The sequence below is a fragment of the Halictus rubicundus genome, chromosome 8, assembly GCF_050948215.1.
Source record: "Halictus rubicundus isolate RS-2024b chromosome 8, iyHalRubi1_principal, whole genome shotgun sequence".
Classification (NCBI taxonomy): domain Eukaryota; kingdom Metazoa; phylum Arthropoda; class Insecta; order Hymenoptera; family Halictidae; genus Halictus; species Halictus rubicundus.
In genome coordinates this window covers 4370104-4500664 of record NC_135156.1, presented here as the reverse complement: position 1 = coordinate 4500664, position 130561 = coordinate 4370104, and the positions used below count along the sequence as shown (strand labels likewise).

General features: G+C 34.1%; 5 protein-coding genes, 2 long non-coding RNA genes and 1 other non-coding gene across 15 annotated transcripts; 4 read left to right on the top strand and 4 right to left on the bottom strand.

Annotated features, from left to right (window-relative positions):
• Positions 1-10568: 10568 nt before the first annotated feature.
• Vha100-2 (V-type ATPase subunit a family protein Vha100-2) lies at positions 10569-89102 on the bottom strand. 3 transcript variants are annotated; one of them, XM_076791673.1, is made up of 15 exons: positions 88941-89102; positions 33268-33408; positions 29740-29919; positions 29263-29391; positions 29067-29149; positions 27433-27462; positions 23094-23220; positions 21707-21883; positions 20457-20669; positions 19375-19588; positions 17820-18246; positions 15670-15797; positions 14405-14637; positions 12830-13221; positions 10569-11052 (listed from the first exon to the last, which is right to left on the bottom strand). In XM_076791673.1, exons 2-15 carry the CDS (start codon positions 33382-33384, stop codon positions 10956-10958), a joined length of 2547 nt encoding a protein of 848 aa, XP_076647788.1. In that variant the 5' UTR covers positions 33385-33408; positions 88941-89102; the 3' UTR covers positions 10569-10955. The 3 variants fall into 3 exon arrangements, with proteins under 3 accessions (XP_076647788.1, XP_076647787.1, XP_076647789.1); XM_076791672.1 differs by lacking the exon at positions 88941-89102 and adding an exon at positions 54492-54671; XM_076791674.1 differs by lacking the exons at positions 27433-27462; positions 88941-89102 and adding an exon at positions 54492-54670.
• LOC143356199 (uncharacterized) lies at positions 24002-25402 on the bottom strand. The gene is made up of 3 exons (XR_013082628.1): positions 25184-25402; positions 24683-25067; positions 24002-24639 (listed from the first exon to the last, which is right to left on the bottom strand). It is a non-coding gene; the product is annotated as an uncharacterized LOC143356199 (long non-coding RNA).
• LOC143356197 (uncharacterized) lies at positions 46737-47665 on the top strand. The gene is made up of 2 exons (XR_013082626.1): positions 46737-47316; positions 47418-47665. It is a non-coding gene; the product is annotated as an uncharacterized LOC143356197 (long non-coding RNA).
• On the top strand, positions 68164-68286 carry LOC143356881 (U4atac minor spliceosomal RNA). Its single transcript, XR_013082745.1, has one exon. It is a non-coding gene; the product is annotated as a U4atac minor spliceosomal RNA (small nuclear RNA).
• A 5739-nt stretch (positions 89103-94841) lies between the features above and the next one.
• On the bottom strand, positions 94842-100338 carry LOC143356533 (thiamine pyrophosphokinase 1-like). Of its 2 annotated transcripts, XM_076792291.1 has the most exons (7): positions 100160-100338; positions 99601-100068; positions 99268-99441; positions 98753-99015; positions 98576-98680; positions 97888-98050; positions 94842-97467 (listed from the first exon to the last, which is right to left on the bottom strand). In XM_076792291.1, exons 2-7 carry the CDS (start codon positions 99665-99667, stop codon positions 97295-97297), a joined length of 945 nt encoding a protein of 314 aa, XP_076648406.1. In that variant the 5' UTR covers positions 99668-100068; positions 100160-100338; the 3' UTR covers positions 94842-97294. The 2 variants fall into 2 exon arrangements, with proteins under 2 accessions (XP_076648406.1, XP_076648407.1); XM_076792292.1 differs by having other exon boundaries at positions 99601-100338.
• A 1327-nt stretch (positions 100339-101665) lies between these two features.
• Positions 101666-105159, top strand: Cct7 (chaperonin containing TCP1 subunit 7). The gene is made up of 6 exons (XM_076792290.1): positions 101666-101812; positions 102392-102652; positions 103246-103575; positions 103663-104135; positions 104213-104482; positions 104544-105159. Exons 1-6 carry the CDS (start codon positions 101810-101812, stop codon positions 104827-104829), a joined length of 1623 nt encoding a protein of 540 aa, XP_076648405.1. The 5' UTR covers positions 101666-101809; the 3' UTR covers positions 104830-105159.
• A 645-nt stretch (positions 105160-105804) lies between these two features.
• LOC143356536 (uncharacterized) lies at positions 105805-107981 on the top strand. 3 transcript variants are annotated; one of them, XM_076792297.1, is made up of 4 exons: positions 105805-106656; positions 106741-106833; positions 106915-106999; positions 107878-107981. In XM_076792297.1, exons 1-3 carry the CDS (start codon positions 106188-106190, stop codon positions 106962-106964), a joined length of 612 nt encoding a protein of 203 aa, XP_076648412.1. In that variant the 5' UTR covers positions 105805-106187; the 3' UTR covers positions 106965-106999; positions 107878-107981. The 3 variants fall into 3 exon arrangements, with proteins under 3 accessions (XP_076648412.1, XP_076648411.1, XP_076648413.1); XM_076792298.1 differs by lacking the exon at positions 107878-107981 and having other exon boundaries at positions 106207-106346; positions 106429-106656; positions 106915-107768; XM_076792296.1 differs by lacking the exon at positions 107878-107981 and having other exon boundaries at positions 106915-107768.
• Positions 107771-109199, bottom strand: LOC143356534 (mitochondrial protein C2orf69 homolog). 3 transcript variants are annotated; one of them, XM_076792294.1, is made up of 6 exons: positions 109069-109199; positions 108832-108983; positions 108603-108730; positions 108385-108544; positions 108068-108311; positions 107771-107988 (listed from the first exon to the last, which is right to left on the bottom strand). In XM_076792294.1, exons 2-6 carry the CDS (start codon positions 108973-108975, stop codon positions 107789-107791), a joined length of 876 nt encoding a protein of 291 aa, XP_076648409.1. In that variant the 5' UTR covers positions 108976-108983; positions 109069-109199; the 3' UTR covers positions 107771-107788. The 3 variants fall into 3 exon arrangements, with proteins under 3 accessions (XP_076648409.1, XP_076648410.1, XP_076648408.1); XM_076792295.1 differs by having other exon boundaries at positions 109108-109199; XM_076792293.1 differs by having other exon boundaries at positions 108832-109199.
• Positions 109200-130561: the final 21362 nt, after the last annotated feature.

Genomic DNA, 130561 nt, shown 5'->3' with positions numbered 1-130561 from the left:
ATTTTTCAATATATCCTCATAAAATTGTAACGAACGAATGGAGGGGATTTTCCTGATGAAAATGAGGTCAAATTCGAGTATAATCGAACAAGTTTCACTGATACGTAATGTTACGACAAAAATTACAATCTCATTAAAGACAGTCCAAATGATGTCGTGTTTGGACTCATTTTGGTCGGGATAAGCTGTACAACTCATTCGTATTAACAAAATTGTTCTGATTAAAAACATAAAAGCATAAATTGCCAATAATGCTGGATTCTCCATCTGCTTACATTGTAGGCTGTTGGTCGGTCTTTAAAAAAAATCTTTATTCGTCGAATAAGTTCATTACGTGTAGAATAGAGATAACATAATTATTTTTATTTGACGCGTAACAAATAATTTTTTTATCTTTTATTCGCTGTTTGGAATGTCTATTTCAATAAAAATTTGCCCATCTTTGCTCCTACAATTATATTATTTTATATTATATTAATTCATCCGTACGTTAAATAAACGCTACTCTGGTTTTCAACATATTTCTGTTCCCACAGATCGATTCTTGGAACAATTATCTATAAAAAAAGTGTAAGGAAATACTGCTTGTTCATGAAATATTTGTAAATTACAAATTAAGGTATCTCATATGGAAGTAGAAATTGATTTCCCTAAAATTATGCTTTAATAATTTCTTACGTAAAATATTTTTACGAATTTTTCGTCCTTGATATTAGTTTTACTTTTAATATTTTAAATCTTAAAAAGCAACACTAAAAAAAATATCTGTTTAATTTGAATACGTTTGTCGGAGAATGTAACATTTGATAATCGATATGGTTCTGTGATGATTCAACTTCTCACCGACGAGAATTTCCTTCGTGGTCTTCTGCACCGACGAGATACCGTCGTTGGCCTTCTGTTTCTTACTCCAGCCAAAATCTATCCTAGAGGGCGGTAGAAAACACCGCATTTTTCGAGCGACACATTCTCCCGTAAGGCTGGCAGTCTTTATATATATCTCGTCGGTGACTCGGGGCATGCCCTGGTGAGGTTCGGTTCCCGGACTTCGAATATCCCTAATATATGCAGAATTGGAGAAGCTACTCTAAGAGGCTGCGTGACTTGCTCTAGATTCCCCAATTAGTCTCGCCGACTCGAATTTCATCAAGGATATCTATGGAACTCTCCCGGTCTTTCTTTACCTACTCTAAACTATCGCGCCCAAATAAAATACATATGTATGAAATACGCGATTACGCCTTATATTTAAATTTGCCTCTCCGCGCCATTGATCGATACTATATACAGGGTGGCCCACATAACTCTGAACAGCTCAATATCTCGAAAACTATGCCATCGATTTTAAAGTTCTTAGTCTTAAATTGCATGGAACTGAAGGGCCTTTCTGACTACATAAACGTGAGGTGGCCTCCCTTCCCTTTTAACGGGGGAGGGGAGGTACCTTTGTAATTTTAAATGGAACCCCCTATAAAATGTTACATATTTAGATTCTACCGGAAAAAACAAGTCAATTTTGTCTGAAACATTTTTTTGTCAGATACTTCCATGATGAGATATAACAGTTTGAAGTTTCGAGTTGTAGGTACTTGAAGCGCTCGGAAATAGCGTTATGGAATTATACGCGCTTGAGTCCTTTGCTTATTCGTGAAGAAATAAAATGTACTTTAAATTAAATGTTCAAAATGTCCACCACGGGCTTGTAAACATTTATTTACTGGAAACATCAAAGTTGTTCTAACATTTTTTAACATTTCGGGAGTCACTGAAGCGCAAGCGTCACGTATTCTTTGTTTCATATCCTCTTTTGTCGTCGGTGGTTCAAACATAACTTTGTCCTTTACATATCCCCATAAGAAAAAATCTAATGGTGTTAGATCGGGGGATCGAGGAGGCCATTGACGAGGTCCCCCAGGACCTATCCATTTGTTCCCAAATTTTTCGTTCAAAAATTGCCTGGTGATGATTGCAAAATGTGAAGGAGCGCCGTCTTGTTGGAACCACATTTCTCTTCTAACGTGCAGTGGCACATCTTCCAAAAGCGCAGGCAAATGATTTTTTAAGAAATCACAATAACTTGCAGATGTTACAGTTTCTTGAAAAAAATAAGGTCCAATCACAAAATCTCCTATTAGGCCACACCAAACATTTAAAGACCATCGACGTTGAAAGGGAACACATCGCATCCAATTTGGGTTTTCCACGGCCCAATAATGCAGATTATGTCTATTTACATGCCCTGAATTCATAACAGTGGCCTCATCGGAAAAAAGTATTTTGCACAAAAAGTCATTTTCCACAACACCCTGCAGCCACTCACAAAATCTTACGCGGTGATCGTAATCTGCTATCGAAAGCTCTTGTGATAAAACCATGTCATATGGATGATACTTTTGCCGTTTCAAAATTCGTTGAATTGATGAACGACTAATATGTGATGTTTGTGCAAGTGTACGTTGACTAATGTGAGGATTTAATGTAATTGCAGCAAGAATACTGGCACTATTATTTTCATTAGTGACAGCTTTAGGTTTATTGCGAGTTTTTTTACACAATTCACCGTGCTCGCGAAGCCGCTTTTCTAAATTATGAAATGTTGTATGACATTTTTTGACCCCATAACGTTCAAAAAACATCACTGCTGCACGCCGATAATTTTTTTGGCATTCACCTAACGTTAATAACATATTCACTTCTGTGTCAAAAGTAGCCATAATCACTGTAAATATTATTGTTTGTGTTTCTTCGTGAATAAGCAAAGGACTCAAGCGCGTATAATTCCATAACGCTATTTCCGAGCGCTTCAAGTACCTACAACTCGAAACTTCAAACTGTTATATCTCATCATGGAAGTATCTGACAAAAAATGTTTCAGACAAAATTGACTTGTTTTTTCCGGTAGAATCTAAATATGTAACATTTTATAGGGGGTTCCATTTAAAATTACAAAGGTACCTCCCCTCCCCCGTTAAAGGGGAAGGGAGGCCACTTCACATTTATGTAGTCAGAAAGGCCCTTCAGTTCCATGCAATGTAAGACTAAGAACTTTAAAATCGATGGCATAGTTTTCGAGATATTGAGCTGTTCAGAGTTATGTGGGCCACCCTGTATATCTAACTATGTTCACGTGGTCAACTGGCCACGCTACACAATTATTTGTACCGTTGTTGTTTTTGCTTATGCCCTTCTACTATATTTATTTCACTGTTGTTTTACAACTTTTCTTAATTTTTGTTCATTTTTTTAGGTTACAATTTGTCTGATTGCTACTCGAAGTGTTGCTGTAGGCTAAAGTGCCTAAAGTGCACAAGAGGCGAAAATGCTTGGAAGCCAAAAGGACACCTAGGCAGCTATACAGATGTGGCTGAAGAGGCCGACCGATTGTATTAATTACACTATCCAACAAAATTAAACTTTTTTCGAGTTTTGTAATACCTGTTGTGTGATTCTTATACATTTTGTCATCCTAAAACCGAATCTGCAAGTAGAATTGCTCTATCACGCAACGTTTTCGAAAAATTTTGGTTTTTGTAAAAATGCCCGATTTTGATACGAAACGACGTGTTACGCAAAAACTAAACACGCGAGAAAGTTCAAATTTGAGTCAAGAAATAGAGGGGACTCTCCTCTACATATTCATATAGTCAATTATATTTTTATGTACTTCCTAATAGTTGTAAATGGTTGTTAAAGTTTGAAAATGTGCCGACGCGGGTACTTTGTACGCTCTATTTTTGTATTTATGTGAAAAATCCTTTATCTAGCAGGAATTTACTATACAGGAATGCATTCTACAGACATTTCTGGTAAAGAAACCATTCACGAAAAGTATTTGGTTCCCTTAATGTACGAGAAAGATCAGAAAATGTTAATTGACAGCATGTGCGCGACGCGTTCGCGCCAGACGGCCATTGCAGCCTTTTCGCGACTCGCCAGGGCCGTCGCTGTGCGTAGTCGACGTTGGTACCACTCAAGTATGTCTTTGCTTACTATTTACATACATTTTTTTTGTCTTTTTTGGGTGCCAATCATTACAAAAGATTATAAAAATACGAGTTATATTCGCATTTCATTGTGGAAATGCTTAATAAAGAAAATTGACCGCAGCAATGCGGTGACTGGAAAATTTTATTTTCAGTAATTGTTGTCTTATCTTTATAATTGTAATACCAATGGATATTCAAGATTCTTCCGATTAAAAAAAGTCCAAACACTGTGTAAATGGGACTATTTTTATCGATTTTATTGATCGAAGTACATAATTAAGACATAGATCGCTCTATATTAAATCGATAAAATCTCGCGGAAGTGTATAATACAATTCCAGCATTAATCTTTCATCAAGATATTTCAACAAAGGAAAAACGTTACAAAGGAAAAGACTTATGTGCGGATGCTTGCTGATTACTGTTGGACACTTATTATTGAAAATTGGGATACCAGGAACAAACGTCAAGCAAGGCGGAAACATTTTTTATTTGTTTACATCAGAAATAGGTAAGTTTTTGTATTCAATTTTCTTTATTAAGCATTTCCACAATGAAATGTGAATATAACTCGTATTTTTATAATCTTTTGTAATGATTGGCACCCAAAAAGACAAAAAAAATGTATGTAAATAGTAAGCAAAGACATACTTGAGTGGTACCAACGTCGACTACGCACAGCGACGGCCCTGGCGAGTCGCGAAAAGGCTGCAATGGCCGTCTGGCGCGAACGCGTCGCGCACATGCTGTCAATTAACATTTTCTGATCTTTCTCGTACATTAAGGGAACCAAATACTTTTCGTGAATGGTTTCTTTACCAGAAATGTCTGTAGAATGCATTCCTGTATAGTAAATTCCTGCTAGATAAAGGATTTTTCACATAAATACAAAAATAGAGCGTACAAAGTACCCGCGTCGGCACATTTTCAAACTTTAACAACCATTTACAACTATTAGGAAGTACATAAAAATATAATTGACTATATGAATATGTAGAGGAGAGTCCCCTCTATTTCTTGACTCAAATTTGAACTTTCTCGCATGTTTAGTTTTTGCGTAACACGTCGTTTCGTATCAAAATCGGGCATTTTTACAAAAACCAAAATTTTTCGAAAACGTTGCGTGATAGAGCAATTCTACTTGCAGATTCGGTTTTAGGATGACAAAGTGTATAAGAATCACCCAACAGGTATTGCAAAATTTTTTTGGTGTTGGACAGTGTTATTAATTATTTATTATTAATTGTTAACAACATATCTTAGAATTATTAACAACATTGTATTAATATTTAGGTATCCATAGTTACGATAGAATAGCAAAATTATAACTAATACACATGGAAATATCGATGGTATTGTACTGCATTTGTTAAAAGAATCACGAATTTAATTACGAATTGAATTTGTTAATGTTTAATTTTAATGTTTAATTTTAATGTTTAATTTTAATTTTAATTTTAATGTATACTTTGAATGTATACTTTGAATGTTATAATAAATAGTAACAATAACAATAAAGTATTGCTTTATTCATTTTGAAGGGACTTGTGGTTTGCGTGTTCGTTCTAAATAATTCGGCACAAGTTATCGGTTTCAGCGTACTTTATTTTCTCAGGGAGACTTGAATCTAGACGCGTTTCGGGAGCTTCTCTGTTCTGTGTCGATAACAATCGCTGTCCAATCAGGTATCTTTCTTGGGCCTGATTCCCCCTACCATTCCTTGTGCTCAAGGCGCAATTTTTCGGGATTGTTAGGTGTGACCTTGGAGGTTTTATGATAATGGCAGGTCCGCGAAGCGCATACCGCGGCCAGCTGTGGGCTTTCGGACCATGGTCGGCGCAACCCTTCAGAAACTCGGGGATTTATGATGCCATTTCCTATTGAGGCCAGAAACGAAGGATTCTCAAGGACGAGACATGCGTTGTCTAAAACATTCGAATTGTCCGAACTGAAAACGGCTTTCTCAAAAATAGTTTCGCTGTCGCTCGCCTCATAAACCGACCCGACCATTTGCACGCCAATTGTTTTATTGTACGTGCCGATGGCCGCTACAAATTTATAATTTATTAATTTATTTATTAATTAACATTTATGAACGCGTCTAAGACGTTTAAAAGACGTCTTTTAGAGGTCTTAAAGACGTCTTTAGGACGTACCGTTTCTAACAACAGATGTTAAGGAGACGTTCGGAAGACGTTCGTAGGACATTCGAGACGTCCAACTACAGACGTCTTAAAGACATCTTTATCCGGTAGTTCCGAGTAAAGGTCGATGCACATCTCACCGGCCCGGCCGGCCGGCTCAAAATTATAACCCTGGTTTTGGCCCTAGCGTTTACTGGCGGCAACCGTGTCAGGCTTTGGAACCGAATTTCTTCTCTGGCCTCTCGACCCTTTCCAGATGGCCTTTCGAGAGCGCGTTGACAGTTCCCTGCTGTGCGTGGCACAAAAAAAAATGTTTTTAGGGGCTCCACAGCTCCTTAGGTAATCTATCCGTACCTCTCCTTTACAACACCATGGAAATAGGAAACGTTCCTGGCACTTACAATTAGTGAAACGGCATCGCACATCCTTATACAGAGTGGTCCACACAATTGTTTCAAGTCATAACTCCGTTATTATTGCATTTACGAAAAAATGATAAAGGAGAAAGATAAATGGTTCGAAGAGCACTACATCTGTAGGCCTTCAAATTTTTTTTAGATGCTGCAGTGCATGTGCAATTAACAATTGCATCATTTCTTTAAATAGAATAGATTCTTCCTTTCATTCTACGTAAAAAATGATTAGGGTACCATGGCAAAAAATTATTAGATCTCGAGATATTTTCAAAAAATGTCTTTATTGAAGAAGATACTCAAACACTTCATAACTATGTTGTAAAGGTAAACACCCTTTCGACATTGTTATCATAACAGAAACCGATTTGTACGAGTGAGCATTTCATAATTCAGTAGCAAGTCACGTATCGTAACTCGAGTACGAAAACTAAGATTTTGAAAAAGTGTAGCTGTATTTCACTAAATACAAGAAAATGTATGACATTTTTTGAAAATATCTCGAGATCTAATAATTTTTCACATTCAACATGTGTTTTTGATTCACAAGAAAAATTACCTGCCTATTTAAAATACGACAGATGTTCCCCTCAAACCCAACAAATGGTAGCTCGAACCTATAGCTCCGAAAGGGAGTACCGTATTATTAATTATTCTGGTAGCTTTTTCCTAATAACGCTCAAATTCCTTAACAAAGTATTCCCCATCTATTACCACGAGGGACTCTGAAATGTTCTAGTTAACAGCTTTTGAAATAAATAATGACGAATTGTTTCACCGCACAGATTGTCAGATGATATTCTTTCTTTTTCGTTAGCGTGGTAATAAATTGTTATTTCGTTTGTTACAACGTTCAAATTCCTTAACAAGATCTATTACCACGAGGAACTCAGAAAAGTTCTGGTTGATAGTTTTTTAAATAAATACAGCATGTTCATTCTGTCTTCGTACTGCCACGCTACGAGCCGGCCGGCTAGCCTGCGAACATTCTCGTCGAGAATGCTAGCCGGCTAGCCGGCCGGCTCTAGCATTGGGCAGCGAACCCCTGGGGTTCTGGTAGCAGAGGACACGCTGTGCCTTTGTTCCGAGCCTCTCGAACCCTCTCTAATAGCTGTCCCGGACCCCAAAATGCTTATAAACGGGGAAAAAACGGCCGGTCGGCCGGCCGGTGAGATGTGCATCGACCTTAATCCTACATAATAATACAAATAATTCTTTTTTGTTTCATATATCATGTAAAGAATATTGTATAGCTCAATAATTTCTACATAAAAATGAATATATTTAATGAAAAAAGGACTGCAATAATTAAGGTCCTTCCGTTGTTGAACTTAAATATATAGTCTATTTAGTTGTCAAATATATAGTTTCTTATATTGCATTTACTGGTTAGCAAAAGTAATTTATAAAAATTAATTTATGAGAATTTATTAGATATTAAATTTTATGATGGATTACTTTTTTTTTAATATGAATTATTATTAAATAGTTATTGAAACATGCTTTTATAAGGTGTAAATACTGACGTTCTAATAAATATATTTATGAAGTATAAATGGATTAGGGTGACAGATTCAATGTAATGCAACAAATTTGTTAAAATATAATTATATTTTCATCACTCTTCTTTGACATCATAATAATATAATTGATCTGTATTATATATATTTCTAACAACGTAGTTTTGTTATCAGTTAAAGGTAAGGAATGAAATACTTTCTGCTGATCACATGAAACAATTTGTACTTTAACAATAGTATATCTACATTCCATCCTTCTCCTTCTGAATTTTCTATCCTTTTTTTAACAAGGAGATACGTAATGTATTGTTACATTTTGTTCTGATATGATGCACCCATTAAAGGTATTTCACCATCCGTAAAATTTGCATTTACATCATATACCTATATATTACTATATGTATTATTATCCTCGTGACATTCATTTGACTTAACAGAACATGTTTCTGTACTCAGTTAACTTATGTAATATTGTTCTTTTAAAACTAAAAAAAATCTGTTTACAATTAGAAATCTTATAAAAATCTCGTTGGAACAATGTTTTATAAATTGAATTATTACTTTAGTCAAAATATTGCCAGTATAATTAAAATATAACACTTTTATTTCATCACGTAAAGTAGATGTAGTATAGTTACTTGAAAGTTTATACAAGGTTCTGTTACACCAGTGAACATCGAAACATAAAAATGGTGAAACAGAAACTTTTAGTTGAAGTTGAAGAAAAAAAGAGACGAGGTTCCGAAACAGTGTGAAAAATGTTCGTACTACATTTTGAAAAAGAAGAAAAAATATAAATACATATTTGTCAAAAAGGAAACAGGAAAAAACAATGTAATTTATTAAGCACAGAAGGAATACAGAATCAAATAAAATAAAAATCTTGGAGAAGAAAGAAATCTTAAGTTAAAAGCACAGAAACAGTAAAAGGTAATAAGAAGAAAAAATGGAGCTCTTAGAAATTAATCGAAACAAGTGAATAAGAACAAAACAGAAAAGCAAATAGAAGTAATAGTGAATAAGTTAAGAAAATCAGAGACAAAATCAATAATCTGCTAGTCATAGAAGAACAATAAACTCTAAGGAAAGGAACTAGAGAAAAATTGGTGAGGGAATTGTTCAAGCAAATATGGCAGATAGGAATAAACAGACATTCAACAAAAGTATACCTAAAAGGAAACAAAGAAATTGGGAATACATACAAGTAAAAATAGCTTACCAGTAGAGAACCGCACAAACACAAGAAACAAAATAAAAACTATTTTTTGAAGTAAACAGAAATCATTTTTGAAGGTAGAAGAGTAAAAAGGAAAATGTTTTTTAAAAATAGAATTCCAAAATATGATTTATTTATAAATTAAAGATAGACAATTTAGGAGTTCTTAAAGAATGAAATATAATAAAATGTATAAAAAAGTGTGTCGGACAAAAACCCTGAAAAAGCAAAGAAAGATATCTTCTAAAGTGTGACACTTTAAAGAAATTTGATTTTGTAGAACAGATGAAAATATTAGATATGTTTATATGACTTATTTACCATTATTTCTATATAAGGAACCACTACCTAAAAATTACATTGTTGTGTTAAATTATTTTGTTTTGTAACATCAAGGTGTACTTCATGATAGAATAATAATTCAAAACTTACATGAAAATAGAAGTGGCACATCAGAAAGATTTCTTGCGAGGGACAAAGAACATGCAAAATTTGCCTAGGAAAGCCAATATGGATTAGAGAAAATAAAAGAAAGAGATCGTATTAATAAGAAACTCATTATAAAGCATTAAAAGATATAAATAATAAAAATTTAAGAAAAGAAAAGCTGTAAAAAAGAGGATGAATAAATATGGCAAAAAAGAAGGTAAAAGAAATTTCAAATTCAAAAGTTTGTGTTGCAGCTTTCAGCAAGAACAGTTTGTACAAAAGAAAACCGTAAGAAAACTGAAAAATCTGTAATCACATGTTGCAAACGTGAAAAATCAAACAAAGACTAAAATAAATACAATAATGGGACAATAATATTCTCCATAAGTTGTGTACATATTATATTATTAAATTTAATATTAAAATATAGGGAAGAAATGAGATATACCAATTGAAAAATAGAATAAAAATATGTAAAATGAATAGAACAACCTGTCAGGAAAAAACGGAAACAAAGAATATAGAAATTGAAATAAACAAAATTATAAAACAGATTTATTATTTATTACATTATAACAGAAATGAAGAAACAAACAATGACAATTGAAGCGAAAAATTATACACACATGTAACAAGGAATTGAAAACGTTACAATACTTATGAGAAGAATATAAGTGTATTAACAAGCAGGATATCGTGACAATTACAACGTTACCAAAAAAGTTTGGGGAACAAGGGAAGCAAATGGAAGCACGAAATGGGAAAAGCTGGTAAAGTTAGTATCAACAGAATAATTGCATGCACACCTCCTTGCTAAGGCTGAAAGATACAAAAATAAACGTTTACCACTATTCCGAAGGTAAGTTTTCTCAAATAAAATAATTTTTATTTTAATCATTATGTTTGTTAAAAAAAAAGATATTCTTGCTCAAAACATAAGTTTGTAATTTGATTACATAATTTACATGACTGTCAAACCACTGTCGACGAATGTAGAATATATTCATATATTGAATGATGTTACCTCATGATTTTTACGAAGGAACAATATTTTATAGAAACTTAACACACAATCGGTTAACCATTCAATTTCGTAGAAAATACGTTGCCAATAACATTTTTCATTCCTTTTCACGTGTTATAATTTGTACTTTTCTGTTTTCTACAAAACAGAAAGAAGTGTTCGCACACGATGCGGTGTACGGGTCTATTCAGCATTATTATTATTGCTGTCGACCAGAAGTTGTCTATTCTTCGGCGTCCTCTGCGTCTAAAATACTTTTGAAAGAAAATGGTTGAAAGGGGTGACCTTGACCATCGTAGAACTTGCTCATAAATTCCACCCTGAAATAAATAACTTACAATAGTTAACATATCAAACACGCATTACTTGTTAGCATAATTAGTATGGTTTCAATTGTAGCATACAATGTAATAATTAGATTTTTTACATTTTGCTTTTTTATCGAAATATGAAAGTCACCTTCAGTTTCTTTATCATAAAGCTTCATTATGGTTGAAGGGAAAATTGAATCTTGTATATGGGGTGAAAAACTAATAGTTATCGAGATATTCTCTACAAATGATTTTTGTATGCCAGTATCAAAGACAATGATGTACCGATTTTATGTTTGCAGTTAATGAACTACTATCTCAATATTGAATTAATATTTAATTTCTCGAAGTGAAAGAAGTCCGTACGTTACACTAGTCAATTCTTCTATTGCTGAATTGAGCAATAGAAGAATGAATTCTTCTATTCCTGTAAATGAAATGTACCATACGCCCTTCTATTAGACCAGAGCTGCTCAACCTGCCTATCAGCGGGCATGGCCGCCCGCCCATACCCGTGGGCACAGTCAGTGTCGCCAGATGAGGGGAGGGAGCACGAATTGAGGGGAAAAGTTATCCTCTCTTCGCCAGTACCGGAGTATGCACAACGGAGACGAAACGCGTCACTGGACCGGGCCGTGGGGGAAGCATGGGGAAATAGTGTGGTAGAAGGGGAAATTAGGGTGGGGGAACAAGTCTTGATCTGACGACTTTGGGCACAGCTACGGGCAAAGCTACGGGCAAGTGACTTAGCGGAGTGGGGATAAGCCGTAGCACAGCCGCAACTGGCCACATGGCCGTGACATTGCACGTGACAAATGCACGCAGCCTTGCCCCCAGGGGCGTGGCTTCGGGCACAGGGCAAGAAAATCGCTGCCCGTACGACAGAGATGGGCAATTTTTTATCTAAAATTTTTGGATAAAAATAACCTATCTTTTATTATCGTATCTATGTTATCTTTTATTTGTATTTATTTTTTTAAATATATATTCAACATAGTTTATCTGTAAGATACTCTGCAGAAATTTCATTCGTCATCTGTAGTTTATTGAATCTCAAAGTATACTTCGTTATAACGGTGTATGCGTATTCAACGTCTTTAGCGGCGAGAAGTTATTCGAGAGGCATTATCTGTGAGAAATAGCTGAGAGTTTTAAACTTATCTTTAATCATTATCTTTTATCCTTAATCCGTCAGATTTTGGCTACGGAAATTTATATGTGAGATTTCAATGGAACGATTTCATCTTAACTTTGAGATTTATTCGAAGCTCAATGTAGCAGGACGATTTATTCGATTGTGTCATTCGTGACGAGCATTCCGAAGAGATAAAAATCACATGTATCTTTATTCGTCATTTTTATTTGACTTCAAATAACCGACATCTTGATTCGACGTTGCCAAGTCGTAATGCGTACGTCGTAATACGTAAGTACGTAGTACGTGCAGTGACTCTAATATTCGGACACTCTTAGAAGGACGATAATTTTTGTAATATTGGACCATACGACTTGAATTTTTATGAACAATTAGAACATTTAGAAAACCAGAAAATTTTCGGAGAGACAAACGAATAAACTTTCCAAACCAAGCGCTTGAGAGATAAAGTTACAGATAAATTCTCGTTTAAACAGCAAAAGATACAGTGTATTTTATCTAAAACATATTTGAATAATTTTTTATTTACATACTGCCCATCTCTGCCGTACGGGCAGACACTGAACAGCTCTGTACTTAGAAGACACTAATGAGACACTAATTCAATGATGCAATTGCGTTTCTACTTACCAATGCAGTCGAAGGGTGTGAAGGAAAGCAGACAACCCTTCCATCATTACCAAAATAGCGAGGGTAAAGAATGCCCAAGCAGCAAATGTTAAAAACAACAGCACGCTTGATACATAATTGCCCTCTGTAGCGCCGAGACCTTTCCTTAATACCATTGACCACAATACTTCTGACAGTTGTCCGTGGGCTAGCGACAAGGCCCACAGACGCAAATAAGAGGCAGTGTGCGATATCGTCGAAAGAACGTATTCTATAGTGTGAATGCTTTGGTGGATCATAATTTCACCGAACGATTCTTCCTCATGTTCAGAACCACCTGCGGCTGGTTCACTAGTTGAAGCTATCGTTTGCGTAGCGTCTGACTGTAACTCGATATCTTGTGTTCCATTGCTCTGAAACCATCGAATCAGTCGATTATACGGTAGTGCTCACTTAAACGCCAGATAAGATGGTAAAAAGTGCCTAATATCCTACCATACCTAATCCGATATACAGCGAAAGCCGGTCTCGAGCCTTCGCCGTATATCGGAACAAGACTGTAGTGAGCAACGACGAAATAGACGTAGTTTGTCGAGTATTGACGGTTGAGGTTCGAGGTTCGAGACTTCAAAAGGATGGCACGAGCGTAAAAATTAAATGTGCAATAAAGAAAATTTCAGATTCACTAATGTTTGTTTTACCTTGTCAAATGTGAAACTAGTAGGTTAGTGAGATTTTCCCGATTAAAATGAGTCCGAACATGGCGTAAGTCAGTCTACTTTCATAGACTTTATCATACGTATGTATGTACTTAATTTCGTTGTTTACATTAAGTCTACAGGGTGCCCCAAAAATATATTTCCTTGAAAGAGGCGATTTCTGAGGTCATTTGAAGTAATTTTTTCCTGCGTGAAAATGCTCTTCACTGCTTTGTTAAGGAGTTATTAACGAAAAATACAGACCAATCAGGGCGCAACTACAGGTTCCGCTGAGCGTGGAGTTGTGTTGGCATTGCCCAAGACAGAATCCCTCCGCCCTAACCGCGCTTGGATTGGTCCATGTTTTCGTTAATACTTCCTTAACAAAGCCACGGAGAATATTTTCGCGAAGGAAAAACTTACTTCAAATGACTTACTTCATTCAAACTTACTTCATTTTTGGGACACCCTGAATAAAGCTAGTCCGATTTACGTCCTGTTTAGACTTACTTCAATCAGAAAAATCTCAACAATCCACTGGTGCATCATTTGAAAAGTTAAGACAACAATTACTGAATTTAACCAAACGAACGAATGCTCATTCGCCCCCAACAAATTCGTGCTCGTTTAAACGTCGAACGCGAGCAAACGTATAAAAGATAAATAAAATTACAGTTCGCTTAATCCTGGACTATTCGAGTAAACAATATTTACTTCTGAAATAATGACCATCTTCGCAAATATTAGATGAACAATCGCATTTCAAATAGATGACGCTCACATACGATTAGAACGACTATAGTCATCCTTCGTGGAATTCGGTGCATCTACTTTGGACTGAGCGTGTGACGAAACTAGTTACAGCAATGACATAGATGCTCTTATTGTGTACACTTACATGAAGCTTTCCTTCGGATTTCTTGCTCCTTGATATTAAGAAATAGACAGGTTTTCCAAAGAGCATCGTAGGTATACACACTAAAGCAACACCAATGCAGACATATTGAACAATGGCTTGACCAGGGAACATGTATTCTGGACACCCCGCTGGCATAGTCGCGTGACCTTGCAGTATCATGTTGATGAACGTGATCAAAACAGATGGAGCACATGTTGGAGTGTAAGCAAGGTCTGAAAATTAAAATACAATACACTTAAGTATCAATAAATATAAGTCATTTTATGACTATGAATAAAATTTGTTACTAGAAAGAAAATACATTCTTTCGATATAAGACAATGGGTCGGGATAGCTTCCGACGTATTGCGGAAAAGGGTACCTATTCGGTTTGTCATTGTACCTGAGTGGATGCCTGAGTGGATGATAATTCGTTGGAAAATGATAAAATACGACATACCCTCTCGTTCTGGTGCTAGGCGGAGTCGAGCGGACAACTTCAAAAGAAAAAGAGGGGATAGAGATTTTCTTGTCGCGAAAAAACATTCTTGTCTTATATCGAAAGAGAACTGTACTGCATTAATATGCAAGGTGAATTACCTAACATTTTCACCTGACATGTCGTCGTTATTAGTAATGATACGAGAAAACATGTAAGGGAAAAATCTTGCTTCAATGAGACAATTATCGAAATAGAAAAGATTTTTTCTCAAACTCACATTGTAAACTCACATATTTCGATTAGTACAAAGTTATGGCTTATGAAAAGATTATATACATTTGAACTTGTTTTTGTTTGAATGTTGACCTGCAAATGACCTTCGGAGAAATTATTTTTCGAAAAGCATAAGTTAATGTACCAAGACGCTGTTCATGCTTCTGGTACTCTAATAGGGTTCTATTAATTTTTGTAGATTTTATAATTTGTTATATATTTTTGTTGTTACTAAAAATATATTGTATTAACTATTATAAATTTAGAGCATCGACTGCTTTTTGAACCAACTGCAGTATTGAACAAAACTTGAAACATCTTTCCTTACACATTCACCTTGCACATTAACTTTATTTCAATATAAATAACCCCATAAAACGGAGTACGGTTTTAACTCATAATTTACTTATGTTTTCTCTTTTCTGTGACTTTTCTTATCGAAGAAAAGAATAAGAAATAATTATATGCAGACGATGGGTTTTACACCTGCATTATTTTCTACTGGTTTACTTAAAAAGATAGCTAAATAAATTGAAAATAGAATCTTTACCTTTTGAAGCAGCATTATACAAAACCCATTTGACGAACATCAACACTACGAGATAGAAAAACAACACAATAAGAAAGAGGAGCTGTGGCAAGAATTGGAAAAAGAAGTTTGAATACTTCTTGAAATACCTGGAAAGAAAGAAACATCGTTATAAATGCATTGATAGAGCATATGCAGCATGCAACAAAAAAAAAAGTGACCATATGAAAAATATGATTTTTTATAAGAAATTACGTGACATAAATTAACCAAAAAGGCGTATCTTCTGATTATGTGAACTTATATCTGACGAATTGAATTCAGTTCAGGTTTGAATTAGGTTTCAATTGTATCTTATTAAATCTGACTGAAGTGTATAATAAATCAGGCTTGGGCATTATTGAAATAAATTATTTGAAAAATAATCGTTAAGATAATGTATTATCCTATTTGGCTACATGTTATTTGAAATAATCATATGTTATTTGAACAGTCATATTTGAACAGTTATATTTGAACAGTCAGATAATTTTTTAAAAATTATTTCATAATTTGAATCTCAAATGAAATTCAAATAATTTTTCATTTTATCTTTCATTTGATCAAATAATTCGTATTCTCAAAAATTCTATTTATTTCGTTTACTAAAGAACAATTTCAAAAATGAATGTTGGCTAACTTTAATCATTAAACTACAAAAATTAGAACATCTAAATTTAATAATTTATTTATTTACTTCAATAACCTCTTCTTGAGGTGAGACTATTTATTATTTAATTTCAACAATATAATTGAAATAAAACATTATTTGATTTAAATGCCAAATGAAAATAATTGTTTATATTATTTGTAAAATACAAATAATAAAGTATTGAAAATAATTCATTATTTCAAAACATTATTTGTTATCTTATTTCAAATGAAACGTGCCCAACCTTGTGATAAATTTGGTTGAGTAATAGTTGTATTTAACTTATAGTACATGAAAAATAACATTAATTCAATTAAGGTAAGAGATCGCATATAGTCAGTCACATAATTCATGGTGCACACTATATGAATGCTAAAAAATTAATTTTGGTTTATGAATTATAAACGATTAAAAATGGTGAAAATTGCCGAACATATGTAAATAAAAATGCAAAAATAAGCTGAAAATTGTGAAAAACATCAGTTTTCACAATTAGTTGAATTGCTTTGACGTGGTTTGATATTCATACCTATGTTTTCAAGAAATTAAGAACACGTAGTCAAAATATTAAAATTGGTATGAATTTATGAATAAATTAAAATAAACTCAAATTCGGATGAACGTTATACAGGGTATTCGACTACAGGTGGGAGAAAATTTAAGGGGTGGGCTCCATGATAATATAAGACGAAAATAAATAATTAAAAAATTGCGATTTCGGCTTTATTTTTTAGTTATTAACAATTCAAAAACAGCCTAAAATGCGGCAGCCCGATCAACAGATATGTGGATTTTTGTTTTTGTTTTTGTGGATATTTTTGTGGATACTTGCACTTGTGAGTATCCCGAATAAATTATGCCCTTATTCCCGTGAGGATCACGAATAAATTACTTCTGTGAGTCTGATTTTAAAATGAAAGAACATTGACCCCTTCTACTCGATAATTTCATTGTTTCAATTAATGAATTGTTAATATTTAAAAAGTGATGCCAAAATCGGAATTTTTTTTATTCTTCATTTTTGTCTTATATTGTCATGAAGAACTACTCCTTAAATTTTCTCCCATCTGTAATCGAACACCCTGTAGAAGTTCCATAAAACACAATTTTCGCATACTTTATCGGGAAAAAATGGTCACTAATTATTTATAATTAATTTTAGAATCATTTTCTATCGTTGTCCAAGTCACACTCTACGAAGAGTGACATGGTACTCCTTCAGAAGTAAATGTATTCATCGAGAGTTATAGACACACACCGTTTTTAAAATATAATTTTGAGATGAACGTTTCTAAAGTTTTAAATGATGATTCCTACAGCTTGTGACCTAGTTGATAATGTTATAAATAATTTCGGTAATTACGCGAATATTTACATAAGAAGTTTTTTGAAATGTTCGTAAAGAATGAGACTTTCAAAATTAACTATTAGGGAAATACTCAGCTATTGCGCGTGCTATAATTTTAATAATTAAACTTACATAATATTGTAGACACTCATGCAGACGCCAAACATCATGTGCACAACTCCAAAGATGATGGACAGCTTCATTTTGTACGAGTTTAAGAATATAATCTTGTTCTCAGCTAATACCCAAACTGGGTCCACACCAAACGGATACGGTGTTTGTTTATAATCACTATCAGCAGCCGGATCCAACTGAAGGGCATCAGCACTATTTATGGTTTTCATATCATACGATATGACCCAACTAGATCCGAACAGGTTAATGGACTTTGAGAACACGTCGTTGTAGATGAGGCCGGTATAAATAGAAAATATACCCATTAAAAGTATAATATAACGACCGGCAAAGAATATATTCCAAATTTCGGACTTCGATTTTTGCGCCATAAATTTCTTCTCCTTTAGTACCATAAACAGGCCAAACAGAGTCATAATTACACCTGCATTAAAAATAAACGTTCATTAGAATTTCAAGGTTGAAGTCAATACTTCATTAGAATTTACTTTTTCTGTGGAGGTATGCTAAAGCAGAAGTATGTATTAGACAGTTGCAAAAGTTCGTGCCAGACTTGAAAATAAAACTCAAATAGTTACATTTTGAAATAATAATTTTATTAATCAATTATGTCTACAAGAACCTTGATTATCTGAACCATCGTTGATTGAATTCTCTGCTATTCAAATAGGGTTCACATATATAAAAGGATTGATCTAAGACGATCCATAAACAACACGACTTATTGTACAAACCGGTGAGGAATTATTGTCTTTAAGTAACAGTTCTAACATCAGAACACCAATAACTTCTTGATCAGTTTGAATAATGGAAAGTCTACTGCATATAGTCGCCACCATTTTCTGAAATGTCTCCCTACGTTTTACAAGTTGGTGGATTACCTTTTTTGTAAAACTGCAGGGTTTTTCTTTGAAAGAAATCTTTTGAAGTTTCTGAATGATCGGGCACGAACGTTTGAAATCATCAAATCATGAAAGAGTATGTTTTGAAATACATGTATTGACTGTTGAAGTATATTTATCAGTATGAATGTGCCAATACTCCAAAAGAAAATAAATTAAGTCTTAATTATTTACAAAATGGCGACGTTCTTAACTCAAATTACTGATCTTTTAAAAAATAAAGGAAAAACGATTTTTCTTTTAATTTTAGTTCGTGCGATATCAGGGTATTTACTGAAAATCCTCTCGAAGTTTCAAGTCAATTAGTTAACTAGAACTTGAGATATTGTAGCACCTGTTTCGAAAAAAGAGGTATCAAGAAAACCACATTTAGAGATTCAACTATGAACTAATATACACAATGTATAAAGCAATGAATGTATATCGCAATGGGAGATGCATACTTCACACGCCCATAACTACATTAATCTTGCGGATTCAAACAAATCCTTTTGCACCCATATTCTTTACCACTAATACTTAGAGAAAAAAAGTAAAAAAATCAATTTTTAAAAGATAAAAAACCGGAACATTCGCTTAAATTAAAGAGTGAAACTTGACACATTATACTTTTTTCTTATAAGCTATCAAGCAATTTAATTTCTACTTACCATGGCCAGCATCACCGAACATGATACTAAATAAGAAGGGGAAAGTGATAATTGTATAAAGTGCTGGGTTAACTTCACGATATGATGCCACTCCGTACGCGTCAATTAGGTTTTGGAAACCTCTCGTGAATTTATTCGTTCTGTTAAACGTTGGCGGACTCTCGTCTGTGTATATAACATTGAGGAAAGATGGCATCGTACTACCATAGGTACGCTGAATAATATGAAACAATAACAAAACAATAACAATCATTCAAGCATGTCAGAAACCTCCCATATCCGAACTAATAGAAACACAAAAGTGTTCGGATAACAGAACAACCGTTTTTTTGATATTAAATTTCATTTATTTAAATCAAAATCTAGAGACTATGAAATTCGTATAATATTTAAGGATCCCAAAACATGTTGGCTGTTAATTAGCTAATAAACAATAATTTAATAAATAATTATGACCATTATTTTATTAATTATTATTAATTAACAATTTTTTATTTTGCATAAAGATCCGCAGTCTAGCTACGATTAAGATTCGTACGACTGAATACTAGAAACTATTCATACATATGTACAGGGTGATTCAAAATTATGTGTCGTGATCACTATACATAGCGTGTTTCTGCATCTCTGAGTGAGGATCTGTTAAAAAAATGGACTGCAAATCGCAATTGAATCTCAAGGTCAAAATTGTTTTTTATTGCATCGTATAGTTCCTACTCATCCCGACGAACAAAAGTCTCAAGAGAACTATGAGTCTCAAGTCAGCCGTTTTCTTAGAAAACGACTCTAAAGTTTCGTAAACTATTTTATCCATGGTTCCTTTGAGACTTTTGTTTGTCGTGATGGGTACTATAGGATGCGATAAAAAAGTTTGACCTTGAAAAAAGGATCAAGGTCAATTTTTCAGTCTATTTTTTAAACAGATCTCCACCTATTCAGAGGTGCAAAATTATGTTATAATGGTCGCGACATATACAAATATCGCTGCGAAACGCTGTTTGGATAATAGAACGTTCGAATATTAGGGCATTCGGATACGGGAGACTCTACTGTATTCTGGACAATTTCATTTGAATGCTAACCGATCCTTCAGCAAGACAGTTTCTCACGGTATTCAGGTCGGATATTGGTACCCAACATTCTCCTATAAGGCATTTTTTCGAAACGTCCATGTTGAATAGATTCATCGTATGGTAAATCGCTTTCATCTTTTTAACCATGATTGTCCAATTGGGCAGCTCTTTAGCTACATTATGCAACACACGTTGACGGTGATCTCGTGTTTCATTGAGAACCTAAGAAATAAGCGAAAAGATGAAAAAAATTCACATTGCATACAGTGGTTCCATAATGTATTAGCACGCTCCTACTGATAATTAGATTGTCGTAATTTCGTTAAGAAGATCGTACAACGATACGATCGACGAAGAACAAGTTCGGTCGTGTAAAAATCTCATAGTGATCCTTATGTTACTTTCATTGAAAGTTCAGTAAAACATCAGAAAAAACTCAATACATTAAATTTGAAGCGGTTGTTGTAAAGGGAGAGCTTTGATCGTCAAAACTATGGTACTTTCAATCGCAAAAAAATTTTTAGAATGTTTTAGAGAAAAATCTGAATAAATCGTTCATTCATAAGAAAAGTGACAAAAATCAAAAAAGAAAATTTTACAGGAAAGCCATTTTAAAATTACCTAAAATTGCCAACTTTTTTTATTGTACATAACCGACTTAGAAATGTAAAATAATTTGTTGTTATATAGACACTGGGTTAATTGTCATGTACATTAGTTATAAAGTACACCACAATTTATATAGTTATTATTATAATTTTTTTTTACGAATATATTTTGAGTTATGTCGTTTTCCCTGCGAATAATTGTTGACAGGTTGAAGTAGAGTTGTGACGTTTTTACTGTGAAAAGTTAGAGCGACTACAATGCTAGTGAATCAATGAAAATAATTAAAAAAATTTTTGAGTTGTGTCACTTTTCTTATGAATGAACGAAATCTATTTTTGTGATTATTAAAAAGCATTAGTATCTGTCCGTTATATTTAGTGCTCGGTAGTTCTAGTGTTAAGAAAAAATAATTGTCCATGTAACGCCTGCATCTTGCAATTAATGCATCATTACGGATAACTATGGAAAAAGGTTAATTATGGATTACTTTACACCATGAAAAGCGTGCTGTATTTTAATTAAATTAGTATCACCGCTCTGCTTTTAAACACGATTGTTAAACTTCTTAAATTCAAAGCCGATTCTAACAATCACCACATCGGGATGAAGAATATAATAACAAAAATGTTTAACGAATATTACAGCCTCACCATGTTCAAATCCTCTAATCTGGTGCGGACGCCTATCAGCATTTCACTGCGTTCCGTAGGACTATGCGGACATGGGTATAAAGAAGCATGGAAACCACTGCAGACTTTCTTAATGCGACTTTTCAGCTGCTCTCCTTGGAAGAAGGCAACAAACGCCGTTTTGTACATATTGTTCCCCTAAAACAATTCGTTAATCGTAAACGCCTAGGTCAGACTACCGATGATGAAATAATTGAATGATGTTTATTCTAACTTGCGATTTCTAAACAAATCTATGATCAAGGATACATCATCTTAGCTTGAAAACTATCGGACTATGGCGTCTTTATTAAGCAAAGCATAAATGACATAAGATGGATCCAAAAAGTATTTATACAACTATGTTTATACTCTTTTAATAGATTTGATTGAAACAGATTAAACAGAAATGAGGTGAACAAGTCTCTTGCTTATGCACAGACGTTTTTTGTGAATTTCAACTTACATTAAAAAGTCAAATGCAAAGCGAGACAAAATTAACTCTACGTTTAATATGTTAAAAGTTTTAATAACTTTTCAATTTTTCCATGCAAAAGGTGTTATTGTCAATGTGTTTATTAACGCTTTGCGTATAAATATCTCTTAAAATATTAAAACTATTTTCTTCAGGAAATTAAACTATGTATCAATAGCGTCTTAAATACTAAGAGAATAAACTATGTATCGACTTTTTGTTATTTAAGTAATTAAATTATTTACATACTCTAAGGCTCTATGGGTCGAAAGATACTGTTTATCCTGAATGGGTTAAACTGATTTAGTTAAATTAAACAAATGAATGCAATAACACTATAAAAAAATAGAATTGTTTACAGTGAATATTATCTAACGAAAACGTTCCTCAAGGGCCAAGACTCCGTAGATTCGCGATAAGGTAGAGTGACCACATTACTGACAAAATTAGGCGAAAAATGGTTTCGCGTGTCTCAACTTTTTGTCCTTATATGAGAATATTTCGCTGGGAAGGGGCTCGTTCGAAAGAGGAAGCTTCAATCTAGCGCGCGCTGGTCATGAGCTGACGAGATTGTGCAGATATTTTTTAAAATAAGTGTTAGAAGTAGGTCAAAAATTGATAATGTGCCACAGAATCTAAGCATTTTTATGCCATTGCGTCAGAATTCATGATATCGATAATACACAGCAAAAAATGTGACAAGTTTAGTCACAGACTTAAGAGTTTAAGACTCGTCGGATCAAGATCAAGACGGATCTTAAGTCTGTGTCTGAAGGCTGTGAACGGAAATTATAGAGCAGTTACCGTCCTGCTGACTCTGCAAAAGTGACTACCCTTGGCCCTTAAGAAAATGAAAACTATTTTTCAGAGGAGAACAGAAAAGTATGGACTAACAGTGGCTGGGTCTTCTAACGGCTGGTCCAGTTCTACTTGACGCAAAAATACGTTTCCACGAGATATCCGCCATAGCATTCTCTCGAAAGCTGGTACACGTTCTCGGATTATTACCCCAGCAACAAATCTGAAAGAAAAATCCCGTCGAATTAAAGACAGATTTTTAAAAGTTACTTTCTAATGATACAAAATGAAATATAATGGGTATGCAACAATCATTTGTTAATAATCGTTTATATATAATTTTTTAAAACAAGATCGCGTATGTATGTATTTCCAATTGGTTTCGCATCAGAAACAAAGTGAAAAAGACAAACACTTACTGGTAAATTGGAAATGACCAAAAACGATCGACTGATGTTTATAATCCCAACTATTTGAGTATTTCACTGATAGCTGCTTGATAACCAGTTTTTGTCTACTCGGAAATCTTATAAATGCTCAGACAATATTATAGATTAAGGAACCCCATTACTGTGGGGGTACCCATTACTGTGCCTATATTTATTATACTTATTTTTAAAGCATAATGAATATTAAAAAAGAGATATACAACGTATATATTAACTGATTTTAATGAAAAAATTTAATATGCCTTCTTTAATATCCATTATGTTTTAAAAATAAGTATAATTAATATAGACACAGTAATTTGGTCCCCTGCCTTATTATCTTTTAATAAATTATTTAGCATCGCGTCAACCACTGTTATGGGTTATTAGTAGACTGCCGATTTTTATGCAAAATGAAAATTGTGTACGTTAATTGCAAGATACTGGAGTTTCATACACATTTACTTCTTTTCTCATTAATTATAATAAATCAAAAACAATGTAACAGTAGTAGTTTCAAATTCTTTAAATATTTTCACTGTTCTGAAATTGATCTGCTCATTTTTTTCATAAATGCATAAAATCCACACTCTAGTTATTAGCAACCTAATGTCTTGGTTCACAATTTGTCATATAGTTTGATATGATTTAGGTAGGAGTCAATTTTGGATCGAATCGAATTTTAGTCCTTCAAATCATCTCTGGTTGGGTCGTATGTTGATGTTTCTTTATTAAAATTAATTCTTACCTAATTTTCTAACAACATCCGAATAATTTAATGACATTTAATCACTGTTTCAAGTTGTATAAAATTTATTTTATATGCACATTACAGTTTTTCATTAGAATGTCACAATTCGAAGTGTTGTGATAATTATTTAATAATTAATTCGTAAAAACATGCTAATTTGATTTTTAAAAATACAACTTTAGTGAGTCCTATCAAAAAACCACAATTGGTCTAATTGATCCTCACGAGAATAGTACCTATATACATACATACATTAAGTTGTGTTAAACTTGAAAATATACAACCGGTGTGCGAAGTGAATTGAATTAACAGTTTCATAACAAGTGTGCATAGATAAACTGCACACACTACAACGAAACATTTACGATGAAGTTCTTCAAATGCGAGTAATATGTTCCATGTTAATGAAATTTTATTTTTCATTCAGTTTATTCATTTTTAGTTTTTCACCTTTGCATACAAGCTTCCAGCTTTTATACATTATTATATTATTGTATATTATCAACAACCACGAAATATCTGTAGAATTATTACAGTTTAACATGAAAAAGTTTAGTTCAACATAATTAATTATTTATCATACTGTATGACTGCAGTATAACTTTCTCCAGTTAAACGTAAAATTACGGTAACAGATATTCGATAAAAACGGAAACGTAATAGACGCATCGACAGGAGTATAGCAACAATTAATTAAACTTAACATATGCGTCAGTAACAGCGAAATTGTTGATCGTTATTGGTCAATTCTACCATATAAACTTTTTCAGTATATTCACTCAGAACATATTAAATTCAATTCCTTTTAAAATCTACTTCAATATTTTTGTTGACAAATAGCAAGATTATTATAGATTTTTATGTCCTTAGGTGATCATACATTAATCTGCACTTGAGACATACAAATGTGCGATGAAACTATAAAGTGCAACATCATTAAATATCGTAAAAAATTTTGGTTATTGACGTCATGATTAGGTGCACGAATTGAATAATTAGTTGAAAACAATATTTAATATTCTTTTTTGAATTTTCATTTTAGAACTTTCCACTCAAGCCACTATTTATTATACATATGATTATTATTTCTGTTATGTGTATTATTGCATATGTGCATGTATTGCATTTCAAAATAAAATTATCAAACCTTGTTAGTACATTCTACGAGAGGTAATAAAAACATTATGTAAGCATGGCTACATACGTATTTACGTGTAACGTTGAAATAATAAATTTGTTAGACAAATTACAAATTATAGATACATTTTTTGTATACCGTTTACTGTAGTTTTTATTATTTCAGATCTTTACGATCATTTTAAGATCATTCTTACATAATGTTCTTATTTCCTGTCATAGAATGTAACTATTAGTTATTGTTTTCCTATGTTGTATGCGTATTATTACGTAATAAAATGATTATAGTTCCACTTTTACGAACTATCATTTTTCTTAGTAACAAATGTTGAATATGCTGTTAAAATATAATCTTGTGAAGCATATTATAAAAATTGTGCAACAATATTACTACTACTTACATCATAGTATTATTGTAATTATTAAATTGTTTTCTCAATATGTTTAAATTGTTACCATATTATTATTAATTCTAGTGCAGGCTTAGGCATTATCGAAATAAATTATTATATTATCTTATTTGGCTACATGTCGTTTGAAATAATCATATGTTAGTTTCTTTGAACAGCAAAATAATTTTTTCAAAATTATTTCATTATTTGAATTTCAAATAAAATCCAAATAATTTTTCATTTCACCTTTCATTTGATCAAACAATTTGTACTCTCCAAAATTCTACTTATTTTGTGTCGACAACGTCATCAACTGCGTCAACAATTTTAAATACGAATGCAGCTAAACCTTAATCATTAAACTACAAAAATTGGCATATGTAAATTTAATAATTAATTTAGTTGGAAAAAAGGTGAAATTATTTATTATTTTATTTGAAGAATGTAACTGAAAATAAACTTTTTATGTTGTTTGGAAAATAAAAATACTGAAGTATTTAAAATAATTAATTATTTCAAATGATTATTTCTTATCTTATTTCAAATAAAATGTGACCAACCCCTGTTACAGTGAATCGTTTAGGATATTCCAATTTTAGGAGTAAACATATATGCTTCACATAATAATAAACAAAATTCATATAAAGATGTATTTAATATTTAACTGTTTTCATACTGGCACAACTCATTAAATATTAAAAAATAGAAGTATTGAAACCAATGCGACAATAAACAATCTATGCATTATGTGTGGTTAAATAAATAAGCATAAATAAGTGTGGTTTTGAATTCACTAGAAAACGTGTTCTAAACAAGACAAAAATATGTTCATTCTATAGTATTGAAAATCAAATTTATTCGAATGATTTCTAAAAATGTAGACTCAAAATTCAAAATTTAGAACGAATATGAACATGAGTTTAAGAGTGGTAATTCGCGTAACCGATTGGAAATATAGATTTTTTTTGCACAAATCAATAATATCGTATGTTGAAAATATGTTCCCCATGTTGCAGAATAACATTTGAAATATGAGCACAAGTATATGTTGAAGAGTGTTGGTTCGTAACTTTCAATTTGAATCTAAAAAACTAATAATGAGCATTTACAATGTTTAAAAAAAGACAAATTTTAATTCACACATTAAAATTGTTGAGACCGTGGTGTTTGCGACTGTTGGCATTTTTAGGGTGACGTACAATGCTGTTCTGGCGATTACAAATTATGATTAGATCGCGGATTTTATGCATGTATAACGAAAATGATCAGGTACAATTTAAAAGAGTACTACTATTCAAATTATTGAAAAATAACGACATGCTCTTTTCAACTTGTAAAAATTATTAAGGAAAGAACAAAATGTTCATCTGGCTCCCGTATCTTGCAATTGATCAAGAATCCGCAGTCTAATTATGATATTAAAATCGGTTGAAAAAGCAGACGTTTCTCTGAAATGTGTGACAGACTGCAAATAAATGGTAGGAATGCCGCCAATTAAGCAACAATAAACAGTTCCCAGACACGAACAAATTGAATCGCAAGAGTTATGAGGAAGACGGCGGGTCTGCTATGTGCGTGGGAAAAAGCAGTGTAGCAAAAAAACAGCTACAAGTTTTTCAAAACACTTTTTTTAGTTACATGAAATTTTAAACGCGTTTTTCTCGATACCAAATTTCCCAAATTGGTACGCAGCGTGATTCAAACATTAATAGATCGATTATACTCACGTAAATAAATGTGTTCCACAGTATTTGAACCTGAATTCGTAATTACATTATCAAATTTAATCATTGTTTTCACAAAAATAAAATGAGAATTTTTTATGCAACGTCAATTTTTGTTTAAAGTCGCATCATTACATCAAGTCCGCATCGTTTTCATGAAATTAGGTTCACATACTCTGCAATTTCATTAGCAATTTAAAACTACTCGATTTTTTCATTCTATGCTAGTAGAAAGACCGCTATACTACAAATCGCAAAACAACTTAAACGCCGAGATTACGTGCCAAAATACTTTTGCAGATCTGGATAAGTGCCATGTTTCTTAAAAAATTGTTTTCTGCTTTCAAAGACGTGTAATAAATAGACAGCGGATCTTTATGCAAAATAAAGCCTTTCTACCTGAATTGCAACAAACTGGTGTAAAATAGAAATTTATTTCTTACTATGTTTAATAGGTTGAAAATAAAACTCCTTCTGTCTCATAATAATAGTAGCAGTTGATGAATTCAATTTGTCCCATAATAATATCATAGTAGCAAAAGAATATAAATATAGAACGTAACATTTATTATAAAAAAAACTAGATTAAATTAAACAATAAATTAAAAATAATACTCCTAATTTTTATTTTGAGTGTCCAGATAGTTTCTGGAATTTTCAATAATTTCGTTACTGCATTTTAAACTTGTAGGTAGAATCTTACGTTTACAATGGGTTGATATTCATCTGAAATAAAACAATTGATTTTAATCTGCGGATGAAATTAGAAAAATAATTATAATTCGTAATAATTAGGTTAATTTAAAACTTGTAAGATGTATCAAAACAAATGTTAGATATCATGAAACATTGATTTTGATTGAAGGCTTCGCAATTTCGCACAACATAGTTTACAGCAGCATTCGCCAATAATTCCCGTTTAAATATCCACTTGCTACTATTATTATGGGACAGAAGGAGTATAATACTATTTTTAAATTCTTCTAAAAAATCCGCTGCCTAGTAATAAGAAACCCTAAAAATATAATAAAAACATGGCGTACAGAGTTTCTAAAGAAATGATTAAAAGTTGCCTTATTTTCTGCGTGTTGTTACATGACTAAACTAAGGGGGTATTCTGGTTACTCATTTTTATAAAATCGATATTTTGCAGTTTCTTTAAGTATATGTGTGCAAAAGGATTTATTTGAATTCGTGAAATTAAATGGGTATGCAACTCTGTAAACCTAATAAAATGGAGTATATAATTTTTCGCATATAAAGATACTATAAAAAAAAGATTTTTTTAGGGAACATTAAGCAACATTTTAGCTGTATTTTCACATTTTCTTATTACATAAAATTACAAAATGGTTGAGTTGTATAACATTATCTAACTCGAAGTACAGCAAAGTTTTGGTAGCTTGCACCCAGCGGTAAAAGTGGCATTAAAAGAAAATGACTTGCGTACTTCAAATACCCATAAATATTTGTGCGAAATTCTAATACGAAAAGTTTAATGGTTTACCTGAGAGAAATTTCTAAAAAATAGTGAAAAAACCGCCTCGACAACCAGAATGGCCCCTTAAACAACACTTTCTTGAACAGGCAGCTTTTCCTATAATATTTCGTATAGTTGATAAAAAAAAGCAACATACTCAAGACGTCCCCGGCTGGTGACGGTCTGATTCTGTGCTTCCTCGTTAGTTAGCGTCCTGGTGATCGAGTCATTGGCCTCTTCCTGTTGATATAGAAGAAGATGAGACGAATCTTGACTCTCCGTCAGAACGGTAACATCGATTACACGAAGGAGGACGATGCTATGAGCAAAAGCTGCTGAACTACTTTAGCTACCTCCGTGAAAAACACTTGGGTCTTCTCGAGCACGTGCCGTAATTCCGTCAACTCGAGATAGTTACTCTTCAGGTTCACCGCATTTTGGCTCAGCTCTAATATGTCGTTCCCCGTCTTCTCAAGATTCGCCTGCAATCACAATTAATAACAATGTACATTTTTCTCAGAAATGTCTCATAATTTGTAGATTTGACGACCGATATTCTATAAGTATTGTAGAGTACATAAGTCTTTACCGTCGATCCACGACGCACAAAGTCACCCAGTGCTGCGTTATGTGGATAAATTTTTTTTTAAATTGCGAGATTACAACATACAGTTGTTTCAGGTAGAAAGTGAAAGTAAAAGTCGGCACAGGATTTTAAATAACGGTCATTGGTAGGTGGGTGCACGGGTTCGCTGGTCATCAAACAGGGTGAAATTTTATGGTTATGAACAAGAGGGTTAAATAATTAGATCTGAAAAAAAAACATTTACCTCGAGATCTATAATGGCTCGAGGGTTCGGCGCACGCGGTAACTCGGTCAGGTTCTCCTGGATTGGCACACCATCTTTTCTGACTTCTGCTTCAATGTATCGAAGCTTTCGCTCCATTTCGTCGCACCGACGGACTTCGTTGACGAACTTTCGTTGGAAGTAATTGACATCGCCGTTGAGCTATGATGACATCAACAACAAACAGAAATTATAATGAAATAAATATTGAACGAGCCGTGAAGTTGCTGTGCTTAAGTTACGCATCATTTTTAGAGTAATCCTGTATAACGCGATTAAAAAACCGTTAAAAAAATGTATACATTTATTTTATGTAGCAGTACGCCAAATATACAATGAACTTGCTATCGCGAAAGATGAATATACAGGGTGGGGCATTTAAATGGGAACACCTAAATATCTCGGTTATTATTAGTCGTACAAAAAATCTCCACAGAGTAAAGTTGTACTGTTTCAAGGGGCGAATTTGATGAGGGTAAAATTTTTTTCTCAAGCTCATTTTTTTACAAGATTTCAAGGTCATCGATATTTTTTTAAATAGAATCATATATTTTTATTATCGCTATGTGATAACCGCGGTCAAGACGAATCCAACGACCTGTAATATTATGACCTTCACGTGACCTTGAGTTTGTTATCACCAACGATTTCACACCATACATTTACATGCCATGGGCGCTGGTGTACAACTTGTCGAAGCCACTTCGGGTTTTCAGTGCACCAATAATGCATATTATGTGTATTCAGTTGTCCATGGTTAGAAAAAGGAGCTTCGTCGATAAAGAGAACATCATAAAATATTCATGTCTTTGTATTTGCTACAATGTTCATGTACAAAAAGCAACACGATTCTCAAAGTCGTTGCCATGAAGCTCCGGATGTAAGGAAATATGCTGTGGGTGAAATTTATGACGTTGCAATAAAGAACAAAGAATAAAGAACGTCCAATTTTTCGACAACTTGTAGTAGGATCAATATTGACTGTAGCCAATACAAAAGTTTCGGCATCTTCTCCAGGAGCAGGCTTTGATCGTTTTCTGTTCAGTGATTTAATACTCCCTGTTTTACAAAACAATTGAACTATGCGGTCATAACTTTGTCGAGAAGTATAATTTCTCTCAGGGTATCTTCCTGCGTACAGTTAAAATGCTTGTACTCAGTTACTTTTAGCCTCACCATAAACTAAAATAATTTCTACCTTTTCTGCATCACTGTACACCATCGTTTCAGAAAAGTAACGTTATCTTTCACAATCGAATAAATCCCGATGAATTTCTTAAACGTACTGATTAGAGTCACCACAAGGAGAAGAATTTGTATCAGTGTTTATAATTTATTGTAAGCGTGTTTACAGTCATTAGTCAAGGTTCAAGAACATCTCTTGAAACCCTAGTGGGATCATGTCATCGTTATTTCACTGTTTACATCAAGTGTTCTACTTTTATGAATTTCTCGTACTCAAGGTCACGTGACGGTCATAATATTATAGATCATTGGATTCGTCTTGACGTCGGCTATCACATAGCGATAATAAAAAAATATGATTCCATTTAAAAAAATATCGATAACCTTGAAATCTTGTAAAAAAATGACCTTGAGAAAAAATTTTTACCATCATCAAATTCGCCCCTTGAAACAGTACAACTTTATTCTGTGGAGATTTTTTGTACGACTAATAACAACCGAGATATTTAGGTGTTCCCATTTAAATGCCCCACCCTGTATATACAGTAATATCTATTTTAAACAATTTTTTGATCGCGTTGTACGGGAATTTACTGCAGTGATAACTGGTAAAAGTTCCAGTCCTTTTTTACTTCTACTTGTTAATCATAAAAAAAGGTTATATACACCATTGAATAACATAATAATAAGTGGCGTTTTAAAACGTTGAATACCAACCTTATAGTAACAATCCTATTCTAAACGACGAGAAAAATTTTAATTTAGTCTCCTTATAATAAATTTTTTAATCGGCAAAAAAATTATTCTCTGAATTCGATTTTTAAAAAGCAACCTGTGAAAATGGGAAATTGCATAAAAGTCTGTAGACTACTTATAAGCACCCCATCTAAATTCTAATTGCTAGTGGCCAATTGAAATCATTAATTATTTATCTTTAGCCCATTAAGAGGATTCTCAAAAAGGTGAATTTAAAAGTACAAGATATGATAGAAAAGAAACTCTGTCAGCTTCCTTGTGAAGGTATAGGATAAATAGGATTATCTTCGTAATTGTCGCAAAGGTCTCTACAGTAAATATCAAAATTTTATCCCTCTTTTCTTTTTACTAAGTGATCCCTCTTAAAACTCAAACGGTAAACACGCTCGACGACCGAGCCAACGAAGCAAAAGAGTGCAGTTTTTCTAATTTTTTATTTTTTTATGAAACTTTTACCGTCGCATTCGTCTCGTTTTTTTTTTTTTAATTAAAATGATACCAAACACGATATAAATACGATTATAATCACTCGTGTAATAAGTGATTAAAGCTTCAAGAGTGAAAGAGGCCGGCGAACGGAAAAAAAAAAGGAGCAGAGAGTCGGAAGAGTCAAAACCCAGTCCCTCTTCCTTTATCAATCACTATCCTTCTCTACGTTCGGCACACTACAAAGAATATAGCACCTCTAATAGAACTGTCTGAGATACTACTGTTTGGTGGGTTTGCTGATCACTTCTTTGTACCCTTGTGCACTAGTTTACCAAAATTCATCGAGCTGCGAGTGTCTCAATATGTGTCACAAATAATTTTGTAGAGTTGTGCTGACCTGTCTTTGTAATTTGTCATTCGGCTTGGAAAAACAAAGGATGGACGTGAAATTTTATGTCAAATTGCAAAGATCTTCCAGAGAGACATTAATACTGCTTCAGCATGACTATTCCTTGCAAGTTCTTCTTGGCTCCAAAAGTGAAGTTGCAATTCAAAGAGCTACGCTTTTACAATGTAGAAAAAGTTCGCATTGAATCAAAACAGACGCTTCACGCGAAGAAACTGGTGCGAAGACTCGAAGAAAAAGATTTCCAACAACTAGTTGCAACAGTTCTTGTTGGAATCGTTATACTAACGCGGAAAGGAACTACTGCGAAGGAAGCGGAAATCAAATGTAGGTTGCCTGATTAGTAGAACCGTTTTGAATTTAGTCCGGTTCCTCTTCATTTTAGGGTACATTGTTAAATCGCCGAGCCACGTGCTCATAGTTCTACTAAATTGCATGTAGCACGCGTTAAAATATCCGCAGCTCGATGAAAATTGGTAGACTGACAAGCAAGAGCGTAGAATAGTGGCCAGCAAACCATCAAATTTTATCTGATACCGTCACAACGAAACTGACAGAGTCCGGTTTCTTTTGGATCACACCTCGTATATAAAAGAAAATTGATAAGTCACGACTTAGTTATGGCTATCACTGAATTATCAAAGGCGAATGATATTACTGAAGTGATGCTAGAGCGATTGATTAATGCCAGCGATAAAAGTGAATAATTCAAGATTCTATCTAACAGGACTTACATCACGAAATTGCACAGTACCGGTTTCTCCAAGTTCAGAGACGGATTGATAGGCAGACTCTGGCTGAATGAACAGCTGGCAGAGAGCCATCGCCTCGCTTCTGAACATCGACCCCATCTTGTAGATGATTTATGTTTTATCCTGTAAAATAAAGAAACAGTAAAACATTAATAATTGGTACTTTGCATTTTTAATGTACGTTACAGTTAATACTGATACACAACTAACCGTATAATGTATCATGCAATCTACTTTTTTTTGTCTTATTCATGATTCACAACTATTGTTTCTCATTGGCAGATAGATACGACGACGAAAAGAATATATTCTAATCAGAATTTTTTAACCCATTTGTGCGGCGGTAACATGTGTAGGAAATAATTGTTCCGAATGATGACCTTGATAATATACTTCAATGTCATAACAAGTACCATACAAATTACCATATTTTTCAAATATCTTTAAAGTATATGTAGAAGATATACAGGGCGGAGCAATTGCAAATAATTAAAAATTACAATTAAAAATAGTATGTTCCGTAAGATCAAAAGTTACTGTTTATTGATAAAAGGTAACGAAAATACCTTTCAGTTTTCATATTTCAAAGAAATTTCTGATTTTGGTCTGACATTTTTTTTAATTCTTTCAAAAACCATTGTTGTATGAAAAAAATACGACATAAAAGACGCAGCCTGTCCAAATGAACAAGCTTTGTTGAACATGTTTTTTGACACAGTCAATAATTTAGACAATACAGTCAAGGAAAACGATTTTATCAGCATTTAATCGTGTGGGGGGGGGGGGGGGGCATAGACAAAATTCAAAAGTCGAAAATAAGAGCCACCCTAACGGAGCACGTAATTGAAACCACTTCGATTACTGCATAAATAATGATTTTAGTGGAAAATGTTACAGATAAAAGTTAAATGGTTTCGTGGGCGACGTAATTTGGCGATTAGTTTTTTGTGTGAAGGTGCGCAGGGGACACATCAAGGTCAAATTTGTCTTTTTTAATGGAATCATATTTGTTTTATTAGGTTAGTCGATCCAGCTCATAATTCTGTATAAAAAAAGTATGAACCTGTTAATATCTAAAAATCATTAGTTTAGAAAATATTTTAACTGCAATTATTCGAAATAGCGTAACTGGAACTGTATTAATTTGAATGAAAATTTATTTATTTATCGGAGAACATAATAATAAATTATGTGGTTTGTGTGTATCGCTTGCATTATTCGAAATTTCAAGGTCGTCTTCAATATTATTTAAACGGAAGTTACATTTTTTTCATAACGGGAGTTATGTATGGTGGTAAAACAAATTCAATGATTTACAAAAATGCACAGACGTTAACAGAAACCATTTTGAACATTATAAAGTAATTTTTCCTGTATTAATCTTTGACTTAGTCATTTTTCACTGTCTTGATCCATTACTCTTACTTTCTTATATTCAATCTCATCCGAAGGTCATAGTATTATAATCATCTTTTGCCATCAATTATGTAGTCACCACAATTTTCTGCAATTGTTTCCCAACGTTCTACGAGCTGGTGAACTTCTTTTTCTTAAAAACTGCGTGTTTTTTCCTCAAACAAGCTTGAGATCTCTGAAAATCAGGCACAAACTCCACCAATCATCCAGTATGTAGTCTCATTTTTCAAACACGCTATGATCTTGAAATTTAAAAAAAAATAACCTTGAGATCATTTTGTTGCCTATTATTAGGTTTTCTCTCTCGAACCGAATATTTTGATTACACTGTCCAACAAAATTAAACTTTTTTCAAATTTTGCAATACCTGTTGGGTGATTCTTATACACTTTGTCATCCTAAAACCGAATCTGAAAGTAGAATTGCTCCATCACGCAACGTTTTCGAAAAATTTTGGTTTTTGTAAAAATGCCCGATTTTGATACGAAACGACGTGTTACGCAAAAACTAAACACGCGAGAAAGTTCAAATTTGAGTCAAGAGATAGAGGGGACTCTCCTCTACATATTCATATAGGTAATTATATTTTTATGTACTTCCTAATAGTTGTAAATGGTTGTTAAAGTTTGAAAATGTGCCGACGCGGGTACTTTGTACGCTCTATTTTTGTATTTATGTGAAAAATCCTTTATTTAGCAGGAATTTACTATACAGGAATGCATTCTACAGACATTTCTGGTAAAGAAACCATTCACGAAAAGTATTTGGTTCCCTTAATGTACGAGAAGGATCAGAAAATGTTAATTGACAGCGTGTGCGCGACGCGTTCGCGCCAGACGGCCATTGCAGCCTTTTCGCGACTCGCCAGGGCCGTCGCTGTGCGTAGTCGACGTTGGTACCACTCAAGTATGTCTTTGCTTACTATGCTTAATTAAATACATTTTTTTTTGTCTTTTTGGGTGCCAATCATTACAAAAGATTATAAAAATACGAGTTATATTCACATGTCATTGTGGAAATGCTTAATAAAGAAAATTGAATACAAAAACTTACCTATTTCTGATGTAAACAAATTAAAAATGTTTCCGCCTTGCTTGACGCTTGTTCCTGGTATCCCGATTTTCAATAATAAGTGTCCAGCAGTAATCAGCAAGCATCGCACATAAGTCGTTTCCTTTGTAACGTTTTTCCATTGTTGAAATATCTTGATGAAAGATTAATGCTGGAACTGCATTCCTTGTTTTGATTTTAAAATAATTTCGTCATGAATATAACAAAAACAGTCCGGCTGATTTATACACTTTCGCGACATTTTATCGATTTAATATAGTTAATTAATTAATTAATTGTGTACTTCGATCAATAAAATCGATAAAAATAGTCCCATTTACATAGTGTTTGGACTTAATTTAATCGGAAGAATCTTGAATGTCCATTGGTATTACAGTTATAAAGATAAGACAACAATTACTGAAAATAAAATACTCCAGTCACCGCATTGCTGTCTTTCCTTTCATTGTAACTATTTTGTAGTCTGTAGGCTGCAGTTTGTAAGAAAATTTCGTATGTCTGAGCTCAGTTTCGGTTTGAAATTTGTCGAAGTCAGTCGTGTTAAGCATTTTAAATCTGCATTTCTGCGCGATAAAACGTTATAAAAAACTTTATAGTTATTTATAGTATTTTAGTTTTTGTACATATAATATATGTATTTTAGTAGCCTACGTTAGTAGTGTATTTTAATAGTGTAGTGTGCGTGTGTGTATTTTTTATATATATATTTATATATTTATTTATTGATATTATTTTACATAATACAATGTCGCGAAGGTGTACAAATCTGCCGGACTCTTTCTGCTATATTTGTGGTGAATTTGTTGTAAAATCAAAATGCAGAAATATAACTCCTACATTAAAATTTGCATATGAAAATTATTTTCAATGTAAACTTGGGGATCAGGATAAATATTGGGCTCCTCATACTTCCTGCCAGCGTTGTGCCTCGGGTCTTCTAGCGTGGATGAGACGTGATACAAAGCAAATGCCTTTCGCAATACCAATGATATGGACGGAGCCTACAAATCACGTGACAGATTGTTATTTTTGTTTAACCAAAACATGTGGGTTCAACGCAAAAGGAAAGAAAAAAATGGTGTATCCGAATGTATCTTCTGCTATTCGGCCAGTTATGCATTCGGAAGAATTCCCTGTGCCTAAACCTCCTGCAATGATACCTGAGGCATTTTACTCTACCGAAGAAGAAGAAAAACAAAAAGAAGAAAAAGGAGAAAAAAAAAGAAGGTGAAGAGTATACTGCAATTTATTCAAAAGAACCACATTTAATAACGCAGTCAGATCTCAATGATCTCGTAAGAGATTTAAATTTAACGAAAGACCAGGCAGAACTTTTAGGATCGCGACTACAAGAGTGGAATTTATTGGACAATACAACGAAAATCACCTACTTCAGAACCCGGCAGCATACATTGCAGCAATATTTTTGTATGTCCGATGACCTATGCATTTGTAGTGACATAAATTCACTTTCAAGAACATTAGGTTTTGAACATGTTCCAACCGAATGGCGGCTATTTATTGATTCATCGAAATCAAGTTTAAAAGTTGTATTACTGCATATAGGAAACATATATCCTTCCATCCCCGTTGCATATTCAACAACAATGAAAGAATGCTATGAATCTATGAAGACTTTATTATGTAAAATCAAATATAACAAATATAAGTGGAAAATTTGTGCAGATTTAAAAGTAATAGCAATATTACTCGGCCTTCAAACCGGATATACAAAATATTGCTGCTTCCTTTGCGAGTGGGATAGCAGAGCAAGAAATCAACATTACCAGAAGAAAGATTGGCCACAACGAAAAAAATTAATTCCAGGAACAAAAAATATAAAACATGAATATCTTGTTGAATCAGAGAACGTGATTTTGCCACCGTTACACATAAAATTAGGCATAATGAAAAATTTTGTCAAAGCTATGGACTAAACTGGGCCTGCATTCGAATATTTAAAAACTAAATTTCCGACGATTTCTGACGCCAAAATAAAAGAAGGCATATTTATCGGACCCCAAATAAGAAAGTTAATTAATGACACAAATTTTAATAAAAAATTAAATAAATTAGAAAAACGAGTATGGACTTCATTTGTGGAAACAATCGAAAATTTCCTTGGGAAACAAAAATCAGAAAACTATGTATCCATAGTGAATAAACTTCTGAAAAATTGTGAAAAGCTAGGATGCAACATGTCGTTAAAAATGCATTTCTTGCATTCGCATTTAGACTTTTTTCCTGCAAACCTCGGTGACGTGAGTGATGAACATGGAGAACGGTTTCATCAAGATATTTCAACAATGGAAAAACGTTACAAAGGAAAAGACTTATGTGCGATGCTTGCTGATTACTGCTGGACACTTATTATTGAAAATCGGGATACCAGGAACAAGCGTCAAGCAAGGCGGAAACATTTTTAATTTGTTTACATCAGAAATAGGTAAGTTTTTGTATTCAATTTTCTTTATTAAGCATTTCCACAATGACATGTGAATATAACTCGTATTTTTATAATCTTTTGTAATGATTGGCACCCAAAAAGACAAAAAAAAATGTATTTAATTAAGCATAGTAAGCAAAGACATACTTGAGTGGTACCAACGTCGACTACGCACAGCGACGGCCCTGGCGAGTCGCGAAAAGGCTGCAATGGCCGTCTGGCGCGAACGCGTCGCGCACACGCTGTCAATTAACATTTTCTGATCCTTCTCGTACATTAAGGGAACCAAATACTTTTCGTGAATGGTTTCTTTACCAGAAATGTCTGTAGAATGCATTCCTGTATAGTAAATTCCTGCTAGATAAAGGATTTTTCACATAAATACAAAAATAGAGCGTACAAAGTACCCGCGTCGGCACATTTTCAAACTTTAACAACCATTTACAACTATTAGGAAGTACATAAAAATATAATTGACTATATGAATATGTAGAGGAGAGTCCCCTCTATCTCTTGACTCAAATTTGAACTTTCTCGCGTGTTTAGTTTTTGCGTAACACGTCGTTTCGTATCAAAATCGGGCATTTTTACAAAAACCAAAATTTTTCGAAAACGTTGCGTGATGGAGCAATTCTACTTTCAGATTCGGTTTTAGGATGACAAAGTGTATAAGAATCACCCAACAGGTATTGCAAAATTTTTTTCGTGTTGGACAGTGTTATCGAACGTACGCAAGAAGCTTGTCTTGCTTCCTATTACAGGTATTTAAACAAATCTTTGAAGATTATGCCATTTATGGTTTTATCGCTTATTAAATTAGGATCAGCAGTCGACAGTGATTCAGCAAATACCGACATGAGATAGGATAGTCTTATAAAGATTCGCTACTAAAACAGTCAGATGAAGAGAGTTTATTGTTTACCTTTCATGCATCCTGCACAATTCGAATTCTGTGAACAAAATATTTTTGTCTGTATACTATATTTCAATGGTATATTCAATTATTCCAGATGTGACCACAATCTGATGATTATACCACGGATCTTTATGTAAAATAAAAATGGTCTGCATCAATTGCGACAAGCAGAATATAGATAAAAATGTATTTCTTCTCGTAATAATTTGAATAAAATCAAATTAACTATGATACCTTAAAATAAATATTCTTCTATGATAAGCGTCACTGACACTGGAACTTTAATCCCTCTTCTATCAAGGCGGGGTAAAATAATTGGAACACAATACGAAATTGCCTATCAAGGTTTATATGGAACGATAATCGAGTTTATTACTAAATATGTAGATAAAGCGATAACATTAATCACCACGGCTTTGTAACATGTAACAGCAAACGCCATATCCGCCCGGCTATCAGATTCCTTGCCGAAAGGAAACAATAAACCTGATTAAACATAGTTATATAATAAGAACTATGTACTTGCTTCGTGAAGATCTCTCACCGAACATGATCCACACTTTTTCAAAGCTGATATAATATGTAGTCGGCTTCGTCTAAACTCGAAAGTGGTACTTGAAAAACATTCTCAATTATAACTATTAGGTTGTTGCATATGAAATGTCAGATTTTAGAATGCAAATCTTATAAAATGTTTTGATAAAAAAATTGCAATTACAGTCTACAGGTTTATTACATAAAACTTTGATATAAAAAGCTGCAACCTCAATATCCTATCTTAAATTTTAATTTAGATGTCCAATTTTACTCCTACATAAATTTTATTTTACCAATTTTATCGATGTAAATGTCATGTATTCTTTTTATATATGCCGCAAAATAACACGACGATAGCATTACGTAATTTTTGGTCAAAATGTAGTAATTCATTTGCGAGCTATTCGTTTATGGTGCAAAGGCAACAAAAAGACTTGTAAATGAGGATCGTGAACGACAAAAAAGGCGATTTTTAGCATGCGGAACCGAGAAACTTGAAATTCATTGACAGAATACGTTGATTGCTAGACTGCGGATCTTTTCCGACCTTTGAATAAAAATTTTCTACATTAATTGCAAGGATCTGGAACCAAGTAGAAACTTCTCTCTTTCTTCAGTAATTTCAATAAGCTAAAAATCGTATATCGATGAATTTACATTCTTTTAATCTTCTCATCATTTTTAATTACATCTACTCATTTTTGTCATAAATACATAAAAGCCACAGTCTATTGCTTACAATGATGCTTACTATGATCAAATAAGATCATTTAGCGAAAAAGTTGCGTTTGTTTAATATTATTAATAGAACATCTTTCTCCAAGAATGACAATAGTTTCAATTAAAAACTAAACTCTATTCAATAAAACCAAATGAAACAAAGACTTTTTGATTAATATTAGGTGTTTCGGTCAGTTTTGAGGACTGTCTACAGGAGGGTATAACTATAAATCTAATCGAAATGATTCAGTGACAGTCATAGCTGAGTCGGAACTTATCAATTTTCTTGCATATACTTGGTGTGACCAAAATGAAACCGGGGTCTGTCAGTTTTCTTGCAATGGTATCAAATAAGCGTTCTTTGCAGGACACTTCTCAAGTTCTTGTGTATCAATCTACGCAGAACTATGATCACACGGCTCTGGGATTTGACAATGTACCCAAAAATAGAAAGACACCAGTCTAAATTCAAAACGGTTCTACTAATCAGACAACCTACAATTGACCTTCGTTTCCTTCATAATAGTTCCTTTCCGCGTTAGTATAGCGATTCCAACAAGAACTGTTGCAACTAGTTGTTGGAAATCTTTTTCTTCGAGTTTTCGCGCCAGTTTCTTCGCGTGAAGCGTCTGTTTTGATTCAATGCGAACTTTTTCTACATTGTCAAAGCGTAGCTCTTTGAATTGCGACTTCACTTTTGGAGACAAGAAGAACTTGCAAGGAATAGTCACGCTGAAGCAGTATTAATGTTTCTCTGGAAGATCTTTGCAATTTGACATAAAATTTCACGTCCATCCTTTGTTTTTCCAAGCCGAATGACAAATTACAAAGACAGGTCAGCACAACTCTACAAAATTATTTGTGACACATATTGAGACACGCGCAGCTCGATGAATTTTGGTAAACTAGTGCATAAGGGTACAAAGACGTGATCAGGAAATCCCTCAAACAGTAGTATCTCCGTAACTGTCGTGCGTTGGGTCTGCCGAGTGACAGTTCTAAAAGAGGTGCTACATTCTGTGTAGTTCGCAACGTGTACGTTTAATATTGTTAAATAACGCGAGTTTATTGTTAATATACACGTTGCGAAAGAAATTTTTGGGACAACCTAATGTTTTGAATAAAATGCAATTTAACGTCTTTCTAAAAGAAACATGTCCTTTTTGCAAAAAATTCCTTCAAAACTAATCGGAACGCCTAATAGGAAACGTTCGACGGTAATATCCTGCTTCCATATTCCTTAGAGAATTCCGTTATACAGCCGAAAACTATCGAATCGCAAAGCGTGCACGTAATTAATCTTCGAAAGATCGCACAATTACGACAAGAAAAACGTGACTTTATCGTTCTCCGATAACGATACCTATATCATGTATCGTTTATAGGCTAGTGTAACATATTGTGTTCTACAAGCACGTCGCTTCAGAATCGTTGATAAAACCATGTGTCCATCGATTTCTGTCCATATTGATTTCTGTTAAAGCTTGAGACGCAAATTCTGAGAGATAAAAATGGAATAATAGAATAATGTTGTCGTTCGATAGAGATTATCGTTTAGAAATCATTTTACACTTTTATCGGTAAATAAACAATAATGAGGACCAACTGATCCCATAAATGTAAGTAATAAAATCTAAAAATTAATTTTCAATCATTTTTTATTTTGTGTTACATACAATCTTACGTAGTTTTGTTCTTGAAATATCCATTTCATTTAAAGATAAGCGATCGAATTAATCGCGACAGTCAAACTTAAATGTGATTGTGATTTTTTGTTATATATGACAACACAAATCATTTTCCATTTGTCTGATCAGTTTCACTTTTAATTATACTTATGTGAGTCGATGCCTACACTACATAATATAATGACCCCATATTTACAGGAAATCAAATAGAGAAAATAATAGACAATATGTTGATCGCTATTTAAACTACACTTTAAAGACTTATTATAAAATTGATCAACTTAAATCTTCGATATTTTTAGCTGTATGTAATGCAAAATTGTCTCGGGGACCGAGGACACTCGAGCTTCGCTGTCCTTTTCTACGTTCGGCAGTGCATCAAAGAATAGTATCTTCTAGCCGATATATGTCCCTGGGTAGACCCGTGTTGTGGACATATATGAAGTAGACACTGTAATCCTTTTGGAATTTTCCCCCAAAGTCTTATTTGGACATTCTTAAAACTGCTGATGTTGGATTTACAAATCCAAAAATGCAGTCGTATTGTACCAGAAATATCGGTACCAGAAATATCTAAAAGACTACCAGACTAATTTGAACAAAATTTGACAGTAATGTTAAAACTATTATCTAGTCCTTGACGACGTACATTTTTCATTTGTACAAAAGAAGTTGAAAATTTAGATGAAAAATATATAGAAAAAGATATATTAAACAAAATAAAAATAAAAACATGTATATATTTGAATATCTGTAACTTCTTTAGAAACTAATTTTTCCAAAATCAACTTCGACGAGGACTAGTTTTTGTATAGTTTATGTAAAACTAAAATATTAAACAAAACCTCGCAGAGATATTTCAGGTACTATAAAAGGAGTTTTACAGAAATGGCTTTGAGAAAATGGCTGCCACATCTTTCTAGTTTAAGATGTTTATCTCAATTTTATAGCACATACTTCCAAAAAACATCGTATAATATGATGTATATATTGATTATTCAAAGAAACATAATCTTATATGTTTAGAGAAAATGGTTGAATTTATCTTATTTTTCAACCGCCCGAAGGTATGTAACCTTTAAAAGGGTTGTATACTTTTCCCAGTAACCGTTTGATTAGTGAGGCAAAATACAAGAAACTCTGTTGTTTCAAAGTGTCTCATTGTCTGCTCCATTTTTTATTCCCCGATAAAATGCAGCTCGGTAAACTGATATGTTCAGATTATTAAATGGCACGATATCTCTGTGTATACCTTTGCACAGCAGGTTTCGAGTTATACGCACAGGCGTATACATACGGTGTAATGTGTATACAGGGCGTTTCACACAGTAAAATCACAGCACCATATAGTGGTAGCGATCTACAAATTTTCTAACAAAAATTGCGTGTATACGAATGCACGTCGCGTGATATGGAACACGACTTTATCAGATTAAGCTAATCTAAGAACTGTGTGCTTTAATTTCGTATACTAATCAGATACAACTTAAAAACCAACGAAATTGTATAACATTTCAATGAGCGTTCCCGAATCTATGAGATGTATGCAAAAGTTTTAGTCTTTCATGCATTCTGAAAATATCGAGTAGTGAAAACATTAGAAAAATTTAAGAATACTGTTGCACTGTTTCCTTTTATTACAGGTATTAAACGATGAAATACATGTTCACTTAACTCCTGTTTCCTACAATCGATGCAGAAAATTTGTATTTTGCATACAAATCCGCAGTCTAATAATGTCTTGTAACTATAATGGTTATAATCTTCTGCCTTTTTGTGTAATTGTTTTGGATTTTTACACAAAGTAAAATTGTTAATTGTAAGAAACAGAAATTAAATAAAAATGTACTATTTCTTTCTATGTTTTACTAATTCAGTTTTATCATCAATGCATAAAATCCGTAGTGTAATGATAAAGTTCATTATTGACTGGTAGCATAGCTCGAATGTTGTGTATAAATAAGAGAAAATTGAAGAAGACCAAAACTTTTGCATACATCTAATACCTTCTTATAATTGTCCTCTTCTTATTCTCGTGTAAACAACACACTTGCGCTTGGTCCATTCAAACTGAAGACGTCCTGTATGCGTCTCTGAAGTAATCTTATCAAGGATCAAACGGAATTCTTCTACGTAAGAGACCTGTTATAGAAGCTAACGTAAAGATAAGAAGAGTGAATTGTGTGTACACGCAAACATCGTACCGATGTAAATGCAGGCCTTAAATTACAATGAATCTGGGTTCTGAAAATCTATTTCTAGACCTACTACCTTGCATAAAATTCACGATAATATACAGGATGTTCTGAAAATGTATTTCCTTGAAAGAGGTGATTCCCGAGATCATTTGAAGTAACTTTTTCCTTTGCCTAAATGTTCTCCGCCGCTTTGTTAAGGAGTTATTAACGAAAAACGCGAACCAATCAGAGCGCGGCTACAGCGGGCAGATTCTAGCTCGGCGACAGGTCCCGCTGAGCGTGGCGTTGACATTGGCCGAAGCATTGCGTTTATAGAAGTATTTGAAAATATTTGTTAGAAGTATTTAAAAATATTGCTGTATTGTTTTCTGTCTATTAGGCCAGTCCCGTTCGACAAACCTTGCGGAGGGTGAAGCTGAGGGCAATGTGACGTCAGCGAAAAAAATATATTGTCTTAGGCTGAACCATCAGAAGGAGTTATGTGGTTTGTTGCCCTCCAAGTCGCTTATACTCGGAAAGCCAAATTTTCTGACCGCACGGACGATAGTTGAACGAGACTGAATTAGACATATTCAGAAAGAAAATAAATTTCTATTTCATTCCAGTTCGTTGCAATTCAGGTAGAAAATTTTTATTTTGCATAAAGACCCGCTGTCTACTTGTCGGACTATGTCTGTATTTGTGCATACATATATGAATATGTCTATTTATGTCTTTTTTCATTTTGAAGATTGGCACTTTCAAAATATGGGTGTGGCTTCCAGTGTTCTGGGTAGAGATGGGATGAAGTTCAATATGTACTCACGAATCTGAGTCAATTTTGATAACCAAGTTTCATTTTATGAGTTTGGATTACTACTAAAAAACAGTGTTCCAATGATTATATTTTAAAAGTATTCATTCTACAGCGTGTCCTAAAAATGGTGTACTTCCTTAAATGGGGAGATTCCTGAGGTCATTTGAAGTAACTTACTTAATTTACAATACTTGGTTTTAGCGTATTTCTACTAATTAGGGAACATACCAAAATGAAAGATTCGATTTTAAAAGAATAGTACAATTGAGGGTTGCGAATTAATTTGTACACCTATTAATACCTACTTAAAAAGTAGAGTTATCAGGATTCGTGTTATACGATTAACCATTCATATTCGGCTTAGAATGTGGTTTGTATTAGATTAGAGTCAGATACAACTGATTAATTGTAACGACTACTAATTACTTTGTACACGTAATAATGACTGAAAAGTAGTGCTATCCGGAATCATGTTACATCATTAGCCTTCTACATGCATTTGAAATGTGGTTTGCATCAAATTGGAGACGCTTCTCTGTCCTTGCTTTAAACTCCCATTTACTCACTCATCGTTACACGTCGAATTAGTAATCACGTGGGAACGTATGAATTGCATTTTATATTTATGTAACGCGCGCAATTGTGTATTCAGTTCGGTCGTGTGGTAGCAGCTATACTTCATAAACAGGTGATTGCATTTTTAAGTAAAACTCAACCATTGAGGTATTTCCATACATCTCGAAGCTCACGTATCAGTATATTAAAATGTATTGTTCATTACTCTTACGATTATTAGACTTTGAACGGAAAAAAGTAACAGCCTAACTTCTCCGTTTCGTCTTGCCATGATCTTTGTTATCTTACTTTTCAAACAATTAGTTAGACGGATCCTCTATTTTGCTTCGCTCACGCAGACGCGATGAAAACTTCAAGTAAACTTGTGCAAAGTTGTTACTGTTTCAATAAAGCAACATTGCACAGTTTCCATCATTTAAACGTTGCTTGATACAGTGATTCGCGTAATTATTCAAACATCCTTTAAATCAATGTAACGTTTTAAAAAGTGTGAACCAAACAACTTCAATTTCTCTGCTAGAAGAATCAGTTTAGCAGATGACTTGTAATGAAAATTTTGAAAAATCCCATTTGCCTGGAATCATAAAGAAAGTAGAGATATTTTCAATCTGAGCTTATAATATAAGGATTTTTTGTTGTCTAGGATTTATTGTGGACTAGCCGATGTCGCTAGATCAGGGGAATTATCTCGAATTGAGGGACAATGTTACCCTCTCTCTGCCAGTATCGGAATAGTCACGTGACGTTGTGACACATGCACGACAGAGACGAAACGCTAACACGGTATCACGGAAATGTCTAACAGTAGTATGTCTACTGTATGGTAAAACCTACTCGACGAGGGTTTATATTATTCGGTCTTGCTTGAACTAACTCGCGTCGTGGTACGACTTGAAATGAGTTCTGTTGACTCGAATCACCCGATTATTAAGGGGATCCATGGCCCTTATATATCCCAAAAATTGATCCAAAGGATGGTGGGGGCCGCGGGCGCCTCTTGATTAGAATTCAATTCTCGGAAATTATGCGACTCGCTGCATCGCCGAAAGAGCCCGTTGTCTCCTCGATTTTGAGTGAGCCCTTTTAATTTTTGAATAGGCCCCCTGTTCCGGCACATATCTCCAGAAGGGTCAAGAGTCACAAACGAAAAAGTCTCCGCACGTAATAAATGAATAAAAATATTAGGGATACCCAGATATAGACAAGATCGAAAACGATGAATCGTGCGACAAACACATATCCCTCGCATTTTCTTTCACCTGTTACGAAACACCATATACAGTCAGTGCTGGATTAACTAGTAAGCACAGTAAGCACGTGCTTAGAGCGTCAGGAGATCGAGGGCACTACTTTCGCAGGCCATCATTAATTTTTTTCTAGGATATTTTTCCATGATACAGCAGATGAAAAACTAAGAACACGTATCTGGTCGAAAATGCTACAAACTAGATCGTCTGTAAAATCATAAAAAAATCTAGTAAATATTTGGAATAGTGGTGACCTCGCCGATTTCAATGATCTTGATATATGTTGTCAAGGTCATCATTCTGAACAATTTTTTCCTATGCATGTTACGGCCGCTTGACCTTAGCTTTTTAGATATTCATAAAAAAAACTGTTAGGATGACTACGGTAATCTCCATAGATCTCCGTAACTGTCGCGAAAGGTCTGTACCGTAACTGTTAAAATTGTCATGTCAAAACCAAAGGCTTCGTGCCATAACTACATTCATACTAATTAAGATGCTACTTCATTTTTTTATTTCAGACCAATAGAATGGATGGATTGCACTTTTTTTATATGTCCCTCTTCAAGGAAAAAGGGAAAAGGAAAAATTATATTATATAGCCCAAATGTTAGAAAATATGTATTGCAAAATCTGAATATGAAAAATATTATTTTAAGAATACGTAAATATGTATGTAGATACTTTCAAATATTCTTGTATATACAACTACGAAATAAAATAAACATTAGAAAAGTATTTTAAATAATCGTATTTCAGTTACTACATTCAACACTTTTTTGTACAAGATTAGAATCTTACCAAAGTAATACGTATTTTCAATCCCTCCTTAAAATAGCCTCAATCCCTCTTTTCAAAATATTTAGTACGGAGACTAAAACCGACGATCAAGACCCAAATATCACCTTGTCTTCTGTAGACTTCGTAATTGGAACACGTCACAGTGAAGGTGCAAAACAGTCTCGTGGTGTATCGATAAAGTTCTAGAACGAATATTTATCATCACAGTGCGGATTTTTACGCAAATAAAGATTTTTGCGGATTAATTTATACAGATTAGACTCGCAGTAATCTTTTCTTTAAGGTTCTGTTATATTCCAGATCGTTCTATCTAATTAAATATTCTTGAACGTTTTGTTGCTCTGATTTTTAGACAAAAATGCTACAAATACACCAACATGTAAATATACAAAAATTAGAACAAATAAACATACAAAATTATAATTTTAGAACATTTGATAATTGAACCAGATTTATTTCTTAATGAATATTATAGATATTCAATAATGGTGGACTTAAATATTTAAACTATATTTGTGTGTAAGTATTAAAATAGTAATAAGTATTAAAACATGTAAAAATTCTGGACATAAATGATGTTATTTAACATGTTATTTGATGACTAATTAATAATTATGTCGTTCCTAAACCAAGTAAATAACCGCATAAATAGTAAGGTTTAATTTATTTATAAATCTCTTTCAATCGTTCGTGTTCCCGATACAGAGAACATTATTATGGTTCGTATCAATATTTCCTCGAGATAGTAGAGAAAACAGTATCGAACATATCTGTTCAAATCTATAGATAAGAATCTCATCTATACGTTAAGGAAAATAAATGAAAAAGAGGGACAAAGAAATATATCATCAATGACCGTTCCCTATTCAGATAAGCACATACGCGATAAAGAGAGCCCTCGATGCAAAGTCCATTGTGCACCTTGAGAAATGAACGAACACTTGCATAGAACACGCACGTGGAAATCTTCAATAAATTGAGCATAATGAACGGATAAAACGAGTTGTCCGTGAGTCGAAACTTGGACGTAGCTCGTGTCAGACTAATTGACTGCGAAGAATGTCTTTCTTATCGGTGTAGATACTCCAAATACTTATCGTCTGGAGGCCAGTTTTACCTTCGTCTCAACAATTACTATGACGACACAAGTTTCATCGATCTAACGGAAACTTTTACATTTTAGCAATGTGCAGTATGCGGTTAAAATCCTACTGCAATATATAGACTGCCTGATTTTATGAATTTATGACAAAAATGGGTAGATGAAATCGAACACAATAAAAAGATTAAAAGTATTTAAGAATATGAAAGTACTTGTTCAAATTATTAAAGAAATAATGACAATTCATTTGCATATTATTTTACATAAAGATCCATAGTATAATACAATCAATATTAAATCTCTGAACACAAAAGAACATAGTATGGAATGACATTTAAGTTTTGAGAATGTTACAAAATGTTAAAGCGTGTTGAAAAAATATTTATCCGAAAAAGTATCAGACTATGAAGGGTTAACGAAGTTTACATTTCAGTTTTTCTTTTTTCTATCCGAGTTTTATGTTTTCAAAATTAGTTCCCAACTTCATCCCAAAATTGTTTATTAATTTAATTATTTTAACTTTCTTTTTTAGCATCGTTACTATTTTTATACATAAAAAATACATATTGAATATTTAAAAAGATTTGAAAAGGTAGTTCACAAATGTTTTAAGAGCTCAGAATTTTTATTTAAATGATAAATTTTATTTAATTGTATCTTCTTCACAAATATTATTACAGGTAGATTTATTTTTTAGATAACGTAAAAGCAGGTGAGGCCACTTCATTTTATCATTGATAGTTTTCATAGATGTCCACAACTGTGTATGAAATTCCACTTCAATTAAAAATTGTTAGGGTTTAATTCCAAATTGATTAAATAATAAGTTACGTAAAGAAATTATGCCTCACATTCTGTAAGTACCGAAAAAGTAAATATTATAAAGACTATATCATAATCTATTCTACATAAGACACATGAAATAATTTTTTTTTTTCGTTTTCTTAAAGTTATACTATTTCTAAGAGTACTCAATTACACTATAAAAACTTAAATTACTTTACAAAATTGAAAAACTCATATTGCAATCATATAAAAAATATTTAAATTGATATTACAGTTATCACAGGTTATTTATTAATTATAAAACACAACAATGAATGTTACAACTAATGTACAATTCCTTATATATAAGGTGATGCTGTTTGTGCAAACTCGTATTGCCATAAAGCTAAAAGCTAAAGTAAAACAGAATGTTTCATGCATCCATTTTTTATTGAAAAAAGTGTTAGGCTGTCGGTCAGAGACGCGTACACGTACGCGTGGCGTAAAAACTGAAACTGAAAGTGTATGTATGTGTAGAAATTGATGCAGGAGTGGGTGAAAGGGATATGTATATATATGTGAACGCGGCAACGTACGCTAGGCGCAATGACGACTGCATGTAGCGACGACTACGCGACGATGACGCAACGATGACGTCTCATGGGCAGACGTCTATTATTTTACATTGGTTGCAGCACCGAAGCGTACAGCAAGCAATATTTTGTCGCGTACGCGTCTCTGACGTGACGCTCTGTGGACGGAGAACCTTAAAGTTGACGGTTTGGTTATGAATAATGAAATTTTTCCACCTTTAGCAACAAATCACTTATTCAGAACACATTTCCCATAGAACATAGGAAATGCACATTAACTGACAATAAGTTAATTAATGATCAAACAAGCACTCGCACGCCAATGCCACATTTAAAAGGAAGAATAATGTATCCAGTATTGTGTCCATGCACTATCAATGAGTATATTTGTTCAGCCTAATCAGATTAAAAATTATGAACCTAACCTACATTGCTTAAAGTGAAGAAAATTATTGCAACCGCATGATGAAAAGTAAACAAATCATCACATTGAAAATTCACGGAATATGAATGGATTTGAAACATAAAAATTGTTCAAGTATTATTATCAACTACATTTATGGCTATTTTCTATTTTACTGCATTCTATTTTGTGTAATTTTGGATCCGCTAATTATGTAAATTCTTATTTCAAGTAACAGTAACTAGTAATAAAAATTACAATAACTTCTATATCATCCAATAAAATTAAGTAATAATAATAACATCAAGTACATTAAATTTATATCTACAGTTTCACACGTACAAGTTTCAATGTCATTTTGTTACAAATAAATATAACAAGTCAAGCTTTGGTGATATAAACTATAAAGAGTTTTTAATGTTTCTTTTTGTGCATTTTGCAGATTGTAATTATTACACAAGGAGCATTGTGTTCTATTTATATACTATATGTATATTTCAAAAACGTAACTATAAACAAGTCTAACTGTTATAGTTAATCATAATTAAAAGCTACTAATTATTCTATCGCGTATCTACAATTTATGTTTCGCAAACAACCTGTCACCGATATATCTTTCACGCTCCATTTTGTTGTCGATACACTTTAAAAGAATTTGTGCGACATTACGTATGGTTGCAGGTGCTAGTGTTATCATTCAACTGTAAAGCCGAAGGCTTATATATCCAGTAGTGTGACTGACTTCCTGCAAATCTAGTTATCAATAGCTTTACGTACAATCAATCAATCATAAAGCTTCTACCTATCTATGACAGATGTAACAAAACAATTAACGAACGATAACAATGCTTATAGTTTCCCAAATGAACTTTTAACTTATATGTAACATAATAATACGTATACAGAAGTATAATTATATACTTTTACAATTTTAATTAAGAAAATTTTCACGAAAAACCAATTTTGAATAAGTAACTAATTTTTTACTTTCAACAAGGTGATACAGTAAAGTCTTGATCTAACTTTAATCCTCAGGTCCGTTCTATGACATAGATCGTGTAGGGCTACTATTTTCTTGTGACCGCGTTGACCACGCCGAACGTAGAAAAGGACAGCGCATTGTAAGCACGGACCGCGCGGCCGAAGGGCGCACTACATACTATATGTACATTAAATCACTAAATACAGTTTAAATTATATTGTGTTTAGTGTCATTTCAATCAGCAAAATGCCACAAATAAGTTGGTGAAAATCACATAAAAAAATAATGAAAAATAAAGAAGTTTTGTAATTGGATTAGTAGTGGTTCATATCGAACTGACTAAGATCGTGTAGCTCCGCTGATCTTGGATCATTACTTTACTGTAACATATTTCTAAGCAACAAAAACCATTAATTCCAGAATACTCCAGAAGATAGTTGTCAAGTGACATCTAACCGACACAAAATGTTCACGCATTTTTTTCCACTGAACAATCATCGTGGAACAAGGTATGTCGCGAACAATTTAAAATAGGAAACACGACGATCCTCTTTATGGAGGATACATTGCAATTCACTTGCAATAATAGTGCGAAGAGAGAGGAAAACGGAAGTTCACCAACATGCACGTTTAACGTACTTTACACACGTACAGTTGTAAAACGGAAACTGGACAAAAGTTTGCTTCTCTTAGTCCATTTTATGTGTAGATAATAACACGGAACACCTTCATTGAAATTTGTCGACTTTCGAATGGAAAAATGATAAAGAGCTTCACCATACACATTTTAATGCCGGAATGACGAATTGGCATATAAGATAAATTAACAATGTATCACAGTAAAACATATGTCAACGTAAACACGTCAGACCACAAATCATTGAAGAGCTCAAAACAAGATAACACTTTCTTGTGCTCTTAATAAGAGTCTTCTTTAATCCTTACAGTTTAACCATAATGTACTTCTTTAAAACGTGTATGAATTACGATTACACTTACTGTATGTATATCAACTATGTAATTACGCTTACACAGTTAACTGTGGAAAATCGAGAGTTCGGAATAAGAGTAATATAGAACATTTAAAAACTTTGTAAAACAATTGAGAAACGTTACTTTTGTATTATCAAAATGAAAATTTATCAAACAAATGTATGAACAAATATATTTCTTTCTCTGGATATTTGTTGTAGCCTTCTACGTCAGACGCGCGAATACTATGTCTCTACTAATTGTAAGTACCGCATTCCTTCACGTATTTCTATTGTAATATTTCCATTATCATTGCAAAAATGGATTCTGCATCATCGTTATCACCATCATCTACGTACAATCTCTTATCCGTTTCAATACAATAACTAACAATTTTTAATATTAAATACTGCGGCATTCTTTATCCTTCGATAAGAAATTATGAGTTCTATTGGCAAGAAAATCATTTTTATAGTAAACATGTCTAATCGTAAATCAGACAAAAGTAATGCTGTTTAACTTACCTCCAACATAAAAAATAGATTGAAACTGTTCGTGCAAACTAATTACAAGACTCACGAGCTACATAGACATTTACTTTTCTTCTTAAGAATATTATTGGATGGAAAACAACGCGACAGTGCTTTTTAATTCTTTAAATTTTTTCACTGTTTTGCATGTGCAAAGGAAATTCCATGAATCTGTATGTTTTCAATATTTCAAATAAAATGGCGACTATTGCAAACAATCAATCTAGTAAAAATCAAATTTTTATCGTTCACGTATTAGTAAGGACTGGGATCAATATTTTATTGATTGATTATGTTTTCCATAGACATTTCTAAGATCACATATCCAGTAATTAAATAGGAATGTACACAGTTGCACGCTTTGCGATAATTGAAAGCACACATGTTGGAGATATAAATCTTTACATATTTAAAAATGAAACGGGGACAAGTATCAAAACAAGGATAAGGTATATAGATAATCGTAATTTTCTTAAAGATTAGCTCGTTTCAAATATTATCAATAGCTAAATGATAATATTTTAATTAAAAAAAAAAAAACCGATAAATTCAACATAATTTTCGTTTGTGTTCCTCCGCATTTGAATAATTACTTGAGTTCCAATAAACACCTGCCTATTACCGATCTAATACAGCTATTTTGTAATTCAGAATGTAATTATAACTACTGAACGCTTCGTATAATGGATCCCTGATTAACAGACTTATTCATGACACACGCTATTTAGATTACTAGAGAATTCTGTTTCACAGGAACACTTACTTTTTTAATACTTTTTTTCAATCATTGTGGCTGTACATTTCAAAACAAAATAGAATAAAGTTTTCTGTTCGAATCGTATACTTGTTGTGTGTTTGACCCTCCGGCGACGGCGGGGCCTGGGTCTATTTTGACCCAGAGCATTAAAATCGTCATTGAACCATTCGCTTTCGACGAACGAATTAAATGGACAGTTGTTACATTCGGAACAACAGAAGACTAACATGTCTATAAGAAGTAGCATCAACGATATTTTTCGAAAAATTGATAAATAAAGCAGCGAACAGTTTTCAACATTAAAATTGTAATGTAACTACTGGGCTATATACATATACAACACATACAAATTTTTTTCACACTTTGCTCAACCCTCGCCTAATTTTTGAAGAATGTTGAACATTCTTACGTTGCAAAAAAGTGAATTTAGCAAACTCTAACATATCAAACATTGTATTTAGCATATACATACAATGAGTCCAATATGTGTACTCTATTAAAAGTAAATATTTGCCTCCCTCCGGATTTCATAATTTTCTTTCATTTTTAAATTAAAAATTCTATTCGAGTATGCCGCAGAGTTGCGAACATCCTCCTAATTCTCAGCAGTTGAAAATTCGCGTTCACGGCAACGAAGGTATAGTCGAAAAGGTAAACTTTCCATTAATTCGAAAAATTGTATCGACTCACCGGGATGATGCAGCAAACACAGCCGAGGAAGCGTAGAATCTACGTAGCGGTCTTTTCTACGCTTGGGAGTAGACGAGAGACGAATTACATAACAAAAACGAGGATCTAGTGATTCGACTCGATCCAACACAATACTAGATCGCCTGTCGCGTACTCACCGACTTACTTTACTGAATCTAATTCAACGCTCGACAACGTCCCACCTCCAACGAGTTTTGCGTGATGGCCGCGGCAGAGCGGGAGAGGAAGCGGAGAACTCGTGACGAGTTCTTCATTGTACATAATCGTACACTGTGAAGAGATACGCTTATTCAAATCAATTCGCCGCAGCAGGTAACGGGGCTATGTGCAACACGCAGATAATTAGGTCCGACGAAATCGTTTCAATAACAATTAAACAGTCGTACCGTTTTCGACGTGCACAAAATATCGTCGACTCAGCATCCCTAAAAAGTAGATATAATCAAAGCAATTTGATTAACATTAAACGCGCCACTGTCGCGCTGGTCGAATGAATAGTTCCAGGTTTTTTATTTTGCAATTATTAAAATTATAAGGATGCTTCCACAGGAAATCGTACAAGAAATTTCTTTTTTTTTTTTTCTTAGGTTTTTAACCCTTATGTCAGTAACTGGGTATTTCTTTTTATATCTTCTTTAACCCTTACAAATCAGAACAAATTTTATTTGGAATTAAAATAAGAAATAACTATTTGAAAGCATTTATTTCGCACCATCATTTCCGACACTGTTATTTGAAGATAAAAATACTATTGATTTGTGTGAAATAATAGCGATTTTAAGTAGTCTACTATTTCGATATTTCTTTATTTCAAGTTTGTCGAAAGAAATAATCCTCAAAATAATACGCAACAAAGGGTGTCAGAATAAATTGGATTCAAACCTGATAGTCCGGTTAGCTGATATAATTTTGAAGAACAATTTCACAATTATCTGAAATAATTATAAAATGAAATAACATATTATTTAAAATAATATCTTGAATAATGTTATTTTAGAAGTGATAACAGACGTGGAAGTACATTACTTAATAAAATAATGTGCCCAGGTCTGTTATACATTCCTCTTGGTGAAAATACACCCATTTGCCATTTTTACATACTCTGTAAAACGATTGATTTCTTTCTACCTTTGTTGTGAGATGTATTTCGTGAAATGTGACGTTATAACTGAAGTAGAACAATATTGTTTCGTTTAAAATTTAAAGCAAAAATGGATAAGATATTATAATAGAATCATTTATGCAACTATTTCTGAGGAACGCATGACAATCAATATTTTTGTTGGCGAACAGCAAATTATTGTAGATTTTTATGTTTTTAGATAACCACATATGCACATTTGAGGCGTAAAAATATGTCTGAAACTGTAAAGTGCAGCATGATTGCATAACACATAACGACAACTACGTAGTATTCTTGTTATTAATAGACTGCGGATTTTATGCATTTATGATAAACATGAGCAGTAAAAACATGAATAGAATTTATAATAAAATTATTGATGAAAATTTGTATTTTTCATAAAGATCCATAGCCTAGTTATTAATTTTGTTTCCTGTAAGAACCTGATAAAATGTTCTTCTTAGAAAAAAGATCTTAAAGCAGTCACGATGGTTTGTTGTTTATTGAAGCATATATATTGCATAAATAAATGCAGTCTTGTCATTTTTATAAGGCAATGCGTATCATTCATTTGCAGAAATCAGTAGTGGAAACCAGAAGTGTTTAGTGTTAACAAAATAAAAACTAAGAAATTAAAGTTCCCGATGTTCTTAAACACTTTGAGTGACGCGTCTCCCAGAAATGATTCACCCAGACTTAAAAATGAGTTTTCACGAAAATGTGAGACAAATAATTCGTTCTCTTTTATTTGGCACTATTTACACTACAATTCACTTTTTTGAAATTTGATTTTCACCTACGGTAGCCTAAGGTATAGTATAAAAACTTAGGGTGGCCGGTACTGCACGATTCTTCCCTCTTCGAAGTGTATCCATTTCAAAAATTTTTAATATATTTCTCTCTTTGTAGTACCAGAAACCTACTAAACAAAAGACAGCGGCCAGAAACATACTAAACAAAACTCAATAAAATTTTCTTATTTCACCTGAGAAGAACGGCTCTAGATACTGTTGCACATAGCAGTTTCATCGGTTCTTTTAGAACCTTGACAGAATTTATAGGCCCGATTTGGCCCAATATAGGACCTTCTTCAACAAAGATACTTTTTTTAAATATCTCGATAACTAATCATTTTTTTGCCATTCTACCCTAATATTTGTTTACGTAAAATAATGATTGGAATCTATCTACGTAAAAAAAGTGTACATTTCCACTTAAAAAAATAATGCTATTGTTGACTGCACATGTACCATTGCGCGTTAAAAAAAATAAGGTCCTATGGATATGGAACTCTTTTAAACCATTCATCCTTTTTCTTTGATGTTTTTCTGTAACTGTGCTTGTAACGAGGTTATAGCCTGAAACAATTGCGTGAACCACCGTGTACAGGGATCAAGATAATCTTAATAACTTTTCAGATATTACGTAGCTATTGTAGTATTTCTATTGTAGTATGATTATAATTTTATATTATAATATTAATAACTTTTACAAAACTGCATAAATGACTCATGATTCATTGACTTACTTGAATGAAGCATGGATAGCTTAGCTAATGAGTTGTTAACGGCATGTCTTCTCCTGTTACAAAAACTCACGTCACTTTCATTCTATTACTTGCGCGAAACTATCCATTGAATAAAACTCGAGAGATGCATTATGCAAGAACCGGTATACATAGGTATATACGTACATTTAAATTATATAAATTGCAGTAGGCCCCGGTCTAACGTGACCAAAAAACTGTTTAGGAGAATTGTATGTATGTACGTCATGTGGCAGTAATTGTGCAATGTAAATTAAATTATTTTGTTAGATTGCTTACACTTGCTGCCACATAAAATACGTGATACTCTACTTAATCAAATTATCAATTTTTTCAGCCTCTGATGAATTGTTAATAAAATGATCTTTGTCCGAAAGTTGCATACTTCCATCTGTAAAGTGGAGAACAAAAAAAAGTTTAAAATTGGAATATCTGTATATGAGTATTAACGACTTTAGCAGTAGCTGGTTTTTCAAATGTTTATGACAAAAATGAGTAGGTGCAATTTAAAACAGTAAAGACATTAGTGACAAAGTCATTATTGTCTCAACATTAAAGACATTTAGACAAAGTTTAAAAATACTGTTATATTATGTTCAACCCATGAAACATGTTAAAAAAGAAAATAAATTTCTATTTCACTCCAGTTTGTTGCTACTCGGGTAGAAAATGTTTATTTTGCATAAAGATCCACTGGCTATACGACATCAAAAAGGTGGCATTCAATTTTTTTTAGGGAAAAAGAATTTAAAAACTCGAGTAACCACCACAATCTTCAGACCTCAATCCCATTGAAAATTTTTTGGGCAATTTCAACAAGTGCTCGTACTAACAAAGAAAGTATTATTTTGGAAACACTTCAGAATGCTTCAAACAAAATCTAGGAAATATGAATGCCACGCCTTTTTTTCAAAATGAAATAGAATTCTATTCTTTTGTAACCAATATTTAGGCATTGAAGTGAATGTAGAAACATACAGTAAATATAAATTTTCTTCCCACTTCTGTGAAATTATTACAGGCAAAGAAGTTCTAATTATTGAAACCATGAAGATACCGCAAGGGATTAATTGCAAGTATACCAAACAGCCTAAAAGCTGTAACTGACAATAGTGGTTCTACATCAGAATTGTTATCACAAAAATGTAAAATTACACTTACTTTGGTCCACCCAATTTCTTTACCTGTTTCACTGTTTTAAATAAACTATCAATTTTCTATTCCCGTTTGTAATTTTCTCGCTTCCATTATGTTATACGATGTATAATGCATACTTATAAAAAAAATTCATTGCAGCTTTAAAACAAAATTTCAGTTTGTAAATATTGTGGTGGTTATCATATACATTGCTAATTAAACTTTCGTTTATCCGCCATTGCATCTCCTTTGTAAAATATTAAAGCAATTTACCAGGAGAAAGTCGTGGATTCTTTTAATATTATGCTGTGTACTATGACTTTAAACAACAAAGTGTATACAATTAGTTTGACTATCTTGGATTGTGGATGTTACATATCTGTGATGCCGGTCGTGAATGTGTTCAATAATTATCATCTTGCTACAGTTAGTGTCTAATTTTTGGTCTGACTTTCTAGTACGCCTCATGGGGATAGAATTTCCATATCGCTTAATCATCTACCTCAGCGATAAGAAATCTCCTAGGAATCTTTTTGCGTTATCGCTCCAGACATTCAATGGGAAACCGTTTTCCAAGCGTCTCTCACATAATCACACGACACTTCCCAAATACTGGTTTCCCACCGATACCCTAATCAAACATGTAGCCTTATCGGAATTTTCACAAGCATCTAACTTTAGTCGCATGCCTTCTCGCCTATCCCCATGTTACAGGAACTCCCTTAACATATTGATCTCCGACACAGCGATCGAAAAAATTGGGTGAAAGCTATTTATTTCATAAAACAGAAACTGAGAAGATAAGATATATGATGTTAACTATTTTTTCAATCCTCTGATATTTCATAAATATAACACGAAAGCCCAAGCTATTCATCACCGCAGAAATTAATTTTTATGGAGGTATTCTGGTGTTGAACTTTCAAAAAATCAATTTTTTTTCATTTCTTTAAGTATTAGGTGTTCTTGAACATGTGTACAAAAGGATTTGTTTGAATTCGTAAAATTAATTTAGTTATAGGCGTTTATAAAATACTTTGAGAAAATGAAATGATATACTATTATTATCATATAACATAAGGAAAATTATTTTCAAGTGTATAAGTGTTAACAAAATGATTACACGCGACGATTTTTAAACAAACTTTTCAGGAAAAGTTTATTTTACTTCCTACAGGAATAAAGGAGGAAAACTTAAAAATTGAAATCTCTCGAAAGTATGATGTGTGTAAAATTTTTAACTTACAGTTAGTATTGAATATAAGAAAGGCAAATAGAACGAAGAAACAAAATATAAAAAAATTGGATTACCATTATTTTTTCTAAAAAACAAGTTTTGCATAGCAGAACCTTTCTGCTTCTACAGTCCGGGTAAAACCAAGAGAAAATCGAATTATGAATACCAAAGATTTGAGAATATGATATAATATATTTGTATGCTTCCACCAGTTTCAACATGCTTCTGTTCAGTAATCCTTTTCGAGTTCGGTTCTCTTTTAATTGATTTTTCGAAGAAACGTTAATATCTTGCAAGCGTCGCTTGTCCTCGTGCACGTGGCCTCGAGACGCTTTTCAATGACTCGACCTCCAATGTTTCGGAAAATGCTAAATATATTCTGTACCGATTGTTACAACTACAAGTCGAAGCCATTTCCCAGGTCATGTTGCTCTTGCTTGCTTTTTGTGCGAAATCGACGTTTCTTATAACTACATTCTTCTTAACTCGAATCGACGTGGATCCATAACATTGTGTGTTGTACGTTGCTGCAGAAACACACTTGTATTTGTAGTCTTTCAACTTATTTTTGGCTTTTACCTTCATTTGACGTTTGTTTGTCTACATTCGAAAGATTACGAGTACACTGCGAATCTTTATGTAAAATATAAATGTTTTACATTAATTGTAATAATCTGGATGTAAAATAAGTTTCTTTTCTTACTAGGTGTATTAGTAGACTGCGAATCTTTATGCATTTATGGAAAAAATGAGTAGATCAAATTAAAAATAGTGAAAATATTTTTAAAAAATTTAAAATGTTCTCGCATTATGTCACACGTATTAAAATAATTAAGAAAATAAATAAATGTGTATGTAGTTCCTTGTATCTCTCAATGAATGTAGACAATTTTTATTTTGTATAAAAATCCGCAGTCTAATTATTACCAACCTATTAAAAATTATTACGAGAAAAAATCATTTTTTATGTAACTCGCCTTTCTAGTAATTGATACAGACAATATTTATTTTACATAAAGATCTGCAGTCTATTTATTAGGTTGAAAATAATATAACAGTATGTACAAATTCTCTTAACAATTTAATCATTTAACCAGTTTAGTGTAGTACTATTTAACTAGTTTAGTATAGTAACTAATTATGAGTTTGTAAGTCACTCGATTTTTTACGATGTTATACTCTTAATTTTGTAAATTTTAATATAAACCACCAAGCGACATGTTGCGTAGTACGTGTAACAAAAAATACATTTTCAAAAAACAACAAAAGAAAATTGAATTTCTATCTAGTCTCCAACAAAAGGAACATCATTATTTTTGTATAATTTCAAAATATGATTTAAAATTGGGAAAGATGAAGTATTTCTTATCACAATGGCACATAACGTTTTATCTAAAATAATATAAAATTGTATCAGGATAAACGCGCAAAATGGAGTACAATCATTTTAAAATAAGGAATATGTGTTGTAAGAAATAAGCCTTAATTAATATTAAATAATTGAGAAAAATGAAAGAACTGAGAATCGTATCGTCAAGAATTAACATATCTATTATCTCAATTAGCCTGTCTATAAGTATGATAAATTCAAACTAAATAATAAACTTCCTGAGCCCGTAATTTAAAAAAAAACAAAAGCGAATGACGAATAGACTGTGGATTTCATGGATTTACAACATTTTTAAAGACGCAAAAATGCATTGATACAAGAATGTTATCGACGCAAAATTATCGATGCGTTATTAAAGACGCAAAAATGCATTGATACAAGAAACATATATAAACATATAATTAAAATGTAAGAACTAATAATTGGCAACTTCTCAGAAATGGTTAAATTATTTCTAGTTGCATCGCTATATCATACTTCAAAATTCGAAAATATGTAAGAATATTCAAAATATAATATGTATTTTTAAGTATAATAATAAAAAAAAAAATAATAATAATAATAATAACATTGCTTTATTCGCCCTTACAGCCAAGAATTGATAAAATTAAAGAACAATACGAAAGTCCCTGTGTGTTTAATGAAAAATATTTTCATGTTTTCAATTACCTGGCACTTTCTTATTTTCGGCGGTAATATCTCTCGTCACTAGGCAAAACAGATAGCAGGTATCTCCTTTCGGCTTATTACACACTTTAACATCAATGTTCTTATCTACTGATTGCTTAAAACTTGTACCGCTTGGTTGCATAATTATTTCACGAACGTGAATTAAAACAAAGGACCATTGTGGATAGAGTATTTTGATTGTTTACTTTCTACCTTTATTGTAGTCAACAGTCATAATATTTGTCTGCATAATAAAAATTTAAAGGGAGTATTAAGAGTTTTCTTAAATGATCTGTCTTCATTTACTTGTTTTCAAAGAAGAACTATAGACAACTATACAAAGTTATAACTAAGAATTAAACTATGAAAGTACTTTAACATTTTCATAACAAACTGACTTAAACCAAATGACACTTTGCTTAGTAAGAATAACAAGAAATACATTTTCAAAAAACATAACAAAAGAGAACCATAACATAATCTATTTAATCCGACTGTATCAGACTGTACTATTCATACGTTAGCCTATTATTTCTGTAAACTTATTAATAAACTGCAGACTTTCGTGTAAAATAAAAATTGTCTGTCTCAATTACAAGGTATAGGAACTAAATCAAAATTTATTTCTTTCTTTATTCATTTATATAAGTTAATAATACTGTCTTAATACTCTTTCTGTTCTTTCTACTGTTATATATTTTACCTAAACAATATAAACTCTAGTATAAATTAAGAACAGATATGTTTCTAGGATAATAATTAGACAGCGGAACTTTATGCAAAATAAACATTTTCTACCTGTATTGCGACAAACTGGAGTGAAATAGAAAATTATTTTCCTTCTCAATATGTTTGATGGGTTGAATCCAATACACAGTGTCCCAAAAATGTTGTACATCCTTGAAAGAAGCAATTCCCGGGGTCATTCGACGTAACTTTTTCCTTTGCGAAAATGTTTTCCGCGGCTTTGTTAACGAGTTATTAACGAAAAACGCGGACCAATCAGGGCGCGGCTACAGCGGACGGATTCCGGCTTGGCCAATAACAACGCCACGCTTAGTAGGACTTGCCGCTGTGCCGGAATTCGTCCGCTTTTGTCGCGCTCTGATTGGTCCGTGTTTATTCGTTAACGACTCCTTAACGAAGCCACGGAGAACATTGTCACAAGGGAAAAAATTACTTCAAACGACCTCAGGAATCACCCCTCTCAAAGAAATACAACATATTTGGGACACCCTGTATAACAGTATCTTCAAATTCTCCTAATGTTTTTACTGTTTTAAATTACACCTACTCATTTTGGGCATAAACTGTTGTAAATAATAGACTGTTGTCGCCGGTAATATTTGTTGTTAATATTGAACAACGTTTTATTTCATTGTGCACAATGTCATCCGAAACAGGTGACGTATCCGAGACGTCTTTGTACGCCAATTGGTTAATTACCATATCGAATTTTCAAAACAATAATAGCACGAAGATTTAAAAATTCAATAGGATAAAAAGAGCAAAAATGCTATGGACTAAATTCGCCGACACAGTCGTTCAACTCATGGTTCCTGGATTATTTCCAAGTGATTTGTAGTTCAGTCTATTTGTTTGGATTTCATAGCGTCTTGTATTACGTGCACTTCATACAGAAACGTCGAGTTAAAAGCATTACGATCGAAAGCTGATCATTCCATTCTCTCAACATGAAACATTTCGTGGCACTTTATCGCCAATGTATCTACACAGTAAGTAATTACTCTGGCGTGGCTACAAAACAATTACCGTCAGAGCTTAATTAATTTTAAGTACGTTACGTACATCAACTTCATGGACTTCTGGCAATCTTGTCACGATTGAACACTATCGTTTTATAATGCATGTGAGTTGATGTTGAACAACATTTTTTTTGCACCAAGAGGATACATTGCATACCCTTATGAATAAAAACAAAAGCATAAGCTATTCTTCCAAAAATATTTTTATTCGATTGTTGTTCAAAGAAATTTTTATCGTAACTTCATCGAGAAAACATGATACGTTGCGTAATCCCCTGAATAAGAACACAAAAGCGAATTACAGTGAAATCTCGTTGTATGTCAGTCCCGCCGTTTTTTTTTTTTTTTTTTAGTGACACGAATACGAAAGCGGAGGTTCTCGCCGAACGTCGCATTTGAAATACACAAGGCACGCTGGAAACCTAAGAGTCATACCGTCTTCAAGTCATAAGAAGACAGCGAAGCTCTAGAGTCGTCGTCGCTGAGGAGTGTGCCACACATTGTCGACTATATCGGTGTGAGACCAGAAGACCACTACTAATCCAATTACAAAACTTCTTCATTTTTCGTTATTTTTTTATGAAACTTTTACCAACATATTCGTGGCATTTTTCTGATTAAAATGAAACCAAATATGATATAATTCCGATGATATTTACTTGTGTAACGAGCGATGAAAGTTTCGAACGCAGAGAAGGACAGCGTATGGGAAAGAAAGAGCCGCGGAGAGTCGCGGTCGCCGGCACAGATCAAAGCCCGCGTGAGCGCAGGCCTTTAAATGAAAAATTTAACTTCTTTATTATTAATTATTTTTTTATGAGACTTTCACCAATATATTTTTGGCATTATTCTGATTAAAACGATACTAAACGCGATATAATTCAGATCACATTGTCACTAATTTTCCGTTAATGTAATAGTAATGGGAAGTAACTTTCATCGTTCATAACACACGTAAATATTATCGGAATTATATAATATTTGGTTTCATTTTAATTAGAAAAATGTATTATAAGTATTGTAAGTATTGTAAGTGGATTAGTAGTGGTCTGTTGGTCTCACACCGATATAGCTGACAATGTTGTGGCCGCGGCGGCTCTCGAGCTTCGGCCACTCACCGCGGTGGTGTGAGTTTTTCCCCTGACTTGGAAAAGTAAGATTGGTACTGTCATACAACGAGAATTCACTGTATTCTCCCACAAATATTTTAATGTGATTACTGTGAACCGAATTTTTACCACTACTTCATGAAGAAAGCATGATATATTTCATGCTCTCCTAAATAAGAACAAAAAAGCAAACTATTTTTCCAAAAATATATTAATTTGATTATCATTAAAAGAAAATTTTGGCCACAACTTCATGGAGAAAGAGATATGTTCAACTGATTGTGTGCTACCAATTACGTCTCTGTCCAACGAATTGTATGTATTTAGTTCATTGGTACAACACAAAACCATTTAATGCAACTTACGAGGAAAACGGTGGCGTAACCAGCAGTTCAACAAGATAATTCTGTCGCCGACACCAGCAGTACAACTGCAATATAGCTTGAAAATCATACAGTCTGGGTTTTAAGATAACCGTCATATTTTTCCGGCCAAAAGCCGACGAGGTACACGTGGAATATGTACTATCTTTATAATGCCCAATGCATTTTGAATCCCGTCTTTGCTTAACGGCCGTTTAATTTGTATACTAGTTTTATAGTTACGGAACTGCATGAAAACAGCTTATTTTATGAAAATTATCTCTAAAGATTTTATCATATATTTTGTTTACCATGATTTATTTATTTCTACAAAATTTTAATTGCTGTGAAATACGTATAGTAAAAACATCCTACAATTATGTTTAGATGTAATTATTTCAGCATATGAGCCTACTATTCTAATTTATATTTGATCAATAAACATCTAGGATTAAGAATATACAAAAAACTTTTCTGTGGACATGTAAAAAATAAATGATTAGTACTCCTCTGCTTGTATATACTTTAATGATAATGTAAGGAAATATGAATCAAAGTGATGGGCACGGTAGGGGCCCCTTAAACGCCTGTTTCTCCCACCAACCTCTCTCTTCGTCGCGTTCGCTGGTGTCTCGCGTCTTCGTTGCCCCACGATAACGCCGCATACTGGAAGCCTTCCAGTGGAAGGAGCCAGTGGCTGCTATGGAGGGACGGTTTTTTCTCAATTGAGACAAAAATGCACATCCCTGACGCATAGTATAATAACTAGACCGCGGATTTTATGCATTTATGACAAAAATGACTAGTTCAAATACGAAACAGAAATGAAGTTCTCAGGGAAATCCAAGAAAATTCTTCACGTTCAACGGAAATCGTATCTAAAACACGATAGGACAGGATTATCGTTATCTAATGTAGCGTCATACCTATCTCTGAAAAATTTTGTTTGCTATGCAAAGCTTTATGCTTACTATTCGTCAGACTCCAACCTTTATTTCCAAATATAGAAAGAATTGTTAGGGAAGTGACTTTAATTTGTCTATTCTTAAACGAAATTATTAATGTAATGTCGTTTGTACAGAGTGATCGTAAACATTGCTACCTTATAGGTGGACTACATACTCATCAAATTTATTAATATTTAGTGTGTTTATTGTGAAATTAATCACAGATTAATCAATCTGTATCAAATGTTAAGTAAAATAAATATTATTGAATTATATAAATATCAAGAAATTACATTATTTATGGGTACCAATAATATTTAGAGATGGTGTTTAAGCATTTTCACACCGCCAATTATTTTTTTCTAAATTTTTGAAACGTACTTTTTCTGATGTATTTGTGACGTTTTTGAGGTAAAAACGAGTCCAAATACGATACAATTTGCATCAGATATACTCGTTTAATCCACGATTCAGTAGAACCTCTATTATCCGAACATTCGTTCCCTCTAACTAGTTCGGAAAATGGAGGGCCTACTAAATCGTGGATTAAACAACCAAAACCTGTTAGAACCGTATCATGTTGGGTATCATTTTAATCAAAAAATGTCACGAACGTGTCGATGAAAGTTTCATAAAAAACAGTGAGAAACAAATAAGCTATCATTGAATTTGTCCAATATGCACCGAAGGTTCCATCAACATTCAATGAAGGATATCTCAGTAATTATTACTTTTTCACCATGGATATTTTAATACTTTTTTACTCGGAATTCAATACTCTTTCGAATCACATATTTAAATACCACGCATTATGATACAAAAACTGAAGATGATCTTTATATCTCGATAATATATAAAATAACAAAAAAACTAATGATATCATTGCATGTCCCATTCGATGTGAAGGAACTTTTGTTTGAAACTTTTTGTTTTGCAACGAGTGGTTATTAGTAAATTCAGGTGGTACAATTAAGTGACTCACCCTGTATATTGGTACTATTACAAATACGTAACATATTGAATTTTTGCATGACATGAATTTAAAGTACTTTAATAACACTCGGATTAGCTAGCCTGCTCTCCCAGGATTGGTAGAGTCAGAATCGTTGCGTCTACACTTACGTGTATTGTAGGATAAAGCACCAGTTATAGGCGCAGTTTAGTATCACCAAGATTTTATCTGCAGCGAAAACGCAATTATTGTACGTCATGCGCATCACATACATATACGATACCAATTGTCTTACGTAATGTACAGTTTAGTAAATTTAAGAAGAAGAACATTGGAAGAGGTTTAAACTAATAGTAATAATAAAGCAACAAGTTATTCCTTGTTACAAACGATTGTTTAAAGAATAAAAGAAGAACAAAGAGGTCGTTAATTTTTATGCCACAAAACAATGAAAAACTATACAAATTAAACTTTGATTATCAATTTACTTATACAATTGTTTGTGATGCGCGTGTGAACAATATAATAATAATAATTAGACTGCGAATTTTATGCATTTATGACAAAAATGGACTGATCAAACGTAAAAACATTAGAAGAATTGAATAATGTTGGTATATTATTCTCAGCTTATTAAAATTGTTAATTGAGGAAATGCATGTTTCACTTGTTTAGTTTACAATTGACTTGGACAATATTGATTTTGCATAAAAACCCGCAGTTTAATAACCATATACTGAAGACTCTCGCTGAAAATATCTTCTGAATGACTATATTTCACTCATTGAAAGGTAGGATGTGTAAAATTCCTGGACTTGCAGGAAATACGCTTTTATAATCATGTCTGCATACATATGGATACCCTCTATTAATTCGATATTTTTTCATTCAATATATCTATGTGAAATTCAATAAAAATATTAACTTCGGTCAATGAAGATTTATATGAAATATTATTTTACAAATAACTGTACATTATTTGCCGGCAGACAAGTGTTGTAATTACATTTTTATCAAGTTAACATAAGAAATGTCAATATTTCAAGTAGAATGATTATATAAAACAGTAAATACCTAATTTAAAAAAGAGTATTGAAAAAGTAATTAAGAGCGATTGCTTCACACGAGGATAGATACCTTTTACTTTTACTCTAGCAATAAGTACTTTACACTGTTCAAATGTATATACATGCAACGTAAATGTGAACTGTTAATCTATAATGTCGACTACAAATTCTAATTCTAAAAATTGTGTGCAAAACAAAGGCTCGTTACAATTTTAAAAAGTATTTCGTCAGTCTGTTGACGGTTTCGTCACACCAGTAGTATCAGAAACTGTCAGTAGATGGCAGAACTTTCTCGCATGTACAGATGAGCACGTAGTCTATATAAAGGCAGCACAGTTGTACCTCGTTCATCCTTGTCTTTGGGGAGCAAAGTATTCAATGATCGTATGTGAGGGTACTGTTGCTGAAACCAAATTATAAAACAATACCGCATCCACACTTTCTCGTGTGTGATGCAATTTTTGGAGGCCTCTTTACTTCACAAGGGGCTTAGAAAAGAAACGAAGTATTTTGCAAATATCTTTACAAATTCTTAATCGAGTTGTGTGTGTTTTGTAGCTGTTTTAACCTCAAAACAGGGGGAAAACTTTTTTCATCCCAGAAATTTTCCATCCGAAATACTTTGTTGTAAAAAAGGAAAACTCATCAATAAGTTTTTTTATTTAGAAAAAAGTTGTTTGTTTTAACGTTATTTCTGTTAAAAATTAGATACTTAAAAGTGCCGTAATAGGCGAAAAAGCACGGAAGTAGGCAGTAGTAAAAAGACCACTGTGTTGTAATCAAGTATGAGTTCCTAAATAGTTCATAATAAAGTTTTGTTCATTACGTATAATATTAATACTATACAAACAAACATACTACACAAACATTATACATAGAATATATTACTCCTTTACGTTTTCTTGCACCAGCACATGTTTTACTTCTGAAATCCTAACACTCATAATTAAGTCAATACTTTTAAAATCAATTTTGTTACTGGATCCATTTATTATAACCTGTAGAATGCAGTAAATGTACAGGAATTCATGGGGATTATTCCCAAGAGTTTTGAACGTATTTTGGTCGTTTGTAGATAAAAAAACAAAATGAAGGAAAGGCCACGAATTTATTTGTACTTCTGATATTATTTTCGACTTACTAAAATGATTAAATGAACAAATACATTTTCGTTCAGTTTCTTTTATTTTGGATAAAGATACGCACTCTAGTTAAGTTATTCACCTGTTGCTAATACTTATACAGTTTTCTACACTTGATTGTTTTGCGAAAAGGAAAAATGTACTAACTGATTCGAGAAAGACCAGCATAAAAATGGATTTTCTAGTTCTATACGTAGTATGACGATGGCATAAGCGAGGTGACAAACTGGCATGGCGATACTAAATACAATGTGACTGTAGGTACATTATATATGTACACTTGTCATGCGACATAGTGTGCGTATTGCGAACGCTATAGTAACGAGGGCGGGGCTTCAGAAAACCAATACAAGAAAGAAAAATATGGGGGCAAGAATGTGGAGACATTTCTTCTTTTCTTCGTTTATTTTAGACGCAATAAGTATGCTATCGATTATTTCACTCCAGATGCATTAGGATGAATTTCCAATACGCCGTTAGATAAAACGCAAATACACATACAATATAGTTTATCATTTTAATTATTGGTAATTAAACGTTTAATAATTTTCATATAATGATACAATTAAATGAATAAAGACAAATTGATAACACTGTCCAACACCTTTGATTTGCAATACCTGTTGGGTAATTCTTATAGACTATGTCATTCTAAAACCAAATCCACAATAGTAAATTCCTTAAGATAAAAGATTTTTCACATAAATACAAAAATAAAGCGTATAAAGTACCCGCGTCAACACTTTTTCCAACTTCAACAACTATTTACAATTATTAGGAAGTACATAAAAATATAATTGGCTATATGAATATGTAAAGGAGAGTCTCCTCTATCTTTTGACTCAAACATATATTTGACTATCTTTGACTATCTTTTGACCTAAACATATATTTGTGTCTATATGTATTTTATTCGATTTTATAGGAATCCTAAAAACTAAAATATATAATCAAATTGTGAAACAATATTAGGATTGCATGTGAACCAATCTGTTTATGCTCGTAAATGTTGAAAATGATGTCCAAAAACAATATGTACTGTAACACTTTTTTATCTGGCATTACTATGCCATAAGCTAGAATTATCCGACCATCAAACTGTCTGCAGTGATAAGCTGAGATTAACACGTTGTCTTGTTATGTAATAGTTGACCTCTTTTGAGTGTTCAATGTCACTTCTAGGTCATACTTAACATGTGTTTGAATGATTTTTGACATCTGTTATAAAATATACAGTCATATGTCCTGTATACTTCTGCATATATTTTTAAATTTTATACTCAATTATATTATACATACTGTTCATACTGTTCATTCTTTTATGTTTGTAATCATTACGAAAATTTAAAAATGTATCTTTTTTCCGAAAGTATACACGTTATTTTCATATTCTATTTCCATGTTTTTTCTTCGAACAAAGTACATAATTCGAAATTAAGAATCTACAAAAGTAGTAGGTGAGAACTTTGGAATGTTTAATCTTGAAAACAATTACAAACAAGGTTATAAAGGACAAATGAGCTAGTTCTTACTGGTCTCGTCCAGTATATGCCGGATTAATCTACAGGAGCGAAAAGTGGAACAGTAAACCGACATCATGATCGCTCCTAACTTCAAATGCAAACGCAATGTACTGGAAACATACTGATTTGGACTTTGACGATGACGTTTCTAGAATAATCTAATTTTTATTTCAACCATAGTTTTTAAAAAGTAGATAATTATTCAAAATGAACACGTTGACTATCTAAAAGCCAATATTTAAACTAATTGGATGAAACAAACGTTAGCATCCTAAGATGCGATAGTAACAACTATTTTAAATTTTAATTTGTAGTTAATTTCGTTAATATAGATACATTACATAAAACACTTGCTTAACATTTCTATTTAATCTGTATCAATACAATCTATTAAGACAGTGTACATACACATACTTTTTAATATTATCTATTACTTTGTAAATTTAACACCGTCAGTCCCCAGGGACTAACAGTGTTTAACATGTTAACAGAGTTTCGAAAATGATTGTTTAATAGTGTTATTATAAAACATACTGTAATCTTTTCAGTTCGCCGATCTGTATCGTCACTACATCGTGTTTGATGTCATTTTAATTAGAAAAACGAGACGAATACGATGGTAAGAGTTTCATAAAAAAAAAATAAGAAATTAGAAAAGATGCAATCTTTTGCTTCACTTCCTTTAGTGTGAGTCTCACTGATACTCGACCCCTCAATGACTCGATTATCGCTTGACTGGTTTCAAGAGGGATTCCCCTAATGGTGGGAATAAAATTTTGACAGTTGCGGTAGAGACCTTTGCAACAATTACGGAGGTACTACTGTGAACCATAAACCGCTCGGCGGCCATGTACGCTACCGCCACGGCCCAAGCTCGTAACGCACTACAATGGCATTATTCCTGTATGCTTCCCAGTTAAGTTAGTGCACATGAATTGTCATCATTGTGAACTTTAAAATTCCCGCAATCATAATATGCGACAACAAGAACAAAGTATTTCTACGCAGCTGATAGTTTCTTTTAAATTCTGGTTTTAATTTATCTTTTGATTGAGGAAATTTGTCTTGTGAAAAGATTCAAAAGCTTACATCAAATTCATCAAATTAGAATTTCGTTAAATTTCAACTAGCTATTGTATACTATTTTGAAAATATATTGACATCATTTACATAAGAAATAAAGTACTATTCTATTTACACATGTATATCGTATGTTACAGATTTTTTTCCTATTTTCAATGTTGTCTACGCTGCTTATATTCGAATCATTGAGACATTATCACACAATATAATAACTAATTGTAAACTGTAGCAGCAGCAAGTACATGACAATTGGGATTAATAGCGCAACCTCCAAATAGCTGAAAAAAAACGGTGAACGGAAATTCTATAAGTAGTAAAAAAAGTGAAATCACAACTTTAAATGCATTTTTCTTGAAAACATGCTATTCAGGACTAGTTTTATGACATTTGAAGGCCGACTAGTGAAATCGACTTAGGTTCCGCAAAAAGATCAGTGAAAATATTTAAGAACGCGAATAAAAATGGAGTTAAAAAAGGTAAAGATCAAGATTCCGAGAAATTCGAAGTACATTGCTCTCTATTGCATTATGTACATAAATGTTCAATACTAGTAGGTATGAAAAAAAATGTTTCAGTGGGGCACTTCGAAGATCTAATAAGTAAATTAATTATTATTATCGTTACTATCATTAAATGCGAAGCAAAGTCACAATTTAATCTAATACTGTTACTAAGATAGTTGTCAAAGTGAATATCTTAGAAAATATTAGAATAAACAGATGATATGTACTTTTTAAATGTAGCTAGAATTTAAGGATTTGCCATAAATATATTTTTTTATTACTATTATTTTGATAGTAATACCAAAGGACTACAGAAATTTCATTTTCACACTTCCATCTTATAGTTTGACGTGAACTAAATAGAAAAAATAAAATCGTATACATGCAGTACATACGTACGTAATAACAGTCGTTATGGTCAACCGTATGTTATTGTTAGTAATAGTATGCAAACCTACCCATCCGTGAATGCGTGTGTACTCGTGACACTGATTACATCAATTCACAATTTCAATCACGATAGGCATTATGCAAATCATGATGTAGGACACTATTACAATTCGATGCTTTCTTTGTTCAACAATTGCCTGTGTTATGCACATTTCGTAACTAGTAGATTTTAATTAACTATTTTCCTGCAATACTTTGAAATCTGTAGACAATGTACTTGTCACTATATGGCAAATCCTTAAATTCTAGCTACATTTAAAAAGTACATATCATCTGTTTATTCTAATATTTTCTAAGATATTCACTTTGACAACTATCTTAGTAACAGTATTAGATTAAATTGTGACTTTGCTTCGCATTTAAACGCATAACTTTTGAACCAGTGAATTCCTCGCCTTAAGATGTACAGGATTATGTAGTAAAAAGTTAAAAATTTCTGTGTTACCAAGGTGAAGTTTAACCAAAAGAACTAATAAGTACCACGGTATGATATACTTGGAGATGAATTTGAATATCGATTATTTGAGACTGTCGCAAAATAAATACTATACTATGTCGCTAAATATCATACTATATCGCCTCATTTGTGAGAGTTCGCAGAATTTTACTATAGATGTGAAAACTGTATTACATGCTATTATTAGACTGCGCATTTTAAGCACTTACGATAAAAATGGATAGGAGAAATACAAAACTATAGAATCATTACATTAATTTAAACATGTCATTAAATTATTTTCGACTTATTAAAATTATCATAAGAAGAAATATGTTTTCATTTATCGTCTGGTTTCTACAATTGTCTTGGCAAGCTTTTATTTTGCATAAAGACCCGCAGAATAACTGTTAAAACAGAAGACATCTTCAACTTTGAGAACCAGAATTATTATCAAAATCGATTTCAAAATCGAAAATTAGGAAAAATTGAAAAATTTTATTTTGCATAGAAATACGCGGTCTAGCTATTAGTGTTATCAACAGACAAAAGCATCCAGTCAGGTGGTTGACTCAATAACGATATCGATTGCAGTTCTGCTGACGGTCACCCTTCAGTTTTATTCCTCCTGGTGAAAAAAAAATCGATAGTTCGCTTTATTTATATCTCTTGTTCGGCGACAGGACGTATAGCCAATGAAATCACAATAGATTAAAAAGGAATTTACGATTGACGAAAATATTTGGCAGCTAGACAGTTCTGCACTCCCATTCTCTCTCGTTCGTTTGACGCCATCTTTGTCAAACTTGTTTTGTCTGCCAAGAGATTCTCTGATGTGAAGCTAGACACTGGTGACATTCATGACCGCCTTATTACTTCGGCGTGGCTGATGTAAGAGACAGGCGCCAAATTTTATTCTTTGAAGACTGCCCGCACTGTGCTGCACGTTCCAAAATTAAAGATCAAACTTCTGTATAACTAGGAAACTCGGTTATTCCAATTACGAAATATTCTTATTGTAATCTCAGAATTTCTAATAAGAATTTTATTTTCTTAGACACATTATAAGACTTATTATTTTTTTTATTATTTGTTTATTATATCGCCTTGCCTCTCGACTTTGGCGAGCACTCCCCTCTTCGCTCTTATACAATTTTATATAATCTTATGCTTTCGCTATCACTACACTGCGGTTATATGCAAAATATATACGAAAGATATGTAAAATATATGTAAAAGATATGTAAAATATACAGGGTGGTTCTTTTAAGTAAGGTCACCTAAATATCTCTTCAGGTTATTGTGATGCAAAAAATATTTGTTATGTAATGTGCATGGTGTCAATGGACTAAATATCTGGTAAGAATATTTTTTTCCGAAGGTAATTTTTTTCGGAGTTATCAAGGTCGTCGGTGTTTTTTGATCCATAACTACATTTTTTTTTATACCATCGTGTAACTGATCGAAGAATATATTCAGATATGTATAATAACATGACCTTGATATGACTTTGATCTTCGAGAATTAAAGTTTTACCTAGAATTGATGTCGAATATCTACGGCCACGAAGAAAATATTTTTTATCACTAGAAATATCGATCAACAGATGTGTGTGTGTCAATTCATCAGTAAATAGTACTCTTTTAAAAAATTATTCGTCATTTTCGTATTGCTGCAAACCCCACCGAGAAAAATTCATTCGATTTACAAAATCTGTTCCATGAAGGTCCTGATGTAACGATAAATGATAGGACTGAAATTTTTCTTCTTGAAGTATTCTTATTATGCTTGTTTTAGATATGTCAGTTTCACGTTCAAGTTGTGTTCAACTCACATGTTGCCTTTCGTCAAGTTTAGCTACAATAGTTATTTTGCTTCTTTCGTTCCTAACAGTTCTGTTTCTTCCACGTTTTTTTCACAACACTGCCAGTTTCACGGAAATTACTGATCACCTTCGAATAAGTACAACGTAATGGATAATTACGGTCTAGAAATTTATCCTTGTATATTCGAAGTGCTTCCCTTAAATAATGATCAGCTTTACCGTAAATGAATACCACGTCAACTTTCTCTTGCATTGAGTAATTAATTTCAAACAGTACGTCCACACACTGATAGATAAATTGAAACTGATCGGGATTTCAAACCGTTAGGTATCATCAGTATTGCGACAGTAAACATGTTTATTTACATTCACTCTCTTGATTGTAGAGTATTGGTCAAAGCCTACGATCCCGATAGACATCAGTTCTAGGTAAAACTTTAATTTTCGGAGATCAAGGTCATTTCAAGGTCATGTTATTATACATATCTAAATGTATGTTTCGATCAGCCAGAAGATGCAATAAAAAAAAATGCAGTTATGTATCAAAAAACACCGATGACCTTGATAGCTCCGAAAAAAATGACCTTCGAAAAAAATATTCTTGTCAGATATTTGGTCCATTGACACCATGCACATTACGTAACAAATACTTTTTGCATCACAAAAATCTGAAGACATATTTAGGTGGCCTTACTTAAAAGGATCACCTTGTACAAACAAAATTTATTGAAAATAGTAGACTATAACACAATAAAATAGTTGTATAATATCGATCACCGCTTGTAATTTGCGTTACAATATTTAATAACCATTTTTTCTATGCTTTCAATTGTTAACTGGTGCCTTTTATCAGATAGAATTCATTTATATGCTGGAAATGTTCTTTCAGCATCAGAAGATGTGACGGGAGCATATTTATACTTTTTTATCGAAAGTCAATAGGTTCATTATTGACAATTAGATTTTGGGATCAGATTTCACGCTAACGTTGTTGTTTCTTATTTCGTTGCGGTAACTGACAGAATACACAAATTAGCTTCAATAAATGCCAAATTGTCAATGAGAACTTAATTTTTATAATTTCTTAGACTGACACTGACTTTGTACAGTTTACATATTTGGAACGGTTCTTATTAACGTATATCTTTGTTGTTTCTAAAGATACGTAAAATATGGTAAGGACAAAGTTGAATGGTACAATGGGGCTGACACGATGCCAAAAAAAATGTTGTTTTTATGTCATTTTTTTAGAGATATCAAGGTGGCCTTCACTTTTTAAAATGGAACCACCCTTTTTTAAACACCTACAACGATAGTCCCTTTCATTAAGAATTCAGTGACAATGATTATTCCAAGGTCATTTAAGGTCACAGACAGAGAAAACGCATAAGATTTAGAATATGAAAGCAGAATACGTTTATCACGGATGAGACTTGTAGTAAATAGTAAACATAGTATGGTCGTAGTTCAAGTAAACATACTAAGGTCCTTCAATGTTATTGTTATTCAGCATTCTTATTTACTATCTGTATGTTTCCAAATGCGATTCCGTCTTATTCAATGACTGAAAAGTGTGATATGATCACGATTTACTGTGAATGTAGAAAAAATGCAGTGCAGGCCCGACTACTTTATGAAGAAAGGTACCCCGAGCGAAACACTCCTTCTAGACATACTTTCACTAATACGTACAGATTGTTTCGAAGTACTGGAAGTGTACATGCAAGACAGTACAAACGGAAGAATCCCACGACTAATGAAGACAATGAAATTAATATTTTAGCAGCTATAGCTGTCAATCCTCACGTGAGTACGAGAAAAATTGCCCGGGAAGCAGGCATAAGTCAAAGTAGCGTAATACGAATTCTGGCCCGACATAAATTTCATCCGTTCCACGTATCGCTCCATCAAGAATTGCACGGGAATGATTTTCAAAATAGAATTAACTTTTTTCAATGGGGATTGCTTCAAAATCATTCATTTTTTTCTAATGTCTTGTTTACGGACGAAGCAACATTCACTAATCATGGCCCAATTATACATTTATAAAGTATAGGTATTCTGCTTCCATATTTTAGTTTCATACGTTTCTTCTGTCCTTGACCTTGAATGACCTTGGAATAATATAGTCACTGCATTCCTAATGAAAGGGACTATCATTGTAGGTGTTTAAAAAAGGGTGGTTCCATTTTAAAAAGTCAAGGTGACCTTGATATATCCAAAAAAATGACATAAAAACAAAATTTTTACGGCATCGTGTCAGCATCATTGTACCATTCAACTTTGTTCTTACCATATTTTACGTATCTTTAGAAACAACAAAGATATTTGAGGTGCAAACGTTAGGTGACTCACCCTGTATATACATACCTTATTATTATTAACAATACTATCACGTAACAACATGATAACCGTTTCTTAGAGACATAGATATTTATTAAAAATAATTATATTTTTGGTCATTATCCCACGAGAAAAATACTAAAAATATACACACTATGGAAAAAATATGCATTACACAAAACATATGCAAAATAAATAATATGTTTTTAAAATTAATTTAATTCTGACATCAATTTTTGTCGAGGTCCCATTGGTCTACCTATTTTCTATAAAAATATGAATTTGCGTAAACATCCACAGTCTAGTTGCTGCGCACATCATCTTTCTCCCATCAGAACGTAATAGACTAAATCCTAAACTATAACATATAAAAATTTAACATACGCTATACGATATATAATATGATATAAAACATGTCATTCGAAATAAATTATGCTATACTAGGAGTACTACTTGTCTTGTTATTGATATTGACATTTAAATTAATCCGCCTACAGTACTCCAGCATTGTTTAATGTAGACAGCAACAATTAACCAATTAGGGAATAATTTCCAAGTGATCCGAAATCGCTGTTGGGTCATTTAAAAATGTATTTCAGACATCCGATGCAAAAAAATACTTTTGCTTAACAGCAAAATTGATAGATTCGGTAAAACTTAACGTGCTGTCTATTGGCAATCATTTAGACTCTAATATATTACCGTTATGGTGGTCAGAATGGTATAACTAGACTGCAAATGGTGTGCATTTATAGCAAAAAAGAGTAGGCAAAATGCAAAACGCTGTACTAAACTGTCTACCTAACTCTCATTATCATTTGTAATCGAATGGAAAATTTTCATTTTGCATAAGGAGTCGTATTCCATTTATAACTACTTAAAATACGGTATAAATTTTTTCAGATTAAATATTTACTGACAACTTTTAATAATTTGTAACCATTTTAGTGTCATTACCAGACTACAAACCTCTATGCACTTATAGCACACGTAAATTTTTAAATTAAAAAGTGTGCGTATTTGTAAAAGTTATAGATTAAAGTTTTTATTTCATTTTGTGCGCAGGAAATTGTTCCGACGATGCAAGAAATTTTCCCGTATTTTAGTTTTCGTAAAATTAGGTGTGAAACTGAGAATTTGTATAAAGATCTGCAGTCTACATATTATAATTGAAAAATGTAGAATTAACGTATACAGTGATGTTAAAACACGCATGCACTAGTCCATAACCCCATTACACAAAACCACTTTCTTCAGTGCAACAAATATAAACCGAATTCGTCTCGTACGTCTATTCTTACGTTCATAAGGTTATTTACACCTAGTGTCTGACACCATTTTGGTAGCAGGGCATAGAGTACTCGAGCCAAGCGTGGCTACATGCTAGTTAGAACACCTAAAGCGCTATTGAAAAATACCATTTTCTAATATAGTTACCATAACGAAAGCTGTTGTTATAATTATGATGCGAATTTTCATGCAAAATGAAAAGTTTATATGTCAACTTTAGGAAACTGAAGATAAATAAAAATGCACTTTTCTCGTTTCATAATTTTAATACGTTGGAAATAATATAACAGTACTCTCCAATGCCTTTAATGGGTTGCATTTCATTTACTCATTTTTACCATAAATCCATAAAATCTGCAGACTACTTATAATTAGTGAAAGTGCTTGTAGATAACAGAACCACTTATGGTCGTCCTATCATAAGTGAGAGGAATATTTTTAAATTAATCATAGCCATCAGTAAGATATATATATATATACATATATAATGAAATTTACTATGTACATACAAATTAAAAAGTAAAACCATGAGGAACGTAATTATTTTACTACATTTTTGTTAATTGTAAGTAACCTGTCTCTAGTATAATTAAATTTTTTCGCTAATATAAGGTAAAACTTTATCGTTCACACGTATAAAACATTAACATTTAAATAGTAAAGACTTTTTTACAAGAGAGACAGGATTTTTAATTTTCAAATTATAACGAATGAAAAGGAAAAGTATAGTATAAGTATGAAAATGATGTAACCCCCTCATCTACTTTAAATTACAAATGGAACCCTGTAATCCGACATACTTGTACTACTGTGGCTACTACACAGGATGCCACAGCAATGGTGGTACAACCGAGAAGGGGTGATTCCACATGAAACAAACAAATCGGAAATAAAGAATAACATGTTTTCATTTGAGGCTTTCTCGAGAAAAACGAGTTTTAAGATCCATTGAGTTCGCGTACTTTAGTACATGCAGGAAGTAGAATTGGTTAGTCGTGATCAGACGCGTCAGACGACTCCTATCGAATAACATCGCATTCGCTGCATTTTCAAACTCGATTTTCTCGAAAACGAAGCTTCGGATGAACAAATTTTATTCTATATTTTCGACTTATTTTCTCATGTAGAATCACCCCCTCCTCGATTGTACCACTGACACAGACCGCCAGATATGGTAAATATGCAGTTTTCCCTTTTCTCTAAAAAAGGAGCACAATAAGGGGAAGGCCAACCTGAGACGTATAAATTTAGAGTTTATCCAGAATAATCATTTATTATTATTATAATATTAATCCTTAATTAATATATGTATCTTGTTCTCATGTTTGAGAACATTTTTTCTATTAATTAAGAAAATATCTGTTCCTGCTACAAAAACACTTTTGTTTTTAAATTTTATTAATTCTATTCAAACCAAAAATATCAGTCTCAAGAATTCTTTTACATCTGTTCTCAATTAAACTTGTAATATGTATGTATGAAAAACATATATATAATATGTATATGTATTTGTATTGCATGTAATATGAGAATTCTTTTTAAAAAAAGAAAGTAATAAATTCTAATGTAGTTGATTAAAAGTGCTGGAACTTTTTCAAACCCCAGTCTGAACCGTTTTTGAGACACGTGTTCAGCTAGACGCAGATATCTCGATCGCATTGAAACAAATGAGGAATCATCACGTTCGATCGCAGGCTTTTCGATTCATTTTGGTATTTTCGTGCAAGGACGCGGCCACTTTATTCGTCGCAATGCTATCCAGTCGCGTGGCCACATACGTTTATCGCAAGAACAATTCACACGCATTAAAAACCACGTTGAAAAAAAGTGATTGAAAATCGAAACAGTATAACCGTATTCTTAAAAAACGTACGAAACAACTTATCACAATTTGTGCCTGTAAGGCACCACTAAGAATTGCTGTATCATTATTAAAAAAATTTTGTAAACTATTAAATTTGTTTGTATTTAATAAATTTCTAAACATTTGAGTATTTTACACCTTACAATTAGGAGTAAATTGCAACATTCTCGTATGTATAACATGAAAAATATATATATAGAAGGGAAATATTCTAGGTCGGAAGAAATGTTTCGTTTTGGGGTTAAAATAGCTTCGAGTGCAAAGAGTACCCGATGAAAATATTGGAAAAGGAATAAGAAAACTTCAAGCTGCAAAAGCAACAGAACGTTCCAAGAATTTAGACAGACTCGAATATAATTTGACTAGGATATGCTGATATAGGTCATCTCATCTGGACAATCTGTCTTAGATGGTCATATGCATGGGATGCAACTTCTTTTTTTGTGAAGAAATCAATGATTATTTTTTTACTTTATCTTGGTACTATATTTTTACTGTAGATATCGATTACATTTAAAATTTATTGACATTTTTTAAAACAAATGGGCCCATTAAAGGAGTCACGTTGCAGTTTGTAAAATTTTGCACGTCTACACAGCGAAAATAAAAATTTATATAGTTGATAGAAGATATTAAATTGATAATTGATGTCTAGCCGCAGTATCAATGTTAGTGAGCATTAAAACAGTTCAATCTGCCACCGTCATACAAATGCTAGTAAACTTTTCTAATATCGCAAGTGAGTTACGATGCAAAATTACCGAAAGAGCTTAAGCGAATAATTCGAAGAAATACAACGTAGTCAGCTGTTCCGTGTGACCTCAACAAATTCTTACCTAAAAGTGTATATGGTCCGTAACAAGGTCCCATTCGGTTTTGAACCACCCGCAAACTATTGAAAAAGAATATTATCGTCCCACCTATACTGATATACGGTTGACGAAGAATAACATTGTTTGATTTTACGTTATTATTCTATTACTGCTTCATTGCAATTCCAAATGCAATGTCTATGAGAATCGTAGGTTGCTCCAAAACACATATCACGTTCTCACGCAGTTGAAATGTCTAGGCCAATGACCTATTTATTCGTCTCGTCGATGTATATACAGCGAGGGGCAAAATTGAACCAATGAAACCATTTTTTTTTTTAATCATCATGTATGTATTTATTAAGACAGAGTTCCATAGATTTCAAGAAGCATATGATTTAATATTTATTTTAGCTGGAGAAACGATTAATATTCTAATTCTATTACATTCAATTTACTAGTTACAGTACTTTATTCTTGACTCAATTTTGCACCGATCCAAAATATTAACAAAAAGATACACAGAGTGGGGCGTTATAATCAGGTCACATGAATAACTCGCTTGCTTCTGAAAATAAAAGAAAATGCATCAAACCAAATTTACTTGGTATCAAGGCGCTCATAATCTGATGTTACTAATTTCTTTATAGGTGGAGACGTCTAGGAGATATGAAGGTCAACTCCGTTTTCTTAAATGGAATGGTTTAATGGAATGGAATGGTTTTTATTTACATTCTGGTACAGTGTTTCAAGACGAATACAATGACCTATTATGGAGGTTATTTGAGGTCACTCAAGGTCAACTGCAATAGAAAATAAATTGTCTCAAAACACTCTTAAAGTAGTTTTGTGTTTTCTCTGCAAACCTTCGATATAAAATATCAATAACAGTAAAGTTCTAAAAGTGCAATCTGTACTAGTTTTATATAAAACACTAAACAAAACACTTTAAAGTACCACAATGGAACGAGTTTCTCACAATATTAGAAGACTGGAATATCAACCATAAACTGGTTAAAAAGTGTGGAATATTTCTGTTAAGTGTACAAAGAAATCAGTACTGTATTTTCTCTGCGTTTTGAGCAGCTCGAGTAGACACTTGTAGGTCTGGATGTATTCGAACACCCTGTACGTAATTCACGAGCTGGATTTAATTGTGAGACTCTTATTAGTCTTGATCTTGATCCTTTATTAAACAATAAGGGTATGAAGAGGATATGAAGCGTGTGAGCTACATAACCCGCGGATAGTTCCGCATAAGTGCTTTATTTACGGCTGTAGTCATAAATCAGTTTAGTTTTAGGCTAACCGACACCATAACGTATGATATGTTCAAGAAACCACGTGACAGGAGAGGAAGTCCATAAGCTCCTCGTCTGTTACACTATTCTGGGCCTTTTGATACTGCGACTAATATCCAATAGCATCGAATGGGAGCTCCACTAATTTAGACACTGTTTCTTATCCTAACCTTCCTCCTATCTAGGTCTACTCTTATTGACGCCTTCTACTTGCCCCAGGCTCGGTCTGCCAAACTGATCCGATGTTGGTTAGAGATCTGGTAAGACAATCTCCACCGCACGGCTAAAATAAACAATTTTGTGGCAATGTGCGTTAGTGTTGGCGAATCTGCAGCGACCCCACGCCCGTAGATCTATGACTAATATACAGGGTGATTCAGCTAAGCGTGTCACCCAAATTACATTAGACCATGGCACTTCTGAAATGACATTATTTGAAATATTATTTCAAGTAACATGTTCTTTTGTTTTCTAATTACTTTCAGGCCTATGATTACTTTTCAAATAACATTATTTGAAATATCATTTGAAATAACAAGTTATTTTATTTTTTAATTATTTAAGATAATTACAAAATTGTTTTTCGAAACTATCTCTAACGATCTGATTATCAGGTTTGTCCTGATTTGTGACCTTTATATCTTGATAAAAAAGCGAAAGAGAAAAAATTAATTATTACATTGTATGTTACTCTCGATACCATATAACTTTCGTTTCAACCATTCGTTCCATACAGTTTACATGTCATTTAGGTGGCATACTTAACTGAATCATCCTGTACAAGGTGAACCGCAGAACGTGATCCGCGTTAGATTATTCTGTCGTTGGTAGATATGAAAGGAGAGATTTGGAGAGAAATGAAAGTTATTTTCTTTGTTTTCAATAGGCTGAGCATAATACAATAGCATTTTTAAATTCTTCTAATGTCTTTAAAATCAAATTGCGCCTACTCACTTTTTGTCAAAAATGCACAAAATTTGTCTCGATATTTGGTAAAACATAGATGTAAACGGGTAGCAAGTTTATTTATAGAAAAGTGAAGGTGATCTTGAGAAGTATAAAAAAAAACGAGCAAATAGAAAACTTACTATAACTACCTTAAAGCTCTGTTTGAGCCACGTAATATCAGATAACAAAGTTGTAATCAGCCTAATAGAATAGAATAATTTAGCTGATCACGTTCTGTGGTTCACCTCGTATATCGAATGTCCCATCTAACTTGGGCACCGCAAATATCTCGCTTAGTATTGGTAGTAGAAAAGAATATCACGGAAAAATATGATTAGTTTTGAGAGGGCCAGTATTATAAAATGCATTACGTTTTCCTCAAAGTAAAATTGATTTCAAGGTCATCGCTATCTTTTTTTTTTTAATGGGACAATATGTTTTTGTTGCGTCACATTGCAGCCAAGGTAAAGACAAATCAAACGACCTACAATGTTAGGACCTCCGTATGACGTGTTAGAATTGCATGTGAAAATATTAGTCTGGCGCCTTAGACCGCTCGGCCAACCTGGCTTGTTTGAAAATATTAGTCTGAAATCAACAAGATCAAGGAGTTGTTCGCTCATCGTGTACAACAGGCCCGGGCAACTTCTTCCCCGCTGTCGCTTCACGACTCCCACTACTGTCAACTATTTCATGCTTTGTCTCGCGTGACCGCGTGATTGCGACTATATGCATTTACATCTACACTCCACAGAAGTTTAGTGGGGGGACCCAGGAGTAGGTAGAGGAGCTCGTCTGTGGCTCACGAGTCTTCTTCCCACACCTGAAACCCCCCACCATACTCCTATGGAGTGTGGGAGAAGGGGTGGAGAGTGGACTAGGAACCTGTATAAGAGGTTGCCTCCAGTAGAGATAAAAGCACGGTAGGGTAATATGAAGTGGCCAATGGTGGGGGAACCTGGTAGTGGGGGGGGTCGTGAAGCGGCGCCGTGGAAGAAGTTGCCCAGGCTTGGTGTACAATAATTTATCGAAGTTAATGGAGGTCATTTTGTGCACTTCTTAGAACAAACTTTCTTCACTGACTTCTCTATCGTAGTTATTATTACTTAATTATATCAATTCCCATTTATTTTTGATACTTGGTCACGCGAAGATCACGATATCATAGGTCATTGGAATCATCTTGACCTCGGCTAGAATGTAACGTAATAAGAATATACCATCTTAATTTTAGAAAAAAACATCAGTGACCTTGGAATATCGAAAAATGTAACCTTGAGAAAAAATCTTTGCTCGACACAATTTTTTTGCCCCTTTAAACCTAATCATGTTCTCTTTATTACTCTTTTCTATTATCAATAATAAGCGAGGTATTTAAGATGCTCAAGTTAAGTGGAACACCTTATATGTATTATACAATGCACGAGGATTAATGCAGTTCCACATTTTTCTGTTTTCGATCAGCAGAAGGACAACGAGGTGATAACAGTCAACACATGTTTTTGAAAACAAAGTTCACAAAGAAATATTATAACTCATGTAATTTTGTCTATTGTTACTTGAAAAAATGACTTATGTATTCCAAATACTCGAAAATACATGTGCTAAATCTTAATGCAAAATCTTCAATAGTTCTTCCGAAAAAGTTCCTAAAAATTAGTAACAAGACGGCCTCAAAAATCAAAATACCCCTTTAACACTAGGTTTACGGAGCACTAAAAGTGACTATTTTACATAACTTTCTAAAAATAACAAGAATGTGTCTATCCAAATATGTTGCCTTTTATTTTCAAATATATACCCAAAGAAATAAATTTGTTAAATAATTCCTCATGGATGCATCTTTAAAATCTCAATATTTGTAAAATAAAAATATTAGAACCCGTCTTTTTTACGTGTTCCGTAAATCCAGAAAGAAGATGAAACCTCAATTACAGGAAATGCAACTCTCGAATACGTTAACGTTTTATCTACCGAAAGCCTGTTAATAGCATTTTCAAAGGAAAGCTTAAAAATGTTTCTTTCATAATAATCTCAAACGAAATTATTAGATTACGATGTATGTAGTAGATAACTTGTTGGTTCACTATAAAAATTGCTATTGCTGTTGAATGATCTTCAAAAATAAAGAAATAATTGTGGATAATATGTTTGGTATTCGAACAACCTAGAATTCATTCGTGTAAACTGTACGCGAACGTCAGATGCGAAAAATAGATAAACGTACGAATAAACATACTAATAAGTTCTTCTTAGGATTATTGAAGTGAAACTTTTAAAATGATGAGGTTGAGGTATCGTGTTGTTCAAGGCTTGCCTGTGCGCGTGTCAATATAATATCCTGCAAGGCATAGTCTTCGAGTATTACTAGTTTGTGCGAAAACACACGCGACGAAATAACGGTAAACGATTCGATGAACGTTTCTCCGGTTTCAAAAACCGCAGAGCGATAATGCCGCTTCACTTCTCTGCAACAAATTTTGCGGTAAATTCCCTAACATTCAGGTTCACGATTAATTTGACTACTACTATACGTAACCCCAAAGCAAACAAATTATAGTGGCCATGTTTCCAATTCATTGTTTCTTTGATACATCTCGATATATGTCCAACTCTCATATTCGTGCTCTTCGGGTCAAAAATCAGCTACGACATTTTTTGGTGAATAAATCAACGATAAATTTGAAGATTCGAGTCTCTCGGTTGTACGATGTTTCTGGGAGCCGTTTCATTAAGCTTTGAATGGAAGGTGGATTGTCATAGTAATATAAAGTCTCCAATGAGAGCTTTATTTACATGACCTAACTTGTTCGTCATTATTATGCTATAAAACAGTGAAAAAAGTGAATTCAGTGAAGTCAGCTATGAGAAATTTTTTCCAATGTTTTGACAGAGGTTTCAACCTATATTATTTTCCCACCTGTTACATTATGCGACAATATCACAGAAGAAAATGATCAGTGTTCCTCGAAAGGAGAAGCTTCGAAACGAGTGTAAATTTATTTCTGTACTATTATTTTTTCCAAAATTACCACCAGTCAAATACCGACAATTTTTCCAAAATCGGAAATTCAAACAGTTTTTGGACACACTGTATCTCTTCGCGAAAGTGAAATTTATTTTCTGGTCTCGTGAATTAGGACAGTTAAGAACCGTCTATTAAAAATATTGCCCGATTTCAAGCAACGTTAATATTACTTAAAAAAAAACGTTGGGTTAATGATAAAGTGAGATAAGACTTGGGGATTTGTAAGAGGAAAGGGAAAAAGTCGACTTATCGAAAAAGCTTACATTTGCTAGCCAAGCTGCTACGTAATGAGCGACGCAACAGACGATTCTAGCGATATACAGGGTGTGTCGCGTTGAGTTTGTTTGAATAATAAGCGTCGAATGCCCCAGCAAAACGAATTTCTAGGTAAGAATTTGTTTGAATAACGCGTCGTTTCCGAGATGATAGAATTTGAAAATCTGCCGGGTGCATGAGAATTTACGACCACACATACGGTGATACAAATATAGTGTCTCCGTCAAATGATGCCAAACTTTAGTTTCTCAGTGTCGGGCATCAACAAATCTAGCAGTGATCTATGTCTACCTTTTCGAGGAAGAACATTTGCCATAGTTCACATAATTGTGTCTTTTCTGCATTCTTGTAAATAATATCAACAGATTCCATGATTATATTGTTAGATATTACCAACTAGACGGCGGATTGCATACATTCGTGGCAAAATTTAATAGATCAGACGTGAAATAGTAAAAGTATTCAATGGATTTAAAAACACTGTTGTGTTATTTTCAATGAATTCGATTAATTAAAAAAAGAATCGACTGTGTATGTTGGCCTTGTATCTTGCAACTATGCAGACAACTATTATCTTGCATAAAACTCCGCAGCCTATCAATGACCATTCTGTGTATGAAATTTAATTACATAAAGATAAGATTACAAATCGAAATTTGTTAAAGAATAATGACAAACTGTTTAGTAAGATAATATGCATTTCGGATTGCTCGAATAGTGAACACTACATTCGACAAAAAGTAATTAATTACCTGTTGCAATTAATAATTAAGCATCGAAAATCCCTCGTGAATGCCTGGTTCCATCACCTAATTTAATAGTATTCCTCTATCGTCTAGCCACACGCAACGAGGGTATTGCTTCAGAGGTTGCTCAAGTTTCTCAAAAGGTCATCAAGTTTCGCCGACAATACACAGTGCACACAAATGAATCACTCGGTTATTATCAGGTTACTTTAGCAGTTTTGTACACAAGTGTAATTTGCATTACAAACACGTACACAAATTTTCCTAAACGCCTTTCCGGAAAACTCACTGTTCCATACATTACTGACTAGACTGCGGATTTTATGCATTCATGGCAAATAGGAATAGGTGAAATATAAAACAGTAAAAACAGTTGAATATTCTAGAGACACTGTTATATTATTTTCAACCTTTCGTTTACTTTTTTATTTAATTTCTACAATACTTGTTGTTTAATTAAGTCAATTGAAGTTATTACATTATCTTAATTGTTCAAACATTTTTAAAAAAGCAACACGTTGTGGCATGCACTGAACCAGAAAGTGAAAGTATTTTAGACCTGAAGGAAATTATAATAAAAAGTGCAAGAACACCGAAATGAAAGTGTAAATAGTTACAAAAATTTACCATTAATTTGCCATGAGAACGACCATGACAACTATGTCTAAATCAACTATGTATAAATGATCATCTTGAAATAACAAATTGCTATTAATAAACAATGATTTGTAATACATTGAAACATTAACAAGTGTTAATCCCTTTGTTATAATCTATATATGTTACTCTATCATCTCTTACTCTATGTTCACTAATGTACTCCACCTATAAACGATAGTATACATTGCAATATTTGTTGCATCACTCGAATATTCAACGTCTAAGTGCTCATGTCACTTAACGCTGGCATTGAAAAAATATTACTACAAAAAATATTAATATTAAAGCCATTTAACGAAACGCTTCGACTCAATATTTAGAGTTGTTGATTGAAAGAAAGTATTATCACCGCGTGGTATGTCATTAAATGCTCAAATGTATTTCTGAATTTGATAGGAACTTATACAAACAGCAAGAAGGTTATTTAAATCGGTTCGCTTATTTAATTAATTGTACGATAAAAATATAGAATACTCCTCCGCGATAATACGATCAAAAAGCGGATGATAGATAAAGAGAAAGTACATCAAAAGTACAAAATTCAAATTTTCTATATCACGCTCCGTTTTCGAATAATTCCAATTTAAACATTCAATACACATTCGCTAAAAAAAAGTGAAACATCTTCAACGTTCTATTTGGCAAAAACAAACCTTTCCGAAAATTCTATCCCAGATTTATGCTACCCCTGCGACTTTCAGAAAGATTACCTGTTGAGTATACCACGAGTAATGGACCACCGTGTATAAGGTTTTCCGTCGTCTAGATCAAATGAGTCATATCAAACGCCCAGTGAACCGAGTATGAAAATTGAGTAGGCCTAAGTAGATTTGTAAATCGACTACTGGTTTGATGGAGTAAATATTTTGAATAGTAGATGTTCGTTGACTTACCGGGCTGAAGCAGTGTCGGAACAATTGATGAATCATTTGGCGTATTCGATAGTGTGTACTGAGTATGACTGTGAAACTTTCACCAATGAACTCGCGAATGACTAGAAAATTAAGAAAACTACAAGACAAACGATAGCGACCGGTCGACAGACCGCAAGGAACTGGCCAGTGGCCGCGACCCCACCATTGCGGTACACCGTCGCTGAGGACGCCAACGAATGTAAACATCGCCACAGCTGATCATTCTGACATACAGGGTGGTCTACTAGAAACTACCAACGAAGTAACGTTCGGTGATGGAGAAAAGTATCGGCGCGGTACGAAATTCTACATACAAACACACTAACACCGGACAGTAGCTATATCTTTAGCATTTAAAACCTTTCTGAGCTGTCACACCGCACAAGTTGAAGAGGAACTAAAGCAAACAATAATCACGTTTCAACGCGTTCCTTTCGCGTGTGCGCAGCTAGAGAGATCAGTTGATTGTTATGGCTGACAAGAATCTGGTGCATCATACAAATTATAAACTATTATATCGATTGGGTTGAAATTGAGAATTAAATGAATTCATAGATTTATTTAATAATTTATTTTTCATTCTGTTGTGTTACTTTATGCCACTTTTGAGATAACTTATTGTCTTATTGAATAAACCTATGAATATCTTAATATTATCAAATATTAATTTAAAATTAATTTAATATATTGTTTCTAATTCATGGAATTTTAATTTAAGAACTAATATTCATTTTTTGGTCATGAGACATGTGAGTTGTATCATTTCATCTTTTGATAAGTATTTTTTTTTAATTGTCTTTTATACTGCGCATGAAGCGTATTAGTCTTAATGAGAAAATTTTTCTTTGATGGGTTCACTGTCTCTTAGTATCGGACTGAACAATTTCCCCTATTACCCTATTTTTGTACTACTGTTTATTATTCCGGTTTCAGCGATTAAAAAATAATAAGAAAGAAGGTTAAAGGAAAAATTTTAAAAATAAGGCACAAATTGCTATAACACTAGAACTGAGGCAGACGAACCCCAGGGGACAATCTGCATACTTTGTTTAGAAAATAGTGAAAAAGATTGGATCCAATGTTCAAGCTGCCAAAATTGGGCCCACGAAGCCTGTTACGATATCCTGAAATGTTTTGACCATTATATTTGCGATTATTACCAACTATACCTATTAGTAATTTTTACTGCGTCCGGTGGTGGGGGACATTTCATGATTTCTTAAAATCACGTAACCAAAAATGATATTGTAACAATGAGTTAGCTCTTAACTATGTAGTATCTTTTTATGGATGGCACGTTAGCCGAAACTGAAAACATAGTGTTGAAAAACGTTCTTTCAGCTATAAATATACAGTTGGAAACTCTTAAAAAGACGATAACTTTTTAAATATCAGACAATACGACGTGGATTTTTTTTTTCTTTTGTTGAGAAGTTAGAACAATTACATGATTGGAAGCGTGGGGGGTGCCTGCCGTCGGAAAATTGGCGAATAACGTCGTAGAAAAGAAAGGGTAGAGTGGAAGACAACTCTTAATCTGGCGACAGTGTACCGTACCGTATGCAATGCATGATAGTAACACACATCATCAATTAGGTACACGTGTACCAGATTAATGTTTAATTACATTTTTCTCTAAGATGAAAACAACGTGATATCGTTGTTTCCGATTTTCGTGACTTATTTATACCACGAATTTTGGCCCACCCTGTATAGCGATCACAGCGGTTCTGATGTCTTAAATCTTTATAAAAAATCATTTTCACTAATCGCGTCAAGTATCTGTTGCGATTCAATACGCCACCCTCTAAACTTTCATTTCATATGTGGAAATAAGTAGAAGTGTAATTCTATGAAAGATTTATGCAACATAACACAAAACCCGCAAAAAAATTGCTCTTTGTTCAAATTACAGGTCCATTGTTAAATCGTAGAATCACGCGATCACATTTCTACTGAATTGTTCGTAGCACACATTAAAATATTGGCAGCTCGATAAAATTTGGTATACTGATACACAAGAGCATAGAGAAGTGACCCACAGAGGTATTAAATCTTATCTATTGCCGATGCAAAAATACCAGTGGAGCCCGGTTTCTTTTCAATAACACAAATTTATAATTAATACTGCACAAATCTAATGTAATATTTTTTATCGTACGTAAAATTCTCTAGGTTGAATATTTTGGTTTCCGGAATACATAATGCTAAAATATATAGGAGATATTATTACTCTAAACAACAAATGAGATCTTTTTTTATACGAAAATAAACAGAAAACGAATGAAGAGAGAAGATAAATCATACGCACATCACAATACTTGTTCACAATATCTAAAATTGACCATCTAATTGAAATGACTATATATGAATAAAAATTCGCAGTCTGGTCAGAGTATAAATCTGGAAAAATTGGAGGGAAAGAGACAACAATCGTGATCCCGAAATGGGTAAAAGATTTAAAAAATGTGAAATTTTTAATAAACAAATTCTAAAAGATAAAAATCTTAAAATTGGAAACAGTATCGAACCAATAACTACACTGTAGTTAATTGTAAGTATACCACAACGATGTCAAAAGAAATAATGTACGAGTACGACAACTTCTGTGTACGACACTACATGAGATAAAATTAATTTATTCTCGTTATTAATTACTCAATTTTGTGAAAATGTCAGCATCGTAACTACTTTTATTGGCACATAAAGGTCACAAAAATCGTACTGATCCACGTTGGAATAGGACAAATAAAAAAGTGAACTTCAAAAAGACATAATTTGTTCTTAAATTTGAATACATTTCAATAATAGTGCTTCAACAAACTGATTTTGTAAAATTAAATATTTTATACGCAACAACTTATATATATGTAATTATAGGAAATTATAGAAATTGTAGTAAACTAACATTGATAGAAAACATTTTGATAACGTAATATAAATATATATATCTATATAAATTTATTTGCATTACATTATCAAAATGTTTTCTGTGTTTTCAACGTTTTTATTGCACGATTTATGAACACGTCGACCCTTCCGTATTATTCGAGGTTTCGATTATCCGAGGTAAGTCCACATCACCTGGGACAATCGTGACTCTACTGCAATTGCATTTATTAGGACAAAGTTGACCTTGAAATCTTTGAAGATTCTTCATCTACAAAATAGTGATTACAGTCAAATCTCAATATAATGGATTAACTCGGACAAAAAAGGTGACCGTTCGATAATAAAATAGATTTTTCGCATGCACACATTAAAAAATTGACAAATTAGTTTAAAAATTGAGCATCAAAAGTTGAATTTCACAAAAACATTTTCACTTATTAATTCTAACGATCGCAGGGCGGGACATTCTCCACACAACAGTTTTATCATTTTAATCGATTGCAAACCGTACTTTCATATAAGACTATAAATCAGGAAAATAAATATAAAAACATATTCTACCTTACATTAAATGCTACATTTACATTCAATATTTATTTAAACAAAATATGCACTTTTACTGTATTGCTATGCTATTTCCTTCTTGATCCTATACAACGTTTGTGAATAAACCTTTTCATATCCCCACAAATTACGAAAATGATTAAAGTGATCAAACTTAGTGGCCCAGCCTATGTGTGGTCTCAGCGGAAAAGCAAACACACAGTCTGCGGAAATAGTGCGCGTAATATTGGCCACCCGATAAGTAGTAGTTTTCAAAAAAAGTCCACCTACAGTGGATATGGAGAATGACAAACTATATAAATATTTTTATTATTTTTCTTTTATTTATTGTCCTTGTGTTAGGCTTTCAACTATTATAAGCTTAGTTAGCAATACAATAAAGATATAGAAAATTATAAAGGGACAATTTTTCTTTGGTATAGCGTTAATTTGTACTATATTCTTAATCCTATTTCCTTATAGTTATTTTATTACTATTGTCTAATATCACATTCCCTTAGTTGAATCTACATTAACTTATTGTTGTAAACAGAGTATTTAAATTATCATTGCACTTTGAACAAAGTAATGTAGTCTTCTTACACCATTTGTTTGCATTTAACCATGCATTTGTTTGCATAGTGGATCTTCAATGTATACTTGAAAAATGCCATGATTCAATTAAATTGTATTTAATATTCATCTCTACCAAAATGGTAAACAGGAACGCAGTGAGATTGTAACATTCCATCTAAATCCACAAATGGTAATACAATTTTCACGTAAAGGTTAATCGTGAATGTCGTATGTTTTTGGCCTAATTTCGAAGTACATCAGGCAATCTTTTGTCTACATATGTACTGTGACATTCTCTCTACTGTTTGAATTTTGCAACGCTTTCTTTCTGTCAGACTTGCAAACTGTATAAGCAATTACGTATATTGTACGTTCGAGCAATATTACAATCGTTAATAATATATATAATAATATGTATTACAATATGTGTAAATTAAATTTGCGGAAATAATATACAAAAAAAAAACGCTTTGCAATTGACATAATTATTTAAAATGAGCTATGCTAACAAAGTAATATTAAACAACAACTTTCCTGAATAATTGCATTTTATGTATATTAATCGTTACATTACTATACTATTGAACGAAAGAAAACAATTGATAATATTTACATAATGTACATAAACAAAAAATTATTTCTTACTTAATTTATAAATATCACATTTTTTCCTAATGTGTTCAATTTTGATCACAAAAAGGTCTTATTTCGCATTAGTAATGTGTTTCATATAAGTACATAAAATATCTGATATGTAAATAACATATTTCCCAAATTCAAAAGTTAACAACTTTTCCTCATGAAATTTATACTAAAAATTTTTAATTATTCAAAATTACAAATAATAAATTCTTCCTAAATTGACGTTACTAGTTTTCTTTATTATTGCATTAATATTCACAAGGAATGTTTGTACAACCCCTTCCAGAAAGTTTCCGATTGGAGGCATTGATACGGAATTTACAAAAAATTTACAGAACGAAATTTACAGAAAGCTTATTATAGAATAAAAAACAACAAAATAACATAAGCTTCCATTTATTATAACAAAGAAACAAAAAAATAAATAAAGCGTTACATGGAAAAAAGTTTCCGATTACTAGGACTGTTGAAAAAAAGTTTCTGATCACGACTTGAATCAGTAGAAACGTAGAAGCTCCTTGAAACGTAAACACCAGAGGAAACCACAGAAACGTAAATACACGGTAATCATCTCTGAAATATCAGTTCGTAGTACTGTTCCATTCAGTACATACGTAAGTTAAAAGTCTGTAATATGCCATCGCACAAGTTGTATTCAAACGATATAAAGTTAAGAATAATTGAGCTTCTTAAGGAGGGTAATACTCAAAAAAGGTGGCACAGATTATAGGATACAGCCAAAGTACTATGAATGATTTAAAGAAGAAGTATGAAGAGACGGGACGTGTATTAAACCTCAAGAAATGTGGCCATCCTCGTGCAACATGTACACAAAACAATAGGAAATTGCGTAATATTATTTGAAAAAAATAGACGATTGAAAAAAAATCGTCTACACGAGATGGGTTTAGCCATAAAGCTAAAACGAAACCTTTCCTAACAAAAAAGCCTAAAAAAGGAGCGAATACAGTGGTGTAGGGACCATAAAAATTGGACAGTGAAGGACTGGTGCAAAGTAATATTCAGTGTTGAGTCACGTGTATGCATTTGAACTGATGATGCCTCAGGAACATTCGTGTGGCGAATGAAGAATAAAGAAGTTCAACACACTATACGACAATCATGGGAAGAAGTCTCACCTACAGATTGTAAAAATCTTATCGATTCCATGCCACAACGTATTAAGGAAGTTATAACAGAGAAGTCATTAATATAACAAGGAAGTTATTAGTAACTCGAATCGGAAACTTTCTTCCAGCAGTTCTATTAATCAAAAACTTTTTTCCATGTAACATTTTGTTCGTTTTCTTGTTTCTTTGTTATAATAAATGGAAACTTGTGTTATTTTGTTGTTTTTTATTCTATAATAAATCTCTTTTAACTTCCTATCAGTTTTAACTCCAGAAAGTAATATTTTATACTTCCAAAACATGAATGTTTTCTGTAAATTCCATATCAATACTTCCGATTGGAAACATTTTATCAGAGGTTGTAGGTGATACTGATTTTACATCCGAACTTTTGTTAAAATTTTTATTATAGCAATGTTGAATTTCCACTAACTCAAAGCCATTGTTTGTAAGAAGACATGTAGATTTTAATAAATTTCTCATGGTTTGTTGTCTAATGGTCTATTTCTTATGGTCTAATATTCTAATATATATATATTCTAATTCTTATTCTTATGGTCTAATGGTTTATTGAAAACCATTTGTGTAACCCTTTACAATCTACTTACTATAGCATAAGGCTAATGGCTAATTTAAAGTATTATGAATTTCGTCATGGTTTGTCGTAAGTACTGAATTAATGTTAATTTAATCCAAAATAATAGGATTAAACTAACATATGAACTTGAATTGTATATTTAAAAGAAACAAAACAATTATAAATATATATGTACATCAATGTTTCCAAATGTTGTATACATACTATACTGTGAATTATTATAGGTTCAAGGTAATGTCTGCAAATTTCTCTGCATATAAGGATGATTTATTAAAGATAATTATTTTTTACAACTCTTAGAATGTAGTTTGACTTATGTAAAATTCCTCTTCCTGGTTCTGTATATCTATGAAAAGTAGTTAATTATTTACTATAAAACCATTCCGTTTTGCTGTGAATAAATATAGGGTCAACTGTTTGATTATTTATAAAACAATGTCAAAACGGCAACATACTTGGAAAATTGTATTCAATACTTTGTAAAACGACCTTTGTTTTTAATTACAGTGAATATTCTACTTAAAATTATCGAGTTTATATTATTATTATATTCTAATGCCGCACAGTGGTCCGGGAATCCGCTTTTTGTGGCCAAAACTCAATTTTTAGACTTTCATATTTGTACAAAATTTTTTTCTCTCAAATAAAGACCCTTTAAACGAGCTGATATAGTGATTAAAGTGCAAAACTATAAAATTGGAATTACAATTAAATAGTTTAATTATTCCTTACACAATGCTGAAATGCAAATTTGTGCTACATTTTCATATCCGTGAGCAGATATATTTCAGTTATTTAATGGTGATATAAGCATGTTTGGATCAATGTAAGAAGACTATAAAGTTAAGTACAATGTAAACTTTAAGAAGAGTTCTAGAAAAATGCTTAAAAATGCTAGCCTTCAGATTTGTTTTTTTTCTGAAAGCTTAGGACTTCAACATGGACAAATGTAAATTTTAGTTACAGTTTCCTGCAGATTTTAATTCTACGCGTATTTCAACAAGCAGACGTTCGACGTAAGTATTCACTCTGATGCTACGTTCTGAACGTGTCACTGTTTTTCAAATATTTCCGAATTTTCGATGATCTTACAAAAAAATGTTTTCAACCTCAATTATTTAAATATTAACATATTTTTTTACTTCATAATATTCTAACTAGTATCGAGACGAATTCAACGACCTATAGTAATATAACATTAAACCTTGAAATAACGCTACAATAGTTTTGGCCACGAAGAGCGAGCTCCTGGATCACTGTGTGCAGGCATCACACTTTTCATTCAAAGTTCAATAACTTCGCTAAAAAAGATCGTACAGCGTTCATCGAGGAGTCATTTTAAAGATGAAACTCCAATCTTTCAATCTGCGTTAGTTTCATTTATTAACAACATTTTTTAACGTCTGAATTTGCAACATTTTCGAAACAAAGAAGTATGTTCACTTTCACAGCATGATCCACAGCAGAAAAAACTTTGTTGAGAAAAACAAACGATAGGTTTCGAAAGTAGACGGTCCAAGTTTTAAAATGAGATAAGAACGAACATTCTACGACAGTTTTTCATGAAGTTGCAACACTTTGAACATGGGCAATTTTTGAACAAAAATTTAGTGACACTTTCATTTTCCAGAATAAGTGTCACTTTGAACTTATAATTCTTCACAACTAAATGAAACGCTCTGTCGGTAAATAATCAGTTATGTCTTTCGGCATTGCAAATTGCAAAATGATTTATACTGAAATTAAGACATGTTCTAAGGACTGCAAAAAAAATAATTGTCTGTAATAAATCATCCTTGTATTCAGAGAAATTTGTGGAAATTGCCTTGAACCTATAATTATTCACAACACTGTATATGTTCCCAAAAAATATAGAACTTATTCATCTTTGATTCAGAAATATCAGGTACACCAAATTTGAAAGATCATTATTCAGATAAAAATATCATTTGCTAATGACAATTTGTGTTTGATAATGCTTTTCTATAACAATTCACATTTTCCTTAAGTGGTTCTATACCCATTGTCCATACCACTGATGAGTCTGTGTTGATGGTCACTTTAGAACAATTATCATATGTGTTCGAAGAACTTACCAGACCTCCAAACTGCATAGGTGTATTGTCTGGAAAGTAAATAATTTTTTGTTTCGCTATGTAATGTACAAAGTTTAGACTGTACTATATCTTTGTTCTGTAATATTCACTATGTGCTTCTTATAGTTTCTCATTCTAAAATCAATTCCGGTAGCAAAATTGTTCTACCACATACCGTTTTCAAAAAACAACAATTTTTATAAGAATGTATAATTTATATAAAAAAAGAAACTCCATAAGATTCGCCTAATGAATATTGCAGAACAAGAAAAAAAGTTTTAGATTTGTAGGACTGTCATTTATGTATGTTACCTTGAACACAGAAAATAAATGTATGTTTCTGTAAATTAATTTGCAAGGATATAAATCTAAGTAGGTAATCTGAGACTAACAACGATTTCGTGTAATAATTCTTGTATGTGTGATAATGAACAAATAAAGAGGCTTACTTAAATTCCATTTTAAACCAGTTGTGCTTATATGGTTAACAGGTGAACCAACTGGTAAAAGTCCACACCAACTATTACTTTCTACCAATATATTAGGAATTGTTATACTATGAAATCCTGGCTTCAGAATCCACGTTAATGAATTATTAGCAACTTGAATAACCTAAGGTAAATAAAATTGAATAAATAAATCTGCAAAATAATATAGATAGTATGCTATATTTAATTAATACATTAATTTTCCTCAAATTTGTTTGGTATCATATATAGCTTAGATACTAATCTGTGACTATCCAAAAAAACAAATTTGAGTTTGCAGAGTAATTACGGTGTAGATAATAGAAGTTGTGGTTTTAGAAGCAAGAAAATATCGAGAATACAAGAATACTCGAATCTATCAAATGTAATTTGTGATTTTTAACTGCACTAACTGAAGATCAACATGTACTTTTGTTTTCATCATTTTTGTAAATAAAATAGTAAATATTTTCTTTAGCAATTGTATAAAGAGATGTTTTACAGTCCTTCAATATATTTACCTATGCCTAATTATTTTCTAGTAAAATTCATGAAAAAATTGTTTAAAAACTTTTTCCATTCAAATCGACATCAAATTAAAATCAGAGCAATTTAAGAATTGTCTTAACATCTACAAAGTTGCATAAAAAAAGTAAGAAAATATTGTTACCTGAATCTCACCAATAAGTTTATCACTTTTATAAAGCGTATTGATATTTGCAAGAATATGATCGAATCTTCCTGATGAATCCACGAATGCATATATTGCTTTCAACTGCAAGCAACAATCTTTGTTATTATCTGACATTATTTACTACAAAAAAATTTTATAAGATACCATTATTACATTTATGTTTTTTTGGTTGGCGTATTGTTTCAACTGAAACAAAGCTTTCGTATAATCTGAATGATCCTGGTCAGGCGTCTCAATTATCATTGAACCCATGGATTTTAATTTTTCAACAATTTCAGGTGAACAACTATCCATGTCACCAGTAATTAGATTTGGTACGTACTGAGAATGTTTTCCATCTAAAAGATCTATATTATGTGTTTCCAAGTAATGCAACCACCTGTGAGTTCCACCATCAACGGTAACCTTAATCTGAGCTGAATAATATGTAAATAGTTACTCGTAAAATGACATATAAAACAAGAAATGTTAAAGTAGTTAGAAGAAATAAACACACCATTTAAGTGAACTATAATTTGTATTGCGGCAGCAAGACAATTATGAAGAAAATACTTTTTTTTCTGTTAATTTATACATATAATATACTATTTGAAAAATATGTTACTCATAGCTTAGAGACACATATAAACGGAATACTTCTCAAACGTTATGGAAAGTTTAAAACTTACCATTCTCCCAAATTCGAAGTAAAATATCATGATCCCAATGAAGTGGGCGATTCAATATAATTACAGCGTATTCGTTCTTTACACGACATTGAAATACCTTAAGAGGGTCCCACTGTGATTCACTTAAATTCGATTTATCTTGCATAATTAGACCTAATTTATATCTCCTAAAAACTGGTAAAATTTGAAGAAATGAGTTGGATTAGAGGGTATAAACTTTTCAGTTTATGTTAATTTTTTAAATGCATGAATTATTTAACATTTTTAACAAAAATGTATGTAAGTAAAGTTAACTATGCAACGTTCACTACATACTTCTATTTAAAGACTTACATAATAATTGCCAGGTTCTATTCGTGACAAAGCTCAACTTCAAAATACTCGCTCTAAGATTAAACATAACTTATATGCATGTTGTATATCCGTATATAATCTGTATTAATGGAGACAGTGATAATTAAGTAGGGAAAAGACAATTTTTTTCATATTTTATTGATGCTTGTATCCCAGATTATCGAAGGTTACTGGAACCATTTACGATAACCTCTTCTGTGGAAGGACAGTACTGTTACACTTGAAGTGTACATTCAACCATTGGAACAATAATTGACATTGTTTTTTATTTAAACTTCTGTTTTTGTAGTTTTGTTTTCACTCAATTTATTAATACATGTAAAAAGTATATACAGAGAGGACATTTTCTCTCTACATAGTATGTATTTGTTTAACTTGTAATCATTTCGTATGTGCAATGTAATAACAAACTTTTACATACTTATTCATAGTTTTATTTGTTTATACCTGAAATATTTGAGAAATTTATTTTATGTCTTTTTACTATTTCTTGTATTTGCAACATTCAATGAAAATTAGGTGATAACTTTATCATTACATTTACGATTCATTTTAATGATTATAGATATTACTGTATTATAGAATCTATTAACCAATGAATATACTTGTAAATAATAAATATACATTTCTATAGCATTATATTTCATAAGTATTACTTCCGTCATGTGTTATCTAGAGAAAAACCGGCGCGTATATTTATATGTAACATAACATAACAACATAATAACAGAACATAATAACATGTGTATTATCTTAGACCATATAAACGTATAGCAGAGAGAATAGGAGAGTGCTCACGCCCGGGTTTTCGGCGTTCCCGATATAGTGCTGACATCTGCTCAGCCTTAGCATGGCACAGAACCGAGCAGCTTTTAGCATAAAACCGAACGCACATTATTTTTTTAACCAGGATTAGAACATACAGCTTAATTGTTTTATATGAAATATGTAACTAACATGTAAATCTTGTGTACAAAATCTCTAATTAATATAAATTAAGTATAATATTAATTGTAATGATACGTATTTTATTTTTTCCAATTTTTTAGTTGCAAACTCTAGTTGTAAAGACTGAAAAACACAGAAAAATTCGAACAAATACAGAATTCATATCGAAGTTTAAAAGCGACCATCCTGAATATTAATTTAATAATGAGCTATTGTCATCAACACTATCTTAAATTTTTTCATATATTTAGCTACAGCACGATACTTTTGTTTATTTCTTTTCTTATTGTTGAAAGCACTGTAGGTAATCAATAATAGGAACAAAATTATGTCATCCTATAACAATAACAATACAGTTCTAAACAATGAATTTATTCGCGTATACATTACATTTATAAAGTACATAATATTTAGCTGTTTACAATTGTTAACATTTTGAATTTTGCAGTTAAACATATTCTTTATTGTACGTTCAGTTTCATTAATTTATTATTTATACCCAACATAAAGTTTAACTAATCATAATCCAAATTAGCATTTGAAATCGTTGAAGCATTTTAGAAAACAATATTCTATTGTATTCGCGAGACTGCAGTGACTATATACAGTTATTTTTAATTTTAATTCCTACCACTAAGGATGCTGTCAACAGATTTTAGTTCCAGTTGGTAATACAGTATGTGACACGAAAATGGTAATGAGGTTACGTGACCCCAAAAAAGTGGGCCACAAAAATACATTGGATGATAGGTCTATCCTATACCTCGTCTGTGATAATATAATTTCCTTTAATAACCGTAATCAAATTGAATTTATAAATTATAATTAACCCTTGCTACTTTCGAATTATTTCTAAAATGAATTTAACATACTTCTTATCATATTTATTACTATGATTGTCTTTTAAATGGATTTTAAACTTTAATTTATTAATTTTGAAACCCTGAAAATTAATAGTAACGTCTACAGAAAATGAAAAATGTTTGATCACATTTAAACGCTAATCTTTTATTGGTTCTTTATCTCCACCGGTACACTCATTTCCGTTAAGCACGAACGATATTTGATTTGATGCTTGTACTTTGTATCACAGAGTAGGTCTTCTATATCCATCTATATCCTAGCTGGTCCTACATAGTGGAATCATCTCGAATACCATTTACAGGTTAGAGTAATAATTGTGCTCGTGCACAGTGAATGAAATTAAAAAAGCCGTGAAATTACAAACAAAATTGTAAAAATGGTAAGTAACCACTAAAGTTCTCATTAGAACGGAAATGTAGGTGTCTTTTTAGTTTACTAATTTTAGCACACCTTCACATTTTCAATTCCGCTATAAGCCGCTTTCTGTCTATAATGACAGAATATAGAAAATGTTTCCTGTGCGCGCGATCAATAGATTTTTTTATGATAAATAAAGCTAATCAAATATATTAAAATAAAGCGAAAATTAATACGTATGAAAGTATTCGTTGAATTATAAGTTGAGCAGTTCTAACCTTATATGGTGATTAATTTCTGCTTACACCCACGGTACACATATAGAACGAATCTCAATAATACAATATTACCTTTTACGTATATTTCACTAAACTGATTAGTTAATACTTGTTAGTATTTCAAATAGTGAAAGAAACAAATAAACAGTTTCATTGATAATTCATTTGTTTCTTTAAATGTGACAAATTTGTTAAGAAAACCTTAACTATTTCACGTACTCGAATATAATACAACAAAAATGGGAAGATATATGAGAGTACAGTATCTTTATTGTTACTATTACCAATAACAGGTAATAATATTCATATAATATATTTTATAGCAACCCCAAATAATATTGCTGAAGGAGGGAACAGATGCATCACAAGGAAAGCAGCAATTGATATCGAACATAAATGCGTGTCAAGTAGTAGTAGATGCTGTGAGGACCACCCTAGGTCCTCGAGGGATGGATAAACTTATCGTGGATCAAAATGGAAAAGCCACTATTTCAAATGATGGTGCAACTATTTTGAAGCTCTTAGATGTTGTCCATCCAGCAGCTAAAACCCTTGTGGACATTGCTAAGTCTCAAGATGCAGAAGTAAATATTAATTAATTGAAAATGTTATATATACATATATATTTATTTCGGCTTGATAGCCCAGAAATGGACTTAGTTTACAGTTGTACAATTTAGTTTAAAATCACTCATTCTCATGCCACTTGTATACTCACACTTACTTGCATACATTTTTACCAATATTCACATTAAACCTATTCCTAAACCTATACCTATCTTTATCTAATTTATCCTATGATTGTACAATATTCTGTGTTTATCTTTGGCTTATTGTTCGTTCCTAACACTTCTACGCTTATTTTCTATAAATCTCAACCAGTTGATCACTACTTTTCTTGTACTACCTTCTACTGGTAGAAGAACAATTATCTATTGTTTAACTTCTATTGTTCTTATCCCTTATTTTATGGCAGTCTTTCAATAGATGTCTATATTAACTCTGTAATGAACTTAAATGGTAGTATGCAAGTAAAATATTACCAGAACATTAACAGAGTATATCAACGAACTTGTAGACTGGTAACACATACAAGATATGAAGTTACCTCAATGTTGTTCGAACATCTTACTCAAATATTATGATTGTAGGTATTAATTTTGGTTTTTATGTGTAGGTTGGTGATGGCACTACAAGCACAGTCTTATTAGCTGGAGAATTTTTAATGCAGATGAAACCTTTCATCGAGGAAGGTGTACATCCCCGTATTATGATTAAATCTCTTCGTCTTGCACTTCAAGTAGCTATAGATATAATAAATGCAGTTAGTGTGAAGATTGATAAATCTCAAAAAACGAAACTAACAGAACTTTTAGAAGAATGCGCAGCTACATCTATGAGCTCTAAGTTAATTCATCAGCAAAAAGAATTCTTCAGTCGTTTAGTTGTGAAAGCTGTTATGATGCTCGATGATATGTTGCCCCTTAATATGATTGGTATTAAAAAGGTGATTACAAACAAATTTTAAACTAATGAGAAATTAGTAAAATTTGTTTAAACTTTACTTTATTCTGATGAAATATTTGATTTATAGGTGTCTGGTGGAGCTCTAGAAGATTCAGAGTTAGTTAAAGGTGTTGCTTTTAAGAAAACATTCTCATATGCTGGATTTGAAATGCAGCCTAAAAAATATAAGGACTGTAAAATTGCTTTATTGAATATAGAATTAGAATTGAAAGCTGAAAGAGACAATGCAGAAATACGAGTAGATAATGTTGTTGAATATCAAAAGATAGTTGACGCTGAATGGCAAATTCTATATAACAAATTAGATAAGATACACAAGAGCGGTGCTCAAGTTGTATTATCAAAATTACCTATTGGCGATGTTGCTACGCAATATTTCGCAGATAGAGATATGTTCTGTGCAGGCAGAGTTCCCGAAGAGGACTTGAAAAGAACCATGAAGGCTTGTGGTGGCTGTATCTTGACAACAGTACACGACATTAAAGAGTCAGATTTGGGCAAGTGTGAGATGTTCGAAGAAAAACAAATTGGTGGAGAGAGGTACTTAAATATATAGAATTTGCATATTCGCATGTTTAACTTCTTAACGGGTATTATTATAAAGTACTTTTTTCCAGATTTAATTTGTTTTACGAAGGAGTGCGTGCAAAGACATGTACATTTATACTGCGTGGTGGAGCAGAACAATTCTTGGAAGAAACTGAAAGATCTTTGCATGACGCGATAATGGTTGTAAGGCGTATGGTTAAAACTAATGCCTGCGTAGCAGGTGGTGGAGCCATTGAAATGAAATTATCGAAAACTTTGAGAGACTACTCTCGTGTCGTAGCAGGCAAAGAGCAACTGTTAATTGCGGCAATAGCCCGTGCTCTAGAAGTTATACCAAGGTATGACAATCTTGTTTCATTATTATTTGAATTATATAAAACATAATGATACCAATTTTAGGCAACTGTGCGATAATGCTGGTTTCGACGCAACAAACATTCTGAACAAACTGAGACAGAAACAACACAAAGGCATGTACAACTACGGTGTTGATATCAACACTGAAGATATTGGAGATAATATGGCAGCTTATGTATGGGAACCTGCTGTTGTAAAAATTAATGCGCTTACTGCAGCGACTGAAGCAGCTTGTCTTATTCTATCTGTTGATGAAACTATCAAGAGTCCTAAAAGCAGTCAGGATTCGCAACCTCAAATGGGTCGTGGTATGGGACGACCAATGTAAACTTGCTTTATTCATTGAACGAAAATGATAAGCTTGAGAATTTAATATTAATAATATTATTTATGCATATATGCATTGGATGTATTGGAACTAAACTGTTTATACTCTTATGAGCTATTATAACATCCCATACGATTTTTGCATACTTCTTTTCTTATATTATAATAATAGTCCTTATTAAACTTTGCAAGTATTTTAACATTTTGTCATTAAAATTGTACAAAATTCATATTTAATTGTATTTTGCATTTACCAAATTACAAAAACATGAATCAATTATATAGTTTTACTTTAAATGGAAAAATTAAACTAATTTTGTATGCTTGAAAATGTTTATGTATTGTATACCTGTTGTTATTATTATCAGTATCAATGTTCAAAAGCGATGATCATTTACTTATTTTTAACGTTTAATTGCTTAATCATTTTCACGGTATTCATAATACATTTTAATAGAGTAATATGTCACAGTATTCTTTTTTTCTTAAACATTTCACACATATGAAATGTTAAATACAACATATGCTTTCATACGCACATATTTTAAAAATATATTTTAATTAATTTTTATGAATTATTTGGTAACATTAAATACAATGCTTTCATTAATAATATCTCCAATTATGAATTATATGTGTATAAATTTTTATTGATTGACACTGACGATGTATCACTTGACACCTTGAAATCGAGCATTGGACATATCAGAACAAGTGCTGTGGCATCAATGAATGCTGATTCTTAAAGTTTAATTTACGACTTTTTTTATCTTGTCGTTCTACTCGTGCTGTCAAAACCGTTTCCAAGGTGTTAAATGATTACATTTTTATAATTTCTTAAATCGGTCACAATACCATACATATTTTAACCAATATTTTAGAAATGAACATGCCATAATTTTATTTGTATTGTCATACTCTTCCTAAAATCCATCTATATTTTTAAAACATTTCATTTCACTTGTTCACTCTATATCTGTGAGCATTTTAGCGCTGTAATGAAACTACAATCTTTTATTACAATGTTTTAATGTTTTGTTGTTAAATTTAAATTACCTCGATAATCGCGATGCCACTGAATTGCAGACAACTTCATTTAGTGTAACAGTTTGCACCAGAGACTTTATCCAGACAGCAGAAATTATACATAGTTCTTGTAAACAAAACGCAATACAATCTTTAGTGAGAGAAAGAAATATATTTTACCATATTAGATTATTCTGAGAAATCGATAACAAATGGTTGGAATACAAAAAAGTAACTGGCAACGTGTATTGAAAGAAGATTGTACATGACAAAGAAAGTTGTTTCGAACTGCTAGATAATAGTAACATATGGGCAGTTACAAAACCGGCAAATATGAAAACTGAAGTGTCTTGGAAACGCCGGTTTCTACGGAAAAAATTCAAGTACACGTTAATCTGTGTATTCGTAGTTGCTATTATTTTTGTTATTCATCAGTTATTTTATTTTAAACAACTTAACCAAGCGGTCAGAGGGAAATTAATTAGTAATTCGGTGAGAACATCTAAGTATATTATTACTAATAAAATCATTTCAAAAGGAAATGAATCATCGATGAATGTTAAACTTGTTCAAGACAAGAATGGTCGAACTGTATCATTACGTGGAACACGTGATATGGACATTTTAAAATACACATCAAATTCGCAAGGGGGAAAATTTATCTGTTTCGTCTCAAAAACAGAGATAGATTTTGAAAAAATTAATGACAATTACTGTGATTGTCCAGAAGATGGTAGTGATGAACCTGGTACCAATGCGTGCAACAATGGTGTTTTTTATTGTGGGATATTATCTTCAGAAAGTAAACATATTTGATTTTTTATTCTCTTTATTTATACAGTCAAATTTCTTCCAATGATAAGAATCAATGTCAACTCAATTTCAGTGAAGATATCATCTTATAAAGTGAATGATGGAGTTTGTGACTGTTGCGATGGGTCCGATGAATGGGCAGGAGTATCTCATTTACATAATGATAGTTAGTATAACGATAGTTCTAAAAGGAATACAAATTTTTTTTATTATGATTTCTACTAATTGTGTATAATTTATTTTTCAGACTCTGAGAACATAAGTTATTATAAGTCCAAATGTCAAAATAGATGTTAACACACCATGGACACAAATATATTTCTTTGGCATAGGTATATCAGCCCTGTATTAACTATGCCGCTAATATATGCAACATTTTTCATTGTATAAACACTGTTCTAAATACTAAAATTTTTTATAAGAATACATTTATGCAATACTGTAACATTACTTAGTGAATTTAAAGTGAACATAGATCTGGAAAGGTAATCTGGATAAATAATGCATGACATAATAATATTTAAAATCTTTGAAACATTTAAAACATGCGTATTTTAACATACATATACAACAAACATTTCTACTAAAGCCATGCGAGAACCTGACTCGTCTGGGTCCGATACTTTCATCGCGATCATCGGGTACCCTATATTTTCGAGTTTTCGCACACCTCTAATTTCTAGCAATATCAACAGCATTGTTCATTAGTAGCATATGTTGTAAATTTATTAGTACTGTTGGGTTGCTAATGAAATTAATCCTTTTGCAATTAGTCATGTATTCTACCCTTTTTTCTCTATAAATAATCATTAAAATGATTATTTATAGACTTATTTCTGTACATAATTTATGAGTATTATTGTCAAGGGTATTAACAGTAATCGTACGGTATTAAATATAACTTATAATTAATTCTTTCCGTTAGGATTTAAATAATTGGCACATAGACAGAAAATTGCACAATATAACATAACAAACTCAGTTTCTTTAATAACATCCTTTGTACTCGCAGCTTGTTCTCCTGTACAACGATAGTATAATAGTAGCCAACTAGTCCATTGCAGAAGGATTAATTATTATATACTAAAGTGTATTTAAACAAGTTAAATAATAAAATGTCACTACATATATTTTACAATAGCTTTAAGAACATGAAAATGTAGTGTCAAGCTTCTTGGTTCACATGAAAAGTGAAAAATTCGTTTCACAGGAACTTCCATACTTTGTAAAATACTACAAAACTGATTTTCTTCTTCACGAATCCATGGACGATGCCGATCACAAACTTGATATGGTGTGACATGTACATGAACATCTATTTCTGTAAGAATAGAGTAATTGTTAAACATAATTTGAATAAGTGTAGAAAGTCTTTTTCATAGTTTTGTTAAATATATTACTTAATTTTGCAAAAGATTCTAATATGGGTTTGTTTGTGATCCATGTATCCCTGGTACCTCCATGTCCACTATCCAACCACCACATGCTCTCAATAAATTTTATAAAGTTTGTAATTTCTTGGTCAGGATCTGAATTATTGAGATGGTAATGAAATTCATGAAGAAATTGATTCAATACAACACTGCCTTTACTGAAGCCCATTAATGTTAATTTTGTCTTGTCATTAATAAGATGAGTAAGATTCTAGCAATACAAACATTTGAATTAAGTTTATATTATGACTCACATTTTTGCTAAATTTCAAATTTAAGTATACCTCATCCTTATGTATTTTTAAATCTTGTAAGGAAGATATTATCAACCTTTGCAAATGTTGTAAAGCATTGAAAGTTGGCAAAAATGATGGAACACCATATTCATTTGATGGTACAAAATTATCATAACAGCTGAAGCTAGCATTTCCTGTATCATGTATTCTAAAACAAAGTTCAACATAAGTAATGCTACATATTAATATTTAATTATAAATTTTACCTAGATGGTCGAATGACAAGTACATGTTTATTTGGGAAATTTGTTGAAAGTATTTGAGCAGTATTTTCTAGACTCCATTCTGTATACTTTTTACTATCAGCATGCCGCTCCATGCATTCTTCAATATCCTGTAAATAAATTAGTAATATTATACAAAACAATTGCACTATATGTCTCAGTAACAAAACAACATTATTTTAATAATAAAAATACATAATCTTATTCAAACCTGCACATCACCTCCAAAATATACAAGAATGTCTTGACATGGCAGTGATTTCGGATGTGAATAAATTATATCATTAAAACGACTAGCGATACCAGGTACTTTCTTCCAAATACAAATTTTAGAAGACATTTCAAAAACTGACATTCATGAATCTGAAACCAAAAATGACAAATACGATTTATCCTAATAACAGAGAGGATATGAGAGAGTTCACGCCCGGATTTTCGGCGTTCCTACTTTTGTGACATCGCCTTTTTAGCATGGAACAGATCCCACATCATCTTTTTACATGGAACAGAATCCACATCACCGACGATATACCGTCACCAACGAGATATAGGAATAGAATTGACACTCCGACTGACTGGACTGACTCCAACGAGGGAGACTGCCAGCCTTACGGGAGAACGTGTCGCTCGAAAAATACCGTCTTTTCTACCGCCCTCTAGGATAGATTTTGGCTGGAGTAAGAAACAGAAGGCCAACGACGGTATCCAGTCGGTGCAGAAGGTGAATCATCACGGAACCATATCGATTATCAAATGTTACATTCTCCGACGCACGTATTCGAATTAAACAGATATTTTTTTTAGTGTTGCTTTTTAAGATTTTAAATATTGAAAGTAAAACTAATATCAAGGACGAAAAATTCGTAAAAATATTTTACGTAAGAAATTATTAAAGCATAATTTTAGGAAAATCAATTTCTACTTCAAATTTCATATGAAATACCATAATTTGTAATTTAAAAATATTTCATGAACAAGCATTATTTCCTTACACTTTTTTTTTTATAGATAATTGTTCCAAGAACCGATCTGTGGGAACAGAAATATGTTGAAAACTAAAGTAACGTTTATTTAACGTACTATTCCGAATAATATAGAGTTTGAGAGAGAATCACGTGGATGAATTAATATATTATAATATAAAATAATATAATTGTAGGAGCAAAGATGGGCAAATTTTTATTGAAACAGACATTTCAAACAGCGAATAAAAGATAAAAAATTATTTGTTACGCGTCAAACAAAAATAATTATGTTCTCTCTATTCCACGCGTAATTTACTCGACGAATAAAGATAATTTTTCATTGGGTTGAGCGATTCATCTTTAGCGTCGAATAAAATGTTCATTTTCATCTGTCTTTATTCGGCGGTTTATTCGACTTCGAATAATTTTCGGAGCCGCGTTCGAATGCTGTAAATAACGAGGCCAGAGCAGTCAAAGACTGGCGCGCGCGTTAGAATGTATGTGTATGTAGTTGTATCGCCCAATGACCAAAGCAGGGATCGAACAAAACTGTAGACACTTATGAATCTTAGATCTTTTTAGACCTTTGAAATTTTGAATCATTTCATTTTTGGTTTAATTTAGCTGTACACATGAATTTATTGACTCTATTGTAAAAATTTATTTCATAATAGTTACTTTTTCGATTAAAAAGGGTTCTAATGATATGTTGGTACTGTAAAAATAGGATCGATGTCCTTTTTCAATTTCTATAACAAGACCTGCATTTGTGGAATTTTTACGTGTCTTTCATTTTTTGTAAATATGGTTTTCAGCCGAAAAATCGACAGAAATTCTCAAATATGAATATCAATAACCGGCGTGAGCTCAGGCCTTTAAATCAAAAAATAAACTTTTTTATTATTAATTATTTTTCTATGGGACTTTCACCAACATACTCGTGGCATTTTTCTAAGGAAAACGTTACCAAATATGACAAAATTCCGATGACATTTACTTGTGTAATGAACAACGGAAGTTTCGGACGCAAAGAAGGACAGCATATGAAAAGAAAGAGACGCGGGGAGTCCTTCTCGCCTCGAGTTCGACTGCTCGGTTTTCGTCGCGTTGCACAGGGCGGACAAATAGCCGAATTTCGGGCAAAAGTCTAGATGTGGCTACTAATGTATATGTATTGACAATTACTCAGAGAAAATGAAATTTAACAATACAATTAATAAATATGATTATAGATAAAGTTTATTGCTTATAAAATATAAAGAAGCAATACTATAAGGTATAAAAAATAGCAAACAATACAATTATAATTAAAACTTAAAATGACTTAGACACTTTCCAAAACCTTTTAATTTAAATCCGCAATAAAAATTTAAAATATGTGTTTTTACCTCTATGTTAGTGACACACGAACTCAAAATTTCATCGAACCATAATAGCGAGCCTACAATAATCTTGTACTTTTGGTTAAATACTTTTTGTTTCATTTTCTATTTAAATTAGTTTGTTATTGAAACTCATTAATAGTTTTAAATAGTACTTGAAATATTTTAAATGATATTGAAATATTGGAATATTACAATTTGGAATATTTCGTCGTTAGAGAACCTAGCCGGATGAGGTAGTCAAAAATGCCCTTCAACATATTTGAATGGCCGATGCGCCATTCGATTTTTGGTCAATTGTTCTATATATAATAAATTTGACGCATTACGGTTATTGATATTCATATTTGAGAATTTCTGTCGATTTTTCGGTTGAAAAGCATATTTACAAAAAATGAAAGACACGTAAAAATTCCACAAATCCAGGTCTTTTTATAGAAATTGAAAAAGGACATCGATCCTATTTTTACAGTAGCAACATATCATGAGAACCTTTTTTAATCAATAAAGTAACTACTATGAAATAAATTTTTAAAACAGAGTCAATAAATTCATGTATACAGCTAAATTAAACCAAAAATGAAATGATTCAAAATTTCAAAGGTCTAAAAAGAACTAAGATTCATAAGTGTCTACAGTTTTGTTCGATCCCTGCTTTGGTCTTTGGGCGATACAACCACATACATTGCAACGCGCGCGCCAGTCTTTGACTGCTCTGGCCTCGTTATTTACAGCATTCGAATGCGGCTCCGAAAATTATTCGAAGTCGAATAAAGACAGATGAAAAGGAACATGTGGCGGCCTGTGCAACGAGCACGCCGACGAATCGCCAACATACATTGTATACGCGGCGGCGAGCGTCCTCGGGAAGTTGTAGAGAAACACGCGAAGATCGGTTCCGAGGGCGGTCGTCGTTTGGTAAACAAACGACTAGCGACAGAAAAAATTGGACAGTCGAAGGAATGCCATCGAACATTCGCTCGCTCGCGTCGGCCGGTAGTCACCTCAGAGCAGCCATTCGTGTTACGGTGAAATGGCTGGTTTCGCGAAAGAACGCCGTATTTTACTTTCGCGAAAGAACGCCATATTTTACTTTCGCGATTGAATACTTGAAGATTTCGGGAATTCGAAGTTGCTTTTTATTTTGAAAGTTGGATCGGCGAGACGTGCCGTAGCAGAGGTGATCGTCGACTGCAAGGTACACGGGTTTGGGGTCTTATATATTAATGGGTAATCTTATTTGGGGTACAAAGGTGTGGGACTGTTTAATGGTTCAAAGTTGTCGGGTGCTGAATCAGTCGTGAACTTGAGCCTGGTGACGTGTTGCGAGGGTTGTTGTCTTGGTCTTATCGGGCCGTGACATTCGCAAAGGTCACGCTAATAACGAACGTTATCTCTCCGCGCGCCGGGTGTTGTAAGTACGTATTATGGCGATTAGGTTTGGGCTACATATGTACATTTGGATTAGTTTTCGAGTTAGGTTTGAGTTAGTTTTGGGTTAGATTCAAAATTTATTTAAAATTTACTGTGCGAAATTCAATGTTAGTGTATATCACCATATAAAATATATTTCTTTTGCAAAAAATTTATATCAGGATGAAAATTGATATGAAGAATCATATAATAATCATTTTTATGCATAATACAATTTTGCAAAAATTATATATCAATTATTTTTATGTATTCTTAATTTGTTTTTAATATATGTTTTACAGCTATTGGAAAAGTAATAAGAATGTAAAGATAGATCGAAATTGTTTATAGCGAATAGTGATTTGTTAAGTTTGCTAATTTTGTTTACTACTATTATAATTTGCTTAAGTCTCTTACTACTAATTTTGCATATACATAGTTCATTTATTATTAATTTCGTTTTAAATTGATTGTTCTTAAAAATAAATTCTTTGTTAAATTTATTAATTATATTGGTAAATTTAATTTTCTGTAAACAATTTCCGATATATATTTATACATTAATAACCAAATTACGAGAAGTGCCCAAAAACAGGTCATTAGTCCGCACAGTACGGCAGTCTCTTTATTTTCCGAGATATTTGCAAAAAACTGTCTATTTTGATGAAAAATTCTGCCTATTTTGAATGACCGAATTTGTTCTTTAGGGCGGGGGAGGGTTCTTTGGTTAAAATCCACAAGGAGATTTTTATCATCCACCCTATGAAATTATCGAGACGATGTTCTCCCACTTATTCATGATCACTATAAGTTGTTTCTATATATGTATCCGTTGAGTTCATAAACGTTGAATAGTCTTCACAAGTGCAAGTATTTCAGGTAGAGACAATTTCTAATTGCACCGCTAACGTTTTCTTCATTTATTCTCAGGTTATCCCTACAATTTATTTTCCTTACCGCGTGTAATAGCTTGAAAACTTCACCTTCTGCCGTTGGATACATGTTATTATTTATTTTCAGTGTTTTCAAGTGGGTGAGGCTCGCCAATGGGTGCAGGGCGGATTCACTCCTTACCTCGCGGACTGTTTCCTCGGTCACCATCTCGGTTTCCATTTGATGAGGAATGGATCTTCAATGTAAGTAACATTACACTTCTCCTGTTGGTTCTCAGGGTGTAAATTGATCTTCATCTGCGCGTCTTGCAGGAAGATAAGTTGGATTCTTGTCCGTATCTGTTGATCGTTTTCCGCGCTAATTTACTGCATAGTTAAAGCCTTTAAATATATCTAACGGGTACTTTCCTTACCGCGTGTAGTAGCTCGAAAACTTCACCTTCTATCGTTGGATACATGTTATATATATATACAGGGTGTTAAAAAAACCATTCGATATTTATGTGGTATATAGGATATACTGTGCTGAGTAAAAAAGCTTTAGGTAACATAGGTCGAAAGGTCAACCGTTTCTGAGATATAAAAATTTTTGTTTGCTAGTATCATGATTGACTTACTTGCTTCCATCACATGCGATGTTTACTTTAGTGTTTATAAACAGCGTTCTGAATGTCTTCATTCAAGAGCCGACAGTAGATTTCATCCGGAGTCAGTCAGCTGTGCATCGAAGAAAGGAGAACACGTGGAAAAGCTTCTGCAACTACCAAAAGGCCAGTAGTAAATGAATCGTGATGTTGGCAAACAAAAATGTTTATATCTCGGAAACGGTTGACCTTTTGACCTATGTTTACTAAGACTTTTTTACTCAGTACAGTGTATCTTATATACCATATAAATATTGACTGGTTTTTTTTTAACACCGTGTATATACATGTACACATTAGGGTGGACCTTATTTTTCGACCATCTGATTTTTTTTATGCGACCCCCTAGATCTGTTCCAGATCAAAAAAAAATAAGTTCTGCAAAAGAAGAACTCAATTGGACAACAGGAAAGGGTGTCGCAATCGGTTTGAAGTTTGAAAATTTCAGTAATTTCCCTTTAATTTTACATGCAACTCAAATTTTATGTTTTAATGATAAGAGTTACTGTTATAACATAAAAATATCATCTTTTGGTTGTATAATAAGAAATTTTACTTGAAAGTTTCAACAATATTGTCAATATTTTGGTTTATTACATTACGGAGTAGAGCTATGAGCGCGCCAAACGGTCGCCAACAGGCCCGAATATTCAACTTTTTAAAAAATTTCAAAATAGTTGGCCTGAAATTAATAAAAATAATTACATCCCGGGAACGCACGACGATTACGTTCTGAAACATATTAATGATATACAAAAAAAAAATCGAAATTTTTAAAAATTACACAAAAATGAGTCACCCAAGAGATGACTACAAAGAACTTTTAGAATTAGCAATAATTTTTCTTGGGGGGATTCCTTTGGGTGGCATTTAATTCAAAATGCCTGGCGCATTTCACCATGCGAGGTGGATGGCTAAAATAATATACACTTTAAAAATATTTATTTTTCGAAACGAATTTGCTCTCAACCAGGAAGAGTATAGTAGCATTAGAGATACATGTGTATTTCTAATTAACATTTATATTGAGCCGTGGATTTTGACCCCAATGGCTGCTATGGCGCCACGTGTAGATCTAGAATTCATCAAAAATATAATTCATTACAAAAATGTTAACGAAGAAATAAGCGATGTGGCATTAAAAAAAATTGTGAACCATTTATGGTACTTGTCACCGGAGAATGCGGCGCTATCGTTTTTTGATAAAAAAGTTTCAGTAGAAACAAAAAGATCGATGGTGCAAGCACTACAAAATGTAAACAATAATAATAATTATAAGAGATACATGACAACGACTATAGAAATTAAAAATCTTGCGAATTTGGAAATACAACATTTCGTATCATCTGAATCAAATAATGTTTTCAAACGGTTCAATATAAATTCAGATTTTCTTTTAATTGATCCAGCACTATGGGAAACTGATAATAATTATACCGAAGCGATAGGTATTATAACAAAATTAGAAGTTGTGAATGACGTTGCAGAAAGAGCAGTAAAATTAATGAAAGATTATAATTTAACGTTATGCAAAAACGAAGAAGAAAAACAATTCATATTACAAATTGTAACCGATTATAGGGAAAAATACCCAAAAATTGATAAAACAACATTAAGTACAGATTTTTAAAAATTATTTATACTCTTATTATAATTAGGCCTATAAACAAAATATTTAATTATAAGTATTTAACTGTCTTTTCCCACTTTTCCTTATATTAATCTGAGATCAAATTTTATATTTAAAAAATAAATATAAAAAATTTTGCTTAAACAAATTCATTAAACAATTTAATTTTTGCTTTGATATAATAAGAATATTACATTAAAATAGTGTTTAATGACCAGTGGGATTGAAAAAATGTGTACTTTTTCATTTTTCGCAAAATGAAAATTTTTTGCATAAACAAACTCGTTGCGACACGTCTTCCCTTTGTCCGATCGACTTGAAATTTGGAGGGAATTAGTTTTTTACCGAGTAGAACAGATTGCAAGGGTCGCATCAAATGAATTTAAAAAAAAATTGTGTCGAGTGGCATTTTCCGAGTATCCTCTCTGATTCGGTCGCATGATCTCTGACAATAGAGGCTATCTGAGCATGCGTGGTCGACATCGTAAACGACGGCGCTGCCGTAGCTTCGCTCGAACAGCCGTGCCTCGGCACACTCACACACCGCCAGGTCGGCGCGTACGTGTACCGATGAGAATAGCAAGGGTCCGGGATGCCGCGAATCATTCCTCGATAATGCAAAGATGGGGTTCATCAGTAGTCAAAAGCGCTAGATAAAAGATAAATCTAGAGCGCTCGCCATCAAACAGGTCCGACTCTTGCTTTTTCGAGCAACATTTTGCATTATTCGGTCGCATGATGCCTGCCGTAGCTTCGTTCGAACAGCTGTGCCTCGGCACACTCACACACCGCCACACAGTGGTCCGGATCGAGAAATTCAGTGACATTTTGTTATAACTTTTGAACCATTAGAGATATTGCAATGAAATTTTCACTAAAAATATTTAAAAAATAGTCACTTTTAATTATAGATAATTAAATATTTTTTGCATTTGTTAAACAATATTTATTAATTAATTTTCATTGATACTTTGTTATTGAAAACAAAATTGTTTACATATAAGTTCACAAACTATTTTTTCTAATAATTTATAATTAAAATTTTTTAATCCGTATCGAGAAATTCTGTGACACTTTGTCACAGCTTTTGAATCGTAAAAGTTATTGGGATGAAACTTTCACTGAAAAATATGAAAAAATAGTCACTTTTTAATGATAAATAATTTAATATGTTTAGTGTTTGTTTAATTATTTTTAATAACATTTTACTTACTGTACTGGCTGATTTACTTAAATCTATATAAGTATCAATTCTGCAGCAACTTCATCTAGCGGCTTTTTCTTTTTATTTTGTGATTTTACTCTTATTGTCGATATATAGGGATCGGAAGTTAGGAGCAATCTATTAAGTAAATCCTCGTTTGTGTTGATTCTGGAATTTTTTCTTGTGTTCCTGCTTCTAAATTTCTTAAAATCTTTGTGCTTCGTTTCTTGTGCCTCCTCAGAAAGCTGTCCAATCGGTAGCAAAGCATTTTGCACGATATCCTTGCCGTGGATTAATATCTTGTGCATGGAGGCAGGCATGTAATACCATCCATAACGTTGCACATAATATTTTGCTGTTTGTAGCGTATATTCTCCGAATTTGGTAACATTTATTTCGTATGGGGACGAAATAACTTGCAAGATGACATGCAGCCTTTTAATTAAAGCAACGTCAATTTCCGTTATTTCCGCGGAAATTTCACCATTCTGAAAAAACCTTCTTGCCGTATTCCCATCGTTTGATGAGCCCCATCCTTGTTTTACGTAGTCGACAACTAGTCCCAATTTTTCTTTAAATTGTTCTTGTATCTTCTTTTTTCTTTCGCTTCGAATGTTTTTTAAATCGGGTGTATTAGCACTCCATTTTTGAAAGGGTATATTATACGATACATGCAATATCCATTCAAAGCATCTTATCCAAGCATGCAGCGAAGAAATTCCAAAAGAATAATTATTATTATTAGTGGGTTTTGATTTTACAAATTCTAAATCATTCATCTCCGTTGGTTTTGCATCGCATATATAACAACGCATAGAGGATTTCGTACTCGTAATCGCATTGCAAATTTTATTATCTACCATTGTAAATAGCATGGTATATTCGATAGATGTATTATTTATTTCAAACGACTTCAAATTTCGAATTTCATTATTTATTCTATTAGTTTCTTGCTCTATAATTATTTGAGACTCTTTAACAAATTCGAATTTTATTGGCCGGCAAAACCAAGGAGATGATGGTCGCGGATTTTCCCAAAGGATTTCTGAAGTTAATTTGTTATATAACTTTAACGGGACTATACTAGATATAAAAACAGATTCTTCATCCGTATTATGGTCTGCATGATATACTTGTTTATATCTTTGCTGGCTTGAAGCACCATCGCAACCCCATTTGCATATGAGAATTAGTTGATTATTATTTGGCAATGTATCTAAACTCTTCAATATGCGGGAAATTGTATGGTCTAACAAGCCTTGTAATTCGACTTGTGCATATGTTTCAGTAATCTTCGTACTACTCTTTGCTGGAAAGCACTGTATTTTTTCTTGCGACAGTTTATAATAAGAGGGCCACAGATTGTTCTTGCATTTTATGGCTGAATTTCTAATGGTCATATACTGAAATTTGGAGAGTTTTACTGTCAAATAAATATTGCAGTACGCGTAACTCCCGATGCATGCCTTGTTTTCGCAATTTCATCTTTAGTGCACTCCGTAATTCATCGAGAGAAAAATTATGAATGAGAGACCGAGATCTTCGTATTCTTTCCCTGCTACTGCATTGAGAATATAACTTTCGTCCTTTGTATATGTTTACAGTAGACGATTTTCGTTGTATTGGGGTATTTGTCGAACTTGAAGACGGAATCTCTGCTAATATGGCACTTAGATATGAAAAATCTTTTTCCAACCATGACTTATTACGTTGAAGGAATCTCACTTGTGTATAATATGATTGTTTCCACTTCTGTTTTAATTTACTAGTGAATACTTTTAAACTCTTCGTTAATCCTTCTGATTGTTCCGGAGAAAGATTAATTCGTTCACATATTTCTTTATGCAAGAATGAGTAATCACCCATGTCCTTTGACGAATTTTTTAATCTTATAAATAAGTCTCGATGTTTTCGAAAAGCTTCCATTCTCGACGCTCGATAATTAATATCTGAATAGCAAAGATGAACCGTTACATGCGAAATTACTGAGGCAATAAGTGTTTAGTCGTTGTTGTACTTACCAAATATAAACCAAATAAAAGATGATATAATGTAAAATAAATCAAAACTTATTCTAATTAAACAATAAATGAATATATATAACACGCATTAAAAATAACTTAACTAAATACAGATTAAATATATACATATATACGATACACACTAAATATACACTGTACGAGTCTTTTACAAATCCTTTACTGTGTGTTTTCTCCAACGGTTCTGTTTCATCTGAATGCAAACTAAAAATGAGAAAACAATCGACTCCTCATCTGCAGCATATAATAAACAATTGAGGTACGCTACAATGAAAACAGTCGCTCGCACGCGCGCGAAGAGGTTCTTCGCGTCTCGCACAATCTTGGCGCTCGACGCAGCGATGGATACACTTTAAGGGCCAGTTTTCCTACGTAGCCTTGAGTCGCCACGCTCCAAACAGGAACTAGGAGAAGCATCCTAGCGATCTTCACGCTACAAACGGCCGCTAGGAGAAGCTCAAATGACAGTGTGTGTGCCGTGTGCGTGCCGTGTGCGTGTGCCATGGTATGCCCCACACAACGCTAGATCCGCAAGAACGAAAAAGATTGCAAGGGTTCGGGAGGCGGCAAATCATTGTTCGATAATGCAAAGATGGGGCCTTCCAGGGGTGAAAAGCGTTAGATAAAAGATAAATCTAGAGCGCTCGCGAACGAACAGGTCCTACTTTTGCGTTTTCTAGGCGTAATTTGCAATATTCGGCAGAATGTAGATATAAGGACACATTTTCTTAAATAACCGGGTCCTTATTGAGAATGTTGACGGCGAGCGCTCTAGCGGTGACATATACAATGTCAATGCAACGCCTATTATATTGTATAATTACGTATTAAACAAAGGATTTGCCGCCCCCGAAAAACCATCCCACAGCTATTATTTTGCTCAAATATAGTTCCGGCATTTTTCGCTACGAGCGCTGTATTCTCTTTCCGATCATTGTCGTCGTCAGCAGTCACTATGCTCGAATGAGAGTCGTGCGCAACACTCACACACCGCCAGGTCGGCGTGTACGTGTACCTACGAGAATAGCAAGGGTCCGGGATGCCGCGAATCATTCCTCGATAATGCAAAGATGGGGCTCATCAGGAGTCAAAAGCGCTAGATAAAAGATAAATCTAGAGCGCTCGCCATCAAACAGGTCCGACTCTTGCATTTTCGAGCAACATTTTGCATTATTCGGTCGCATGGTGCCTGCCGTAGCTTCGTTCGAACAGCCGTGCCACGGCACACTCACACACCGCTAGGTCGGCGTGTACGTGTACCTACGAGAATAGCAAGGGTCCGGGATGCCGCGAATCATTCCTCGATAATGCAAAGATGGGGCTTATCAATAGTCAAAAGCGCTAGATAAAAGATAAATCTAGAGCGCTCGCCATCAAACAGGTCCGACTCTGGCATTTTCGAGCAACATTTTGCATTATTCGGTCGCATGATGCCTGTCAGAGAGGCGATCCGAGCACGCGTGGCCGACATCGGAAACGACGGCGCTGCCGTAGCTTCGTTCGACAGCCGTGCCTCGGCACACTCACACACCGCCAGGTCGGCGTGTACGTGTACCTCCGAGAATAGCAAGGGTCCGGGATGCCGCGAATCATTCCTCGATAATGCAAAGATGGGGCTTATCAATAGTCAAAAGCGCTAGATAAAAGATAAATCTAGAGCGCTCGCCATCAAACAGGTCCGACTCTGGCATTTTCGAGCAACATTTTGCATTATTCGGTCGCATGGTGCCTGCCGTAGCTTCGTTCGAACAGCCGTGCCACGGCACACTCACACACCGCTAGGTCGGCGTGTACGTGTACCTACGAGAATAGCAAGGGTCCGGGATGCCGCGAATCATTCCTCGATAATGCAAAGATGGGGCTTATCAATAGTCAAAAGCGCTAGATAAAAGATAAATCTAGAGCGCTCGCCATCAAACAGGTCCGACTCTTGCATTTTCGAGCAACATTTTGCATTATTCGGTCGCATGGTGCCTGCCGTAGCTTCGTTCGAACAGCCGTGCCTCGGCACACTCACACACAGCTAGGTCGGCGTGTACGTGTACCTACGAGAATAGCAAGGGTCCGGGATGCCGCGAATCATTCCTCGATAATGCAAAGATGGGGCTTATCAATAGTCAAAAGCGCTAGATAAAAGATAAATCTAGAGCGCTCGCCATCAAACAGGTCCGACTCTGGCATTTTCGAGCAACATTTTGCATTATTCGGTCGCATGATGCCTGTCAGAGAGGCGATCCGAGCACGCGTGGCCGACATCGTAAACGACGGCGCTGCCGTAGCTTCGTTCGACAGCCGTGCCTCGGCACACTCACACACCGCCAGGTCGGCGTGTACGTGTACCTCCGAGAATAGCAAGGGTCCGGGATGCCGCGAATCATTCCTCGATAATGCAAAGATGGGGCTTATCAATAGTCAAAAGCGCTAGATAAAAGATAAATCTAGAGCGCTCGCCATCAAACAGGTCCGACTCTGGCATTTTCGAGCAACATTTTGCATTATTCGGTCGCATGGTGCCTGCCGTAGCTTCGTTCGAACAGCCGTGCCACGGCACACTCACACACCGCTAGGTCGGCGTGTACGTGTACCTACGAGAATAGCAAGGGTCCGGGATGCCGCGAATCATTCCTCGATAATGCAAAGATGGGGCTTATCAATAGTCAAAAGCGCTAGATAAAAGATAAATCTAGAGCGCTCGCCATCAAACAGGTCCGACTCTTGCATTTTCGAGCAACATTTTGCATTATTCGGTCGCATGGTGCCTGCCGTAGCTTCGTTCGAACAGCCGTGCCTCGGCACACTCACACACAGCTAGGTCGGCGTGTACGTGTACCTACGAGAATAGCAAGGGTCCGGGATGCCGCGAATCATTCCTCGATAATGCAAAGATGGGGCTTATCAATAGTCAAAAGCGCTAGATAAAAGATAAATCTAGAGCGCTCGCCATCAAACAGGTCCGACTCTGGCATTTTCGAGCAACATTTTGCATTATTCGGTCGCATGATGCCTGTCAGAGAGGCGATCCGAGCACGCGTGGCCGACATCGTAAACGACGGCGCTGCCGTAGCTTCGTTCGACAGCCGTGCCTCGGCACACTCACACACCGCCAGGTCGGCGTGTACGTGTACCTCCGAGAATAGCAAGGGTCCGGGATGCCGCGAATCATTCCTCGATAATGCAAAGATGGGGCTTATCAATAGTCAAAAGCGCTAGATAAAAGATAAATCTAGAGCGCTCGCCATCAAACAGGTCCGACTCTGGCATTTTCGAGCAACATTTTGCATTATTCGGTCGCATGGTGCCTGCCGTAGCTTCGTTCGAACAGCCGTGCCACGGCACACTCACACACCGCTAGGTCGGCGTGTACGTGTACCTACGAGAATAGCAAGGGTCCGGGATGCCGCGAATCATTCCTCGATAATGCAAAGATGGGGCTTATCAATAGTCAAAAGCGCTAGATAAAAGATAAATCTAGAGCGCTCGCCATCAAACAGGTCCGACTCTGGCATTTTCGAGCAACATTTTGCATTATTCGGTCGCATGATGCCTGTCAGAGAGGCGATCCGAGCACGCGTGGCCGACATCGTAAACGACGGCGCTGCCGTAGCTTCGTTCGACAGCCGTGCCTCGGCACACTCACACACCGCCAGGTCGGCGTGTACGTGTACCTCCGAGAATAGCAAGGGTCCGGGATGCCGCGAATCATTCCTCGATAATGCAAAGATGGGGCTTATCAATAGTCAAAAGCGCTAGATAAAAGATAAATCTAGAGCGCTCGCCATCAAACAGGTCCGACTCTGGCATTTTCGAGCAACATTTTGCATTATTCGGTCGCATGGTGCCTGCCGTAGCTTCGTTCGAACAGCCGTGCCACGGCACACTCACACACCGCTAGGTCGGCGTGTACGTGTACCTACGAGAATAGCAAGGGTCCGGGATGCCGCGAATCATTCCTCGATAATGCAAAGATGGGGCTTATCAATAGTCAAAAGCGCTAGATAAAAGATAAATCTAGAGCGCTCGCCATCAAACAGGTCCGACTCTGGCATTTTCGAGCAACATTTTGCATTATTCGGTCGCATGGTGCCTGCCGTAGCTTCGTTCGAACAGCCGTGCCTCGGCACACTCACACACAGCTAGGTCGGCGTGTACGTGTACCTACGAGAATAGCAAGGGTCCGGGATGCCGCGAATCATTCCTCGATAATGCAAAGATGGGGCTTATCAATAGTCAAAAGCGCTAGATAAAAGATAAATCTAGAGCGCTCGCCATCAAACAGGTCCGACTCTGGCATTTTCGAGCAACATTTTGCATTATTCGGTCGCATGATGCCTGTCAGAGAGGCGATCCGAGCACGCGTGGCCGACATCGGAAACGACGGCGCTGCCGTAGCTTCGTTCGACAGCCGTGCCTCGGCACACTCACACACCGCCAGGTCGGCGTGTACGTGTACCTCCGAGAATAGCAAGGGTCCGGGATGCCGCGAATCATTCCTCGATAATGCAAAGATGGGGCTTATCAATAGTCAAAAGCGCTAGATAAAAGATAAATCTAGAGCGCTCGCCATCAAACAGGTCCGACTCTGGCATTTTCGAGCAACATTTTGCATTATTCGGTCGCATGGTGCCTGCCGTAGCTTCGTTCGAACAGCCGTGCCACGGCACACTCACACACCGCTAGGTCGGCGTGTACGTGTACCTACGAGAATAGCAAGGGTCCGGGATGCCGCGAATCATTCCTCGATAATGCAAAGATGGGGCTTATCAATAGTCAAAAGCGCTAGATAAAAGATAAATCTAGAGCGCTCGCCATCAAACAGGTCCGACTCTTGCATTTTCGAGCAACATTTTGCATTATTCGGTCGCATGGTGCCTGCCGTAGCTTCGTTCGAACAGCCGTGCCTCGGCACACTCACACACAGCTAGGTCGGCGTGTACGTGTACCTACGAGAATAGCAAGGGTCCGGGATGCCGCGAATCATTCCTCGATAATGCAAAGATGGGGCTTATCAATAGTCAAAAGCGCTAGATAAAAGATAAATCTAGAGCGCTCGCCATCAAACAGGTCCGACTCTGGCATTTTCGAGCAACATTTTGCATTATTCGGTCGCATGATGCCTGCCGTAGCTTCGTTCGAACAGCCGTGCCTCGGCACACTCACACACAGCTAGGTCGGCGTGTACGTGTACCTACGAGAATAGCAAGGGTCCGGGATGCCGCGAATCATTCCTCGATAATGCAAAGATGGGGCTTATCAATAGTCAAAAGCGCTAGATAAAAGATAAATCTAGAGCGCTCGCCATCAAACAGGTCCGACTCTGGCATTTTCGAGCAACATTTTGCATTATTCGGTCGCATGGTGCCTGCCGTAGCTTCGTTCGAACAGCCGTGCCACGGCACACTCACACACCGCTAGGTCGGCGTGTACGTGTACCTACGAGAATAGCAAGGGTCCGGGATGCCGCGAATCATTCCTCGATAATGCAAAGATGGGGCTTATCAATAGTCAAAAGCGCTAGATAAAAGATAAATCTAGAGCGCTCGCCATCAAACAGGTCCGACTCTGGCATTTTCGAGCAACATTTTGCATTATTCGGTCGCATGATGCCTGTCAGAGAGGCGATCCGAGCACGCGTGGCCGACATCGTAAACGACGGCGCTGCCGTAGCTTCGTTCGACAGCCGTGCCTCGGCACACTCACACACCGCCAGGTCGGCGTGTACGTGTACCTCCGAGAATAGCAAGGGTCCGGGAAGCCGCGAATCATTCCTCGATAATGCAAAGATGGGGCTTATCAATAGTCAAAAGCGCTAGATAAAAGATAAATCTAGAGCGCTCGCCATCAAACAGGTCCGACTCTGGCATTTTCGAGCAACATTTTGCATTATTCGGTCGCATGGTGCCTGCCGTAGCTTCGTTCGAACAGCCGTGCCACGGCACACTCACACACCGCTAGGTCGGCGTGTACGTGTACCTACGAGAATAGCAAGGGTCCGGGATGCCGCGAATCATTCCTCGATAATGCAAAGATGGGGCTCATCAGGAGTCAAAAGCGCTAGATAAAAGATAAATCTAGAGCGCTCGCCATCAAACAGGTCCGACTCTTGCATTTTCGAGCAACATTTTGCATTATTCGGTCGCATGGTGCCTGCCGTAGCTTCGTTCGGTCAGCCGTGCCACGGCACACTCACACACCGCTAGGTCGGCGTGTACGTGTACCTACGAGAATAGCAAGGGTCCGGGATGCCGCGAATCATTCCTCGATAATGCAAAGATGGGGCTTATCAATAGTCAAAAGCGCTAGATAAAAGATAAATCTAGAGCGCACGCCATCAAACAGGTCCGACTCTGGCATTTTCGAGCAACATTTTGCATTATTCGGTCGCATGGTGCCTGCCGTAGCTTCGTTCGGACAGCCGTGCCTCGGCACACTCACACACCGCCAGGTCGGCGTGTACGTGTACCTCCGAGAATAGCAAGGGTCCGGGATGCCGCGAATCATTCCTCGATAATGCAAAGATGGGGCTCATCAGGAGTCAAAAGCGCTAGATAAAAGATAAATCTAGAGCGCTCGCCATCAAACAGGTCCGACTTTTGCATTTTCGAGCAACATTTTGCATTATTCGGTCGCATGGTGCCTGCCGTAGCTTCGTTCGAACAGCCGTGCCACGGCACACTCACACACCGCTAGGTCGGCGTGTACGTGTACCTACGAGAATAGCAAGGGTCCGGGATGCCGCGAATCATTCCTCGATAATGCAAAGATGGGGCTTATCAATAGTCAAAAGCGCTAGATAAAAGATAAATCTAGAGCGCTCGCCATCAAACAGGTCCGACTCTGGCATTTTCGAGCAACATTTTGCATTATTCGGTCGCATGATGCCTGTCAGAGAGGCGATCCGAGCACGCGTGGCCGACATCGTAAACGACGGCGCTGCCGTAGCTTCGTTCGACAGCCGTGCCTCGGCACACTCACACACCGCCAGGTCGGCGTGTACGTGTACCTCCGAGAATAGCAAGGGTCCGGGAAGCCGCGAATCATTCCTCGATAATGCAAAGATGGGGCTTATCAATAGTCAAAAGCGCTAGATAAAAGATAAATCTAGAGCGCTCGCCATCAAACAGGTCCGACTCTGGCATTTTCGAGCAACATTTTGCATTATTCGGTCGCATGATGCCTGTCAGAGAGGCGATCCGAGCACGCGTGGCCGACATCGTAAACGACGGCGCTGCCGTAGCTTCGTTCGACAGCCGTGCCTCGGCACACTCACACACCGCCAGGTCGGCGTGTACGTGTACCTCCGAGAATAGCAAGGGTCCGGGAAGCCGCGAATCATTCCTCGATAATGCAAAGATGGGGCTTATCAATAGTCAAAAGCGCTAGATAAAAGATAAATCTAGAGCGCTCGCCATCAAACAGGTCCGACTCTGGCATTTTCGAGCAACATTTTGCATTATTCGGTCGCATGGTGCCTGCCGTAGCTTCGTTCGAACAGCCGTGCCACGGCACACTCACACACCGCTAGGTCGGCGTGTACGTGTACCTACGAGAATAGCAAGGGTCCGGGATGCCGCGAATCATTCCTCGATAATGCAAAGATGGGGCTTATCAATAGTCAAAAGCGCTAGATAAAAGATAAATCTAGAGCGCTCGCCATCAAACAGGTCCGACTCTGGCATTTTCGAGCAACATTTTGCATTATTCGGTCGCATGGTGCCTGCCGTATCTTCGTTCGAACAGCCGTGCCTCGGCACACTCACACACAGCTAGGTCGGCGTGTACGTGTACCTACGAGAATAGCAAGGGTCCGGGATGCCGCGAATCATTCCTCGATAATGCAAAGATGGGGCTCATCAGGAGTCAAAAGCGCTAGATAAAAGATAAATCTAGAGCGCTCGCCATCAAACAGGTCCGACTCTTGCATTTTCGAGCAACATTTTGCATTATTCGGTCGCATGGTGCCTGCCGTAGCTTCGTTCGGTCAGCCGTGCCACGGCACACTCACACACCGCTAGGTCGGCGTGTACGTGTACCTACGAGAATAGCAAGGGTCCGGGATGCCGCGAATCATTCCTCGATAATGCAAAGATGGGGCTTATCAATAGTCAAAAGCGCTAGATAAAAGATAAATCTAGAGCGCACGCCATCAAACAGGTCCGACTCTGGCATTTTCGAGCAACATTTTGCATTATTCGGTCGCATGGTGCCTGCCGTAGCTTCGTTCGGACAGCCGTGCCTCGGCACACTCACACACCGCCAGGTCGGCGTGTACGTGTACCTCCGAGAATAGCAAGGGTCCGGGATGCCGCGAATCATTCCTCGATAATGCAAAGATGGGGCTCATCAGGAGTCAAAAGCGCTAGATAAAAGATAAATCTAGAGCGCTCGCCATCAAACAGGTCCGACTCTTGCATTTTCGAGCAACATTTTGCATTATTCGGTCGCATGGTGCCTGCCGTAGCTTCGTTCGAACAGCCGTGCCACGGCACACTCACACACCGCTAGGTCGGCGTGTACGTGTACCTACGAGAATAGCAAGGGTCCGGGATGCCGCGAATCATTCCTCGATAATGCAAAGATGGGGCTTATCAATAGTCAAAAGCGCTAGATAAAAGATAAATCTAGAGCGCTCGCCATCAAACAGGTCCGACTCTGGCATTTTCGAGCAACATTTTGCATTATTCGGTCGCATGATGCCTGTCAGAGAGGCGATCCGAGCACGCGTGGCCGACATCGTAAACGACGGCGCTGCCGTAGCTTCGTTCGACAGCCGTGCCTCGGCACACTCACACACCGCCAGGTCGGCGTGTACGTGTACCTCCGAGAATAGCAAGGGTCCGGGAAGCCGCGAATCATTCCTCGATAATGCAAAGATGGGGCTTATCAATAGTCAAAAGCGCTAGATAAAAGATAAATCTAGAGCGCTCGCCATCAAACAGGTCCGACTCTGGCATTTTCGAGCAACATTTTGCATTATTCGGTCGCATGGTGCCTGCCGTAGCTTCGTTCGAACAGCCGTGCCACGGCACACTCACACACCGCTAGGTCGGCGTGTACGTGTACCTACGAGAATAGCAAGGGTCCGGGATGCCGCGAATCATTCCTCGATAATGCAAAGATGGGGCTTATCAATAGTCAAAAGCGCTAGATAAAAGATAAATCTAGAGCGCTCGCCATCAAACAGGTCCGACTCTGGCATTTTCGAGCAACATTTTGCATTATTCGGTCGCATGGTGCCTGCCGTAGCTTCGTTCGAACAGCCGTGCCTCGGCACACTCACACACAGCTAGGTCGGCGTGTACGTGTACCTACGAGAATAGCAAGGGTCCGGGATGCCGCGAATCATTCCTCGATAATGCAAAGATGGGGCTCATCAGGAGTCAAAAGCGCTAGATAAAAGATAAATCTAGAGCGCTCGCCATCAAACAGGTCCGACTCTTGCATTTTCGAGCAACATTTTGCATTATTCGGTCGCATGGTGCCTGCCGTAGCTTCGTTCGGTCAGCCGTGCCACGGCACACTCACACACCGCTAGGTCGGCGTGTACGTGTACCTACGAGAATAGCAAGGGTCCGGGATGCCGCGAATCATTCCTCGATAATGCAAAGATGGGGCTTATCAATAGTCAAAAGCGCTAGATAAAAGATAAATCTAGAGCGCACGCCATCAAACAGGTCCGACTCTGGCATTTTCGAGCAACATTTTGCATTATTCGGTCGCATGGTGCCTGCCGTAGCTTCGTTCGGACAGCCGTGCCTCGGCACACTCACACACCGCCAGGTCGGCGTGTACGTGTACCTCCGAGAATAGCAAGGGTCCGGGATGCCGCGAATCATTCCTCGATAATGCAAAGATGGGGCTCATCAGGAGTCAAAAGCGCTAGATAAAAGATAAATCTAGAGCGCTCGCCATCAAACAGGTCCGACTCTTGCATTTTCGAGCAACATTTTGCATTATTCGGTCGCATGGTGCCTGCCGTAGCTTCGTTCGAACAGCCGTGCCACGGCACACTCACACACCGCTAGGTCGGCGTGTACGTGTACCTACGAGAATAGCAAGGGTCCGGGATGCCGCGAATCATTCCTCGATAATGCAAAGATGGGGCTTATCAATAGTCAAAAGCGCTAGATAAAAGATAAATCTAGAGCGCTCGCCATCAAACAGGTCCGACTCTTGCATTTTCGAGCAACATTTTGCATTATTCGGTCGCATGATGCCTGTCAGAGAGGCGATCTGAGCACGCGTGGCCGACATCGTAAACGACGGCGCTGCCGTAGCTTCGTTCGAACAGCCGTGCCTCGGCACACTCACACACCGCCAGGTCGGCGTGTACGTGTACCTACGAGAATAGCAAGGGTCCGGGATGCCGCGAATCATTCCTCGATAATGCCGAGGAGAAAAAATGGGGAAAAAATGGATGCATATTTTGAGGATGATATGAAAAAGGAAAAATTAGGAAAATAAAAAAACATAATAGAATATATTTTTTTTACATATTTATTGTGATAGATTTGTTGCCACGCCCCCCGCTGCCTTTACGCCCCCCGCGGCCTCCGCGCCCCCTGTAGCCGCCTCGCCAGCCGCGGCCACCGCGCCGGCCCCCTCTTCGATATGAATTTCTTTTCATGTTTTTCATGAGCTTTGCCTGAAACATGTACACAACATTTATATACAAGATTTATATTTAACATATATATAACATATTTTTATGTTTTTCTAACTCACAAGCATTTCCTCCGTCATTTGGATGACGGGGCTTGGTGGAGGGGGGGGGGGGCGCGTTGATGCCGAGGCAGCGGATGTGTTGGCAACGTCGCCGCGGCCGTTTTCAATTTTCTGTTGGAAAAAATGTAACGTTTTAGAAATAAATAATAAATCTTTACGAATGATAAAATATACCGTCTACTCAGTACATTTGTGATTGGCCTCCCAATCCTAAGGCGGGCGACGGCCGCCGTCACTGCCGCCGGTAGTGACAGCGTTGCTGGAGCCGTCGGTGGTGCTGGCGCCACCCCCGCCGGTGCTGGCACCACCGCCGCCGGTGCTGGCACCACTGCCGCTGTGTTGGTGGGAATCTGTTCCATCTACATTACAAACAAAAACACAATACAATATAAAATATCATTATCACATGATATTGGGTAGGGATGAAAGTTCGTAGGGTTTTCAAATTGAAATTGAAAAATAGCAAAGGTATTTAGAAATACAGTAAGAAGTCATATAACAGAAGGGAAAATATGTTATTGAGTAATTCTATGAATACATATCTATCGGTAATTGTGCATAAGAAGTCACACGACATCGACTTCGAAGCTCTTTGAATATGTTGTCGGGATGAAGATTTGGAACAATTTTTCTCCATGCAGGCCGCCGCACAGTGGGCAATTTGAACGAAATCGGATTCAAAATCAAAGAACTTTCGATAGAAATGAGGTAGAGCGATGAAACTTTTTTTAAATTAAAGCTGAAACTTTGTAGAATATGGGAAAAATATGGAGATTATGGTACGAACGTTTTTTAACCTAGAGAAAATTCGTTAAACTTGCACAATTTCAAGAAAATTATGGTTTTTCCAATACCACGCGCGGAAAAATTTTTTTTTTAACATGCTATACATCATTTCCCATAGATTTTTTCACGCTGATTTCAAATCTGGTCTCAAAATTTGTCTTCAATCTCAGGATTTTGTAAAAAATAGATTTTTGTGACAAAAACTAATGGTCATTTTTTCGTTGAAATGATTGGATGGTAATAATCTCCTTATTTTTCCCATA

What these genes read in the sequence shown, in the direction of transcription:
- Vha100-2 (XM_076791673.1), bottom strand. Translation starts at nt 33,384, where the DNA reads ATGGGGTCGATGTTCAGAAGCGAGGCGATGGCTCTCTGCCAGCTGTTC. An exon ending in TGTGGAACACATTTATTTAC is followed by an intron (nt 23,221 to 27,432) that starts GTGAGTATAATC and finishes TTTTTCTTTCAG; the next exon opens with ATTTGTTGCTGGGGTAATAA. An exon ending in ACTGTCTTGCTGAAGGATCG is followed by an intron (nt 19,589 to 20,456) that starts GTTAGCATTCAA and finishes CATATTATTCAG; the next exon opens with CGTACCTATGGTAGTACGAT.
- LOC143356533 (XM_076792292.1), bottom strand. Translation starts at nt 99,667, where the DNA reads ATGTTTAATCTTAGAGCGAGTATTTTGAAGTTGAGCTTTGTCACGAAT. An exon ending in TAGAACCTGGCAATTATTAT is followed by an intron (nt 99,442 to 99,600) that starts GTAAGTCTTTAA and finishes AAATTTTACCAG; the next exon opens with TTTTTAGGAGATATAAATTA. An exon ending in ACTTCGAATTTGGGAGAATG is followed by an intron (nt 99,016 to 99,267) that starts GTAAGTTTTAAA and finishes CATATTATTCAG; the next exon opens with CTCAGATTAAGGTTACCGTT.
- Cct7 (XM_076792290.1), top strand. An exon ending in AAACAAATTGGTGGAGAGAG is followed by an intron (nt 104,136 to 104,212) that starts GTACTTAAATAT and finishes ACTTTTTTCCAG; the next exon opens with ATTTAATTTGTTTTACGAAG. An exon ending in GCTCTAGAAGTTATACCAAG is followed by an intron (nt 104,483 to 104,543) that starts GTATGACAATCT and finishes TACCAATTTTAG; the next exon opens with GCAACTGTGCGATAATGCTG.
- LOC143356536 (XM_076792297.1), top strand. Translation starts at nt 106,188, where the DNA reads ATGAAAACTGAAGTGTCTTGGAAACGCCGGTTTCTACGGAAAAAATTC. An exon ending in TGGGATATTATCTTCAGAAA is followed by an intron (nt 106,657 to 106,740) that starts GTAAACATATTT and finishes ACTCAATTTCAG; the next exon opens with TGAAGATATCATCTTATAAA. An exon ending in ATCTCATTTACATAATGATA is followed by an intron (nt 106,834 to 106,914) that starts GTTAGTATAACG and finishes TTTATTTTTCAG; the next exon opens with ACTCTGAGAACATAAGTTAT.
- LOC143356534 (XM_076792293.1), bottom strand. Translation starts at nt 108,975, where the DNA reads ATGTCAGTTTTTGAAATGTCTTCTAAAATTTGTATTTGGAAGAAAGTA. An exon ending in CTTGTCATTCGACCATCTAG is followed by an intron (nt 108,545 to 108,602) that starts GTAAAATTTATA and finishes ACTTTGTTTTAG; the next exon opens with AATACATGATACAGGAAATG. An exon ending in AGAATCTTTTGCAAAATTAA is followed by an intron (nt 107,989 to 108,067) that starts GTAATATATTTA and finishes CTATTCTTACAG; the next exon opens with AAATAGATGTTCATGTACAT.